The following is a 144179-nucleotide window of genomic DNA, read 5'->3' as shown; positions in this document are numbered from 1 at the left end:
TTTCTGTTTCCCACATAGGATAGGAGCAGAAGTAACAGGCAGTGAATTTGCAGTATTAAGGTAAGCTGCCCCTGTGTTAATATCTACAGATCTAATCGAGGCTCCAGCTGATTTAGGAGTGAAGAAGAAATCACTTAGGCAGACAGTAAGGGTATGGGAATCCTCAGTAACGCTATTCTTTTTAATGAAAAGCAGCCCCAAATCATTTTCTAACAAAGAGCAGCCCGTAAAGTCGAGCTGCAGACATAGACAAGCAAGCTGGGAGCTTGCATGGGTGAATGCCAGCAGGAACTAAGAACTAGACATGTTCAAGATGGTGGCTCCATCTTCCCTTTGTCAACCACGTGTACAGTAAGAGGCAGACAAGATGTCCCCAATCAACTGGAAAGCCCATTTGTGTAATAAGATTAGGGTGGGGTGAACAGGCTTCCCCGTGCACTATGTAAACGTCATTGGACCAATCTGTGAGCCCTACGTAAATCAGACACCGCCTCCTCAAACCTGACTATAAAATTCAGCATATCCACCACCCACTGGTCCTTTCTGCTCGGAGAACCCATTGTCTATAGAGAAAGCTATTTCTCCTTCTCTTATCTTCTGCCTATTAAACCTCCACTCCTAAACTCATGTGTGTCTGTGCTCTAAATTTTCCTGTCACCTGACAATGAACCCCAGGGCATATACCCCAGACAATGTAGCCGCTTCACAGCTACTCAGGTCTCCCAACCATCTTCTCCCTCTATGTTTGAAAGTAACTTTCAAAATTGAGTTATAATTTTAGGAAAGTTAATAAATAAAATGTATCATAAAATTACCAAATCTTAGAAGCCTGATGAGTTTTTAAGTAAAATGTCCAGTCGTGTGACCACCAGACAGATAAAGACTAGAATAGTTCTCTTCTATATCTTTACAGACACAGGCTCCCTACACTCCACACCTAGTCAGCATCCTGCCCCTGAAGTTAACGACCATTCTGACTTCCATCACCATAGTTTTGACTGTATTTGAGAATCATACACGGAATCATACGCTATGTGATGTTTTATCTCTGACTCATTTCACTCCACATAGTTGTGAGATTCATCCATGTTATTATGTTTATCAGTAGGTTTTTTACATTGCTGTGTGTAGTTGTACTGTATAAATACAACACAACTTATTTCTCTATTACAGTTTTGATGGAAAGTTGGGTTACTTCCATATGTAGACAATTATGGCCTGGGGGCAGTGGCTCATGTCTGTGATCCCAATGTTTTAGGAAGCCAATGCAGGCAGATCACTAGAGCCCAGGAGTTTGAGACCAGCCTGGGCGATATCGTGAAACCCTGTCCCTACAAAAAATATAAAAATTAGCTGGGCATGATTGGGAGGCTGAGGTGGGAGGGTCACTTAAACCCAGGAGGTCAAGGCCGCAGTGAGCCATGATCGTACCACTGCACTCCAGCCTCAGAGACACAGTGAGACCCTGTCTCAAAATGTTTTTAGACAGTTACGAATAAAGCTTCTCTCATCATCCTTGAACATGTCTTTTAGTGAACGTTAAGTATTCGTTTCTGCTGAGTAGGACTGTTGGGTCATAGCGTAGAAATGTATTCAGCTTTGATAGGTGCTGAAAAACAGTTTTGTAAAGTGGTTGTAGCAATTAAATACTCCCTCTGATAGTATGAGTGAGTTCCAGTTGTTTAGAGTCTCACCAACACCAGGTATCAACAGCTTTTTGATGTTAGCCTTTCTAGTAGAAAGACTAACATTTCTGATAATGTGATGTTATCACACTGTGGTTTTAGTATCTGTTTTTACTAATCACTAACAATGTTGAACATCTCTCTATGTATTGAGGGGGTGGGATTCAGATATGTTACCTTGAGAAGTCTATTCAAGCCTTTTACCCATTTTAGGGGCTATCTTTTTATAATTGATTTGTAGGAGTTTTAAAAAATATATTCTGGATATGGGTCCTGTTTTGGATGTATTTATCACAAGCATCTTCTCTGGGAATTGCCAATTCACTCCAGTAATAGTGCCTTTTAATAAATTTTAAAGAAATCTCTATCAATATTTTCTTTTATGGTTAGCGCATCTCATGCCCTGTTTAAAACTTTTTTGCTTATTCCAGTATCATGAAACTATTTTCCCTTGTTTGCTTCTAAAGCGTAATTGCTTTAGGTCACAATCTATACTCCACCTTAAAATATTTTTCTCTGTGGTAAATGTAAGAATCAAAGTTCACTTTTTAAATACAGGTATCAAATCAACATCAACTTAGCATAAACCATTGAGAAGATTCTGTGTTCCTCACTAAGCCTAGTATGGTGAGCCATTTAGTCCAAAATATATTTTTAGTTTTATTTTAAAGCTTCTACTCTTTTTAATCATGAATTCATTTTGAATTTTATACTTTTTCTATATCTATTTACATAGTCATGTGGTTTTAATTTTTATTAAGTTATAATAAATTATATTTTTTGATTTTCAAATACTAAAGCAAGCTTACTGTGATACAGGAAAAATCTATACCAATACTCTTTTTCTCTATACCAACATTCAATACTTCTGTGACCAGGTGTGTGGGTTTTCTCCCACACTGACCAATTTTCCAATGCCAGCGGGGTGCCCTGCAACTCAGTTCAATTATAACACTAACCAAAGTTAGTAGACAACCTAGAGGTTTGGGGCTCAGTCCCGCAAGACTGTCACCAGCTTTGGGTATCAATTGCCAGTAGTAGGTTCCCAGTGTTAAATCAAGTTTAGCCCAAAGCTGCCTCCTTACATATTCTAAGTTTGGCCTAAAGGTTTCTCTGTACATTGTGACCTATAACAAGTGGAGGTGTAAACAGATTGTAGCCTACTCTTGTGCTAATCACCACGTTTTGGCCAATCAAATGTGCCCAACTGTTTGAACCATGTTTAAATAAGGCAAACACAGAGCTATACCCAATCCCGTTTCTGTACCTCTCTTCTGTTTTCTGTCCATCACTTTCCCTTTTCTGTCCATAAATCTTCTTCCACCATGTGGCTGAGCTGGAGTCCCTGGGCCTACTCTGGCTTGGGAGGCTATCCAATTCGCAAATCATGCATTGCTCAATTAATCGCTTTTAATTTTAATTCAGCTGAAGTTTTTCTTTCATCATCAGCTTACTCACAATTTCTGTCTAATTCGCTACAAATCAGAGGTTCCCATAACCCCTTTCTCTGCTTTACTAATTTGCCAGAGCAGTCCACAGAACCCAGGAAAACCATTTACTTACTATTGCCAGTATATTACAAATGATATTTCAAAGGATAGCAATGAACGGCCAGATGAAGTGATACGCGGGGGAAGGTCTGGATAACTCCTGAGCGCAGGAGCTTCCGTCCTGTGGAGCTGGGGTGCACCTTCCTCTGGGTGCATGGATGACCTCACCAACCCAGAAGCTCATTGAAAGTTATAGTTTAGGGATTTTTACAGAGGCTTCATTATGTAGGCATGCACAATTAACTCAATCTCCAGCCCTTCTCCCCTTCCCAGAGGTTGAGGAGTGGGGATGAACATTCCAAGTTTCTAATTATGAGTAGCCCCAGCCAGGATCCCACGAAGGGTCCCCTCATTAGAACAAAAGTTCTCCTATTATGCAGGAAATTCCAAGGAATTAAGAGCTCCATGTCAGGAACCAGGGTCAAAGACCAAATATTAGAACAAAAGATGAACCTAGCACCCCTATTGATCAGGAAATTACAAGGGTTTTAGGAGTTCTGTGCCAAGAACAGAGGGCAGAGACTATCTATCTCTCTGTCTATATCTGTAACTATATTTTTAATTATGTTACACTTAAATTCTTAGGATAAACTAAGTTTAGTCATAGAACATTAACCCATTTATACACTGCTGGATTTGGTTTGCTAATATTTTGCTTAGGAATTTTGCAAATATCCCTATAATAATAGCCTGTAATGCTTCTTTCTCATATTGATCTTTTTGGTTTAGTATCAAGGTTATTCTAGCTTCATAAAATGAATTGGAGGAGAGTCTATACTCTTTCTCAATCCTCTCGAAGGACTTACGTATGATTGGCACTATGTATTTCATAATTATTTCATCAGACTCACCAGTGACACTGTCTGGAAATCGAGTGTTTGGATTCTCATGGATAGGCAGTAAGAGTGTATTGATTGTGAAATCACAAGAAATAAAAGAGATGCATATATACATACACATATACATATATATATATACATATATATACACACATATATATACACACATTACATTATATATATATATAGACAGAGAGAGAGTGTGTGTGTGTATGTGTGTGTGTGAGAGAGAGAGAGAGAGAGAGACAGAGAGATTGACAGAGACAGAGAGAGAAATTTTGAGGTCTGGTAGGAAGAAACCTAACATGAGTCACTTTGGTAGATATTCACAGCCTGTTAACAGTTCCTTCCCAGAGGAAACCAAGGGCCTTTTACACAGTTGCTATGCACCAAGAAAAGGAACTACAAAGACCTTCTAGGGGCTGTTAGAAATGGATTCTGAACTGCTGCTCATGTTCAGAGACATCAATGATATGGTGTCCACCAGTCAGATAGGGGTTGATAGACATCAGGTGATAGACGGGGTTTTAGCACAATCCTAATGGGACTGAAGACCCAGAACAAATAATGAAAATAGATGTACTTAGCAATGGATGCAACATCCACATTGGTTTTCTGACATGAGGAGTGGGGGCCGTTCTGGTAGGAAGGACGAAACTAGGTCTACCCCTCTTGCTAAAATAGGAAACCAAAAGCAGAAATTCATCCCTGGGGAGAGGCAGAGACTAGATTAGCACAGCTATCAAAGACTTGAGGGATGCACAGGGTTAGGATTCTTACCATGAATGTTTTGATTTGTCTACATTACTGGTATAAAAGCCAGATGGGCTTTAGCAAATGACAGCAGATTATTACAAGCTAATTCAGGTGCTAAGGCTGATCATAGCAACAGTTTCAGATGCGGTGTCTTTACTGAAGGAAATCCACACTTCTCCTGCTACCTGGTGTGCAGTTAATGACTTGACAAGTGCTTTATTCTCCACTCCAAACAAAAGGAGTTTGTATTTATATGGCAGGGACAATTTACCTTTACGGTATTCATGGCTGTGTAAAACTTTACTATATTGTCTCATGGCTGGGTAAGTTCTCTCATTCTCTCTCCCAAGAGGATCCAGAGGAAGCTTTTTCACCCCAATAGCTCACAGAATATGATGATTGTTATATAGATCAAATGATGCTAATTGGATCTGGTGACCAAAAAGTATAAAGCACTCTAGATGCCTCAGCAAAACATGTGAAGCCAGAAGATAGGAAACAGACTTTTAGAAAGTTTAGGGGCCTGCCATAATGATAAAAGTCTATTTCTATATTGACTCTATAGACAACAGTCTATTGATCTATAGAAAGTTGACATTTTCCTCTTAAAGTGAGAAAAGGTGCTGAAACTTGCTCCACCCATGATTACAAAAAAGAACCAATGTGTTGGCTTTTGGAGGTCACATATGCTATCTTTTGTTATGTTTCACTAGATACTCCATAAAATCCTTGTATCAATACCACCATTTGTGGGTTAATATAATGCCTTACCCATTGCCATGGATTGCCACTCCACATCATTTCCATCCAGAAAACATGTTTTTCTTTTTTTTTTTTTTTTTTTTGAGACGAGTCTCGCTCTGTCGCCCAGGCTGGAGTGCAGTGGCGTGATCTTGGCTCACTGCAACGTCTGCCTCCCAGGTTCAAGTGATTCTCCTGCCTCAACCTCCCGAGTAGCTGGGATTATAGGCGCCCACCACCATGCCCAGGTAATTTTTGTATTTTTAGTAGAGATGGGGTTTCACCAGGTTGGCCAGGCTGATCTCAAACTCCTGGCCTCAGGTGATCCACTTGCCTTGGCCTCCCAAAGCGCTGGGATTACAGGCGTGAGCCACCGCACCTTGGCCCAGAAAACATATTTTATAACAAAATAAATGCAGGCATAGGCTCATGCCTACAGGATGCTCTGTCTTATGTGCACTCACACGCAGAAGCAGCTTGCTCAACAGAATAGTGGAATGCCCTGCTGAAGGTTCTGTTATAGTGCTAGCCTGGAGACACCAGCTTTCAAGGTTGGAACGCTGTCCTGCAGAATATGGTATATGCCTTAAACCAATGGCCAATATATGGCACTGTCTCCCCCTACAGCAAAAATGCACATGTTTGCGAATCAAAGGACAGAGGTAGGAGTGAGATCTCATAACTAACTTGAAGAATTTTTGCTTCCTGTTCCTGCAAGCTTGAGCTCAGTGGGTTTGGAAATCCTAGTACCAAAGAAGGGAATGCTTCCACCAGGCAACATGGTGATAGTTGTAATTCACTAAAAAAAAAAAATGCCAAATTGGAGATTTCATGGTACTGAACCATCAGGGAAGAGCACAGTGTACACAGTGGACTTATTAACGGGGAAAACTTGAGCTGCTGCTACTCATCGGAGGTCAGGAAATCTGTATCTATGACTCAGAGTATTCACTGGGGCCCATCCAGCTGAGGCGCTGGCAAGAGAAAGGGGAAATGGAGCAGACAGTAGAAGATGACAAATACATGATCCTCAAGTTAGACCATAAAATCAACAACCAAACTGGGGACTATGGCAGCTATGTTTATTACTTATTTCATTTCCCCATTTTCCTTCACTATCCTGTAGTAGAACCTGATAGTGGCTAATGTTTAAAGTTTCAGGTGAAAGTAAAACTGAGTTTATAGCATCCCTTGATGCTATCGTAGCTGGCAGGACTTCACTTGTCCCCTGTGATGAATACAAAATCTTTTCAGCCAGGTTAAGGCAAGAGTAGATGTTGAAGGAAATGGTGTGAGTAGTGACAGACATATTCCATTTGCCTTCCATCCATGCCCCCACGCCTTGCCACTCTGCTCCCTGCTGACCTGGATGAGCTACTACTTCCATCTTACAGAAACTTCATTGGCCTTTGGTTCCTGATTTGTTTTGGCCACAGGGAGCCCCAGCAGGAGAGAGAAGGATAGAAGAGAACGAGGTAGACTCCCTCCCTGCATAGCTGCTTCTTTCTAGATCCGCCTCTCTACACCACCCTCTCCTTTATACTCCATGGACCAAACCCTCCCCTCATCCCTTTGGGCCAATTGGTGATAACAGCTCCGCTGTTACTAGACACAGTGTACTTCCGTCTTCCTTGTAGCCTCTCCTATTCTAATTTGAGGGCATCGTCTTCCTGCTGGGACCCTGACTGCTAGAGGTCGTTTATCTATATTCTCCTTTCTCCTTCCACCCACATGCCTGCAAAACAATGACTCCAATGATCCTAAATGATTCCCTTCTCCCTTCTTTCTTTTGGAGCACATAGCAAGGAATCTTTTTATTCAGTTTAATTTCTTGTAAGAGAAAGGAGGTACTACTCTATCTTATGCTTTTTGCCCAACAAAATCCTACAGGCAGGGAATTATAAGGGCCTTGCTCTCTACTTAGACGAAGTGGGGAGGGAAGGAAGAATCAATACAAATAAATACCTTAAAAATATATCCTGTTATAAGCTTCCCTGGCTGACAATCTGCCTGCTTCCAACCTGGACATGAATGTTCTGCCCCCACTCAGCGGCCTCATCCACAGCCCATTTGGCAGTAAAAACCGAATCAAAGGAGGGCAGATGCATTTCATTGCTATGTCAGCCCTAATTGATTGGCTCCTGATACATGGTATTGGGAACAATTCTGAGGCCTCATCCCAGCTCAGCAGGAAAGAGTACTGTAATCAATTAGGGATGCCTATCCTGGGAGGTGACCAGAGGTACAGCAGCCAGAGCTATGTGTTTATTATTCCCCATCTAATCTCTCCCTCCATCTCAGCAGCAACCCCTTTCTTGGCTAGTTAACCCTCAGGTGTTCAAGAGGCCATTTCTCTCATAGGGAGAGGTCAAACTGGGTGCTAGGGCAAGAGCTGTAGCTTTCAAATTATAATACCCTTTTCTATGTTAAGAGTGGTTGTTCCGTACAGGTTTCTGCTAATACTGGCTGAATAGACATTGATGGATGATGATTCTGTATCATCTCACAGTCCTGCTATGTCTTCAGAGCTTTCTTCCTTTAGCCTTTTTAAAAATAAATATGCCACCAAAGTTTATGCTAACAGAAGGGTTTCAATATTAAATAATGACTCATTGAAGAATGAAATGGAGATATTTTTTACCCTCCTTTCAGCAATTGTTCTGCATATCTTTCCCCAGGTCCTCAAAGTCAGATTCAAGGACATCTCCATGTTTTGTTGTGTCTACCTCTAGTTCTGGCCCTATTCTTGAAATAAAGAAGGAGCCCACAGCCTCTGCCTGCCAATCACTGAAACTCAGCATTGGCAATCTGGCATATCTTGTTTAACACTGAGCTGCTACGTCGGTTTCTCAACAGACTCACGGCCCTGTGTTTTGGTTGCTGTGATGATGAGCCTTGATTCTTGGGACTGGGTTTCTGCTTCATTCCTTCCACCATCGCTGAGAATGAGGCTTTGAGCTCCTTGCAGGAAGGAGCCTTCCTACTCCTTAAAAATCCTCTCAAGTGATGACTCTCCACTGCAAATCCCCTTCTCCGCAATCTCCTCACCTCCAGCGGGCTCTGCCATATCATTTTTGTAGCCCTCCCCACCCATGGATGGCTGTTAGATGTGCCTTAGCTTTCATTCTTACCTATATTGCTGCCTCTTCTTAGGGTCAGTTCCACTGACCTATGTCTAAATCTGGGTGGGTAAGTCCCATAATTGGCACACACTCTATTCTCCGCCTCTACCTCCACATTGCTGTTGTGGAGTCGTGAAGATGTGCACAACCTGAAACTTCAGAGCAGGATTTGCCTTTAGATGCCAGACAGCTCACATAAATGAGCACCACTGATCAGGTGGGAACTGTGTAAACCAGAGAACAGATGTCCACTGAAAGAGAGGCATACACAGCTCAACCTTTGCCACTGGAAGCCAAAAATCCAGATTATGTGGAGCCTCTCAAATCATTAATACTGTCAACTAATTCACAGGTTTCTTAACAATGTTCTAATCCACATGGCATTGGTTTGTGAGTTCTACTCTATAGCGAAAAGGTGAAAGGTAATTTTCTAGTAATAACAACTAATGTTCATCTTCCTACATTCCAGCTTACCAATTCTTTCAAATGACTTGAGCAGTTTGCACATAGTGGAGAGCTCATCAAGAATTTCTCTATATATGAAGGAGAACATATTTGGAAAAAAAGTTTTTCTTGGCTGGATAGCATTAAACATTAATTCAAAATAAAACTATTTCAAGCCACATTTATTCCCTAAGAAATGAGATGAAAAGAAACCAAATGAATCAGCCAGATGATTCCAGCTCTTTAATCACCAGCATCACTATTGCTAATTGAATCTTCAATGCATATTGGCTTCACTCCCTGAGGTGCACTAAAACAAATATTTAACACTTGTCTCCTTAAGATGAAATACTTCACACGGATGAAATATTTCACGTTTGAAATTAAAAGTACCCATAAAATTGCAGCAAAGGCAGACTATGGCATCTAAATAGAGGACTGCAACCTTGTAGTGGAGAAAATAACATTATTCATTGGATCATTGAGGATCAGAACCAGAAGCGTTCTTATGACTACCGGTTTCCCAATGAAATTTACAAAGCCTAGCTGTCAGTGTTCTTAACCAACATAATGAAGGTAATACCTACGCATTACCTTGAACCTATCTCTTGCTGCTTTTATTATGGAATCAGATTTTTGATGCTGATTGGGTTGTAACGGTCAACTGTTTTGACCAGATGTCAAAATAACCAGATGTTCCCGTTAATTGGTTGGCAATTGACCTGAATTTTTTGATGTAGTTGATTCATTGTTGCATTTTGATTTGGTTTCCAAGGTAGAGAGTTGACAGTGAGTGAAATATTCAGCATTTGTGAAAAGTGTCCCTGGGCCCTTTCCAGCTATAGAGTCTTAAATTTCATCTTTTCATATTCATAGAAGAAAAGAGTGTGGAAAAGCTAAGTTCGGGCACAAAATAAGCCAAATTGTAGTGAGCTAATTCCCTTGCGAAGTACGCCTGTAAATGAATATTAATCAGAACAGGAAGTGACTGTGAAAAAGCAAGGATCCATCTTTAAAGTTCAGCTGAACTCTTTAAAACAACATTTTATTCAAAAATGTAACTAAGAACATATCGCATATATATACATACACATAAATTAACTTTAGAAGACACATTTTGCCTCACTGTACTGCAATTATATGTTGTATTGTCTGTGATTAAAACAGGTCCTATAATATAACAAAAATGTTTTCAAAATTATATTTCAAGAAATAAATGTTGCCCCATTGTAATAACAGATTTGTGCAGTATTGGTCCTGGTTGAAACAAACCTAAATTTAACATTTTTTCAAAGGGAAAAATTAAAGACAAATTTTAATAATATTAAAATGTGGGAAAACGTTAAAGCTATAAAAATATAATGACCACTAGGGAGATGTAGAGACCCAGTGAAGATGTCACTTGTTTTAAAAAAATTAAAAATAAAGTGAAGCATGGTTTGATGTTTTACTCTTGCTTTTTCTTTTTGATTTCTGGTTTATTCATTCCAAACATTATTAATTCCCAAAAAAACACCTGCCTGCTTTTCTAAGGGTGATCCAGAGTTCAACAGCATTGATATTCCACTCAGAGCTTGTTAGAAATGCTGACACCACCCCGCCAAAGCCCCCCCAACTCTGCCCCAACAGCTGAATCGGAATCTGATTTTACATCTTCAGGTGATGTGTATGCACATTAAACTTTGAGAAGCACTATTCTACAGGGCACTAAAACAAAAATTAAAAGTAAGAGTGATTCCTGACCTTGAATAAGTCATAGTAGATCAAGTGAACAGGTAATTATGGAACAAGTATCAAAGTACGTACAAAGCACTTTGGGGACACAGAGGAGAAAGTGTGTACTTTAATGGAGGCAATGATTTAAAAGGTAGAGAAATCAGAGTTGGATCTTGAAGACCAAGTAGAGTGAAAAGCATTCCCAGCAGAGAGGGCATGTGACAGGTTAGGGAATGGCAGCCCTTTTCATAGAGTGGACTGGTAATAATTTGAACCAAGAGGCTGTGATGGGCGAGTAAGGCAGGATAGCAACCATTGCAGAGACCTGGCAATGGAATATGAACTTTGTCCTTGGAACAATGAGGAGAAATCAGAGTTTTGAAGAAGGGGCTTGACTTTATCACAATTCTCTTTCAGAAACGTGTGCAGTGTATGCAGGCCACAAAAGATGAGGAAGCTACCAGTGAGTACGCTGTTGCCAGGCGTGTATTTAGGAGCTAGGAAGGATTTAAAAGACCAGTGGAGGACAGGATTGATTGGGTGTGATTTTTGACCCCTGAGGTCCATTTAACCAGGGTATCTTTAATACCTATAGAACTCTGAAGTGATGGATATTCAATAAATGGCTTTAGAGTTTTTACATCCTCCAAATACTCACAAAGAAATTCATTTATGCCATGTGTACACACTGCCTCGAAGGAAGTTTTACAGTCTTTCTCAAATAAATTCAGAGTCAATTTTTACCAGTTTTATAAGAGGATTATATTTTTCACAAAGATCATCCCCATTATTTCTTGGTTCAGTTCCATTACATTCAACGCACATGAGCTGAATCAGACGATTCTCCTCTAGGTGTTTTTTCTTTATCACCAGGCAGGATCTAGCCCATTTAGCAAGAAGCAAAAGAGAACCAAACACCATTGTATTCCAACAATAAAAAGGACATCAGAGTCCATCCATATAGAAACAAAGTAAGCAACAAAAATGAGCAACAAAAAGTTTTAAATAAGGCTAATTCTCACTGGCTTAGACTTTCTATCCTAGAAAGATTAAGTAATTAATCAGTAAGTCAGCATACCTTTATTGAGGTTGCCTATGTGGCCTTTGCACAGTCATAGATATTGATAGAAAAAGAAGTAAAGATGCTATTCTATAATAAAGTATGGATTATAGACACGTGTATATAACCACTCTTGGAAGTAAAGATTCAGGCTCTGGAACCAGACTAGGTTCAAATTCTTACTGACTCTGTGACCTTTGGCAAATTATTTAAACTTTCTAAATCTCAAGTTCTTTACCTAAGGTTATTACCTGTAAATAATAATAGTAGCCTATCTCACAGGTTGTTTTAACTATTAAATGATGTAAAACACGTGAAACTCTTAGGATGGTGCTTGACCTACAACAAGAGCTCGGTCAATGTTAGCTTTTACGATCCTTATTAGGATACCCACTGAGACCATAGGGGAAGACCTGCCAATTCCAACAGAAAGGTTAGAGAGTGGCATTTGAACCAAGCCTTGAAAGTTAACCAGACAGTCTTCCAGAGAACAAAGTAAGAGGAAGAAGGCGAGTGGGAAGAAGCAGCAGCAATGTAAGCAACAGCTGGGAGGTGTGTTTTAGGACATTATGTGTTGAATGGTCTAGGAATATAGGGGAGAACTGCAACAGTCCAAGGGGATAAGGGTGAGGGGCTTAGCTAGGGCCAATGAACAGGGAATGAAGACGAGGGAATGTACTGTAAAGAACAGTAAAGTCACAGGTCTTGTGCACCCTAGCTATGGTGGGTAAGGTCAGTGGAGGCCTCATGGCGACTCCCTCTCAAATTTCCCACGTGGGTAGGTGGGGATCCTGTTAACTAAGACTGGGAATACAGAAGGAGGCAGATTTCAAGACATGACGGTAAATTTAGTTTTAGTCGTAGTGATTTTAGGACCATGTGAGACATTCAGATGGAAATGACCAACAGCAGTCGTATGAAGTGGTGGCACATCATATGGGCTCAGTGAACATTTGCTAAATAAACCATAGCACACGAGAGAACGATCTAAGCTGGAGACAGACTTCATCTCAACAATGTAAATGCATGCACAGATTATTTTTATTGTTTTACAAGTATCTGTGAACATTCTTTAAAACAATAACTCATTGATTTTTCAAAATAAAAATAACTATTGTTTTTGCTAATTATAAAAGCAATATATACCTATTGTATACATATTCGACAGTAAATTAAAGAACAGTGAGAAAATATGAGAAAATACAGTAAATTTTGAAGAACAATGAGAAAAATCACCAGTAACCCAATCCCATTACCATTATGACTCATATTCTGTTTTATAACTTTTCAGACTTTTATGATGAAATTTACATACACACATTTTTATAAGATTTAGTCATAGTATCTATAATGTTTTGTACCCTGACTTTTCTATTAGCAACTTAGAGATAACTATCTATGACTCTATAAATAAATATGACTGTTTCAGCAGCTGCCTTGTATATCACTGTACATATGTCCCATAATTGCACCCATATCCCATTTTACAGATACCCCGTAAAAAGGGAGTCCCCTCTTTCTTGATATTACAACCAATACAGCGAGACCCTTGGAAATATATAATGATTCACATGTCTGGCTGTTTCCTTAGGATAATGTCCTAGGGTAAATTCCTAGAAATGAAATTTCTGGTTTAAAGGAAATGCTCACTTAAAATCGGACAGCATGCCAAATTGTCGTCCAAAAGTATTTACTAATTTACCTTACCAAAAACAATACAAAAGAATCCCAGTCCTCAGCCCTAGTCTGTCACTATCATCAACGTCAGCTTTGAAACATCAGTTTTTAGTAAGGAAGTTTAGCATACTTATCATTTCTGTGTGCTGTGAACATTTAAAATTCACTCTTTCAGCAATTTTGAAATATACTATACATTATTAACTATAGTCAACATGTCGTGCAATCAACCACCAGAACTTATTTCTCGTAACTGAAGTGTTGAATATTTTGATCAACATCTCCCCTGTTCCCATCCACCCCTTTCAGCTTCCAGTTCCCATCCTACTCTCTGTTTCTGAGTTTGACTATTTTAGATTCCACAACAAAGTGAGATGGTGCAGTATTTATCTTCCTGTGTCTGGATTGCTTCACTTAATTAATGTCTTCCAGTTTCATCTATGTTCTACAATGTATACATGTTTCAAAACATCACATTGCACCCCATAAATATAATTATTATTTGATTAAAAATAAAATTTAAAGAAAGAGAAAAAACAGGTAAGCTAAGGCCTGATCTTAAAGAGACTTGTAATTCTGGAGAAAGATTCAGACATGGGTGGTGACTGGAGGAGTACTTGCCTTCCAGGCGGTATTTGAAGCATGGGGGTGAGTTAGATTGTCCAGGGTGAATGTGTAGCGTGAGAAGGAAAGTGCACCTAGGACTAACCTCTGAGAAATCCTTCAATAAAAGGGACCGATAAAGAAAGAGGAGCCAGTGAAAAGGATTAGGAGAAATTAGTCAAAGGAGAGACAGCAGGGGACAGGGACATAAGTGCTCTAGCTAAGGCAAGAGGTCTGTGTCTTCAACAGGTTGCTGTCACCGACTCCAGAGTTGAATTCAAGTCCATGATTCCTCTAAGACCTCTGTTGACCTCATTAACCAGAGTCAGAGAGAGTCATGGAAAATTAACACTATATACTAGACATTTTCAGAGACGTGAGAATATTAGTTTATCTTTCAAGTTAGGTACCCCAGAACAATCTGAGCTCTGTGGAATTCCTATTAGTGGTTCTAGATAAGACACCAAGAGATTGAAAAGCACACAGTTAAAAAGCATGATCTCACATCATCAAATAAAAAACTCAAAATTATTCCATTAAAGTATGACTGAAGATGCAGATGTAGATATTATAGAGACAATTGCTAAAACATGACCAAGAAATGCAACAAAAAGTAACTTCCAAAGAAAGAAAAAATTGTTCCTCACCTATACACTTTTCAATATCTGGCATGGGTAAGGCTTCTGCTTAAGTGGAAAAGAATGTTTTAAGAATCAGGTGAGCCTGGCTTTTAAAAAAATTTTTCACTAAATCCGAGACTTGAAAATCACTGCAAGTTAACCTTCCTAGCCTCCAAAACAAAATAAGCTCCTTAAAAAATATGATATATAATGTGGGATTGCAAGAGCAATGTGAATATAGCATGAAGAGATTTAAACATTTTAAAAGAGGTTTTTTCCCTCAAGTGTGAGCAAAGCTCTTTTTGGCTTAATATTTTTAGCAAAAAGAAGTCTTGTGTTCAGAAATTCTCACAAAGTATATAGGTAACTGCTAGATTCTTAGACTAGTAATAACAATTTCTTAATAAGTAGTGTCATAGTTTTAACATTACTATAAATTGGAGGATTTTTCTATAATTTTCAAAGTAAAGAAATCAGGCCTGTCTTCTGTAAATATTCCCTCCCTGGTGAATATTTTCCTTCTTTCTCAGTTATTTATCTGAAAAATTTTCCCCTATGCTAGTGGACACTTAAAGGAGGAAATATGAAAAAAATTTAATTTTTTCTTTTTTTTTTGTTCATATGACAATTTATTTATTTATTTATTATTATTATACTTTAAGTTTTAGGGTACATGTGCACATTGTGCAGGTTAGTTACCTATGTATACATGTGCCATGCTGGTGCGCTGCACCCACTAACTCGTCATCTAGCATTAGGTATATCTCCCAATGCTATCCCTCCCCCCTCCCCCAACCCCACAACAGTCCCCAGAATGTGATATTCCCCTTCCTCTGTCCAAGTGATCTCATTGTTCAATTCCCACCTATGAGTGAGAATATGCGGTGTTTGGTTTTTTGTTCTTGTGATAGTTTACTGAGAATGATGATTTCCAATTTCATCCATGTCCCTACAAAGGACATGAACTCATCATTTTTTATGGCTGCATAGTATTCCATGGTGTATATGTGCCACATTTTCTTAATCCAGTCTATCATTGTTGGACATTTGGGTTGGTTCCAAGTCTTTGCTATTGTGAATAATGCTGCAATAAACATATATGTGCATGTGTATTTATAGCAGCATGATTTATAGTTCTTTGGGTATATACCCAGTAATGGGATGGCTGGGTCAAATGGTATTTCCAGTTCTAGATCCCTGAGGAATCGCCACACTGACTTCCACAATGGTTGAACTAGTTTACAGTCCCACCAACAGTGTAAAAGTGTTTCTATTTCTCCACATCCTCTCCAGCACCTGTTGTTTCCTGACTTTTTAATAATTGCCATTCTAACTGGTGTGAGATGGTATCTCATTGTGGTTTTGATTTGCATTTCTCTGATGGCCAGTGATGGTGAGCATTTTTTCATGTGTTTTTTGGCTGCATAAATGTCTTCTTTTGAGAAGTGTCTGTTCATGTCCTTCACCCACTTTTTGACGGGGTTGTTTGTTTTTTTCTTGTAAATTTGTTTGAGTTCATTGTAGATTCTGGATATTAACCCTTTGTCAGATGAGTAGGTTGCGAAAATTTTCTCCCATTTTGTAGGTTGCCTGTTCACTCTGATGGTAGTTTCTTTTGCTGTGCAGAAGCTCTTTAGTTTAATTAGATCCCATTTGTCAATGTTGTCTTTTGTTGCCATTGCTTTTGGTGTTTTAGACATGAAGCCCTTGCCCATGCCTATGTCCTGAATGGTATTGCCTAGGTTTTCTTCTAGGGTTTTTATGGTTTTAGGTCTAACGTTTAAGTCTTTAATCCATCTTGAATTGATTTTTGTGTAAGGTGTAAGGATGGGATCCAGTTTCAGCTTTCTACATATGGCTAGCCAGTTTTCCCAGCACCATTTATTAAATAGGGAATCCTTTCCCCATTGTTTGTTTTTCTCAGGTTTGTCAAAGATCAGATAGTTGTAGATATGCAGCATTATTTCTGAGGGCTCTGTCCTGTTCCACTGATCTATATCTGTGTTTTGGTACCAGTACCATGCTGTTTTGGTTACTGTAGCCTTGTAGTATAGTTTGAAGTCAAGTAGTGTGATGTCTCCAGCTTTGTTCTTTTGGCTTAGGATTGACTTGGCGATGCGGGCTCTTTTTTGGTTTCATGTGAACTTTAAAGTAGTTTTTTCCAATTCTGTGAAGAAAGGCATTGGTAGCTTGATGGGGATGGCATTGAATCTGTAAATTACCTTGGGCAGTATGGCCATTTTCACGATATTGATTCTTCCTACCCATGAACATGGAATGTTCTTCCATTTGTTTGTATCCTCTTTTATTTCCTTGAGCAGTGGTTTGTAGTTCTCCTTGAAGAGGTCCTTCACATCCCTTGTAAGTTGGATTCCTAGGTATTTTATTCTCTTTGAAGCAATTGTGAATGGGAGTTCACTCATGATTTGGCTCTCTGTTTGTCTGTTGTTGGTGTATAAGAATGCTTGTGATTTTTGTACATTGATTTTGTATCCTGAGACTTTGCTGAAGTTGCTTATCAGCTTAAGGAGATTTTGGGCTGAGACGATGGGGTTTTCTAGATATACAATCATGTCGTCTGCAAACAGGGACAATTTGACTTCCTCTTTTCCTAACTGAATACCCTTTATTTCCTTCTCCTGCCTAGTTGCCCTGGCCAGAACTTCCAACACTATGTTGTATAGGAGTGATGAGAGGGCATCCCTGTCTTGTGCCAGTTTTCAAAGGGAATGCTTCCAGTTTTTGCCCATTCAGTATGATATTGGCTGTGGGTTTGTCATAGATAGCTCTTATAATTTTGAAATACGTCCCATCAATACCTAATTTATTGAGAGTTTTTAGCATGAAGGGTTGTTGAATTTTGTCAAAGGCCTTTTCTGCATCTATTGAGATAATCATGTGGTTTTTGTCTTTGGTTCTGTTTATATGCTGGATTACATTTATTGATTTGCGTATATTGAACCAGGCTTGCAACCCAGGGATGAAGCCCACTCGATCATGGTGGATAAGCTTTTTGATGTGCTGCTGGATTCGGTTTGCCAGTACTTTATTGAGGATTTTTGCGTCAATATTCATCAAGGATATTGGTCTAAAATTCTCTTTTTTTTGTTGTGTCTCTGCCTGGCTTTGGTATCAGAATGATGCTGGCCTCATAAAATGAGTTAGGGAGGATTCCCTCTTTTTCTATTGATTGGAATAGTTTCAGAAGGAATGGTACCAGTTCCTCCTTGTACCTCTGGTAGAATTCGGCTGTGAATCCATCTGGTCCTGGACTCTTTTTGGTTGGTAAGCTATTGATTATTGCCACAATTTCAGATCCTGTTATTGGTCTATTCTGAGATTCAACTTCTTCCTGGTTTAGTCTCGGGAGAGTGTATGTGTCGAGGAATTTATCCATTTCTTCTAGATTTTCTAGTTTATTTGCGTAGAGGTGTTTGTAGTATTCTCTGATGGTAGTTTGTATTTCTGTGGGATCGGTGGTGATATCCCCTTTATCATTTTTTATTGTGTCTATTTGATTCTTCTCTCTTTTTTTCTTTATTAGTCTTGCTAGCAGTCTATCAATTTTGTTGATCCTTTCAAAAAACCAGCTCCTGGATTCATTAATTTTTGAAGGGTTTTTTGTGTCTCTATTTCCTTCAGTTCTGCTCTGATTTTAGTTATTTCTTGCCTTCTGCTAGCTTTTGAATGTGTTTGCTCTTGCTTTTGTAGTTCTTTTAATTGTGATGTTAGGGTGTCAGTTTTGGATCTTTCCTGCTTTCTCTTGTGGGCATTTAGTGCTATAAATTTCCCTCTACACATTGCTTTGAATGTGTCCCAGAGATTCTGGTATGTTGTGTCTTTGTTCTTGTTGGTTTCAAAGAACATCTTTATTTCTGCCTTCATTTCATTATTTACCCAGTAGTCATTCAGGAGCAGGTTGTTCAGTTTCCATGTAGCTGAGCAGTTTTGAGTGAGATTCTTAATCCTGAGTTCTAGTTTGATTGCACTGTGGTCTGAGAGATAGTTTGTTATAATTTCTGTTCTTTTACATTTGCTGAGGAGAGCTTTACTTCCAAGTAGGTGGTCAATTTTGGAATAGGTGTGGTGTGGTGCTGAAAACAATGTATATTCTGTTGATTTGGGGTGGAGAGTTCTGTGGATGTCTATTAGGTCCGTTTGGTGCAGAGCTGAGTTCAATTCCTGGGTATCCTTGTTGACTTTCTGTCTCGTTGATCTGTCTAATGTTGACAGTGGGGTGTTACAAGTCTCCCATTATTAATGTGTGGGAGTCTAAGTCTCTTTGTAGGTCACTCAGGACTTGCTTTATGAATCTTGGTGCTCCTGTATTGCGTGCATATATATTTAGGACAGTTAGCTCTTCTTGTTGAATTGATCCCTTTACCATTATATAATGGCCTTCTTTGTCTCTTTTGATCTTTGTTGGTTTAAAGTCTGTTTTATCAGAGACTAGGATTGCAACCCATCTTTTTTTGTTTTCCATTTGCTTGGTAGATCTTCCTCCATCCTTTTATTTTGAGCCTATGTGTGTCTCTGCCCGTGAGATGGGTTTCCTGAATACAGCACACTGATGGGTCTTGACTCTGTATCCAATTTGCCAGTCTGTGTCTTTTAATTGGAGCATTTAGCCCATTTACATTTAAGGTTAATATTGTTATGTGTGAATTTGATCCTGTCATTATGATGTTAGCTGGTTATTTTGCTCGTTAGTTGATGCAGTTTCTTCCTAGTCTCGATGGTCTTTACATTTTGGCATGATTTTGCAGCAGCTGGTACCAGTTGTTCCTTTCCATATTTAGCGCTTCCTTCAGGAGCTCTTTTAGGGCAGGCCTGGTGGTGACAAAATCTCTCAGCATTTGCTTGTCTGTAAAGTATTTTATTTTTCCTTCGCTTATGAAGCTTAGTTTGGCTGGATATGAAATTCTGGGTTGAAAATTCTTTTCTTTAAGAATGTTGAATATTGGCCCCCACTCTCTTCTGGCTTGTAGGGTTTCTGCCGAGAGATCCGCTGTTAGTCTGATGGGCTTCTCTTTGAGGGTAACCCGACCTTTCTCTCTGGCTGCCCTTAACATTTTTTCCTTCATTTCAACTTTGTTGAATCTGACAATTATGTGTCTTGGAGTTGCTCTTCTCGAGGAGTATCTTTGTGGCATTCTCTGTATTTCCTGAATCTGAACGTTGGCCTGCCTTGCTAGATTGGGGAAGTTCTCCTGGATAATATCCTGCAGCATGTTTTCCAACTTGGTTCCATTCTCCCCATCACTTTCAGGAACACCAGTCAGAAGTAGATTTGGTCTTTTCACATAGTCCCATATTTCTTGGAGGCTTTGCTCATTTCTTTTTATTCTTTTTTCTCTAAACTTTCCTTCTTGCTTCATTTCATTCATTTCATCTTCCATTGCTGATACCCTTTCTTCCAGTTGATCGCATCGGCTCCTGAGGCTTCTGCATTCTTCACGTAGTTCTTGAGCCTTGGTTTTCAGCTCCATCAGCTCCTTTAAGCACTTCTCTGTATTGGTTATTCTAGTTATACATTCTTCTAAATTTTTTTCAAAGTTTTCAACTTCTTTGCCTTTGGTTTGACTGTCCTCCTGTAACTCAGAGTAATTTGATCATCTGAAGCCTTCTTCTCTCAGCTCGTCAAAGTCATTCTCCATCCAGCTTTGTTCTGTTGCTGGTGAGGAACTGCGTTCCTTTGGAGGAGGAGAGGCGCTCTGCTTTTTAGAGTTGCCAGTTTTTCTGTTCTGTTTTTTCCCCATCTTTGTGGTTTTATCTACTTTTGGTCTTTGATGATGGTGATGTACAGATGGGTTTTTGGTGTGGATGTCCTTTCTGTTTGTTAGTTTTCCTTCTAACAGACAGGACCCTCAGCTGCAGGTCTGTTGGAGTACCCTGCCATGTGAGGTGTCAGTGTGCCCCTGCTGGGGGGGTGCCTCCCAGTTAAGCTGCTCGGGGGTCAGGGGTCAGGGACCCACTTGAGGAGGCAGTCTGCCGGTTCTCAGATCTCCAGCTGCGTGCTGGGAGAACCACTGCTCTCTTCAAAGCTGTCAGACAGGGACATTTAAGTCTGCAGAGGTTACTGCTGTCTTTTTGTTTGTCTGTGCCCTGCCCCCAGAGGTGGAGCCTACAGAGGCAGGCAGGTCTCCTTGAGCTGTGGTGGGCTCCACGCAGTTGGAGCTTCCCGACTGCTTTGTTTACCTAAGCAAGCCTGGGCAATGGCGGGCGCCCCTCCCCCAGCCTCGCTGCCGCCTTGCAGTTTGATCTCAGACTGCTGTGCTAGCAATCAGCCAGACTCCGTGGGCGCAGGACCCTCCGAGCCAGGTGCGGGATATAATCTCGTGATGCACCATTTTTTAAGCCTGTCGGAAAAGCACAGTATTTGGGTGGGAGTGACCCGATTTTCCAGGTGCTGTCCGTCACCCCTTTCTTTGACTTGGAAAGGGAACTCCCTGACCCCTTGCGCTTCCCAAGTGAGGCAATGCCTCGCCCTGCTTCGGCTCGCACAAGGTGCGGGCACCCACTGACCTGCGCCCACTGTCTGGCACTCCCTAGTGAGATGAACCCGGTACCTCAGATGGAAATGCAGAAATCACCCGTCTTCTGCGTCGCTCACGCTGGGACAATTTTTTTTTTTTTCTTTCGAGACACTCTCGCACTGTCGCCTGGGCTGGAGTGCAGTGGTCTGATCTCTGCTCACTGCAACCTCCACCTCCTAGGTTCAAGCAATTCTCCTGCCTCAGCCTCCCAAGTAGCTGGGATTACAGGCGCCTGCCACCACACTCAGCTAATTTTTTGCATTTTTAGTAGAGACGGAGTTTCACTATGTTGGCCAGGCTGGCCTCAAACTCCTGACCTTGTGATCCATCCACCTCGGCCTCCCAAAGTGCTGGGATTACAGGCATGAGCCACCACACCCGGCCAAAAATTTTAATTCTTATAAGTTCAAGAAAAATAGAATTAATGCATATGTGGGCCTTAGAAAATATACTCCAAAAGTTTGGCTCTTTGGGATGCCAAGCCCTTTGAACTAAAATAGGAAGGCTTCAGAAAGACTCCTGAGAACAAAGGTCTCTCTCAGGCCTTTTCTTGCCCATGCCCCCACCTCCCGGCCCCGTGTCTCTGATCTGCTTTCTTTCCTCAAGCGCAGGGAGGGACTCTTGGGAATTTTCTGACTATGGAAACTTCTTTCCAAAAGAAATGCAGTTGTCCTAAGAATCTCATCAAATAACCAGGAAAGATTAACCAGTGGAGAAAAGAGGAGACTAAAAGTCTTCACCGCACCCAGATAGGCTTTTCACCTATTCCTCTGAGAGCAACTCAGAGAGACTGCCTGGGAGGCTTTATCTGCATAATGAAACAACCATTGTTCACAGTGAAGTTTTGCTCCTCACCTTGCCCAGAGCTCAGAGGAAATTTGTCCCAGACTATTGTTCTTTGGGCTCATTCATTTGCCCTAAAAATCATTCACTATTTATCTAAAATTACCTACATCCCCCAACTTTCCTCTCCCCTACTAAGAGAGGACTTAAGCCTCAACCTTCTAGCCATTCTTTGAGAGTCATATTTTGGGGAATCCCACATCCATATCCCTGTTAATAATTTGTGTGCCTTTTTATTCTATTAATCTGTCTATTGTCAGTCATTTCAGCAAACTTCAGTAGGTGAAGAGGAAGCTTTTCCTCAACCTCTGCACATGTTTTAGATTGCCCATATATGAAAATCAGCTATCATTACTGTTTTACAACCCTTGACACAGTCAAGTTACGTTGTTAAGACAACAGAAAAATGTTCTCAAATGTGTAAGGGCTTAGAACACACAAACATACAGACAATACATTCTCTAGGAGTATCATCCTGGAAAAAAAAAACAACTTATTTTGAGGCACTGTAAATCTGATTGGAAGATTAATCTAAATTAGGAGCACAAAATTTTATAGTCTAGTGGAAAAGGATTGGTAGTTAGCATCATAACAAATTTAAATAACTCTAAATCATATAATTACAAATATGACTACAAAATGAAGCCAACAGAAATATTCATGAAAGATAAAGCATATAACATGAACATTATAATGTCATAATGATCACCTGGGTCCCAAATTCCCAAATGGCCTTAGATGAAAATTCTAATCCCTCAAAGAAGCCAGAGAGCAACTAGCCCTTTCCTCTGGGGCCCACAACTATGAGATATTTCCCAATTCTCCAGGCCACGGGATAGTGTTCAACAAAGAAAATCACTACAGAGATATGAATTCCACTTCTAGGCCTGCCCATAAAGCCTACCTTGCAATTCTCTTCTCTTTCTTCCCCATCCCCAGGCTGGAAGTGAATACCCAAGGCAGCTTTGGAAGTCCCCAGATGAAGACAGCAGGGCCATCCTCTGGATTGCTAGTTGACTGCAGGAAGCATGATCCATCCCACCCCACCTGTATTCCCCACTGTTGGAGGAACATTTTACATGACTGAAGCATAAAAAATGAATGAAGTATCTTTTTCTGCTAAGCCACTGGGGGCGATTGGATTTTAATTTGCTATAACGGTTAGCTTTACCTTAACTAATATAATATCCTACTCAAAATCTGGAAAAATGAGTGTCTTTGTCAAGAACATCACTATGCTCTGGGGGTTTCTGGGAACAGTTCTAATCCTTGGACCATCAGGATTTATGATCAGCTCTCCTGCAACTTCTCAAAGGTCACAGTAATGTCACAACCCATGACTCTTTTCTCTCTTTTTTTTTTTTTTCCTCTGCAGTATTTCATTGGCAGTGAGGGGAAGGAAGAAAAGGCAAGAATTATACCTGCACGATAAAAGGAAAAAGGCATTTTATCAACTCCTCCCTTAAAAAAAAAATCTGACATGTCTACATAGAAATTGAATCCACAAAGGAGTGGTAAAGAGGAGAAAAGAACATAATTTAATTTATTCTCAGCTAACAGGAAACTGAAATCCATACGGCTTTCCTCTCTCCTGCATGCAAGAAGGGTTGGAGAGCCACATCTGTGAGAAATATGTTTTATGTCAAACTGATTAGGAGAGTCAATATTAGACATAACCTCTTTCTCTTTAAGGGTAGGCAGGCACACTCCATTATCCATTTATTTCTCTGGTGGGGCTTAAAGGGAGGCCTTAATCAACTTGCCTTATAACCTAAAGGCATTTGGAAGAAAAATCTATATTTGTTTCCTTAGTCAGATTGCTGAAGCGTGAAATGGGATGTCTTGTCCTGCTGCCTTTGGTGAAAATGCCATATATTCTGTTTATTTATTTGGAGGGGGAAAACAGGAGATTTGTGGAAAACTTTTATATATTGCCCACTGGCTCTGAGTGATGTGGTTCAAATGGCTAGAGAAAGATAGACAGATGCTTTCACGCAGAAAAGACTCGTACAGCAACTTTTCCCTTAAAACACAGGAAGACAGCCATTGCAGTGGCATCAACGCCAGAACAAGAAAAATTCTTAAATTAGTTCATTCTCACCTAACTTCTTTGGGTATCTTAATTGGCAAGATTACAAACACAAACTACAAACATCATCTGAAAAGTGTCTCACGGCTGAATCAAAAAAAGGAAAATGCAGGCTGGTAGAGGACCTACGCAAAGACCCCAGTCTTAGGACTGGAGGCCTGCTGGAAGGAAATGTGGTGGAGAGGGAGAGGACAGAGGAAGAGCCTCCACTTGGGTTAACCTAGACCTAGCCTGGAGATATGTATAAAACTCTTCATAGAAGGGATTCTGTCTAGCTGCTCTGTCTACCTAGGGAAGTATCTTTTCTCTGTGCCCTGTGTATAGCACACTGGCTGCCAGGAAGCTAAGAGAAGCAGGTTTAGAAAACTGATCATGGCAAAGCAGGGGATTACACAGCAGACAGGGCCCACCCCGTGAGCTCACCACAACTATCATTACACTCTGGATGCCAAAACTTGTCCTGCTGCCTCTACTGACCCTGCATGCTGGATACTGGCCCCAGTGGCACTGCTGCAATTATCCTAACAGATCCTTCCTGATCGCAGCTTCTGTGCACCACTACCTAGGTCCCTATTCAAAGTCTAGGGTGAATACATTTGACTAATGAAGCCTGGGTCTTGTGCAATGCCCTACTGCTTGCCAGGGGGTAAATAAGGGAGTGTCTGGCCTTTGGACATTTAGAGTGGAGGGAAATTCAGCCTCCCAAAAAGATTTCAACTGGAGAATTCCCAAAACATAAGATCTCTAGCAACAGCCTGAAAAATGACAAAAGCTCCCTACAAGGGGACCATTCACTTGGCTCAACTGAACCAGGAGAAATCTTTGGGGAAAGAGGTAAAGTGGAGATGACAGTAAAAGTTCACAGACGAGAGTGACTCAAGTATAAGTGTTTCTGGGGAGATAATGGAGAAATGATGAGCTTATAAATCATTTAACTTAAATGTTCAGTGGAAGGAAAAAGCTCTATTTGAACTTAAAGTAAATATTGACAGTGGAAGATATTACAGGAATATAAATGCTATATTTATTTTAAAGGCTTGTTAACTAACAATAGAATATGAATTTCAGGATCCATATGATAGAATAAACATAGGAGTTGATGTTGGAAATCTATTATAAGAATTCTTGAGAATCTGAACAGGTCAGACAGCTCTCCAGAGCTGCAAGTTTACATGTTTATTAACAGAAATAGCAGATTATCTCAACACAGGAGGAAAAAAGTTCTAATTCTGTCAAGAGTCAGAAATTACTAAAAGACAGTTATATCTGCCCAGAAAAACACCCGTTTGGCTCTAGTTTGAATCAGTCTAAGTCTAAGCTAAGATTGGATATTGCCTCCATTCTTCCCATATAGAGCTAGGGCCTCCAATTTAAGTTCAGTAAACTGGAGGAGAAACACAAAAACGCAATGAGATTTTCTAAACCTCCAGGGTAGTCAGGAGCTGCATTTTTTGGATCTGGGACTATTCGAGGAAAAAAAAATCTGATTGGCAGCCACAACTTTTTCAAAGTAAAATCGCTTTTTTGTCTTGTTTTGTTCTTTAATTATAAAAATGAAGCACACCACCGGGCGTGGTGGCTCTTGTCTATAATCCCAGTACTTTCGGAGGCCAAGGCGGGAGGATTCCTTGAGGCCAGGAGTTTGAGACTGGCCTGGGCAACATAGCAAGACTCTACATCTCCGAAAAGAAAAAAATAAATGACAGATTAATGGAAAGAAGGGAGGGAAAAAGCAAGGTAGGACAGATGGAAGGAAGGGAGGGAGGGAGGGAGGCAGGGATGGAGAGAGGGATGGAGGGAAGGAGGGAGGAAAAGAGCCCGGTTGTAATCATTCAAAAAATGCCAAAAAGAATAAGGAAGAAGTCAAAATGACCTGAATTTTTGCCCCAAAGAAGGACAAAATTCAAATAATAGCTACCTCTTTCTTTACTCCTCTATTTATCTGCATAGAGAGCCACCTACCCTCCAACTCACACTTGAATACGAATGTGTTTTTACCAATGGGAAGCTAATGCCAGATGCCAACACATCTTTGACCACTCTGGTAAAAAATAGCTCCAAGTCTTTTCTTGAGCACCAGATTCCATTACTTCTTCCTACCTTCCTGGAGGCCCAGTATACCGCCCAGGTAGGAGGTCACCAACACCAGAAATACTTCACAAGGCACAGGCTCCAATGGAAGGTAAAAGCTCCTACATAGGCAGAAAAGCCTTGAAGGTTATTCCTGAGTTATTCAAGGGAGCAGCCTTCCCGGTCAGCTCAAAAACACTGTTGAGTGCTGGTCTAAGTGCCCTGAGTTATAATTACTTTTATTGACCGCTATGCAACCATTTTCACTGACTCCATATGTTTCTTTTTATTATTATTATTATTATTATTATTATTATTATTATTATACTTTAAGTTTTAGGGTACATGTGCACAACATGCAGGTTTATTACATATGTATACATGTGCCAAGTTGGTGTGCTGCACCCATTAACTCATCATTTAGCATTAGGTATATCTCCTAATGCTATCCCTTCCCCCCTCCCCCCACCCCACAGCAGTCCCTGGTATGTGATGTTCCCCTTCCTGACTCCATATGTTTCTTCATGACGACATTGTTTTGTACTTTTTTCAGGATTAGAATATTAATTCTAATTAATACAGAAAGTTGTAAGTTGAATATTTACAACTTGCAATTTTTTTCACTGGATCCTAGGTTATTATATACTATATTTATATGGGGAAATTGTATGGTTTCTCCTACAAGACTGCTTTAAAATTAATATCAATTATTGTATTATATAAAAATGATTTACCTTTTTCCAAAAATATTTTCTTACTTGATAGTGATAAATCATTTCACACTAAGATCAGAAATAAGACAAGGATGTCTTCTGTTATCACTCCTGTTAAACAAAATCCATTGCAATAAAGCAAGAGTAAAAAATGGAGAACAGATTAGAAAAAAATAGCGCTGTGTTATCCAAAAAGACATATTTATCTTCCCAAAGAAACCCACCAAAATGCTCCTAGAATTAATAAATTACTGAGGTTGCAGAATTACAAAAGTCAACCATTTTTCTAGATAGTGGCAATCAACAATTGGATTTCAAAATTTAAAGACAGTATCATTTATAATAGCATCTCCTGCCCCATTGAAATACTTAAATTCTAACAAAACGTGCTCAGGAATTATATACTATAAACTGCAAAACACTGCTCAAATAAATCATGGAAGATCTAATTAAGTATAGAGATATAACATATTCTCGGATTGAAAGGTTCAATGTGGCAAATTTACCAATTCTCCCCAGTACAATCCTAACCAAAATTCCAGCAAGCATTGGGTAGATATCAACAAACTGATTCTAAAAAGCAAAACATGCTAGAATAGCAAAATGATTCTGAAAGAGATTTAAAAAATGGAAGGATTTACACTACCCAATTTCAAGCCTTTTATTTAAAATTTTTTTATTTTTTATTTTTTATTTTTATTTTTATTTTTTTGAGACAAAGTCTCACTCTATTGCCAGGCTGGAGAGCAGTGGTGTGATCTTGGCTCACTGCAACCTCCACCTCCTGGGTTCAAGCAATTCTCCTGCCTCAGCCTCCTGAATAGCTGGGACTACAGGCATGTGCCACCATGCCCAGCTAATTTTTGTATTTTTAGTAGGGATGGGGTTTCACCATGTTGGCCAGGATGGTCTCGATCTCTTGACCTCATGATCTGCCCACCTTGGTCTCCCAAAGTGCTGGGATTATTATAAAGATATAGTAATAAAGACAGTAGCAAAAGGATAGACACATAGATCAATGAAATAGAAGAGAAAGCCCCGAACTAGACCTACATAAATATAGTCAATTGATTTTTACACATTTTGTGTTGTTAACACTTGTAGTGATTGCCCTAGGTTTTATAATATACAATTTTAAATAATCTAAGTCCACCTTCAAATAACAGTGTTGCCACACATGTAATGTAAGATCTTACAACAGTGTTTCCCAATTCTTTCTTCTCATCTTTTGCACTATCATTGTAACTCATCTTACTCTTACATACACCATAACCATATAATATATGGTTATTATTACTTTAAACAGTCAAGTTACTTGTTATAGCAAGAAAATATGATAAAGTATATTTTACAGCGAGAAATATGATAAAGCATATTTCCCTTCATTTATGTCCTGTATGCAGATCTAAGTTCCAAACAAATTCTTTGTTTGAAGAACTACCTTTAATATTTCCAGTAAAGTAGGAAATATTACTGAACTTCCTCAGTTTATGTTGGTACACAAAAGTATTTATTTGTTTTTCACATTTGAAAGATATTTCTCCTGGATGTAGAAATCTGTTTTGACAGTTTTTTTCTTTCAACACTTTAAAAATCTCACTCCGTTGTCTCTGGCTTGCATGGTTTCTGTTGAGACGTCTGCTGTAATTCTTGTCCTTATTCCTCCATAGTTACAGTAGTCCCCCCTTACCGTTGGTTCCACTTTCTGCTATGTCAGTTCCCCATGATAAAGCACAATAAGTTTTGTTGAGCTAACTTTGCTGCTTTAAAGAACACCCTTCATTTTCAGATGATGCACGTCCTTTTCTCCTCCTCTCCCCCCTCCTTTCTTCTTCTCACATCCTTTTAAAAATTAAATTGGGATGATATAAAATGTTAGAATTTATTTGTTATTTTGTTTTGTTTTTTCATATCCTTACTTGAGAAAATACAATTTGACAACCTAAAAAATATATATATATTTGGGGAAAGAAATCACATTTACATAAATTTTATTATAGTATATTGTTATAATTGTTCTATTTTATTATTAGTTATTGTTATCAACCTCTTACTGTGCATAATTTATAAATTAAGCTTTACTGTAGAAATGCATGCATAGGAAAAAATCATAATACATATACTATATATGGGGTTTGGTGCTAGCTACAGGTTCAGAGATCCACTGAGGGTCTTTGAAGGTATCCCTCACAGAAAAGGGGGGACTACATTAATGTGCGTTTTCCTCTGGTTCCATTCAAGATTTTTATTTTGTTTTTGGTTTTCAGCAGTTTAAATATGCCTATGTGTGTTGTTTGGTTTTGTTCTTGCATTATCCTATTTAGTGTTCTCTGAGATTCCTGGATCTGTGGTTTGGTATCTGCCACTAACTTGGAACAACTCTCAGCCATTATTTCTTCAAATATTTATTCTGCCTCATTCTTTTTTACTTTCCATCTGGTATTCCCAATAGGCACATGTGAGAAAGTTGTAATTGTCCCACGACTTTTCGATGCTTTTTTTGTTGTTGTTACTGTGTTATTTCCTAACTTTTTCCTTTTGGCATTTTAGTTAGGGTAATTTCTATTGACCTATCTTCAAGTTGACTGATCTTTGCTTTGGCCATGTCGAAAGCATTCTTTACTTCTGTTATTGTGTTTGGTTTTTAATGATATATCACAGTTGTACATATTTTGGGGGTACATATGATATTTTGATATATGTATACGATGCATAATGATCAAATTAGCATAATTGGGATATTCGTCACTTCAAACATTTATCTTTCCTTTGTGTTGGGAACATTACAATTCTTCTCTTCTAGCTACTTTGAAATGCATAATATATTAACTGCAGTGTCCCTACTGTACTATCAAATACTAGAATGTATTCCTTCTATCTAACTGTATTTTTGTACCCATTAATCACTCTCTCTTCATCCATTTCTAGTGCTGTCATTAGTGCTCTCTTACAGCTTTCATCTCTCCACTGAAATTACCTGTCTGATCTTGTATATTGTCTATCTTTTTAACAGAGACTTTAACATATTAATTATAGTTCTATTAAATTCCCCATCCATTAATCCTATTATCTGTGTCATACCTGAGCTTCGTTCTGATGATAGTTTATCTTGTCACAGTGTATTTTTATTGCCATTTGATAAGGCTTATAAATTGTTGGAAGCTAGACATATTATATATGACAGCAAATACTGAGATAAGCACTTTTGAGAGATGAGCGTGCATTTGCTTAAACTAGGCTCTAGTATGAGGGTTCGTGTTAACCTAGTCAGGAGCTGAGCTGTGTTTGAAGTTCATTGTTGCTATAGTTACCAGACTTGGAGTTTATTGTTGATAATGGACACCAGAGACTCCCAGTCCTTCCAGTGATACTTTATTTTTGTCTCTCTGATTGGCTTTGGGTATTTGCTTTGTACTGCTCACCAGAAATACTTTGCCTCTTACAGCTGTCCATGCAAACTTCCCTATTATATTTTTACATGAGCTGGTTAGCATGCTGGTCATGTCGTGTTGGGGAGGAGAACAGCCTCTGACTCAGCATCAGACTTGAGCAGCTACTGGGAACCTAGTTTCAGGGGGGTGGCCTTCACAAGAGTTTCTGTCCTTCCTCCAAAAGTAGAACCTCTTTTGCTCCTGTCCCCACTCCTCAGCTGCAGTTGGTATCTGCCAGCATCCTCAGGCTATGGTTTTAACACCCTGTCCCCTGCAGAATGTGGCTTTTATTTTTTAGCTTAAGGGCAATAAAGAGATGTGTCTGGGCAGAGGTTTGGTGATTGTCTCTATCCTGCCCCCACTCAAGCTGCAATGAGATTCCACCACAGACTTGGCTACAAGCCTCGATAACCTTTCCCTGCAGACTAAACTTTTTGTTATATAGGAGAGATGGGAGACGGGCCTGCCTGAATTTCACATTGGCTGCTGCTGTTTTCATCCCCTAACAACAAGCACCAGAGTTGGAAAGGCGACAGGGAGTTTTCCCTGAATCCTACCCCATCCTCCCTGTGAGTTACTGGAGAAAAGGCCTACACAGGGTAAAAACCTTCTGTATCTGCCTATATCTGCTGCCCTCAAGGGCTTTACCCTCTTCCTCTAGCCCACACTCAGGTTTTAGCAGTTTATTAAAAATTTCTGTTATTCTTAATCCATTGCTCCTTCTATAACAGAATACCTGAGACTGGGTAATTTATAAAGAACAGAAATGTATCTCTCACAGTTCTGGAGGCTGGAAGTCTAAGATCAAAGTACCTGCAGGTTGGGTGTCTCGTGAGGGCTATCTCTGCTTCCAAGATGACCCCTGTTGCTGAATCCTCTGGAGGAGACAACACTGTGTCCTCACATGGCAGAAGAAACAGAGGGCAAGAGAGCCTTACTAGTTTCCTTGAGGTTTTTCTTAAAGGCACTAATGACCTCCTAACGGCGCCACCTCCTAATAGTATCACATTGGTCATGAAGTTTTAATGTATGAATTTTAAGGGGATACATTCTGACCACAACATAGTTTAGTCTCCTAATCTGTTTATATGGCATCCATGGTTGTGTGCCCCAGGCACACATAGGCTTGGGTCCTATTTCACTCCGTAGGCCCCTTTATCTCTCCAGAATTCAATTTAGTTGCCCGCTCTGTCATCTCTCATGTTTTTAAGAAAAGTTAATTTTCCATTTTCCTAGCTTTTTCTTCTTGTAGGATTGAAGTGACTTTTTTTTCAAGCTGTCTACATCTCCAGACAAAAACCAGAAGCCAGGTCAATTGATTTTTGACAAGTTGCAAAGGTAATTTAATGGAGAAAGGATAGGTTTTTCAATAAATAGGACTGGGACCAGTGGGGATCTATATGCAAAATGTGAACCTTGATACATACCTCACAACTTTACAGAAATGAACTCAAAATAGATTGTAGACCTAAATATAAAATGTAAGAAAATAAAACTTCTCATAGGAAAACACAGGCAAAAAAAAATGTATGCCCTTTGTTTTGGCAGTGAGCGTTTAGGTAGGACACTAAAGCATGATTCGTAAAGAAAAAATTACAAATTAGACTTTATTAAAATTAAATATGTTGCTCTACAAAGATATGCAGATGACAAAATAGGCACATGAATATGTGCTCAACATCACAGGTATTAGGAAAAAGCAATCTGAAACCATGAGATACTATTACATACATATTAGAATCACTAAAATAAAGAAAACTGATGATACTGAGCACTAAGGAGGATGCAGAGCTACAGGAACTCCCATTCATTGCTGGGAGAATGAACAATTATACAGCCACACTGGAAGTTTGACAGTTTAACTTTTTCAGCATACTCTTGCCGTACAACCCAGCAATGCCCCCCTTAGGTATTTACTTTGTTTACCAAAGTGAATCAAAAATGTATATCCATACTACCACTTGCACTCAAATGTTTATAGTAGGTTTATTCATAATCACCAAAAACTGCAAACAACCCAGGTATCATTCAATGCATTAATGGATAAACAAACTCTAGTACATTTACTCAGTAATAAAAGAACAATTGATATACAATTGTCTAGCAAGTACATGAAGTGAACAAACCTTGAATGCATTCTGTTCAGTCAAAGAAGCCAGACTCAAAAGGCTGCCTATCGTGTGATTCCATTTATATGATATTCTGGAAAAGACAGAGCTATAGATATGGAAAAAAAAAAAATGATCAGTGGATGGGGGAGGGAGGATTGACTACAAATGGCCACACAAGGAAATTTTCAGGAAGATTAAACTATTAACATTAGGAGAAGCTTGGTTATGGGTATACAGAACTCTCTGAACTATCTTTGCAATTCTTTGGTAAATCTAAAATTGATTTTTTAAAAAAAGTTTGAAAACAAACAGTGAGTCTTAGCTCTGTAACTGATGAGAAATAAAATAGAATTTTTTTTCACATAACAGACTGAATTGTAGAATGAGAAACTCAAAAGACGGCTAGCTTAACTAACTTATACCTTAAAATTTACAGAGCATTAAAGCATTAATTGCCAGTTTTTAAGAACTCATCATGATTCATGATCTATTTAAATAACAGGAAGAAATAAGGAACAAAGTATCTTTTGAAAAATGAAATAAAAGTAAACATAGGAACATGGATATTTATTCTAGAACCAGAAAATTGTTTTGCATGAAAAGGGTAACACTGTTCACTAATTCTCATATCAGTTTACTTCAACAGCGTACAAATCTAGAGAACTTAAAATAGTCTGATTTTTTCTTGTAGGTTAAGTGAATAAAATAATCAAGCGCTCTGAAAATAAAAATTTGGGATGTGTTGTAACTTGCGTATGTTGACAAATATGTTACATTATTTCTGTAATCAATGTGTCCCATTCAACCAGGCTAGGAAACACAATGAGGTTAAAGTTATTTTAAAATTCAAATGAAATGACTCATTCTTTGCAGCCTGTTGGGCCCCATTTCTTGTTGAGAGAAGGTTTTTCTTGCCTCTCTGGGCTCCTTCTGGGTGTGATATTAGGTTGGTGAAAACATAATTGCGGGTTTTGCATTGTTGAAATCTGCTATTTGATATTGGGATACATTCTTAAATAAGTGTGGTTATGTTATATGTCATTTTAATGGGCATTTCTCACTTTATGTTTTTTTTTTGCTAATGACTTATTAATTGCTGTTTATTTTATATTTATTTTAGTCTATGGAAATGATGTTAGGCAAAAAGCAAATTCGAGCAATTTTCTTATTCGAGTTTGAAATGGGTCATAAAGCAATGGAGACAACTCACGACCATCAACGACACATTTGGTCTAGGAACTGCTAACAAACGTACAGTGGAGTGGTGGTTCAAGAGGTTTTGCAAAGGAGACGAGAGCCTTGAAGATGAAGAGCTAGTGGCCAGCCATTGGAAGTTGACAAGGACCAATTGAGAGTAATCATTGAAGCTGATCCTCTTACAATTACACGAGAAGTTGCTGAAGCAATCAACGTGGACCATTCTATGGTCCTTTGGCATTTGAAGCAAATTGGAAAGGTGAAAAAGCTTGATAAGTGGGTGCCTCATAAGTTAAGCAAAAATAAAAAAATTGGCGTTTTGAAGTGTCATCTTCTCTTATGCTACACAACGACACGAACCATTTCTTGATTGGATTGTGACGTGTGAAAAAAAGTGGCTTTAACACAACAACCGGCAAAGACCACCTCAGTAGTTGGACTGAGAAGAGGCTCCAAAGCACTTCCCAAAGCCAAACTTGCAGGAAAAATAGGTCATGCTCCCTGTTTGGTGGTCTGCTGCCTGTCTGATCCACTACAACTTTCTGAATCCTGGCAAAACCATCACATCTGAGAAGTATGCTCAGCAAATCAATGAGATGCACCAAAAATTGCAACGCCTACAGTAGGCACTGGTCAACAGAGAGGGCCCAATTCTTTTCCATGACAACACCTGACCATACATCACACAACCAATGCTTCAAAACTTGAATGAATTGGGCTACAAAGTTTTGCCTCATCCACCATATCACCTGACCTCTCGCCAACCAACTACCACTTCTTCAAGCATCTCAACAACTTTTTGCAGGGAAAATGCTTCCACAACCAGCAGGATGCAGAAAATGCTTTCCAAGAGTTGGTCAAATCCCAAAGCATAGATTTTTATGCTACAGGAATAAACAAACATACTTCTCTTTGGCAAAAATGTGTTGACTGTAATGGTTCCTATTTTGATTAATAAAGATGTGTTTGAGCCTAGTTATAATGATTTAAAATTCACAGTCCAAAAGTACAATTACTTTTGCACCAACCTAATACCTCTCAGTCCTGCAGCCTTTCTCCATCCTAAGTCCTATGACCTTTAAAAGAGGAAACTAGACACCTGTGCCACCTGCCCAGGAGTTGATTGATTTTCAGCTCTGGTTGCTGTCACTGTCAACTAGTGCCCTTCTTGAAACAGGTAATACAACCACTCTGGTGCCATTCTTGTTCCCTGGTTAACAGTCTAAGTCAGTGGTTCTCCACAAGCAGCCCCCTGGCCAGCAGCATCACCACCACCTGCAAGCTTCTTCCAAATACAATTTCCTGACCCCCATTCCAAGACCTACTGAGTCAGAAATTACCTGGTAGAGCCCAGTCACCTGTTTCATCAAGGCCCCCAAGTAATTCTGATGCACACCATGCTACAGTCGAAGAACCACTGACCTCTGGTGACCTGGACACAGGCACATACAAAACATTAAGGACCCAGAGGTCAGGCCTGAAACAAAGGCCTTCAGGGGCCAGGGCTTCCCCTGCACTGCTGGTCTGCCACTGCACTCTCTGGCTATGGAAATAAAAGAGAAAACTGGTCTCTCCTTCAAAATCAAGTTTAACTATGGTAGCTCCACATCATGGTAGGCTTGCTCTTGCCATATGGTTCTTTTGTTACACACACACACACACACACACACACACACACACACGCAGAGTAACTTCCCCCAAAAAATGCCATTAAGCTAACATCAAGGGATCCAGAGGGTTTGTTGTTTTATTTGAGACAAGGTCTCAATCTGTCACCCACGCTGGAGTGCAGTGGTGTAATCACAGCTCACTATAGCCTCCACCTCCTGGGCTCAGGTGATCCTCCCACCTCAGCCTCCCAAGTAGCTGGGACTACAAGTGTGTGCCACCACACCCAGCTAGCTTTTTTGTATTTTTTGTAGAGATGAGGTTTTATCCTGTTGGTCAGTCTGCTCTCGAACTCCTGGGCTCAAGTGGTTCTCCTGCCTCAGCTTCCCAGAGTGTTGGGATTACAGGTGTAAGCCACCTTCCCTGGCCAGTTTTGTCTTAAAAAAACACACACACAAAAAAAACAAACAACAACAACAACAACCACAACAACAACAAAACACAGGCTGTGCCTAGAACTCCCCTCTCTGTCAATCTCACCATCCGAAGAATAGATTCAGTAACCCAACTTGAACCCCAAGGTCCATCCTGAATTTCTCTCCCAGAGAAGTGACTCCCAGGCTGGAAAATTCTCTGAATTTCTCTGAAAATATATGTACACATTTTAAACTATTTTTTTTCTTACAACTTAGAAAAATGTCAATAAAAAAATTGGCACTGCTTTCTGGCCACTACAATGTTACTATCTGGTGTTGTTTGAGAAGTAGCAACACGGAAGCAGCTTTCCGATTTCATACTGAAATTCTGAAATTAGAGCACAACCCATCTCAAAGCCAGAAGGGCCGCATATGAACTGTGGGCTCACCTCTCATTGCTCATCATCACTCTGCTGTAAAGACAAAGCGACACCACAGCAGGTGGCCTCTGTTTTTCATGGCAAAAAGCCATGGGGAGCCTCTGACATCCTGGGTAAACTGAGGTCACTAAAGCACCCATCTAGGGGAGTAGTGCTTTCAGGAGCTTCCCTGGTGATCAGCACATACCACATTATAATTTCAGTGAATGATTTTGTGAGCCACAGGCCCCAGCCCTCTCCTGTTTCAAGTCAGACGAATATAATAGCATCTTGCACGGCCCAGCACGTTGAAGCTTAGCACATCCCCGTGCTAAGTCCAGCCCACGGAACCATGAGCCAGAAAGTCTGGGTTCAACACCTACCTCTCTACTTGTGTTCTCTTCCTCAAATCACTCAACCTTTCTCACTCTGCTTCCTCATTTAGTGAGAGTGGTGATGCCTCTGTGGCTGGGCAATGGTGAGGATAAATGAACGATGTGGAAGAAGGTCTTGGTGAGTACTGAGGTGCTGTATATATGTAAGAATTGATCATTACTCCTCAAGAGCAAAGAGCATGCTGTCTATCGTGTCTTGACTGGGCATGGTCAGAGGTCCCAAGCCCCGTATTGTTCACATCCATTAAAGATCCTCTTGTGATTTGGCCTCCTGGTGATGATATAGGAGTTAAGAAGAAATTACTTAGGCAGATAGCAAGGGAATGGGAGTCCTCAGTAAGGCTTTTCTTTTTAATGAAAAGCAGCCCCAAATCATTTTCTAACAAAGAGCAGCCTGCAAGCTGGGAGCTTGCACGGGTGAATGCCGGCAGAAACTGAGGACCAGACATTTTCAAAATGGGGGCTCCACCGTCCCTTCTCTCCCAGCCACGTGTACTGTAAAGGAGCAGACAAGATGTCCCCATCAACCGGAAAGCCCATTTGCATTAGATTAGGGTGAGGCAACAAGCCTTCCTGACTAGATGCCATACCTGACCGAACCAATCTGTAAATCAGACACCACCTTCTGCAGCCTGCCTACAAAATCTGCTGTGGTTCACTGCCTCCCCCCTTTTTCAGATGTCTCTCTGTCTCTCTCTCAAGGAGATGCTCTCCTCTCTCCTTTCTTCTATTAAACTTTCCACTCCTTAACCCACCCACATGTGTCTGTGTCCTGAATTCTTTCTCAGCGTGCGACAGTGAACCCCAGGGTATATACCCCAGACGGCGTAGCCACTTCCCTGGAGACTGGTACTCTTATGTGAAAGGTCGACGTTCAGATTGTTTCAGTGATGCTTGTTCCTGAATTGGTTGCTGTCTCCTCGCTCATTTGAGTCTCTTGGCTAAGAACACATTTACTTTCACTCCACCTGCAACCCAGGACTCCAGCAGCATCCCCTGCATTGCCTATTCACTGGGGGATTCCCACCTAGAAGATGGCATAGCAGTGAGGCTTCCACTGCCTCTCCCTGCTTCTCTGCCCTTCTCCAAGCTGTCCTTAGCTCTCTGGAGCCTCAGACAACAGAAGAGAGGATTAAACACTTAGAATTATCCCTTCTAATCTCCACCTGTCCATTAAATCCCTCTGTGCCTCTTGGGCCACTGACTCAGCTTCTCTGGGCTTCAGGTCTCAAAACTGATTAGAGATAATGTCACCAGTGAACATTCTCAGGACTTTGTAAAGTTGAACTTATAAAATGTAGAGCATGTAAGATGCCAAGGGCCTTAAGAGGGCTGCAGAAATCTGGCCAGTGGAATTTGTAGCATGCCAAATTCAAACTCACTTCTTGAGCATTTTATGTGTACAGCAAAACATTACATGTTTTCAGCCTCAAATCAAAATCTGAACATTTCTTCCTGGAAGTCCTAGCCAGAGCAATCAGGCCAAAGAAATAAAGGGCATCCAAATTGGAAAAGAGGGAGTCAAACTATCTCTGCCAATGATATGATCTTATACCTAAAAACCCTAGTGACTCCTCCACATGACTCCTAGATTTGATAAATGAATTTAGCAAAGTCTCAAGTTACAAAATCAACGTACACAAATCAGTAGCACTGCTATACACCAACAATGACCCAGCTGAGAATCAAATCAAAAACTCAATCCCTTTTACAATAGCCACAAGAAAATAAAATTCCTAAGAATATACTTAACCAAGTAGGTGAAAGAACTATAAAATACTGCTGAGAGAAATAACGGATGACACAAGCAAATGGAAATATGTCCCATGCTCATGGACTGAAAGAATTAATATCATGAAAATGACCATACTTCCCAAAACAATTTACAGATTCAGTGCAATTCCTATCAAAATACCAATGTCGATTTTCACAGAATTAGAAAAATTAATCATAAAATTCATGTGAAACCAAAAAGAGCACAAATAGCCAAAGCAATCCTAAGCAAAAATAAGAAATCTGGAGGCATTATATTAGCTGACTTCAAATTATATTGTAAGGCTATAGTAATCAAAAGAGTATGCTATTGGTATAAAGGTAGATGCATAGACTATGAAATACTTCTCAGCCATAAAAAGAATGAAATAATATCTTTTGTAACAACTAGAATAGAACTGGAGGCAATTATTCATTTTTTTGACATTTAAAAAATATTTAATCCACAAAATAACAAACTCATTGCATATAAACACACAATTGTCTTCATGAAAAATAACCATGCTTTTTGACCAAGTGCTCACAATCACCCATTACTTATCCACAGAACTTTCATTGACCAAATTTTAATCAGGCTTCTCTCCTCCCCATGGGCCCCTAAACTTCGGCTTGCCCCTAAGTTTCAGCAAGCCCTAAAGCACTAAGGTGTGAAACATCCTCCCTTAAAAGCTCCTTCTGAGAACTGGCTAACCACAAACAAAACATTTCTTGTTGAAGTACCTGATTTCACCACCTGTTCACCTGCCTGCTTGCCCTCCTCCACCACATAGTCCCTGTCATCTCTGCTTACTCTTCCCTATATACAAAAAAACATAACAAAACAAAACAAAAAAAACCTTTTTTCTGTTTGATTTTAAGACACTTGCCAATCCTGAGGTCAAAGTGTTCTCCTTATTGCAATCATCTTTCCAAATAAAGTCTCTCCTTATCTAAGTCTGGTGTTGTTTCTATTTGGCATTTTTAAAATTTATTTTACTTTAAGTCTGGAATACAAGTGCAGGACATATAGGTTTGTTACATAATGGAGGCCATTATTCTAAGTGAATTAACCCAGGAATGGAAAACGAAATACCATATGTTCTCACTTATAAGTGGGTGCTAAGCCATGGGTACACAAAGGCACACAGAGCGGTATAATGGACATTGGAGACTCAGAAGTGGGGAGGATGGGAGGGAGGCGAGGAATGAAAAACTACCTTTTGAGTACAATGTACACTACTCAGGTGATGGGTACACTAAAATCCCAGATTTCACCACTAAACAATTCACTGACATAACCAAAAATCACTTGTACCCCTAAAGTTATTGAAATAAAAAATCTAAAAAATTAAATATTTCTTCCTTTTACATTTTCTCACGGCATTTGATCTATAGGATAGATGAAACCACATCTATTTGAACAGCTATGAAAATGAGATCATATTTATTTGAACATTTGTAAGCAACAATGAGGTTATACTTATGTAAGTACTCAAATATTATTTGGGCAGCATCTCGGTGTAGCTGCTCAGGATTCAAAGATGAATGAGAAACATTCACCACAAATGAGGAATTAGCCAGATGGTGGTGGAAACAGGTTGTTATGAACTGAATGTGACTCCTCCCAAAATTCATTTGTTGTAGCCCTAACCCCCAAAGTGATGATATTTGAATGTGGGGTCTTTGGGAGGTGATTAGGTTGAGATGATGTCGTGAGAGTAGGGCCCGCGTGATGAGGTTAGTGTCCTTATGAGAGGCAGAAGAGACCAAAGCTCTCTCTCTCCCATATCGTGTGAGCACATGCCAAGGAGATGGTGCTCTGCAAGCCAGGAGGAAGGCCCTCACCAAGAACCCAACTACATGAGCACCTTGGTCTTGGACTTCCAGCCTCTAGAACTGTGAGAAAATAAACTGCCTGATGCTTAAGCCACCCAGTCTGTGTTTTGTTACACAGCCTGAGCAGACTTAACATGCAGTTACATAAAATTTAGTGTATTACTGCATCTGGGTGGACATAGCTATACCTCAGGTATATGTAGAGGCAATGGGAAAACAAAGTAAGGAACAACTTTCTTGCTCAGGGGTGGTCACAAGTAGCTTCATCAAGGAGGTAATATTTAAACTGAGACTTGAATTCATTGATTTATTGACTATTTATTACATATTCATTGAATGTTTACTATGCACTTGGTGCTGTTCTAAGTGGTAAGATTATAGCAGTAAACATATATATTAAACACTTTGTCCTTACACAGTTCACTTCTAGGGGAGGTGAAATCATAATGCAATCAGTTACACAAGGAATGAGATGCTTCAGTCATCTGGAGGGTGAGGTGTCTGAGAGGAATAGTAAGAAACAAGGCATTGTTTCAATGGTAGGAAAGGACCAGATTGCGATGGGCCTTCTTTCAGGCCCTTAGGGTTTATTTTCTTGATGGCAAATTTGCAAAGGTTGTATTTGCTTGATGGTGCTTAGGTTTGTAATGCTGGAGTTATGGCTGCAAGACCTCTTTTCATACTGAAATTCCTTTGGGAAAAGTCATTTGTATTTGCAAGTCTGCAACTGCATCCCAACCCTTGTTCTTTACCAAAACTTTTGTTATAAATGTCACAGTTGTGGAGTTTATTAGGAGTGGAACCCTCACCATAGACCAGGATAAACTGTGCTGTGCACAGTTATTTTAGGACCAAGTAAGCCGAGCTGCATGCTGGTTGTTACACCACCAGACTGTGAGCCTAAGAGCAGAAACTGTTTCATAAATTGATCATTGAATTGTAGGCATGAAGCCTGATGCCTGGTACATAGTAGCTGATCAACAATTAGCATAAAATATATTAGGGAGTTTGCCAATTCTGTTGCATGTGATAATTATTCCATTTCAGTACAGCTGTTTACTTTTATTAATTTTAAATATACTGTATACCAGCAATGTTCTAGAAATCATTTTAGGTAACCACTCTACTTTCAAGAAAAGCATGTAAAACATAAAGCATGATCCCTATAGTATTAATCTCACCCATGCCTTCTGTCTCCTGCTTACACAGAAATTTCCGTTCATTAAGACTACAGGGCTCCCCGTGGGAGAGTTTATGCTGACAACTAAGATTTTAGAATCCAATAAAAGAGATAACAATCTCAAATGAAACTAAAAAACTGTACAAATGAAAACACATATTTAAAAAGTAGCTTGAATGACCACTTAGAACAGGGGCCCGTGCAGCCCAGGCTTGGACTGGAGTCACTCTCGCAGACCAGCCATGAAAAATATTAACACATGGCCAGACATGTCTCCCATTTTCAGGTGAATCTGAAAGGGGATGCAATGAATAACCACAGCAGTGCCTCTCACTACTCTCTTCCCCTTGCCTCTTCCTCCCCATCTTTGTCTCCTGGCTCAGTGACCCCAAGGTTTCCCCACCCCTTTTCCCATGATCTCCCCAAATCCCCCCCCAGCCCACCAGTGCCTTGTTTTTGGCCTCTTGCAGCTTTCTTCCCATCTTTATTGTTTTTCCCCACAGATAATTTCTGTTCTTTCCAAAGCAACGCTCACCCTCACATTTCCAGTTTTGTCTTTACCTCCCCATTGCTCCAGTTACTGCAGCCAGAGTCCAGACACCAGACTGTGAGGCCCAGCATCTAAGGTGGCAGCTGCAGAGGGCCCCTGGCTTGAGGTCCAAGCAGGATTCTCTTCATTGTGCAGAGAAGAGGTAAAGATAACAAACACTTGTCATAGAAAACATTTTCCTTTAGCCCTATCACCTATGCAGAGCTGTTTTACTTGCTGAAACTGTCCCAATATCTATTGGAAGAAAATTTTTTAAAAAATTACCTTTTTAAAAAAATATTGTCACTCCTTAAAAGATGCTCTCCAAATAAGGCATAACTGTAATGAAATCCAAACACCAAAACTGATGTGAGACCAAATAAACATAGAGGCAGGGGGAATTCTGAGCCAAGAACAAGGAAGCTAAGAAAAGGAAAGGTGGTTGAAAATAAGGCCCGGAGGTCAGGGAGGCCCAGGTTCATATCCTGAACCCAGAACTTAACATGGGTGGGATTTGGGACTTGTCATGCAATAGTGCTAAAAGCCTCTGTGTCTTTGCTGTAAAAATAATAGAGTAATCTTAAACTGTTAAAGGCATGAAAGAGAAAGTGGTTAGCAAAGAGTTCAGTCCACACTAAGTGCTCCTTGAATGTTAGTTATTATGATGATCGTGTGTATTATACTCAAACCTCAACTCTAGGCCTGTTTATTTCCAGAACATCAGGTTTTGCATGCATTAATGTTATAGAGTGTTTCGTATTTTTTGTGAGACCTTCAATTCTTATTTTAAAGTTTCTTATTTTTCCCCATTGTTTTATGCTTAGATATCATAGCTTATTCTACAATGTATTCTTGGAGTTTTCTATAAGCCTTAAAACAACTGAGATGATTTCAAGTTGCCATCTAGCGGAATACCATATATGAGGTTATTGTCATATGAGCACATACATCCACACACACACACACAAACACTTAGGTACATATGTGTGTATGTGTGTGTATTCTTTAAGCCTTAGTTTGCATTATTAAGTCACCAGCTTCCAGCCAGTTCTCTGACAGTGTCATCACGACAGACAGGCTGAGCTAAGTCCTTTCTAAGGGTGTGCTGGAGGATTTCATATACATTTTTCTATTTATAAAACACTAGTGAAACAATAAGCTATACTCCAGGCAGCCTGAGGAAGTCTTATGAAATTGTTATGATTTGTTTGTGAGATAGAGGACAAATTCCATGGTAATCTTCACCGAATTTTAATAAGGGTGAAAGGAAGACTTAATTAAGGAGTTCTTTGTGGCTTTTTTAAAAAAAAAAAACACAGCCTCTGCAAGCACTTCCCCATGGCGTCTTATCGCTATAGTACAGACACAGTTGCATCTTTATCGTGTGCGGCAGGGGCTGAGGCACAGAGACACATAAAAATAATGGCAATGCATTTATTTTTAAGGACACAACACTGTCTGCTTTTCTTTCAGGCATCCAACTTCTGTGCTTAGATGTCAGTTCCTGTGTTGAAGCATGGGTCCTATCTAACCAGTTTTCTGAGAATCACGGCCATTGCACTTTATAGTAGTTTCCAGAGGATAAATTTTTCTAACTGCGGTTAGGGCGGGGTTGTAAAATAGCATATTTTTGTTTTAAAAATTCGAATGGGGCCTAAAGAGTATTTAAGAGAGTTTAACTCCTGTTGCGACTTCTTCAGCTACTTACCCCTTGGTTGCAACCAGTATAAAAGCTGTGCAACTTGGATGTTCAATGACAAGAACTTGGTTTTAAAAAATTAGGGTACATCCCAGCCGGGCGCGGTGGCTCACACCTGTAATCCCAGCACTTTGGGAGGCCGAGGTGGGCGGATCACGTGGTCAGGAGATCGAGACCATCCTGGCTAACACAGTGAAACCCCGTCTCTACTAAAAATACAAAAAAAAATTAGCCGGGCGTGGTGGCGGGCGCCTGTAGTCCCAGCTACTCCAGAGGCTGAGGCAGGAGAATGGCGTGAACCCGGGAGGCGGAGACTGCAGTAAGCCGAGATCGCGCCACTGCACTCCAGCCTGGGCAACAAAGCGAGACTCCGTCTCAAAAAAAAAAAAAAAAAAAAAAAATTAGGGTACATCCATATGAAGGGATGTTTGCCTTTTTTGTGCAATTTTGAAAAGTGATCTTGGAGAAGAATGTATATTACCATGAAAATAAGTCCACTAAGTGAAAAGAAAAAAAAAAATACAAAGCCACATGGACTACATGATCTAATTTTGCTTAAAACACAAATCAACAGAAGTGATGCGGAAATGTTAGTATTATGGGTGATTTTTACTTTCTTCTTATCTGCATATTTTGTATTATCTACAATGAAAAGGCATTCATTTTGTACTTATTACAAAAAAATCTTTAAAATGCAAGCTATGGTTGTGGTTGTAGAGAAGATGGATTCAAGACACACCACCCTGTCTCTCTCACTGAACGCACCTATAATGCTTGAATAGAATGCAAGAAAGAACTATCTGATGACTGTAACACATGGATGATAACAGGTGGATGGAGAAAGAGAACAGACTTTGAAGTCTGCCTGAACCAGTGGTGAGTTTACCATTTTTTCCCTTCAGTATCATCCATCCTGAAATCAAAGGCATCCTGAAGCCCAGAAATCCACACCAAGTGTGGACAGAAAGGCCACAGGGAGAAGACTTCTCTTGTTCTTGTCTCCCACAGCGATGCCCAAGCAACACTCCAGTGGCACTGGCAGCAGCATTGACAGCAATGACAGCAGTCGTGCACCTAAAACTCTGAGGAAAGGGAACTCTTCTCCCTTATCAAAAAGAACTGTGGTCCTTTGAATTTTCAGTGGATACACATTGCTATATGTGTTTTGCCTCTGTCTCCTCCTGTCACTTGGTCCTAGACGTAGGCACAGTTGCAGTAAGTTTGCATGATATTGGGGAAAATAGAACTCTAGATTTCTAGCCAGAGAACTGAGAAGAGAGGACGCAGGGAATAAGTGTACATTGGTGAAATCACAGAGAGGACAGGGATCAAGAGCGTGACGCCATAAAGTTGTGTATGAACTCCTGAGTGCGCCTCCTACCTGTGCATTTGTCAATCTGAACCTTATCAGCATATCACAGGCTTTGAGAATTGAGCTACGGGGCCACAGACTAGCCACTGGGACTGTTCTCAGCAACAGTGAAAATACTTTGAAAATGGAATTATGCCAGACTCAGAGAAGGCAGGTCAGAATTTGCAGACCAAATGTAATCAGGGTGATTGCATGCCAAAACAACAGCAACAAGAATTACAAAGTTAACATTCTCTTTAGCATTTAAATAAGACCCAGGGTCTCATCATGTCCAGAATATAATCCAAAATTAATTGGCATACAAATAATCAGGAATATCTCATCACAATAAAAAATATAATTAACAGACACCAACTCTAAGGTTACATAAAAGTTAGAGTTAACAGACTTCAAAGCAGCTATTATAACCATGTTCCCCAAATTAGATGGTCTAAACATAACAAATAATAGATTTAAAATGTCAGAATGATTAAAAATAAACCCAAATATATACAGGTACTCCCTTTAAGAAACCCTTTTTATATAGGTGGGTTAAAAGTGAAAGGAAGGACTAAGATATAAAATGTGTACATTAATCAAAAGAAAAGTGGAGTGTCTACATTAATATCAGATGAAGTAGATTTCAGAACAAGGAAAATTACCAGGGATAAACAGAACATAACATAATGGTAAAAGAGTCAATTCATCAAGAACTCCTAATAATCCTAAATGTATATGCACTTAACAACAAAGCCTCAAGCTAAGTGAAGCAAAAACCAATAGACCTGAAGGAAAAGAATGAAGCCACAGTTATAATGGAAGACTTCAACACTCCTTCTTCAGACATAAGTCAAACAAGTAGTGAAAATCATCATGAATACAGACAACTGAACATTGTCATAAACTAACTGCATCTAACTAAAATTTATAGAACATCCCACCCAACAACAGCATAATACACAGTGTTTTCAAGTACACACGAAACATTTCCCAAGGTGGACTATTATTGTATCATAAGACAAATGTTAACAAAAGAATTTGACCGTTTGACTATTGAACACAATAGAATTAAACTAGAAATTACTAAGAGAAATATAACTGAAAAATTTTCAAACACTTGGAAATTAAATAATATGCTTAAATAATCTATGGGCCAAAAAGAAGACTCCAGGGAAATTAGAAAATATTTTGAACTGAATGAAATAAAAATACAAAATATTAAAATTTGTGAGATTCAAACAAAACAATGCTTGGAGAAAAATTTACAGAATTAACTGCTAATTTTTTTAAAAAAGAAATGTTCTAAGTTGATAAACTAAAAAAAAAACAAAATAAGCTAAAAGCAAATGGAAATAATAAAAATAAAAGCAGTAATCAATGTAATAAAAAATGCAAAATCAATAAAAAAATTTAATGAAACCAAAAGCTAATTCTCGAAAAGATGAATAAGACTGATAAACCTCAATCCAGACTGACAAACAGAAAATGAGAGAAAACACAAGAGATTATCACTGCAGACTCCATATACGTTAAAAAGGATAACAAGGGTATAGTACAAACAACTCTATGCACATAAATTCAATAACTCAGATAAAACGCATGGATTCTTTGAAAGCCACAAACTACCAAAACTCACCCAACAGGCAACAAATAAACTGAATTATCCCAAATCTATTAAATGAAGTGAATTCTTAGATAAAAAGCTATCCAAAGAAGAAATCTCCAGGCCTGTTTGCTTTTGCAGCTAAATTCTATCAAATATTTGAAGAATTGACATCAATTCTACATAATCACCTCCAGAAAAGAGAAGAAATGAGAACATTCCTCCCCATCCATTTTATAATGTCAGTATTACCTGGATACCCAAGCCAAATAAAGGCAATATAAGAAAATTTCAGACAAATATTCCTGATGAATATAAATGCAAACATCTTCAATAAAATATCAAATTAAATATATAATACACATGATTAAATATATAACAAATACTAATACACCATAACTAAATAGACTTTGTCCTGTGACTACAATTGTATTAATAGTTCAATATTCAAACATCAGTAAATGTTATTCACCATATTAAGAGACTATAGGAGATAAAACACATGATCATATCAATTGATGCAGAGAAAGAAAAGGAAAATTACAAACTTCAACATCTGTTTGCAAATTTTTTTAACTCAAAAAACTAGGAATAGAACAGCACTTCCTTAACCTGGTAAAGAGCATGTCAGCTAACATCATACTTAATAGTGAAAGTCTTAATGCTTCTCCCTAAGATGAGGTACAAGGCAAGGATGTCAACTGTTACTACTTCTATTTAACCTCATACTGGAAATCTTAGTGCAATTAAGCAAGAAAGAGAAATGAAGCCAAAGTTTCTTAAATTAATAAGAAATTTCAGGAAGTTTGCAAGATGTAAGATCAACATACAAAATTCATTGTATTTCTATATACTATCACTGAACAATTAGAAACTGAAATTTAAAATAAAACATTTACAACAGCATAAAATATAAAAATATGTTGATATTTTGTGTAAATATAACAAGATGTGCAGAATCCTTACAGGAAAACTATAAAACCCAACTGAAAGAAATCAAAGATATAAATAAAGGAAGAGACATGCTGTGTTGCTAGATAGGAAGATTTAGTATAGTAGAAATGTCATTTAAAAAATTAACCTCCAGTTTTATTGCAATTGCACTCAGAATTCCAATAGAAATTTTTGTAGACACAGATATGCTGATTCTATAATTTACACAGAAAGGCAGAAGAAGGAAGGAGAGTAGCCAAAACAATGCTGAAAATAAAGAGCAGAATTGGAGAACTCACACTATGTTATTTCAAGAATTACTATAAATCTACAGTAACTATAAATCTATAGTGACATGTTTGTGTCTACAGTACAGACTCATACATCAATGGAAAATAATAAACAGTACAGAAACAGACCCATATAAACATGCCCAATAGATTTTTAAGGAATGTGCAAAGGCAATTCAATGGATCAAGGATACTGTTTTCAACAAACGATGTTGAAATCATCAAACATTCCTATGCAAAAAACTGAACCTCTGCCAAAACCCTTAAACGAAAATGAATTGAAAGTGGTTTATAATCTAAATATAAAACAAAACATTTAGAAGAAAACATAGGAGAAATCTTCATGATCTGATGTTACGCAAAGAGTTCTTAGACATGATACCAAAAGCACAGTCTATAGAAGAGAAATAATTAACAGATTGGATTTTATCAAAGGTAAACATTTTTTTCTCTAAGATGCCATTAAAAGAATGAAAAGATTACCAGCAGGGAGTGGTGGCTCACGCCTGTAATCCAGCACTTTGGGAGGCCGAGGCGGGGGGATCACGAGGTCAGGAGATCGAGACCATCCTGGCTAACACGGTGAAACCCCGTCTCTACTTAAAATACAAAAAAATTAGCCAGGCGTGGTGGTGGGTGCCTGTAGTCCCAGCTACTTGGGAGGCTGAGGCAAGAGAATGGCGTGAACCCAGGAGGTGAAGCTTGCAGTGAGCCAAGATCGCGCCAGTTCACTTCAGCCTGGGCGACAGAGTGAGAATCCATCAAAAAAAAAAAAAGAATGAAAAGATTACCTATACAATGGAAGAAAATATTTCCAAACCACACAACCAACAAAGAGCTCATATTCAGAATATATTAAAAAAGAAAAACTCTAAAAACTCAATAGTAAGTGTATTAGTCTGTTCTCACACTGCTATAAAGATACTACCCGAGACTGGGTAATTTATAAAGGGTAATTTAGAACTTACAGTTCCACATGGCTGGGGAGGCCTCAGGAAACTGACAATCATGGCGGAAGGTGAAGCAGGCACATCTTACATGGCAGCAGGTGAGAGAGGGCAAGCCTGGGAGAACACAGGAAAAATTACCATTTATAAAACGAGCAGATCTCATGAAAATTCACTCAGGATCATGAGAACAACATGGGGGAAACCACCCCCATGACCTAATCACCTCCCACAGGGTCTCTTCCTTGACACATGGGGATTACGGGGATTACAATTCAAGATGAGATCTGGGTGGGAACACAGGTAAACCATATCAAGAAAACAACACAGTTTAAAACACAGATGAAAGAATTAAGCAGACACTTTATCCAAGGGGAGATAAGGATGAGAAATAAGCACACGAGAAAATGCTCAGCATCATTTACCAGTAGGATAATGTAGATTAAAACCATGATCGGCTATCACATCATGCCTATTAAAATGTCTGAATTTTTTTTTTAATCTGACAATATCAAGTGCTACTGAGGGTGCAGAACATGAACTCTCATATATTGCTGGTGGGAATGCAAGATGGTACAACCACTCTGAAGAAAAATAGCAGTTTCTTATAAAGCCACACATGCACTTACTACATGACCCAGCAATTTCACTCATGGGGACTTACCCTAGAGAAACGAAACTTATATTTCCACACACTCCTGTACATGGATGTTTATTGTGGCCCTATTCATAATTGCAAACTTGGAAAGAACTCAAATGTCCTTCAGAGAAAAGGGCTACTGATAAATGGAACAACCTAGTTAAGTATTTCATTACGCTGAGTAAACAAAGGCAGTCTTAAAAGATTACATACTGTTTGATTTTGATTCCACTGATATAACATCTTAGAATAGTCAAAAGTACGGTGATAGGAAACAGATCAGTGGTTGCCAGGTGTTAGGGGTTGGGGGAGGATGTAGCTACAAAAGGGAAGTGTGAGATTTTGGGGAGTGATAAAACTGTTCTCTATTCTATTGTGGTAGTGACTACACCCATCTATAGATATATTAAAACTCATAGAACTCTATATCCATTAAAAGAGTCAATTTTACTGTAAAACAATTTTAAAAATTTGTATAGGTTATATTTATAGATCTATAAAAATCACACTTATAGACTTATAGATCACATCTATATACCTATATAAATGTCCAGAAACCAAAATTTGGAGCAGTTCTTTTATGTCATTAACTATCCATAACATAAAACACTGATTAACTCACATTTTCCTGATCAATAATCAGCTGTTTTCACCTTTTTTGCTGAAATATTCAGTGTTATATTTTAGTGTTAGATATTTAGATAAACATAAAATTTATTTCTTGAAAATGTATTTACTGAAGCAGCAGAAACATAAAATTAAAGTGCCAGTGATTTCATGTGATAGAAGTCGAACTCTGAGATTTATTCTTCTGTAGAAGAGAGACACAATAATGTCCTCCACACAAAAGCTTGACAGATCAAACTTTTCAAGGAAAGGAAGTTACGTGATGAACAGTTTCATGATCATAGTTGTGTACAGCAGTACATTACCATGTTTATCAAGTCACTGTGTCTAGGTAAAGAACATCCCAAGCAGAGGGAAGACTGTAGGCAAGATTCCTCGGAAACCAAAAAAGGCAATGGGCTGGAGCCCCGAGATGGAGGGGCAAGATGATACCAGAGGATGTGGGAGGACTGGGCAGAGGTCCAATCGCACAAAGGCTAGCTGACTCAGCTAACGGTCCATATTTCATCCTAAGAAGAGTAGGCAATTTTTTGACAGTATTTTCGGTAACATGATCAGATTTTTGTGGGTTTTTTTTTTTTGGTAAAATATACAGAGCATTAAATTTACCATTTTTAAGCATTCGGTTCAGTGACATTCAGTACATTCACGTTTTTCTGCAACCACCACTACCATCCATCTCTCGAGCTTTTTATCTTCCTCTCACACTGAAAGTCCTTACTTATTAAACAATTGCTCTCAATTCTCTCTCCCCTCAACCCCCGGCAACCATCATTCTACTTTCTGTCTCTAAGAATTTGACTAGTAAGTACCTCATAGAAGTAGAATCCTATTTTTCTTTTGTGATTGGCTTATTTAACTTAGTGTAATGTCTTCAAGGTTCATCCATGTTGTCAGAATTTCCATTTTATGACTGAATAATATTTGTGTGTGTGTGTGTGTGTGTGTGTCTATGTGTATCACATTTTGTCTATCATCCATCAATGAACACTTGGGTTGCTTCCACTTTTTATCAATTGTAAATCATGCTGCTATGACCATGGGTGTACAAATACCTGTTTGAGTCCTTTCTTCATTTATTTGGGGTATCTACCCAGAATTGGAATTGCTGAATCATAGGGAAACTCCACATTTAATTTTTTGAGGAACCTCCATAGCATTTTCCGTGGTGACCAGATTTATTTTTAGAAGACTATCCCAGCTATAGTTTGGCAAACAGACGGATGGGTCAGGAATGTCTACAAGGAGACACTTAACAGGCGATTGCAGGAGCCCAGGTGAGAGATGATGGTGGTGGCTTGAAAAGTCAATCAACAGAGAGAGAAGCAGACAAACTTGAGAAATATTCACGAGGTAAAAGTAACAGAACATGGAGATGCATTGGATATTAGTTGCCTGGGGAGAGGGATTATGTAAGGCACCATGAGCCATGTGGCTTTATCCTTGGGTCAAACAGCAATGTCCAGTGACCATGTAAGCAGGGCAAACATGACACTGGGGGACGTCACTGGAGGCTGCGTGACCATCCAGTCTATGGTTGGCTGCCTGGGTTATGCCATATACTGAGTCCTTAAGGAGATTACGATATAGTTAGATTTCAACATTTTCTTCACCAAACGCTATGAGTGAAAGGAAGAATAGAAAGAAACTGACTTATTTTTGAAAACCTACAAGTAGGTACCACTTAGCCTTCCCCTTGTCAAGGTGCGGTGGGGCCCTGCGCACAGCTGCCCCCTGCCTCAGGGACCTCTGACCACATATCACAGAACATTTCTCAGAAAGAGGCCCACTCACAAAGAAAGATAATTCCCAGAAGGGTTAGCAGGTTACCCAAGGTGTTGATGAAACAGGCCAGGTTGCCACAGTTGCTCAGCTGTGTGTGTTTGTTCCTCGTTTGAGTGTGTACAAGCGTTGCCATTGTGCTATAGGAGGGACGGCGTAGGCGGAACTCTCAGCCACAGGGCGGGTCTCCCCCTTACCCTCCCACACGCAGACTCTTCATCAGAGAGAGAGAGACCCAAGAAAGCAGCCATACACATATCCACACAAGGCCAGGCAGTGTGCAGCAAAGTTTACATGTCTGCTTGTTTAATCTTCACAATGACTACGTGACATTATTCAGATAGCCTCATTTCCGTCATTATAAAGATGAGAGAAGTGGAAGTTCAGAGACAGCAAATTATTGCTCAAAGTCACATACCCAGGCGGGGCAGCACCAGGTCCCCTGAACCCCAGGCCCTCCCTCTCACCCTGGCACTCTGCCAAATGACTGCTAATGAGAATATATGCTCTGAAGGAAGATATGAAAAAAATTGCTTCCACTGAGGGTGTTCTGGGACACAGAGGCAGTGGGATCTTAAAGAGAAGGCTTTTCATCGGTGGAGTGGAAGAACAATAGCAGAGTGAGTGGTGTTTGAGGGGAGTCGAGGAAGAGGATGTCTGGACATTTCAGATCAGGGACAGGAACTCAGATGGAACTCTGCTAGCAGTGGGGAGCTTTTGAAGGACTTTGAACAGGAGAGTGAAGTGAGCCAAATATTACTTAGAACCCTCTAAAAACATAACAAGGAATGATAGTCTCTGTTTCAGCTGAGGTCTGATAACAGATGCCATAAACCAAAGTGCGGGGTGAGAGCATCTTGTATGACTTACAAAGAAATTCACCAAAAATTTGGCTGTGACTCTTCATGCCTCACCCCTGCTGAGGTGCTAACAGGTCAGACATAGAGAAGATTATTTTTAGGAGAAAGCTGTCAGCCTTTATAATGGGGTTGAGATGTGAGGTTGTCAGGGCAAAAATGTATATGTGTCTTGCCTGTGGCTAGACGTGGGCCACATGGAGAGACATCTGCCTGGGTCTTCTTCCTCCCACCCAGGAGAGCTGCCCCCAGTGGAAGGGGAGCTATCGGAAGCCTTGGATGCCCAGGAGCTGAGGAGGGAACCATGCTGTGATGCCAGTTTTAACCACCTGCCAAGTCTGAAAGTGCTAATTGAGTAAGCATTTCTGTCCCTAATCCCCCATCCCTCCCACTGAATCACAGGCAGCCTGGTGAGCAGGGGAGAAGGTGTAGTAACTCAGCCCCCTCCTACTGCAAGTAGACACCATGCAGTGGGAGACGGGGGCAACTAGCTTTGCATGAGGATCAAAGTTTTAGTGATCGTGGTGGTGAATTTTATCTGTCAACTTGGCTAGGCACCTTGGTCAGACACCAGTCTAAATGTGGCTATGAAGGTATATTTTGGACGAGATTAACATTTAAATCAGTAAACTTTAAGTAAACCACATTACCCTCCATAATATGGGATGGCCTCATTCACTCCATTGAAGGCCTTAGGAGAAAAAGGCTGAGGTCTCCCAAAAACAGGGAATTCTGCCTCCAGACTGCCTGTGGGCTCTGGGTCTCAGGCCCGCTGGCCTGCCCTGTGAATTTCAGGCTTGCCAGCCTCCACAATTGTGCAAGTTGATTCCTTAAAATATTAGGTTGGTGCAAAAGTAAAATTGCAGTTTTTACCATTGAAAGTAATGGCAAGAAACACAATTATTTTTGCACCAACCTAATAAATCTCTCTGTGTGTGTGTGTGTGTGTGTGTGTGTGTGTGTGTGTCTTCCTATTGTTTCTGTTTCTCTAGAGAACCCTGATTATTACAATTATTATAGTGGCCTGTGTATTAACCACAGAACTAACACTTTTGTGATCAGATTTTTTTTTTATCATCTAAGAATACAAGGACAGGCTGTGGGGTCTGCTTAAGATTTAAACCAAGGGCTGTGGAAGAATTAGCATCATAGAGCAGATTTGAATGGATGGGGGAAATGGATTTTATTCAATCCTAATAGTTTAGTGCATCAGAATAAAGGAAAATCCAATCAAATGAACTATTTAAAGGAGGGTGGGGCAGAGATCCAGTTCTGGAGGCTGCTACAGTAGCCTACACATGGCTCAATAGAGATTTCTGCTTCAGCGGTGACAGCAAGAATGTAAAGGTGTGTGAAATGGAAGAAACCCTGAGGAGAATATCTGAGAGGATATGATGGATTAGATGTGAGCCACGCAGTCAAAGAAGTTGAGGAGAGAGAGGGGAGTGATGATATCAAAGAGGCAAACTGGGAAGCCAGAAGCTCTAATGGGGCAGGGAACTGAGAGGATGACCAGGAGACAACATCCAACTAGCACACACAAGCTCAAAACCAAAGGTCTGGAAAAGAAAAACAGGCCTCAGAATCATCAAGAAGGTGTTACAATGGGAAAGGCACAGATTGTTGAGGACTCAGAGGGGAAGGACTAGAGGAGGATCCAGAGCTTATGGGGCCTGGAGCTTTTAAAATTTGGGAAGGCATCTTTAAGAAAAGAATGCCTGCAGGCCAGGCATGGTGGTTCAAGCCTGTAATCCCGGCACTTTGGGAGGCTGAGGCAGGTGGACCACATGAGGTCAGGAGTTTGAGGCCAGCCTGACCAACATGGCGATATCCTGCCTCCACTAAAAATACAAAAATTTGCCAGGCATTGTGGCACATGCCTATAATCCCAGCTACTCGAGAGGCTGAGGCAGGAGAATCGCTTGAACCAAGGATGTGGAGGTTGCAGTGAGCCGAGATCATGCCACTGCACTCCAGCCTGGGCGACAGAGCGAGACTCTGTCTCAAAAAATAATAAATAATAAAAAAAATGAACATAAATAGAGAAAAGAATGCATGCAAATACAACATGAAGTACACATGTGAGTAATTACTTAAAATTGAAACAAGTTATACATTTTCAAACAGTTGATAAGTACAATCTATACCATAAGATTTTTAAAGATTGCATGATATTTTTAGGATAAACTTCCTGACATCACTTACAATAGTTTTTTCCTATATTTTTGGCTACACACTCCTGGAACCTCTTCACGGGACAAGAATTTTATAATAGTATTTTCTATTGATAGAAAGATAATTCAGTTTTATAGCATGGTTGATTGAAATTTGTTTAGCTATTGATAATTTACAAACATTTCCTTCAACTTCATGATTGTTCTTAGTAATGCCTAGCTCAGGCAAAATCTGCAACTTCACCCACAGAGACACTCACGGGTGGTTGTGTATATATTTCTGCAAATACAGGAATTCTGAGAAACAATCTTTGTCTCAGTTCCCATCAAAATTTTTAAAATATAATTGTATACATTGTACTTTAAGTATCCCTGATAGGCAAGATGATCTGTCTTGAGTAGTCACATTGTACACATCTGATGACTGGGAGGGTTTTCCAGGGACAGGCAATTTAGCATTGTAAATTACAAGCCATGCTTCTTCTCTGGTAGTCACATACTTACAGAACCAGGTGCCATGGGACACATTCACATCACCATAGGACTTTTGGCCCTGCATCTTTGTGTCATGACGTCAGTTGACCCAGCAGAGAGAAGGGAAAAGGTAGCCTTCCACTCTGTGGTGCTAATTCCTCCACACCAGGTCAGCTGACAATAACTCCATTCACAGAAATGCCTGTAAACCATATAAATGGAACTGACTAAATTCATATGACTACATTCTCAGCTCAACCTTCTTTAGCTGGATCCCAAAGGTGTTTTTGCTCACTTCACCACTCTCTGACAAGAAAAGAAGTGGAAGGGAGGAGATAAGGATCTTGCAAATATTGCAATATCAGGTAACCATGTGAACCTATCACCAGGCCTCCTCCCACAGCCTGGGAAGGAGGGTATGCAATGAGGAGCCCTGAGACTCCGGCTCCATTCATTTCATGGTAAATCTGTGACTCATTAGGACAGAACCTAGAGGTACAACCATACTTCAGAAATGAGAGACAGAAAGAGTGCCATAATTAAATTCTAATTTAGAATCATTGTTTCTTTCAGGTGGGTTTAGAAGGTAGATTTTCCTTTCCTTTTAATTTACGCATCAACCATTCATTGACCCTTTGCTAGGCACTGAGGTTATACAAATAAACAAGAATTGGTTCCCTTTTATATAAGACACATAAACAAATACGCTAGCGTGTGTTCAATGATGGAAGCCCCAAGGAGAGAACTGTGCTCACGGCTGGAGTTGCCAGGGAGGTCCAAAGAAGGCTTTCTTAGGCTGGTGCTCCATGTGAGTACCAAAGGGACCACACGAGTTTGCCAGACGGACAAGGAAGGTGAGTGCTTTCCAGGCAGAAAGCCAGATGCAAATGAACTCAGGTGAGATGCAGCAGAGCACGTTCAGGGAAGGGCAATTAGTGTGCAAAGCCCAGAATTTATGGTGCATGATGCAGCTTGCCTAGAAAGGAGCCCAGTGCAAACAGAAAGGCATGCTGAGGTAGGCAGTGTGAGGATAGCTGGAACAGGGACCCCGCAGACAAGAGGTCCAGGGAAGACAGAGCTGCCTGAGCTAAATCAGTGACAGCGATGATGTGCAACAGCAGTCAGGATTTGGTGATAACTGACTACATACTGAACTTGAGGAAGAAATAAGAGTTCAAATGTAAAGACTTCTTTTAATTAGAATAGTAAAATCATTTTATTCGAGAAATTTTCAAGGAAGAAGGAAGGTAAGAGAGTAGTATGATAAACTCCCATGTACCCATCGCCCAGCTTCCATAAGGATCAACATCTTGTCCATTTTGTATACATATCATTCAAAATTAATTTATAAAACTCCAGTCATTATAAAAGTACAGCAACGTCACACTAAACTAAATTTGGCCTGAAGATACCTCCATAACCGAGTTCTTACGTAACAAACTGCAACCTAAGTGAACTAGCTGAAAGCCTAACTAGGAATATACTCTTATGACAAATAACTGAGTCTCAGCCAAGCACATCAGCTGAGCTTCAGTCAATCACAGGTGGCTGACTGGGCATGGTTATTCATGCCTGTAATCACAGTACTTTGGGAGGCCAAGGCAGGAGGATTGCTTGAGTCTAGGAGTTCAAGACCAGCCTCAAAAAAAGAAAAAAAGAGATGATCAACTAATCCAAATAGGACAAGACACCGAGCTTTGTCTCTGATCTTCAATTCTGTTTTCTGCCCATAAACGCTTCCTGACAACATGACAGACTGGAGCTCTTAGTACCTGTTCTGGTTCTCAGAGCTGCCCAATTCTTAAACTGGTCTTTGTTCAAACTCTGTTAAACTTATCTAAGCATTTTAGTTTTAACAGTAACAATATATGAATTAATACACTTTTGATATCAGGTAATTGAGGAGGAAGACATCCAGTGAACAGTGTGGGACAATTAGTTAACTATATGGTAAAATATTAAGTTAGATCCATACCTCATACTATATATAAAAGGCATAATAGGCAAAAAGTCTTTAAATGCTGTTAAACATTAAAATAAAATACAGCTGAATATTAGATAACTAAGTAGATAATTAGATAACCAATTTTATAGTTGGAAAGAACTTTCTAAGCATAAATTTAATAGAAAAATAATTGCAAAATAAAAGAGGTACAGTTTTAACCAAATGACTTTTGTAAAACCTTCTGCATGCTAGTGGTAATGAAAAATAGATCGAGAGAAAAGTGGCAGACTAAAAATGTGTATATATATATATTACAAAGAATTTATTCCTTTACATTATGAAGCACACTTACAAATTAACAAGAAAATACAAACGGGAATTTAACAAAATAGCAAAGAACATGAACAATCCTTAAAAGAAACTACTTAAATCACTTTAAATTTAATCGCTATTTAAATATAGAAGACAAAATCAATCTTACTAATCAAATAAATTACAATGAAGCTGAAAGTCCATTGTTGCTTATCAAATAGACAAAATTTCTTTTTAAAGAGCATGCTTAGAGTTGATGAACTACTGGAAACTGGCAGCCTTATATACCAATCATGGGAGTAGAAAGTGCTATCATCTTTCTGGAGGTCAGTTTGACAGACAATTTCTACCGAGAGTTTTACAAATATTCAGGCATTAACCCATTAATTCCATTTCTAGTAATTATTATTATTATTATTATTATTATTTTAAGACAAAGTCTCGCTCTTGTCCCCCAGGCTAGAGTACAGTGGCGCAATCTCAGCTCGCTGCAACCTCTGCCTCCCAGGTTCAAGCGATTCTCCTGCTTCAGCCTCCCCAGTACCTGGGATTACAGCCCCCTGCCACCACGCCCGGCTAATTTTTGTATTTTTAGTAGAGACGGGGTTTCACCATGTTGGCCAGGCTGGTCTCAAACTCCTGACATCAGGTGATCTGCCCGCCTCGGCCTCTCAGAGTGCTGGGATTACAAGCGTGAGCCACCGTGCCCGTCCCATTTCTAGTAATTATCTTAAGAAAATAATCAAACATGTATACGAAGATATCTGTACAAGGGTGTTCATCGTAGTATTAATGCTAACAGTGAAACATTGGTATATTATTCTGTTCTCCCATTCCTATAAAGAAAAACCTGACACTGGGTAATTTATAAAGAAAAAGGCTCTCATTGGCTCACGGTTCTGCAGGCTGTATTAGAGGCTTGATGTTGGCATCTACTTGGCTTCTAAGGCGGCCTCAGAAAGCTTCCAATCATGGCGGCAGGTGAAGGCAGGGAGCACGCAGGTCACATGGCTGGAGCAGGAGCAAGAGAGAGAGCGAGGGGGGAGATGCCACACACTTTCAAACGACCAGATCGAGTGAGAATTCACTGAACTATCATGAGAACAGCACCAAGAGGATGGTCCTAAAGCATCTGTGAGAAATCCACCCCCCTGATCCGATCACCTCCCACCAGGCCCCATCTCCAACACTGGGGATTATATTTCAATATGAGATTTGGGCAGGGACACACATCCAAACCATACCAACTGGCAACACTGTAAATATTCAGTGGTCAAATGTGAAACTATATTGTAAGTTATGGCAAATTTATGCACGGAATATGGCACAGATATTAAAACATCACATTTTCAAATTCATTAATGGCATACAGCATTGCTGACAATGTATTATAGAAAAGAAAATGACCCACTTTCAATTTTAAAGGGATGTGTGTGTGTGTATATAGTTGCAGTTTTACATATACATGGTTGGCCAGCCGTGATGGCTCATACCTGTAATCCCAGCACTTTGGGAGGCCAAGACAGGTGGCTTGCTTGAGCCTCAGGGGTTTGAGACTAGCCTGAGCAATATAGCAAGACCTCATGTCTATTTTTTAAATAAAAACAATAAAAAATAAAAAATATGTACACATGATTATACATAGTAAAAAGATTGGCATTAAATATGCTAAAATGTTAACCTTGATTATCTCTTACAGCTAGGAATCTGGGTGAATACTGTTATTCCACACATAATTTTCTATATTTTCTACCATGAACAGGCATTACATCTGTAACCATAAAAATAATGTTATTTTGTTTATTGAAGTTCATTTATTTATATTCTGTTTCTAAAATGATTTCAGTATTGGAAAAGGAATTGACTCATTACTTCACAAATATAAAAAGCAATATCAAAATCCATAATGTGAATATTTGTTTGCCTGGGGCCAACTTACCAAATCAAGAACTGCACAAATGAATGAAGTATGCAGCAGATTCAGAGCCTGGTGATGTACTTTGATTTCATACATAATATTGAAACATTTACAGTTATGTCTATAATCTGACCTTAGTGCCCAGCCTCATGAAACAATCTATTTTTCCCTTTTTTGGTCAATGTCTTTCCATACACATGTGTTGAGGGGTGACTGTCCCCTCAAGGAAGAGGAAATCTACTATACTGTGTACCATGCAAATATTTTTCTAGGCTGAGATTATTACTTCCAGAAAAAGGGAGATTACTGCTTTCTAATGTTTTTCAGTTTAAATAATTCTGCTAGTGTGGTCTTTTACATTCAGGTAAAATCTGACTACCTAAAAATTCCTCATCTTGAAATTAGATAAGATATTGGCCTTTCAATTCTGGAGGTCATCATTTCTATCTGTCCCCAGCTCTTTTTTACCTATTTTATCAGCTCCTTGAACTTTTCTACACACAATGCGATGTCCAGAACTCTCTTCCTTACTGATACAGTTATCACATGCCATATCTGTATGCATTTTCTTGAAATGTGGTAACAGATGTGTACACATATGGTTTAATGTGTACAGAATGCAGAGTCACTACCCTCTTCCTGAACGGGACGAACACCAACAATGCAGGTTGTCACATCACACACTGACACATGCATTCAACGTGGGCCAAGAAAACAAAAATATTAATAAAAACAAATTTTCCCAGGGGCTTTTTATGTCAGGTTTTTGTATTCATCTGCTTGGGATGCCATAAAAAAATACCACAGACTGGGTGACTTAAACAATGGACATTTATTTCCTCACATTCCGGAGGCTGGAAGTCCCTGATCAAAATGCTGGCTGATTTGGTTGCAGGTGAGGGCTCTCTTCCTGGCTTACAGACAGCTGCCTTCTCACTATGCCCTCACATGGCCTTTCCTCTGTGTGCCTGCAGAGAGCAAGAGCTTTGGTCTCTCTTCTTCTTCTAAGGACACCAGTCGTATCAGATTTAGGCCCCACCCTTATGACCTCATTTAACCTTAATTATCTCCTTAAAGGCCCTGTCTCCAAACACCACATTGGGGGCTAGGTCTGCAAGATATAAATTTGGGGGAGACACATTTCAGTACACAACAGTTTTGTCAAGTCAAGAGTTACATGTCTAGCAGGGCATGGTGGCTCATGCCTGTGATCCCAGCACTTTGGAAGGCCGAGAGAGGATTGCTTGAGGCCAGGGGTTTGAGACTAGCCTAGGCAACATAGCAAGACTCTGTGTCTCAAAAAAATTAAACAATTTGCTGGGCAGAGTGGCATGCACCTGCATTCCCAGCTACTTGAAAGACTGAGGTGAGAAGATCACTTGACCCCAGGAGTTTGAGGCTCCAGTGAGCTATGATGGCACCACTGCACTCCAGCCTGGGTGACAGAGCAAGACCCTGTCTCTAAAAGGAATAAAGAAATAAAACGTACAATAACCTGCCTAAATATTTCTATTCTTGCCTATCCACAATTACGTCCCCACAGGCTTACCATAATTGTCCTTTAAAAATATGAGTCAGATCAAGTCACTGATCTGCTCAAAGCCCTCCAAGATATTCCCTTTATACTCAAAATACAAACTCCTTAAAGTAATCTACCAGGCCCTGTGTAATTTGGCCCCACTTACCTTACCAAGCCTCCCTTCTTCACTGCATTCTCCAGTAGAAGCCTCCCTTTGGTTCCACATAAGAGGCTGGTCTCTGCCGGCTGCCCTGGCCCTTCCATCCATCTTCCTGGGATGCTTTTGCCAGGTTTGCCCCCTGCACTCTCAGACCTCCACTCAACTACCACCTTCTGTCCCCTTCATCTAAACTCAGTCCCACCTCACTCCATGATCTCATTCCATTTGTTTTAATGCACACATATATATAATAATTGCATTACATATATATGTTATGACTTGCAATTATAATGCAATTATACATGTTACTATTTGCAATTATAATACAATTATACTATAATTGCATTACATATATAAGTTACTATCTGCAATTATAATTACATTACAATTGCATATATATGCAATAACATATATGTACTACCTGCAATTATAGTTTACATTTATTTATTTATTATCTCTCCCTCCTTTTAAAAAATCTCATTAGCCACTGTACTTCCAAACCCTAGAAGCGTGCCTGGCACATAAAAGGTGCTGAATCATGGGTTGGAAAAATGGATCCTGTGTGTAGAATTTTGCAATATTTCCCCTCCTAAGCGCAGGGTTTTACTTTGATCTGGTTAAATTTTATTTCTAACTGTTGATTTCTCTGCTCACTGTTCACTTGTCAATATTATTTTGAATATTACTTTGTTGTTAATCATATTAGATATTTCTCTCAGCTGTTGATCATGAAAAATGTAAGTACTCCCTACAGTTGTATCAAGAAGCAAAAAAATGTAAGTTTCTAATAAGCTGTAAAATATGCAAAAAACTAGTTATGTGTGTTGCCAATATCATATATATGATTATATATGTATGAATATATATATGTTATGGATTGAACTGTGTCCCCTCACAATTCATATGTTGATGTTCTAACCCCTCGTGCCTTGGAATGTAACAGTACTTGCAGATTGGGTCTTTAAATAGGTGATTAAGTTAAAATCAGTCCATTAGGATGGACCCTAATTAATCTGACTGGTATCCTTATAAGAGGAGGGGATCAGGACACAAGAGAGATACCAGGGGCGTGCACACAGGGAAAAATGCACGCAGAGAAACAGAGAAAAGGTGATTATCTAAAAGTCAAGGAGGCAGGTCTCAGGAAAAGCCCTGCCAACTCTTTCATCTGGAACTTCCAGGATCTGGAACTGTGAGAAAGTAAATTTACCTTGTTTAAGCCACCAAGTCTGTGAAGTTTTGTTGTGGCAGGCCAAGCAGACCAGTACTAGATGTAAAATCAGGATAATACACAAAGGCCTGCTTCAGAAAAGAAATCAAAGGTCAGCCTACTTAGGGAAGCAGTAGGAACCATGAGAAAAGGACAAGGCTCCACAGTTGTGCCTTCTCTCTGCCCCATCCCATCCCTAGTTCACATGGGCTGGGGAAGCTGGAAGCTGAGGGCTGGCTGCAAACTAACCAGACGTCCTTCTTTATGCTGTCCCGGAGACAGCCCCAGCCTCTGCCCAAGCTTGGGGCAGGGAAAAAAGGGGACTTGGAGAGCACATAAGAGGGATATTTTACAAATGCCTTAAGAAGCTAAAGAAGACTAAAAACTGCAAGTGAGTGAAAGGTTATGCAATGTGGGCTAAGGTGGTGTTAAGCATTTCTGAAACTCATTGGGGAAAGAGGGATTTCAAAAGTATAGTTTGGAAGATTTCATAGGGGGAAAAAAAAATCATGATTATACCTCAGTGAATGGAGACTCTTCAATTAACCAATGACATTTATTGCATAGGCTAAGTACTTTTTTTCCTACCAAACTGGAACATGAGAAGAAGAGGGCAATTTGTAGGTAGCGTATTACCTGCCATCACTCATGCTTTGCTTATTTTTCATACTGCACTAATATCCTCCCTGGCTGCAGCTGTCTGGGCTGTTTTGGCTTACATATTTCATGGGCATTTAGGTACTGGATGCAAGGATTAAATTTGATGACAAATGAGAAGGTAGATTATAGTGGTGGGATTTTCACAAGTATAAAGCCACCACCTGACCTGCTGAAATCACAAGGGCAGGAATTAATGGCATAGAAGATACCACCATATATTCCTTGGTCACTTTTCGTCTGTCCTTGGAATAAGTTATCAGCTCCCTGCCAACCTCGTGCAAAGGCATGCACAATCTGAATGATATCCACAGAACACTGAATGATACTGTGTCCAATCTGGAAGCACGGGAAGTGGCACTCAGGAAGACATAAATCAGTTTATCATACCCAGACCAAAAAGAAGGAAGCAGACAGGACACAAACATTGATTTAATATGAGAGGCTTTACATATGTTACCCTCCTTTAATCCTTACAACAACCCTCAATTTTCCTGAATTTTATTCTAAAAATGGTGAGGCTCCGAGAGGTTATTATCTGCCAAGGTCACCTAGCTGGTATATGACGAAGTCAGGATTTCGGTCCAGATCCGTGTGACTTCAACCCTTGCTCTTTCCAATATACCCACTTTTTCTCCCTGAATGTTTCTTTAGATGGAGACTTTGCTTAACTGCAGCCTCCAAGAGGCATGAGAAATTCACATGGAGGACTTCTAAAGGAACGGGTGGAAGGCAATGCCTCCTGAGCCTTTGTATGTGAAAGGCATTCTGCTCAGCACTGCAAAGAACACAGAGAAAACCACCTAAAGATGCTCAGAATCTCATGCAAGGGCTGATTTACATGTCACTTTTCTTTGAAATATTTTTTTATTGCCGTAAGGGCACTTAACGTGAGACCTATCCTCTTAAAAAATTGTAGGCATACAATACATTATTGTTGATTATAAAGATATCATACCTCACAATTGTCGGGACGGCTATTACCAAAAAAAAAAAAAAAAAAGCATTCTGTCACTTGAGACAACACAGATGAATGTGGAGGACATTATGTTCAGTAAAACAAGTCAGGAACAGAAATACAAATACCACACAATCTCACCTACATGTAGAATCTTAAAAAGTTGAACAAATAGAAAAAGAGAGTAGAAAAAGAGACTGGGGGTTAGAGGATTGGAGAGATGTTAGTCAAAGAACACAAAATTTCAGTTAGATGGGAGGAATAAGTCGTAGAGATCTATTGCCTATCATGGTGACTATAGTTATTATACACCGGAAAATTGCTAAGAGTAGAATGTAAGCATTCTCACCACAAAAAAAAAAAAAAAAGGTAAACATATGAGGTAGGGCATATGTTAATTAGCTCAATTTAGCCATTCCACAATGTGTACATATATCAAAACATCATGTTGTACACCAAAAATATATATAAATTTGTCAATTAAAAATTAAATTAAACAAAAAACAAGTGTGGGCAAGGATATGGAGAAACTGAAACCAGTGTATGCTGTTGGTGGGACTGCAAAATGATACAGCCGCTATGGAAAACAGTGTGGAGGTTCCTCAAAGAGATAAAAATAAAACTACCACATGATTCAGCCATCTCATTTTTGGGTATATATCTGAAATAATTGAAATCAGGATCTAAAAAAGAGATATTATCACATCCGTGTTTATCGCAGTGAGTAAGAAATTCACAATAGCCAAGATAAGGAAAGGACCCATATGTTCACTGACAGATGAATGGATAAAGAAATTGTGGTATATACATACAATGAAATACTATTCAGCTTTTAAAAAGTGAAAAATTCTGCAATATGCAACAACATGGATGAACATTGAGGACATTATGCTAAGTGAAATAAGTTACACACAAAAAGACAAGTACTACATGATTCCACCTCCATGAGTCATCTAAAATGGTCAAATTCTTAAAATCAAAGACTAGAATGGTGGTTACCAAGGGCTTGGAGCAGAGGCAAATGAAATGTATTAATCGGTTTTTTTGAGAAGGTCATGGCAGACGAGAGGCAGGACTAGATTGCAGCTCCCACTCAGATGGACAGAGCAGTGTGTGTAGTCTCGCATTGTAAACTTTTGCTCCAGAACTACTGCAGAAATAATTCAGGAAAGCCAAGAGAACCCACGGACCCTCTGAAGGAAGCAAATTGCTCCTGCAGGACCCAGGAGACACCCCAAATACCGTGACTGCCCAAACTCTGGAAGTGAGAAAGGGGGATCTTCTGCCTCTGAACACACATGCTCACTAAGGAACCTGAAGGTCTACAACACGGAAGAAGATTCTGATCTAACCTGGAGCTGAGTCAATTTAGAGAGCCAAGCGAAATACAGGAGTAGAGGAAGCAGCGGGAAAAGCCCCGTGGGCTCTCTGCGTCCCCTGGGTAGCCATTTCCGCCTTGCCTCACAGGGGGCCTTGGGGAGGACTGCCAGAAAAGGACTGGGAAAAGGCCACAAGGAGAAGGAAACCTCCAGCTGAACTTTGTAATAATTCCAACCGCATGAGAAATCTCCTGGCCAGAACTCAAGGGAGGGCATGAATCCTGTGTGCAGACTCCACAGGTGGGGAAGCATGAAAGCCCTACTTACTTTCATAGCTGGGAGGTGAGTAGCCTGGAGCTAGTTCTCAGCCCTGCTCACCCACTGCCTGGAAACAGACTCGGTGCTGTTGGGGGGTGGGTACAGTGAAAGTGAGATCATCCTTTTGGCTTGCATGGGAGCTGGGTGAGGCCTGTGACTGCTGGCTTTCCCCGACCTCCCTGACAACCTACATGACACAGCAGAGGCAGCTATAATCCTCCTAGGAACATAACTCTATTGACCTGGGAACCACACTCCCATCCCCCACAGCAGCCACAGCAACACCCTCCCATAAGGAGAGTCTGGGCTCAGACACACCTAGCCTTGCCCCCACCTGATGGTCCTTTCTACCCACGCTGGAGCTGAAGACAAAGGACTTATACTCTGGGGAGTTCTAGGGCCCTGCCCACCACCTGATCCTCCCTATACTACCACAGCTGATGCTTTCTTGAAAGTGCCACCTCCCTGCAGGAGGCCAACCAGCACAAAAATAGTGCATTAACAACCGAAATTAAGGACCCTCACAGAGTCCATTTCACCCCCCTGCCAACTCCACCAGAGCAGATGCTGGTATCCACAGCTGAGAGACCCACAGATGGTTCACATCACAGGACTCTGTATAGACAACCCCAGTACCAGCCCAGAGCCTGGTTGACCTGATGGGTGGCTAGATCCAGAAGACAGATTACAATCACTACAGCTTTGCTCTCAGGAAGGCAAATCCCTAGGAAAAGAGAAAGTACTACATCAAGGGAACATCCCATGGGACAAAAGAATCTGAACAACAGCCTTGAGCCCTAGACCTTCCCTCTGACACAGTCTACCCAAATGAGAAGAAACCAGAAAACCAACCGTGGTTATATGACAAAACAAGGCTCTTTAACACCCCCAAAAAAAATCACTCCAGGTCACCAGCAATGGATCCAAACCAAGAAGAAATCCCTGATTTACCTGAAAAAAGAATTCAGAGAGTCAGTTATTAGGCTAATCAGGGAGCCACCAGAGAAAGGCAAAGCCCAATTTAAGGAAATTTTTTAAAATGATACAAGAAATGAGGGGAGAGATCTTCAGTGAAATAGCATAAATAAAAAACAATCAAAACTTCAGGAAACAATGGATGCACTTATAGAAATGCAGAATGCTCTGGAAAGTCTCAGCAATGCAATCAAATGAGCAGAAGAAAGAACTTCAGAGCTTGAAGACAAGGATTTTAATTAACCCAATCCAACAAGACAAAGAAAAAAGAATAAGAAAATATGAACAAAGGCTCCAAGAAGTCTAAGATTCTTTCAAACAACCAAACCTAAAAATAATCGGCAATCCTGAGGAAGTAGAGAAATCTAAAAGTCTGGAAAACATATTTGTTGGAATAATCAAGGAAAACTTCCCTGGCCTTGCTAGAGACCTAGACATCCAAATACAAGAAACTCAAAGAACACCTGGGAAATTCACCACAAAAAGATCATAACCTAGGCACATTGTCATCAGGTTATCTAAAGTTAAGATGAAGGAAAGAATCTTAAGAGCTGTGAGGAAAAGCACCAGGTAACATATGAAGGAGAATCTATCAGATTAACAGCAGATTTATCAGCAGAAACCCTACAAGCTAGAAGGTACTGGAGCCCTATCTTCAGCTTCCTTAAACAAAACAATTATCAGCCAAGAATTTTGTATCCAGCAAAACTAAGCTTCATAAATGCAGGAAAGATACAGTCTTTTTCAGAGAAACAAATGCGGAGAGAATTTGCCACTACACCAAGCCAGCACTACAAGAATGCTAAAAGGAGCTCTAAATCTTGAAACAAATCCTGGAAACACATCAAAACAGTACCTCTTTAAAGCATAAATCACACAGGACCTATAAAACAAAAATACAATTAAAGATTAAAAAAAAAGTATACAGGCAACAAATAGCATGATGAATGGAATAGTGCCTCACATCTCAATACTAACATTGAATATAAATGGCCTAAATGCACCACTTAAAAGATAACAGAATTGCAGAATGAATAAGAATTCACCAACCATCTGCTGCCTTCAAGAGACTCACCTAACACTTAAGGACTCACATAAACTTAAAGGGGTGGAAAAAGATATTCCATACAAATGCACACCAAAAGCAAGCAGGGGTAGCTATTCTTATATCAGGCAAAGCAAACTTTAAAGCAACAGCAGTTAAAAAAGACAAAGAAGGACATCATTATGTAATGATACAAGGCCTTGTCCAACAGGAAAATATCACAATCCTAAATATATATGCATCTAACACTGAAGCTCCCAAATTTACTACTAGACCTAAGGAATGAAATAGACAGCAACAAAATAATAGTGGGGGACTTCAATACTCCACTGACAGCACTAGACAGGTCATCAAGACAGAAAGTCAACAAAAAAAATGGATTTAAACTATACCCTGGAATAAATGAACTTAACATATTTACAGAACATTCTACCCACAAACCTCAGAATATACATTCTACTCATCAGCTCATGGGACTTTCTCCAAGATAGACCATATGATAGGCTATAAAAAAGCCTCAATAAATTTAATAAAATTGAAATTATATCAAGCACTCTCTCAGACCACAGTGGAATAAAACCGGAAATCAACTCTAAAAGGAACTTTCAAAACCATGCAAATACATGGAAATTAAATAATCTGCTCCTGAATGATCGATCATTGGGTCAACAATGAAATCAAGATGGAAATTAAAAATCTCTTCAAACTAAATTACAATAGTGACATAACGTATCAAAACATCTGGGATATAGCAAAGGTGTAAGAGGAAAGTTCATAGCCCTAAATGCATACATCAAAAAGTCTGAAAGAGCACAAACAGACAATCTAAGGTCACACCTCGAGGAGCTAGAGAAAAAAGAACAAACCAAACCCAAGCCCAGCAGAAGAAAGGAAATAAGATCAGAGCAGAACTAAATGAAATGGAAACAAACAAAAAAAAATACGAAAGTGAAACAAAAAGCTGGTTTTTTGAAAAGATAAATAAAATTGATAGACCATTAGCAAGATTAACCAAGAAAAGAAGAGAGAAAATCCAAATAAGCTCAACTAGAGACAAAACAGGAGATACTGCAACTGACCACAGAAATACAAAAGATCATTCAAGTGTACTATAAACACCTTTATGTACAAAAACTAGAAAACCTAGATGAGACGGATAAATTCCTGGAAAGATACTAACCTCCTAGCTTAAATCAGAAAGAATTAGATACCCTGAACAGACCAATAATAAGCAGTGAGATTGAAATGGTAATTTAAAAATTAACAACAACAACAACAAGAAAAATCCAGGACCAGATGGTTTCAAAGCTGAATTCTACCAGACATTCGAAGAAGAATTGGTACCAATCCTATTGACACTATTCCACAAGACAAAGAGGGAATCCTCCCTAAATCATTCTATGAAGCCGCTATCACCCTAATACAAAAACCAGGAAAGGCATAAACAAAAAAGAAAACTACAGACCAATATCCCTGTTGAACATAGATGCAAAAATCCTTAACAAAATACTAGCTAACCTAATCCAACAACATATCAAAAAGATAATCCACCATGACCAAGTGGGTTTTATACCAGAGATGCAGGAATGATTTAACATATACAAATCAATAAATGTGATACACCACATAAACAGAATTAAAAACAAAAATCACATGATCATCTCAATAGACACAGCAAATTAAACAAAATCCAGCATCCCTTTATGATTTAAACTCTCAGCAAAATCGGCATACAAGAGGCATAACTCAATGTAATAAAAGCCATCTATGACAAACCCACAGCCAACATAATACTAAATGGGGAAAAGTTCAAAGCATTCACTCTGAGAACTGGAACAAGACAAGGATGCCCAATCTCACTACTTCTCTTCAACATAAGTACTTGAAGTTCTAAAAAGAGCAATCAGACAAGAGAAAGAAATAAAGTGCATCCAAATCAGTAAAGAGGAAGTCAAACTGTCTCTGCTGATGGTATGATTGTATACCTAGAAAACCCTAAAGACTCCTCCAAAAAGCTCCTAGAACTCCAGCAAAGTTTCTGGATACAAAATTAATGTACACAAATCAGCAGCTGTCCTGTACACCAATAGCGACCAAGCTGAGAATCAAACCAAGAACTCAACCCCTTTTACAATAGCGGCAAAAAAAAACAAAACAACAACAACAAAAACTTGGGAATACACCTAACCAAGGAGGTGAAAGACCTCTACAAAGAAAACTACAAAACCCTGCTGAAAGAAATCAGAGACAGCACAAACAAATGGAAACATGTCCCTTGTTCATGGATAGGTAGAATCAATATTGTGAAAATGACCATACTGACAAAAGCAATCTACAAATTTAATGGAATTCCCATCACAATACCACCTTTTCCAGTTCTTCACAGAACAATAAAAAAAAATCCTAAAATTCATATGGAACCAAAAAAGAGTCCACATAACCAAAGCAAGACTAAGCAAAGAGAACAAATCTGAAGGCATCACGTTACCTGATTTCAAACTATACTGTAAGGCCATAGTCACCAAAACAGCATGGTACTGGTACAAAAACAGGCACATAGACCAATGGGACAGAATAGAGAACCCAGAAATAAACCCAAATACTTACAGCCAACTGATCTGTGACAAAGCAAACAGAAACATAAAGTGGGGAAAGGACACTCTATTCAACAAATGGTGCTGGGATAATTGGCTAGCCACATATAGGAGAAAGAAACTGGATCCTCATCTCTCATCTTATACAAGAATCAACTCAAGATGGATCAAAGACTTAAATCCAAGATGTGAAACTATAAAAATTCTAGATGATAACATCAGAAAAACCCTTCTAGACATTGGCTTAGGCAAGGATTTCATGACGGAGAACCCAAAAACAAATAAAAACAAAGATAAATAGCTGGGACTTAATTAAACTAAAGAGCTTTTGCCTAGCAAAGGAACAGTCAGCAGAGTAAACAGACAACCCACAGACTTGGAGAAAATCTTCACAATCTATACATCTGACAAAGGATTAATATTCAGAATCTACAACAAGCTCAAACAAATTAGCAAGAAAAAAAATCCCATCAAAAAGTGGAGTAAGGACATGAATAGACAATTCTCAAAAGAAAATATACAAATGGCCAACATACATACGAAAAAATGCTCAGCATCACTAATGACCAGGGAAATGCAAATCAAAACCACAATGTGACACCATCTTACTCCTGCAAGAACGGCCATAGTCAAAAAAAATAAAAATAAATGGATGTTGGGGTGATGCGGTGAAGGTGAACAGGGTACACTTCTAGTATAGAAGTGTAGGAATGTAAACTAGTACAACCACTATGGAAAACACTGGAGAGTCCTTAAAGAACTAAAAGTGGAATTACCATTTGATTCAGCAACCCCACTGCTGGGTATCTACCCAGAGGAAAAAAAGTAATATGAAAAAGATATTTGCACACCCATATTTATAGCAGCACAATTTGCAATTGCAAAAATGTGGAACCAACCCAAATGCCCATCAATAAACAAGTGGATAAAGAAACTGTGGTATATACATATATATATGATGGAATATTACTCAGCCATAAAAAAGGAATGGATTTTTCACATTCCCAGCAACCTGAATGAAATTGGAGACTATTATTCTAAGTGAAGTAACCCAGGAATAGAAAACCAAACATTGTATGTTCTCACTCATAAGTGCGAGCTAAGATATGAGGATGCAAAGGCATAAGAATGACACAATAGACTTTGGGGACTCAGGGTGAAAGGGTGGAAAGAGTGTGAGGGATAAAAGACTACGAATTGGGTATAGTGTATACTGGTCAGGTGATAGGTGCACCAAAATCTCATAAATCAGCACTAAAGAATTTATTCGTGTAACCAAACACCACCTGTTCCCCAATAACCTATGGAAATAAATAAAATAAAGAAATGTCTTAATTGAAAGGCATAAAGTTTCTGAAATATTTTTTAAAACCACCCCCCACACCCACACACACAACTATCCTTAACACACACACAGTATTTTAGTACACTGTTAATATATATGCCCCTATGTTTTAATTGCCATTAAACCAATCCAAACAGATGAGAACCTGGCCAATGACTGCCATTTCCCTAACTTGAGCGATTGCCAAAAGCATTTGGTTTATTCTGAGGTGATCTCTCTTTCTGACATTTATTTTGGGCTCTGAGAGAGAGTTTTAACCCATAATAGCTGATGGAATGTGATTAAGTGATAGTTCCCAGCCTGTGAAGATGCAGGGAAAAAACAAACAAACAACAACAACAAAAACACCTAAGCAGCATATCAGACAGCATGCCAAAATAATCATTTTACTGCGACTCAAGATACCTTCAAAGAATTGGCCTACCAAAGATTAGCAAGTTAAGAGTTCATGGGAGATATTTGCCATTAGAAAGGGCAGTATTAGACATCACTGCTGCTGGTTAGAATTCACCAAAACTTGAATGAATGGCAACCAGAAGAAACCTTGGCAGGAGGCACTGGAGACTTCAGGAGGAGATATGAGGAGACTTGAAGGGCAATAGCCAACACAGCTGCCAGGGAACACACCTGCAGGGAGGTCTATTGTTTAGCAACCTCATGTAGCACTGAACGTTTAAGTGCTCCTATATTCAGGTAGAATGCTGCTAAAATTGGGGAACATGTATGTATTCATACAGACGATGTTGACAAAACACTTGCCATAATACTAGGCAAAACAAAACCTAACAGGTTTCATTCTATGGTATGATCATAATTATCAAAAACAAAAGCACAAAACTATACAAATAAAGGAGTTAAGATGGAAATACACAAATCTATGAACGGTGATTGCCTTGGCTGGTAGAACGATAAGTAGAGTTTTCTTCCCTTTCTGTGACTTCCAAATTTTCTTGAATAATTACGTGCTTTTACAATAAAAAAAAAACTTACTTTAAAAAGAAGAAATGTCCTTTGTTTTCTTTCTCTCTCTCTCTCTCTCTCTCTCTCTCTCTCTGGAAAGTACACTATTTTCCTCTTAGGAGTTGCCTCACCTGCTGTTTTCTGGTATTCCATTTTCCGTGACCCAAGCCAACACACAATGTTCAGCAAATGAAGAAAACATGAGGGAATTGGTGAGATGAGAGTTAGATTTGGGGGAAGCCAAGTGACTAAAATAAGCAGTTAATTCTTTATCATGTAGTCATTCTGCCTGGCAAACACTAGGTATGCCAATAAGTACTAACACAGTGCCTATCTCTTTTCAGTATTATTTTAAAATGTTATAACACCTGAGCATTATGGAAATTGTTCTTTTTGAAGTAAAACTCAGGATACAATAATCAACAAAGGACTTCCAAGCTGTCTCTAGGAGCAAGTTTTATACACAAATACATATAATTGTTTAATAACCTCATAATTTGTTCATAATTTATTCATAAATAACAAACGTATACATAAGTATAATGTAAATATACATATCCCAAATTAGTAATATTTGGGGAACATTTTGATGGTTCATGTGAAAATAGGACATGTTGAATTTGAAATGGTTATAGGACACTAATGTATTTCTTAATTGTACTTAAAATGCTAAAATGACTCTGAAGATAGCTGTTTATTGCTTAAAAACAAATATTTCCATTACTTTCTAGAATAAGAGGTATCAACAGCAGTAGCAGCAGTACGTATTACATTTAAGAGTTGATGTGGAAATCAGATTGCCTCAACTCAAACCAAATTCCTTAAGTCCGTGACCAAGGGCAAGTTACTAAATCCTTCAAGTCTCACTTTCCTGATTTGTAAAATAGAGTACTTGGAGGTTTGAAATGATTACATGACATAATTAATATTTACATAGTACCTCACCCATATGAGGTCTTAATAAATGTTATCCATTACTGTTATCATCCTTACTATCAAACATGTACCAGTAGAACCCAGGCTCAATTTTTAAATCAGTCCTTTGCTGTAGAAGCCACAAGACGGCTGCATCTGAGAGGATACTGACAGGTACTGCCAGGAAGCCATGTGTACCTGCAGGAGACCAGCACGTGTTGTAGCAGGAAGTTAGAACTCAGAATTGTAAGTTGCTAACCATATTTAAGAATTTCTTGTGCACTCAGTTTTCAATGATGGGAAGAGCAGCTTGAACATTTTGGGGGTGTTAGGTACAGAATGTAGATTTTCCAGCCCTGTGTCCTTTGGAATACAAGCTGCTACTTGTTGTCAATGTTGGAATGAAGGTTTATTTTGGCAAGGATGAGACTGTCTTCCTTCCAGATTCTTGGGAATTTAACATGCCAGATACTAGTGGGCTCAGCTCTCAATGAAAAAGCACAAGAATGGCATCTGGTGGATCTCCATATCCTTTCCAAGAGACCCATTTACCCTCCCTCTCTAGCTCTAATTCTTTTATAGAATAGGACCGAAATAAAATGTTTCTGCATTTCCAAAGATTTTAGTCTCTATGGTATAGGAATTCCAATGCTGAGACCTCAATATGAAAACTAGTCATATTTATGGGAAAACTCCCAGGGTATCTGGTACAAGCAAATGTAGAACCACTCGTTAGCAACATTTCCTCAAATAAGATTCTATGCAGTTTCCATAGTGTTAATAATCCCCACTGAGAGTTAGTTCACAATGAAAAATTATGAACTATATAAGGAAACAAACCACCAGGAAGATTATAAGTACAATATCAGAAAAAATAGCATCCCCCAAATTCAAATTAATAGAATGTTAAGAGGTTACTAAAATATGTATTTTTAAAATTATTAAAGAGATAGGAGAAGGCAAAATAACAACGAAGGAACAGGACATAGTAAAAATAATTAGAGAAACTGGAAAATGAAACAAATGGAATTTCTACAAATGAAAATATAGTTACTGAGATTAAACTCAGTATAGAAATGAAATAGCATATTAAACTAAGGTGACAAAAGAATTACTGAACTGGAAGCTAGAATTAAAAAGAAGGTAAACAAACAGAATATGTAAAAGTTTTAGAGAGACATGGAAGATAGAAAGAAAATTTTCAACATTTACCTAGAATAAGTAACGGAAAGCAATAGTAGATAGAATAAGAGTAACACGCCGGGTGCGGTGGCTCCCGCCTGTAATCCCAGCACTTTGGGAGGCCGAGGCGGGTGGATCACCTGAGGTCGGGATTTCGAGACCAGCCTGACCAACATGGAGAAACCCCGTCTCTACTGAAAATACAAAAAAATTAGCCAGGCGTGGTGGTGCATGCCTGTAATCTCAGCTACTAGGGAGGCTGAGGCAGGAGAATCGCTTGAACCCGGGAGGCGGAGGTTGCGGTGAGCCAAGATCACGCTATTGCACTCCAGCCTAGGCAACAAGAGTAAAACTCGGTCTTGAAAAAAAAAAAAAAAAAAAGAGTAACACTTGTTCTTTGGAAGACAATAACTTGGAATTTGATAAAAAAGATATTTTAGAATTGAAAAATATAAATGCTCAGTTTGATAAAGCAAGATATCCAAGCAGTACAAAGAAAAAAAAAGTTTTTATCTAGACACATAACAGTAAAACTGCAGCATCTCAAGATGAAGATAACATCTTTTTAAAAAACCAATTAGAAAAAAATAGTTCCATGCAAAAGACCTACAATTAATATGGCAGCAGACTTCTCATGAGCAACAATAAAGACCAGAAGACAATGAAATAATTTTTAAATTCTGAGAGTAAAAGAAAATCAGTATTCTATATTCAACTAAACATTTTCTACTCAAAAATCCATACATATATACGTGCTCTTTTAATACGGGAGGTGAAATAATAACAAATAATAATTTTCAGACCCATTTTGATAAAGTTTACTATCAACAGATCCTCACTGACAGAGCTCTAACTCAAGGACATACTTGGGTCAGAAAGAATTAAACTGAGAAGTTAGGAGTGACATGCAGGAAATAGTTATAACCAAAAAAAGAAAACAAAAAGCTAAGTACGTAAGCAAATCTAAATAGTATGGGCAAATACTACTACTAATAGTAATAAAAGCGACTCATTTGGATTTGAATTAATAAAACCTAGGTTTTATTAATCTTAGTGAAACTTAATTTTCATTAACTCAGTTCTATTATTTTTATTAATTACATTTATTTTAAAATATAAGAAAGATCACTGAGCTTTAAGTCAACAGATCTTGGTTCTAGTTGCTAGTATTACCGGCTATGTGACTTTGAATACATTGTTTCCATTTGTAAAATGATATTCAGATAAGATCAACATTAAGTTTTCTTTGAAAATCTAAAATTCATGTTTTATTCATATATTACTGTGCTGCTTGCTGGTCATGTTCTCCCACAAGAAAAGAATACAAGAACTCGTAATAATTACAGTGGACCCAAAGAAATACGTTTCTTTGGCTCAAATTCCTGGCTATTGAGCTACATGCTTATTTGTTGCTTTCCAAAGAACATGTGTAACTGGGGCAAATTGCCCTTGAAATCCTCAAACTGATCCACAAGATTTATACCAACGGTATGACAGGGAACACTCACTTTTGATGTTGTTCCTGTTGAACAGTTAATGAGAACTTGCAGCTTGCTGATTCACCACCAAAACCAATCTGCCCTCCAGTCATTTTACATGTTACATAAAACACTGCTGGAGTGAAACTCTCCCAGGGCCTTATGGGAGCCAGAGATGCTTCCTACCATCACTAGGAAATTTTCATAAGGAAAAAAGATGTTGGAAAAAAGTAAACCTATTCAATCTGTATTTATAGAGGGAAAAGAATATGAAATATAGTTTTCCCAAGAAGACATAACAGCATGATTCTGTCTATCCTAGAATGATCCTAGAATCAGATAGGAATGACTTCTGCTCTGAATGAAGTTTGCAGTCTGAGGTCTGAGAATAACATTACGATGAGCCCCTTCTTCAAATGCTCCTTTAACTTCTGTTAAGTTTCTTCAAGTTGGGAAACTATTTCTCTGGTCCTAATCTGCTTACGAACTCCTTGAATTATTGTTTTCATACTAAGTAAGAATGGTGTCAAAATCCCTTATATTCTTGTATGGAAATTACTGCAAACCCTGCTTCTATTCCATTATTCCATTATTTAAAGGGGCACTCGAAGGTCTATGTGCTGGCTATATCCACCGACATTCTTCTGTCCCTCTGTCTACCCTTCTCTCTGCAGATGTCAACGACTGATAATTATGCCAATATATTCATACCTTAGTGCATGTGGTTCCATCCGCCTGGAATTTACTTTCTCCTTTCTTCAAAAGGCAGCTCCTCTTTATTCTTAAAGATGCTGCTTCTTTCAAGAAGCTGCCCCCTAACCTCTCTTAATCACACACTCTCAGATTCTTGCTCCTTTGTGCTCTCCTCAACAGAACATTCTGCCTGTACGGTAGACATCTCTAATAATCAGCAACTTATTGAAATTCCCTCTCCTTCCCAGCACATTAAAGAGTATATTTTCCATTAGTTTGAAGTTAGGCAGGCTATGTGACTTACTTGGGCCAGTGATATGTGAGTGGAAATAATTAGCATCACTTGCAGGCTAAAGAATTTAAGAAATGTAGGTGATTTTCCACCCTTCTTTCCCTGCCTCTCACATCAACTAAGGTCACATGTTCCCTGAAGCTTCAGCATAGTGCAAGTTCCGTGTCTCCGTTTGCCAAAGTGCCACATGAAGAACAGTTGTCATGGAAAAATGCCTAGACCCACAGAACTCTGATTATGTGTGAGCAAGAAATAAGCCTTTCCTTTGGTTAGCCAATAAAACACCGGGGCTGTTTATTGTAGCATATTCTAACCTTCCTGATTAATAGAATATCGCTGTAATAGAATGTACAGCATGTATCTATTTTCTTACCTCTCTTCTTGAGACTGTGAGCTTAGACATTAATTTATGTCTTCCCTGCACCCAGGATAGTAACTGACTTATAGTAGGTGCTTAACAAATTACTTGAATAGTATGACAGTAGGAAGAGTAGCAAGAAGACTTACTGCATTTCTTATGGTTTGGCGTCTCATCACTTTGTACAGCTATAATGTCAGGTGTGGTTAGCAGACAGACAACCATGTAGCAAAGAGTAGACTGTTTCCCTTAAATTAGGCCAAAAATGTCAAGCACTGCCAGCTGAGCTGCACAATTGTGTGCATGATCCAATTTTACCTTTGAGCCTCCTTTCACCTGTAATTGACTGCAGAGATGAAAATCATCACAAACTTTGAAACTGTGCACAATATTCTTTGAAAAAGAAAAGCAGTCATAACTCGTTTGTGCCTTGACTATCAAGGAAGTCAAAACCAGGGAGTTCAGACCTTCCAACATCTTTTCTTCCAAAACTGTCTCAGTTATTCTAGGTTGTTTGCAATTCCACATAAATTTCAGAATGGGCTTATCAATTCCACAAGAAAGAAAAAAGACTGTTGGTATTCTGAATAAGATTTTGCCGAATCTATAAACCAATTAGAAGAAAATAATATCTTAATATTGATTCTTCCAATTTATGAATATGGTTTTCCTATTTTATGTATTCTTTAATTTCTTAATGTTTAATGATTTTTTATGTAGAAGTCTTACAGAAATTTTATTTTCTGACGAAAATATTTTATTTCTGACTGAAAATTATCTGTAATAACTTTCTTTTTATCTTATTTAAATGAAAATGCACAATTTATTATTTCATCTCCCAATTTTTTGTTGCTAAAACATGAAAATATATTTTATTTTGTATATTGAAATTGTATCCCATGTCCTGCTAAAAACAGTTATTCTGTAACTTTAAAATATTCCTCAGATTTTCTAAACACATGATTATGTCACGTACAAATAAATAGAGTTTTGCTTTCTTCCTTTCCATTCTTTAGGCCTTTTATTTCTTTTTCTTTCCTTATGCTACTAGCTAGGACTTTCAGAAAAATATTAAACTGAAGTGATAAAGGTGGACATCCTTGCCTTCTTTCTGGTCTTCTGAGGAAAGGCATACCATATCTCACCACTAAGTATGATGCTAACCATAGGTTTATAGTAAATGCTTTTCACCAAATTAAGGAAGTACTCTTTATTCCTAATTTCCTGAGAGTTACTATCATGAAAAATATGGAATTTTCTCAAATGCCTTTTCTGAATCTATTGAAATGATTGGATTTTTTTATTTGTTAGGTAAATATGGTGAATTATATTTACTTGTTTTTAAATTTTAAACTCTTTGCATTCCTGAGACATACCTCCCTCTTTAATATGATGTTTTATTCTGTCTGTATTCTAAATGATTTGATTTGCTTATATTTTCTTAAGGATTTTTGTGCATATGTCCATAGGTGATATTGACCTACAATTTTCTTTCTTGTCCTTGTCTGATTTGCGTATCAGGGTTGTGCTGACTTCATCAAATGAGGTGGGAAGTTTTCTAGGTTCTTTTGTTGATGTTTTATTTAAAATTTATGAAGTTCACTATTATTTCTTTCTTAAATGTTTGCTACAATGCATCAACAAACCATATTACTTGGATTTTTCTTTGGGAGAAGGTTTTTGATCAAAAAATCAATTTCTATAATAGTTATGGGCTTTTCATATTTTTTATTAACTCGTATTAGTTTTTATAATTTTAGTTTTTCAAGAAATTTGTCAACTTTGCCTGAGTTTAATTTATTGGCATAAATTCACTCATTATGTACTCTTGTTATTCTCTTAATGTCCATAGAATCTGCAGTAATATCCTCTCCTTTATTCTTGAGACTGGTATTTTTAATTTTCTTTATTTTTCCTAGGGTCTTATCAATTGTATTAATCTTTTCAAAGAACTAACTTGTGTCTTTGTTAGGTTTTTCTGTTGTTTGCTTTGTATTTTATTTATTTCTGTGAATCTTAAATTTCCTCCTACAGAGGCAGGAGAATAGGGTCTGGGGGCAGGGAACCTAAGGCCATTCATGCTGACTTTCTAGAACTAAATCAAAAGGAAAACCACAACTTTCCACACCTAAGTAACAAAAGGACCAGAGGCTAGTCCTTCCTGCTGCCCCCTGTTTTTGTGTGTGGCAGATGGAAAATTGAAAATGTCTCTGATTGGTTGCTTTCCACAACCAATCAGATTGATTGCCAGGCACTACTTCATTTGCACAGGATGTATACCAAGTAAACAATGGGAAACTCTAGAGAGTATCTAAACCCCAGAAAATTCTGTAACCCAGCTCTTGAGCCCCTATGCTCTGCCTGTTCCTAGTTTGCGGAGTGTACCTCCATTTTCAATAAATTTCTGCCTTTGTTTCTTCATTCTTTCTTTGCTTTGTTTGTGTATTTTGTCCAGTTCTTTGTTCAAGACGCCAAGAACCTGGACACCCTCCACCGGCAACACTTTTTCTGGGTTTGATTTGTTCATCTCTTTGAAGTTCTCCAAATAGGAATTTAGATCACTGAACTTAAAACTTTCTCATTTTCTAATATAAGCATTTAAAGCTATAAACTTCCTTCTAGGTATTGGCTGACTTGAATCCCAGAGTTCACATATTTTTATTTCCATTTTCACTCAGTTCGAAATTGTTTCTAACATTCTTCTTTAACCTATACGTTATTTAGAAGTGGATGTTGCTTAATTTCCAAATATTGGACTTTCTCAGATACGTTACTGCGATTGATTTCTAACTAATCTTCCTTTTGATGAAAGAATATGTTCTGTATGATTTCAATGTTTTTAATCTTACTCAGACATTCAATTTTCGGCACATAATCTGTTTGGGTGTCTGTTCCAAGTGGTGTAGTCTTATTTTGATAGATAATTGTTCTATAAATGACAATCTGTTTGTGGATGATAGCATTGTTCAAATGTTCTACATCCTTACTGATGGATTCTCTACTTTTTCCACTAATTACAAAAAGTTGTGTTAAAAATCTCCAATTATGATTTCAGAGGTGTCTATTTTTTCTTTTGAGTTCTGTCAGTTTGAGTTCTCATGTTTTGAAAGTTGATGGTTATCTGAATACATATTTGTAATTGCTATGCTTCTTTGATGAATTAACCTTTTCTTCATTGTCCCTCTACACTTTTGGTAATACACCTTGTATATATGTCTACTTTTTCTGATATCAATACAGCCTTCTTATGATTACTATTTGCATAGTATATCTTTTTTCAATCCATTTACTTTCAACCTTTTTAGAATTAAAACACAACTCTTTTAGTAGCTTACAACCAAAATGCAGCATGGAGTTGGATCTTTCTTTTTTAACCAGTTTGACAATCTGTGCCTTTTAATTGGAATGCATAGCCCATTTATATTTATGGTAATTATCAATATATTTGGCTTAAAAATCTTTTTTGCTATTTCTTTTCTTTTCATTCCTTCTTCTTTTTTTTTTTTTTTTTGAGATGGAGTTTCGCTCTGTTGCCCAGGCCAGAGTGCAGTGGCACGATCTCGGCTCACTACAAGCTCTGCCTCCCAGGTTCACACCATTCTCCTGCCTCAGCCTCCTGAGTAGCTGGGACTACAGGCACCCACCACCATGCCCGGCTAATTTTTTGTATTTTTAGTAGAGACGGGGTTTCGCCGTGTTAGCCAGGATGGTCTCAATCTCCTGACCTCATGATCCGCCCGCCTTGGCCTCCCAAAGTGCTGGGATTACAGGTATGAGCCACCGTGCCTGGCTTTTTTTTTTTAATTTAAGACAGGTTCTCACTCTGTCCCCCAGGCCAGAGTGCAGTGGCATAATCACAGCTCACTGCAGCCTCGACCTCCCCACGCTCAAGTGATCATCCTGCCTTAGCTTCCCAAGTAGCTGGAACTAGAGGCATGCACCACCACACCTGGCTAATTTTTGTATTTTTTCTGTAGAGACAGGGTCTTGCTATATTGCCCAGGCTGGTCTCAAACTCCTGGGCTCGACGATCTCCCCATCTCAGCCCCACAAAGTGCTGGGATTACAGGCGTTATACCCAGCCTTCTTTTTTATTATTGGTTTGTTTCTCCTTTCCTGTCTTCTTTGCGTGAAATGGATTTTTTTTAGGATTTTATTTTAATTCTTCTAACACTTTTTTTTTTTAGCTATACCTTTCTTAGTATTTTTTACTGATTACTTTGGTTTTACAATATATATCATTGATTTATCTCAGACTATGTAGATGTTAATATTGTGCTGCATTATATAAAGGTAAGGCACCTGCAAGAGTGTAGTTCCATTTGCACCCCTCACACCACATACTGTTGTTGTCATATATTTTACATCCACATATAAAATGTTGTAAATTTTGCATTAAACTACTGTTGTATTTTAAATGATTAAACAGAGGAATAAAAAACACTTATTTATATCTACTTACTTATTTACCATTTTCTGTGCCCCTTATTTCTTCCCATAGGTCTAAGTTTCTATCCAGTGTTAATTCCTTCAGCATAAATAACCTCTGCATTAGTTTTAACAAACTATCAGGTGATGGGTGCACCAAACTCCCACAAATCACCACTAAAGAACTTACTCATGTAACCAAACACCACCTGTAACCAAAAACCAGTAGCTTAAAGCAACACAAATGTATTACCTTATAGCTCTGTAAGACAGAAGTCTGAAATGAGTCTTAGTGGCTAAAATGAATATGTCAGCCAGGCTGTGTTTCTATCTAGAGGCTCTAGGGCAGGAGTCCTCAACCCTCAGGCTATGGACTGGTACTGGCTCGTGGCCTATTAGGAACTGGGCCACACAGCAGAAGGAGAGTGGCAGGAAAGTGAATGACGTTTCATCTGTATTTATGGCCACTCACCATCACTATTCCTTGCATTACTGCCTGAGCTCCACCTCCTGTCAGATCAGTGGTGGTATTAGATTTTCATAGGTGCCCAAACCCTATCATGAGTGTGCATGGGAGGGATCTAGGTTGCATGCTCCTTATGAGAATCTAATGCCTGATGATCTGTCACTGCCTCCCATCACCCCCAGATCAGACTGTCTAGTTGCAGGAAAACAAGCTCAGGGCTTCTACTGATTCTACATTATGGTGAGTTATATAATTATTTCATTATATAGTACAATGAAATAATAATAGAAATAAAGTACACAATAAATGTAATGTGCTTGAATCATCCTGAAACCTTCTCCTACCCTGACCCTGATCTGTGAAAAAATTGTCTTACACAAAACAGTCCCTGGTGCCAAACAGATTGGCCACCACTGCTCTGGAAGACAAGCTTATTTAGTAAAGGTTTTATTTTAGATATTATACTTTTCAGTTCTAGAAACTAAATGGGTTCTTTTCTATGTGCTAGCCTTTCTGCTGAAATTCCCCATCTGTTCAGTTATTATGATAGTCTTATCTTTTAAGTACTTAAATATTTTTATAACTTAAGAATCTTTGGCTGGGCATGGTGGCTCATGCCTCTAATCCCAGCACTTGGGAGGCCAAGGCAGGTGGATCACCTGAGGTTGGGAGTTCAAGACCAGCCTGACCAACATGGTGAAACCCCGTCTCTACTAAAAATGCAAAATTAGCTGGGCGTGTTGGTGCATGCCTGTAATCCCAGCTACTCAGGATGCTGAGGCAGAAGAATCGCTTGAACCCGGGAGGCAGAGGTTGCGGTGAGCCAAGCTCATGCCATTGCACTCCAGCCTGGGCAACAAGAGAGCAACTCCATTCCAAAAAAAAAAAAAAGAAAAATAATTTTTTTTTAACTAATTCTAATGTATTGATCATCTTAATTTCTGTTCCTATTGACTGCTTTGTCTTTTGATTATGGGTTATAGTTTTCAGCTTTTTTTTTTTTTTTGCATATGTAGTTTTTCTAATTATTTTTGTTGTATATTGGTTATTGTGGAAAATATGTTTATCTAGCCATCAGTTTACTGGATGAAAAGTTTGAACTTCTGGAGGCTTGGTATTATATTTTGCTACGGTGCTTCTCTTTGGAATTTTTTCTTGTAATAGAAAGAATCTTTAGTCCTGATAAATAGCATTTACCTATTTTTTCTTTTTCTTTTCTTTTTTTTTGAGATAGACTCTTGCTCTGTAGACCAGGCTGGAGTGCAATGGTATGATCTCAGCTCACTGCAACCTCTGCCTCCAGAGTTCAAGCAATTCTCCTGCCTGAACCTCCCAAGTAGCTGGGATTAGAAGCGTTTGCCACCACGCTCGGCTAATTTTTGGATTTTTAGTACAGACAAGATTTCACCATACTGGCCAGACTGATCTCGAACTCCTGACCTCAAGTGATCCACCTGCTTTGGCCTCTCAGAGGGCTGGGATTACAGGCGTGAGCCACCGCACCTGGCCAGCATTCACTATTCTTTTTGTTTTGTTTTGTTTTGAGGTGGACTCTCCCTCTGTCACCCAGGCTGGAGTGCAGTGGCACCATCTCTACTCACTGCAACCTCCACCTCCTGGGTTCAAGTGATTCTCCTGTCTCAACCACCCGAGTAGTTGGGATTACAGGCATGTGCCACAAGGCCTGACTAATTTTCATATTTTTAGTAGAGATGAGGTTTCACCATGTTGGCCAGGCTGGTCTCAAACTCCTGACCTCAAGTGATCCACCCACCTCAGACTCCCAAAGTGCTAGGATTACAGGTGTGAGCCACTATGCCCGGCCAGCAAGCACTCTAAAGGTATTCCCTCCTAAGGTTTCAATGGAAGGCCTAAGGTGTTTACGAAGCCTCTTTACTTGGATAGATTCAAACTTCAAACTGTCTCCCCTGCAATGAGTTGCAGTGTTCTGCTTTTTCACACTTCTAGCTTTTGCTTTCTTTTCTGCTATTTGAAGCCTCTCCCATACATGTATAGTCACAGATTTGAAGGAAGCTCATATACATATTTAAAGACTCTCCCATCCATAGGTTTTTCTTTTTCAGGACTTTCTCCTCTTCATTTTATAGCTGTTCTGGCATCCCTAAATTCTATTCTCTGAAACATCGAGCCAATAATACCGCCACTTTCTTCTTGAATTCTCTCTGTCCCATGTCATGGGGACTGGTGAATACCTTTATGAACAAAGCTGCATCAATGGAGACTTCACCTAGTTTTGTTCCCTTTTCCAAGCATCTAATCAAGCTTATGCCTCTTTTTGGATACTCTACGGTGTCTTCAAATAGTTGGGGTTTTCTTTTTTATATTTTATCCAGAGTTTATCATAGATTTTTGGGAAAGGGAATTTTCCTAGACAAGCTACTCTGCCATTACTGAAACTGAAATTCCTCCAATATTCTTTTAATAAAATATTTTCTACTTAAATCATCTGGGGTTGGTTTAGTTAGCAATTTTGCAACTAAAATCTGTGGCCAGATCTAGTACTGATGCAAGCCTTAAGACTGATGTTTAAGGTTGATGTAAAAGTTATATATTTATAAACAAGTGTTTATTTATTTGAAATCTAATTCCAATAAGTATTATCTTTTGGAATCACTGTTTAGCTATAGCTTTTAAATTTTTTTTGTTTTTTTCTTTTTTTGAGATGGAGTCACACTCTGTCACCAGGCTGGAGTGCAGTGGTGTGATCTCGACTCACTGCAACCTCCGCCTCCCAGGTTCAAGTGATTCTCCTGCCTCAGCCTCCTGTGGGATTACAGGCGTGCACCACCACAACTGGCTAATTTTTGTATTTTTAGTAGAGACAGAGTTTCACCATGTTGGCCAGGCTGGTCTTGATCTCCCAACCTCAGGTGATCCACCTACCTTGGCCTCCCAAAGTGCTGGGATTACAGGCATGAGTCACCGTGCCCTGCCACTTATTTTAAATATTTATGAAAATGCATAAATAAATGTACTTTCATGGCAACTTATCCTTTTCTGTGTGTGTTCCAGAATTGTCAAACTGACTTTAAAATAATGACAGAAACACTACTCTTCTGATGAGGTTTACATCAATTAGGACTCTTGGTTACAAGTGATCGAAAAATCAGCTTAGACTCACACTGACAAAAAAAAAAATCTCTTGGCTCTCGGGATTCATGGTACAATTGAAGAATTAAATTATGGTCAGCAGAGATGAATTTGAGCCTCAAAACAATTGAAGCCAGGTCAGTCAAGAGTCCAAGGACTCTGCCACGTTGGTCCACCTACTTCTTTCCAGCCATTGCCATTATTCACTCACCACCTGAGGAAACTTGGCTACCAGTAGCTGCTGATTGAGGAGAGACAGATTCTCTTTCTTTGACACAATACAAAAATTCTGTAGATAGACTCTGATTAGCTCATTTGGGTTATCCCTGCATCAGTCACTAAAGAACAAAAAGGACAAGGTTGAGAAAAACCATCTCAAACAGATGTAAAAAGGAGATCAGGAGGCCTTCCCAAGAGAGGGAGGAGGCAAGATAAATCCCTTAAATTTCCCCTTCAGGGTTCATTTCTAAAGGTTTACTAAATGCAGGAGGAAAGAATTTGAGGTTTAGAATACATACTTAGAAAATTAGATAAGTTTTCTATCAAAAAAAAACACAATACTTTTTGAGTGCTTATTATGTGCCCCACACTGTATCATCTATGCCTAAATATTCATTTGTTATGTGAAACCTGCCTGGGTAAAGCTGAAGTAGCATAAGGAGCATGGGCTATGGCTACAACTGAACCAGGTTCCAGTCAGCTGAGCAGGGCAGGCACAATTATTAATGATCTGACTTTGAGCAAGCTCGACAATCTCTATCCCTACATGCTTTTTACTTCTGTGTACCAAAAATGACTTTGTAGGGTTTCTGTGGAGACTGAAGAAAATGAGATAAATAAAACAGCAGAGATACATAATAATGTTAGCTGTTTAAAGTCATTGAGAGTCAGAGCCTGTTTACTTATACAATATCAACAATTTCACTTTCTTTCTGAACTTCAGAAAATAAAATCCATTATTTGACTTATTTGTACTCTGGAGGGAATAACATAGAATGAGAACAAAAAAAAATGTCAATCTCCTTCTGGCTTTTTTTGCAATTACAAAACAAGGACAAATGCAGATTCCAATAAACACTCATGGAAGGTCTTTGGTAGCAATTTAATTACATTATGTATTAAGCATTTAATAGTGGGACTTCACATAATTCTCATTCTGCTCCCCTTTCTCGTCTTCTGCTTTTCCTCCTACTACTTCCTTTCCTTCCTCTGCTACTCATCCCACCTAAAAGTCATCTGAAGGCAAATTAGACTTGGGTTATTCACCAGAATGGCTTGGGAAGGTTGCCATAGATATCTCTTCCCCAGACCTTTAAACAAGTTGATTACATTACATTACATCATTTACCCCAAGTTTAAGAGAAAAACTGAATTTATCTTGCTAAGTAGAAAATGTGTTTTTACTATTTTCAAAGAAAGTGAGTTGAAAAAAAAAGATAATATAAAAGCGCAGAGACAAATTGTCCTGCCTGGAATGAACATTCAAGCTGTATTAAAAATGGAACCAGCATTTTTATATTGGGACATATTATTTTTCTAGGACATATATAGTGTGAACAGTAGAGTGGAGGGCCAATGAATGAGGCTGTTCATTCAATCAAGGCCCATTGATCTTTAAATGATGAGATTTAGGAATCATAAATCTCACCAAGAAAATCAGGCCACCTCCCAAAATTGTGATTAGTATTATTAACGTATTCATTGCTCTTACTCATCTCCTTGTCTACTTTCTAATGTGGCACCCTTCACCAGCTGGTTTCTAACTGCATCTCCAGGCTTGCCTTAAACTGTGTCATTTAGACTCCCTACGCTTCACCAAACATCCTCTCCAGGGCCTTCCCTGATTCCTCCAGGTATTCCTGAATTGGCTAGGTTCTGCATCTTGCCAAAGCCCTTCATAACTGCACTGAACATGTGCATTATAATGATATGTTTATCTGCCTATCTACAGCTAGGCAAGGAGAAACTTGAGAGCAAAGCCTTTCATGTAATTGTTTTCTAAAGACAGTTGTATCATGATGTAATTAACACATAAAAACCTGCACATATTTCAAGTGCACAATCTGGTAAATTTTGACACACCCATATGCACACACACACACACACACATACACAAAACTATCACTAAAGTTAATATAATAAACAAATCCAGTACCCACAAAAGTTTCCTCATGCTCCTTTGTCATTCCTCCCCCAACCCCCACCTATTCCTACGGCCCCCAACCCCCAAACAACCACCAATCTGCTATCACTATGTTGCATTATCTAGAATTTTATGTGAAGGGAATCATACAATATGTATGCTTTTTGTCTGCCACTTTTTACTCACTCAGCAGAATAATTTTGGGATTCATCCATGCTGCTATATGTGTCAGTGGTTTATTCCCTTTGTAATGCTGAACAGTGTTCCACTGTAAGGACACACCACAGTTTGCTTGTCTATTCACTGTTGATGCCATTGGGGTTGTTTCCAGTTTGTGGCTATCAAAAAATAAGCTGCTGTGAACATTTCTGTGTAAGCATTTGTATGGACATACACTTTGATTTCTCTTGGGTAAATACCTATTCTTTTACTATTTACAATAGTAAATTTACAAAATTATTTTGTAACATATTGTATATTGTGTAATAAATATTGTATAAGAAATATATTATTTAAAAAATATATTTACTACTTACAATAGTATACTTACAATATACTATTCATATAGTAGCTACATGTTTAACTTTTTAAAAAAACTTTAAAATTGTTTTCCACACTGTACATTTCCACCAAGAGTATATGAGAGTTCCATTTGCTCCTCATCCTCATAACACTTGTTAGAGTCCATTCTTTCAGATACCTATTAGACATCCTGATGGGTATGCGGTGCTATCTTATTATTGTTTTAATTAACATTTCTGTAATAATTAAGGATGTTAAGCGTTCTTGTGCATATCTTTTGATGAGCATGTGTAAGTATTTCTGTTGGAATTGCTTGGCCAGGAAGGATGTACTAGGTCAGCCTTAGAAGATATTATGAAACAGTTTTTTATTTTTATTTATTTTTATTTTTTTATTTTTTTGAGATGGAGTCTTGCTCTTTCACCCAGGCTGGAGCACAGTGGCGATCTTGGCTCACTGCAACCGCATTCTCCTGCCTCAGCCTCCTGAGTAGCTGGGACTACCGGTGCCCGCCACCATGCCCGGCTAATTTTTTTTTTTTTTTTTTGTATTTTTATTAGAGACAGGGTTTCACCGTGTTAGCCAGGATGGTCTTGATCTCCTGACCTTGTGATCCACCTGCCTCGGCCTGCTCGTACCATATTAAACTCCCACTAGCAGTGTATGACAGTCCAAGTTGTTCTTCATCAACACTTGGAATTACATGCTTATTTAGCCATTCTGGTACGTATTGCATGATTCCATTCATATAAAATTCTAGAAAATGCAAGCTACAGGAGTGTCTTGCTGAGGTTTTAATTTGCATTTCCTTGAAAATGAAAATAAGCTATTTTTCAAATGCTTATTTGTCACTTAGCTATACATTCCTGAAATGCCTGTTCAAGTCTATTGCTCATGTTTTTATTAGGTTGTCTGTCTTCTTATTTTCATTTGCAGGAGCTCTTAATATGTGAGATTTAATTCTTAGGTCAGATATTTGAATTGCAAATATCTTCCCCATTCTGAATGGCTTCTTCATCCTCCTAATAGTGCCTTTTGATGAACAGAAATATCTAATCTTGTTATAGCTAAGTTTCTCAAGTTTTTTTTTTCATGGTTAGTGCTTTTTGAGTTCTGTTCAAGAAACTTACTCCCAGTTTATTAGGATTTTTTTCCTTCCACAATATTTATTGTTTATCATTCGCATTCAGATCTGCAACTCATCTGGAGCTGATTTGCTGCGCTTCCTGTTATTTGTCATATTCCGTGTTACTAAAAACCAGTATTTCTGATTTTTTCCTTTTGTGTCAAGCCCTACTATGGCTCAATATGATTACTGATCCCGTCTTTATTCAAAATTTTGCTATTTTGTTCAGAGTGCATTTTTGCATTAATTTTGATTTTTAACACATTGCGTCAAAATTATTTATCTTGATTGCTGCATTTATGTAGCCACATATACTTGGTGGCCAAGGCAGGTCCCTCACTCATTTCACTCTAGTACCTGCCATACCTTAATACCTGAACTGAAGCACCCGGATCTTCCTGCAATCAGGCCACTATCCACTTGCTTCAGAATAGCTATATGGATTGCTTCTAGAAGCCTCAGGCTCTCACAAGACTAGAGATCTTATTCTTTCCCTAAGTCAATAGAAATACTCTGGTAGCCTGAACTTGTTCACCATAATAATAATGAACTGCCTTGCAAAGATTCTGTGTACTCCCCACCCACCTTCTCCAGGGAAGAAACACTATCTGGCATCCCTAAGTGACTTAACTTTTGAAGGCCCATCCGGAGGGTTTTCTAGTCCCTTTCTCTGAAAAGCAGAAAAATAAATAAATAAAAGAATATATTAACTATTCAGTGAGTCATCCTACCGTGAACAGCATTGGATTGGACTAAATACCGCTGAGTGAGGCTGGGCGCAGTGGCTCACGTCTATAATCCCAGCACTTTGGGAGGCCGAGGTGGGTGGATCACCTGAGGTCAGGAGTTCAAGACCAGCCGGCCAATATGGTGAAACCCCATCTCTACTAAAAATACAAAAATTAGCCAGGTGTGGTGGCAGGTGCCTGTAATCCCAGCTACTCAAGAGGCTGAGGCAGGAGAATCGCATGAACCAGGGAGGCGGAGGTTTCAGTGAGCCGAGATTGCACCACTGCACTCCAGCCTGGGCAACAGAGTAAGACTCCAACTCAAAAAACAAACAAACAAAAAATACCTCTGAGTGTCCAGGTCTTGTCTGTGTAGTGGCAGCATCAAGGAACGCTCACAACTAAGGCAGTGACAAAAATGAAGACTGGAGCAGCCACTCTCAGAGAAGGGCCTTCACTACTCAAGTCTACTGACAGTCCGCACTACAATCAGTATCACTTATCTAAAAGAAGAAATTCAGAAGGCAAAGCAAGCCTAACATACGTCACCCTCGGAACATACAGCAGATTAAATTCTTCCACTGTTGCAGCCTAGGAATTTAATTTGTGCCTGGAGCTAAGGCGCTGAAAGACAAGTAAATATTTAAGTTGAGATGGACCTGCCTTCCTAACACAAAATCATACACTGAGAAAAAGAGGAAGATATAATACACATTTAATTTCTTACCTACCCTCTAGCATTTGGTCTATTTAGCTCTCCACCTCAGCATCACAATCAGCTTAATATGTACCTACTCATCGATTTGAATGTTGACCTGGGGCTATGGGATTTGCAGATAGGAAGACAGCGTTTTGGTCACTCATTAGGTAATGCTAAGCATTGTTTCTGCTGTGGCTTTTTCTTGCAGCAATTTCATTTCATTTCTGTCAGTACACCCTGATTAAACACAAATTCTCCCACGGCATGCCAGGTAATGGCCAGTACACAAAAGTAGCCAATAGCTCCAGGTCAGTCCTTGCTTTCACTGGACCAGTTGCCCTTCCTCTCAAATCATGGATTCCAATCCTCTGATTCTGATGCTTGTCCACTGAGTTTCAAAGACCACACTTTCTTTTGCTTTTCAACAAAGACTGAATTTCCATTCCAGCTCTACCACTATTCGATTGAGTGCCCTTAGGAAAATCACTTTACTACCATCTATGCCAGCGGTTCTCAACACAGGGTGCTTATTAAGATACTGTTGCCTGAGCCTCAGCCCCAGCCTCAGAAGTTCCAGTTCGATTAGCCCACGGTTAGGATATCATCCCTAGGTGATTATAATGGGCAGTCAGTGTTAAGAACCACAAAACCTGCAGTTCCTAATCACCTGAGAGGTGGTTAAAACGCACATTTCTAGCTCACCCCCCTCTCCCACTCCCTGAGTCTGATTTAGGATACTCAATTAGAGACCAAGCATTTTCCATTTTAATGAAGCTGAAACTGGTGGTCCAGGTAACAGTCTTTGAGAAATATTGATTTTATAAAAGAGGCGGCTATATGATATGATCTCTCGGGTCCATCTCATGGCTAATGTTTGATCATTGGAGTTGCTGCCCTTCAGAAGAAGTGGATAATCCCAATGCTTTGTGCCTGTTTAGTCTTAAGAAAGGTAGGTTTTCTTTATCTTAAAATAAAGGACTTGTCTGTTTTTTTGCTGACTACCTTCTGTAAGGTTCTTATATTGGTTCGAACCTCGAGAGCGCGCCAACAGACAACACGGTGTGGAGCAACATGGTGTTTTAATGAGAGCCTGGGTACAGGGAGGCTGAGGCCTAAAATGGCATCAGCCCCAAGTGAGGACAGGGCAAAGGTTTTATAGTCTCATGTAAACAGGAAGTGTCCTAGTCTGATGTAATTGTATCCGGATGGCCTCTTTCTAAACCTTCAGGGGTACGTGTCTTCCGGCCAGAGTAGGTATCCTCCGGCCGGCTCTCTTCCTGCTTCTATCTTGCTGTCAGCACACTGCTGGAGCAAGCAGCCTTGTGCCTTGGGACTGGGCCTGAGAAGGGAGGAGTTATTCATCTCCCTAAGCTTTCAGGCCCCAGGGAGAATCTTACACCTTCCTCTCCCCAAAAATGGAAGCACTTGATCTATGTGGATGAACTCAACCTCTCCTCCTGTTGCCACACCCTCTTCCACTCTATAGAGATTTTGGAACCAGTACTATGGGCAATAGGATTTAAGAAGCACTGAACACCATGGGACTCAGCACCAAGCTGCTTCTTTGTTCACCCCCATCTTGGACTAACATTGCTGCTCCAGTTACTGGACTTTCACCCTGACCACTCAAGATCAAGCCCTCCCACCTGGGACCTTAATTCTGTCATTGGACCCTGACATTGCTGCCTATGCCTGGTTTATTTGAATCATTGTCTTTAAAACGGCTGAGATCCAGGCCATCTTGCCACCTTCCACAGTAGTGTGTCGTGCCATCTAGAGACTCCTTCTCCCAGATTTGACCCGGTGCTTCATATCCCTGATTTCCACCACATGCTTGTTTCCCTTGCTAGGGCCTCTCTGATACTAAATGAGTGCCTAGATTACCTCCTATTATGGTCATCCTTGTTGACTCCTGGGTCCACATATTGCCCAGTAAATCTGACTTCTTTCTGCCACCCACTCACTGCTGGTGTTTGTTCCAGGTCCCCATGGCTCCCAATTCACCATATTGCTAGACTTCTATGAACCCTTGCTACCTACCTAGAACTGTGCTAAGAAAATTGCATTTGCTATCTCATTTATCCTCATAAAACCCAAATAAGCTACATATTAATTTAATCCTCATTTTACAAATGAGGAAACTGGGAGTGCTTAAAGTTGTTAAGATTACACAGGCTGAAAACTAAACTCTCAGTACACTGCAAACATAACGCGACAAAAACAAGCACACAGGCGCCTTCCATCTGCTGAAACCAAGCCTGGCTTTGTGATATTGTGAAGTTAGGAGTTCACTTTCAGAATCCTGGCTTTTTAGAATCTTTCTCCCCACCACATAGATACCTGAAAGCACGTGCCTTTAAGATCTGGCTTCATCACAACCCACCTCACCAACACCTGCTTGGAGAAAGGACTCAGCATCATTTAATAATTTTCAATATATTGAAGTAAATAGGTTTGTTTCTCTCCAAAGAATATTCACTCCAAGCCTAAAATCATAATGCAAACAAATGCATATTTCTTCTTTAAAGAATTTTATACATCAGCAATTAGATATCCTGCAAGACAGCAGGAAACCTTCAGATCTTATTATGTAGGTGGCCAGCCCAATATGTGTGGTGAGATCTTGGCAAAGCCCAGGCAGGACAGAGATTACAGAAAAACAGTTCAGGGAGATTGGTTTGGTACTCAACAATTTTAATGATTTTATATAGTTACCTATTGCTACCAAAACAAATGACCACAAACACTAAAGTCAAGATCTCAGCAGGGCTGATTCCTATAGGCTCTGGGGGAGAACCATCCCTTTGCATTTCCCAGATTCTAGAGGCTGCCCACATTCCTTCACTCATGGCTGCATCACTCCAACCTCTGCTTCTAGCCTCACATCTCCTCTAACTCTCCTGCCTCCCTATTCCCCTATAAGGACACTGTGATTACAGTGGGTACACCCAGATAATCCAGGATAATCTCTCCATCTCAGGATCTTTAATTTAGCCACATCTGCAAAGTCATTTTTGCCATTTAAACTTGCATATTCACAAAGAATGTGAACATCTTGGTGGTGGTGGGGCATTATTTTGCCTACAACAGACTTAATGACTCAAATATAGGGGACAATCAAGGACAGAGGGAAATGGAAAGTATTAGGACGCTTTTATTAATTCATATGACAATGACCGAAAGTCAACTGAAATTGGCTTACTTAGGCCAGAAAGGAGAATTTGGGGTCACCCATAAGCAAGCCAACAAAAGGGAGGGGTGGGAACACAGCCTCCAGGATAACTGGATATGGGCCTCCAATACTAACAACTCCCTGTTTCTTGATTTTTGTCTTTTCTGCATCTTATTGCCAGCTGCTCCTCAATGCTGGACCATTAACAAAAGTAGATCTAAGTGTGCACCCTTCAGCTTCACGACCAGGGAAACACAGTGTCCTTCCTCTAGCTCCAGCAAGAAAAAATCTCAGCAAGTTCCCTCATTGGCCAGGATTGTATCCTATGCCCATCACTGAGCCAACCAACAAAGTTGATTGAACATTGGGATTGATCTACTCAGGCCATTTCATGCCCCACAAGCACTGTGATTTACAGCCCTCACCAGAACCACCATGTTAGACATAAGAAAGAGTTCCTCAAGTGAAAAAGGGACTTGGAAAGTGATAAATGCCCACTGAGAGGATGGCAAACTTTTGCAGCGTTAATTCCTCTCAAACTGAGAACTGAATAAAAACTAGCAAGAAAAATGAATTTTTAGTCTGGAAAACATTGTGAGACTCTGTCTCTACAAAAAAATATTAAACATTAGCCAGGCACAGTGGTATACGCCTGTGTAGTCCCAGCTACTCAGGAGGCTAAGGCGGGAGGATCACTTTACCCAGGGGTTTGAGGCTCCATCAAGCTATGATTATGCCACTGCACTCTAGCCTGGTGACAGTAAGACTTTGTCTCTAAAAAGAAAGAAAAAAATGAGTGAGCTGAGACTTCTGAGAATTTTTGCCACTGATAAAAGTTAAGTATGGCGCTACTGTCTTAGTTAAATCATTTGTATCCTGAGGAAACCAAAAAACTTACTGCACAATCTTTCCCACCAGGCTGTAACCTACATCCTGAGACTGTTTTCCTGATAGTTTCTCTACTCAGACTGAGAGGTAGCAAACAACCTAGTGGATTATTTAAATCAAAAATCTATCCCTTCTCTGGATCTACCACTTATAAAATGAGGGCATTGGATCGAATGAAGTTGGCAGCTCCTCTCTGCTCATAAAGAACATGGTGCTGTGATTTCCTAACTATCCAGATAGGCTCTCTTTTAGGTGCACGTTTTTAGGTCTTTCCGAGGGTGATGGTAGTGGTGTCAATCCCAGTTGAATTGCCTGATTTTTTCCCTTTTTTTTTTTTTCTTTCTGATACTCAGTCTCGCTCTGTCACCCAGGCTAGAGTGCAGTGGTGTGGCATGATCTTGGCTCACTGCAACCTCTGTCTCCCAGGTTCAAGCAATTCTCTGCCTCAGCCTCCTGAGTAGCTAGGATTATAGGCACCCGCCACCACACCCAGCTAATTTTTTTGTATTTTTAGTAGAGACGGGGTTTCCCCATCTTGGCCAGGCTGGTCTTGAACTCCTGACCTCATCATCCACCCACCTCAACCTCCCAAAGTGCTTGGATTACAGGCGTGAGCCACCATGCCCGGCCCTGACTTCTTTTTATGTGTCAGATGCCAGGAATTGCTGGTAGACTCTTCACCATCTAGCTGAGCAGGAAATGCTGTGGCCAGAGTGATTAAACCAAAGAGTATCTTGAAGGTGAATTCCCACTTTTCCTTTCCAGTTAAATAACTGAGGCGTGTCACTGTTTCGTCAATATTAGGCACACAGCTCCAATTAGACCTCTGAAGACATTCTCTCAAGTCAACAGTGTAAGCAGTCCTCACTGCTTCTCTTTTGAACTGGGTCTGTTTGGACTGCCATGTGACCCACAGCTTTGTAACAGCTCCTGGGTTATTTCCCATTCACATGAACTTTTCAAGTGAAAGAAAACTAAATTACCTCAATTTTTAACCCAGCCTTGCAAATTAGCCACTTGTCAGATGCCAACAATGGCATAGGCCAATGCAAAGTTAAGCCTTGTGAAAAGGAATTATTTTTTTCCCCTCTTTAGCTTTCCCTTGAGACAAAATAGCAGCTCAAACCTTTGGCACTATTAAATCCTAAAAGTCATCTGCCAGGAGGTTTGAGCTAGAAAGGAGAAGACACCTTTCTCCTAAACTGCTAAGGTAGTTCTGTATGGCTACCTTTTCACCTATTCATGTCCCGGTCCATCAGTTGGCAAGGACCACATTATGTCTTGCTTTGTGTCATTTTGTTTTCCAAGCCCACACCAAAGGGACGGGAAGGATATGTAAAAAGTAGGGTAGTAGTCACTTAAAAAAAAGATAGCATTTTTTTGCTTCTGCTTTTCTTCCATTTTGAAGAAACAAAACCTTCTCCCAAATAATTCAGGGGATCCTGAGGGGCATTTCTCATGGGCTCAGTCTCCACATACCCACCATGTTTCTCGAATCCTTATCTGCCTGTTTGGCCCTGCAGATGAGCTTTCATCTCCTGTATCTCTCTCTCTCTCTCTCTTTCATTTTTCTCTTTCTCTCCCTCTTCTCTCTCTCTTTAGTGTCTCTCTTTAGTCTCTCTCTCTCCTCTCTCCTCTCTCTGCAGCTTTAGGCTTGCTGTCTGGCTTCCTGATTAAGCCAATATGTCTCCCCTACATCAGCATGTGTTTCAATAGTGTTATTCCAGGTAAGTGTAACAATTATTTTTCCACCCCTACGAAGGTCTCTCTTTGCTGAAAAATGCCTCTGAAACTCTTACATAAATTCCAGTAAGCTCTGTTATTATTTACTTCATACAAGAGGAGGCACTGCATTGTACTCAAAATCACTCTTCCTCTCTGATTTGCCCAATTTTCCTACGAATAAACTTGTAATTCTTCCTTTGATGCAATTTATTTTCTAATACCTAATGTTCTACTTATCTGATCTTTAAGACATGCCCAGCTTCGTCTGAATCTCAGGGTGAACACAGCAAACATGGGCTGAGAAATCAATATTCCCAGTACATGATTAGTTCCCAAAGTTCTCAGAACTTGCTTTCTCATAAAGAAAAAAAAAATCCTACATATTGGCTTATAGTTGACATATATTCATCACCATTATATAAAGAATGCCTTCTATGGTTCACACACATACTGAGCAGCAAATGGAGACATAGTGTTGAAAAAGACAATAAACCATGCCTTCACTCAACAAACTATAGTTCATTAGAAGAGACAAAACAGACCTAGAAACCGTTAGTTGTAATAGTGTAACAAGTGCTACATAAATTTATGTTCTAAGTATAGTGGTAGCCCCAAGTCTGCAGATCAACTCTGCTTGTAAGTGGAGAATTGGGGGAGAATGTGGAGTTTCAACTGTAGTGCAAAGGACCATGGCTGGTCAGGAGGTGTGGGTGGGTAAGTGGTATAGACAAAAGCAAGAAGGCAAAGCTCAACAAAGCTTGCTCATGGACAGGTAAGTAGGTGTAGCTCAAGTACAGGGCATGAAAATTGTGGGGTCAGAGAAGATCAAGCCACAGGAGTAGACAGAAAGCATACTGTGGGGAGTCTTTTTTCTCATACTAAGGAGCTGAACTTCATCCTTTCTACAATGGAGAGCCACTGAAGGATTTTAAGAAGAGAGGAGTGGGTGTGGCAAGTGGGTGGAGGCTAGCTTCAGGAGATGGTTTTATGGAGCAAGAGTATGACAGACAAGTTGGGTTGGAACCAGATCACTAAGGTGGATGTGCAAGTACGGAAGAGTCCGAAAACATCTCCTTAGGTATTTGTGTTGATCTCTTCAGCTTGCTTGCCATCACTTTAGGGTTCACACTGTGCCTGTCTTTAAAGATCCTTTCCTTGGTTTTCTGTGATGACTATAACACTGAGCCTCAGAAAGAAGAGTTTTGCCAGAGGCCCTTATAATAATAAATGGCCAGTATGGTCCACTACCCTTTGCTTGCCTGGCACCAATATGGAAAGTCAGTGTTGAGACATGCTTGTATTGCACCAGTTCTCTTACACACCTTTGCTTTCATCATTATATTTTTCTCTCGCTGACCTCAGCCTAGACAAGGAAGGAAGAAAGTGAGCACCAGATGGTGTTTTTAAGTACATGGCTCCCAGTGCCCCAGGAAGGGTTCCAGCATCCTCTTTGAGCTTATTTGTAGGTCTCTGGGAGCCCATGCCCCAGGTCATTCACAGCTCTACCTTCCAGCCATTTAGATAGCAACTAAAATGCAGCCACTCTTACTGTGACAATCTTTCAACATGCAAAAAAAAAAAAAAAAAAAAATGTGATCCAGTTTCTACAAGATACTGAAGAATCAGAGCTTAAAAAGTGATCCGATATATAGAATGACACCCAAGCTTATCAAACTTCTGGGATTCTAGTTGCTTTACTTGTGAAATATAAAATCTCAGAGTTGGATTTCTATCTTAAACATCATCTAGTCTACTGGTTCTAAAACATGGCTGTGATTTTTAATCACTGTAGAAAAAATTTATAGAATTTTTTTTGTCTCTACCTTCAGTTATTTTGACTTGGCCAGTCTTGGAATGGGGCCCAAATATTTGTGTTTCTGACAGCTAAATAACTGATTTTTATATGCAGTCATGTTTGGGAACTTCTGGTTACCCGTGTTTGAATTCCACCTCAAATATCCCTTCCAATTCATTGATCAGCATCTGCTAAAAGCCTTCCTGCAACAAGAACCTCACTTGCACCCTCCATGATCCACTTCCTATTTAATGGTCCAGCTTGGCCCATTCTGAAGTACTATTTCATGTAACCAGAAAATGAAAGGGCCCCCTTTCTGTCCTCAGGAAGAGAGGAGGTTATCAGGGGAATCAAAGAAATCTGGCCTGCAGTCCCCGGTGCCAGGGAAGACATCTAATGATCTGTGGTCTTCTCCACATGGTTGACTCCAAGGGGAAGGTGAGTGCTCCCTCTACCACCTGCCATGCCTCCCCAGAACAGCATCAGGTGGCCTGATGTTCCTATCTGGAACTGCTTCATTCGTGAATAATTCCACAACTCTCTTTGCTAGAAAAAAAAAAAACAGATATGGAAGAGAAATGTAAGCAGTTCTTTTACTGATGATGCAGACAAGCACCAAAGCAATACAGACAGGAGGTTGTGACTTAGTCTGAATTGTTCATGCCTTTCAGAGGAAATGGTAAATTGCTTACAGTTGGGGCTTGCTTTGGTTGTGCATGTAAATGTTCTCTAGCTCTTCATCTTCTCTCTTCTCAGTGATCCTCTTGCTAGTCCCTCTTATTGTCTTCCTCCTGCAGCCACACCTCAAACCTCCCTCCTGGGGTGTTACCACCCCCTTCCTGTGTGAAACTGCCACAATCTCTACCTCATAAAAAAATCCTAGCCTCCTCTGACTCCTCGGGTTTTCTCCATATGCTAATGGAGGCTTCCCTCTGTTCAGGCTTTGCAAGTTCAGAAGGGAGCAAGAAAGGCTTGGGACCTGAGAATGGGAGAAAAAGGGAGGGGTACTCCCTGTTGCATCTCATTACCTGCTTTCAGTAAGAGTTGTAGCCAGTGTACAACCGAATTTCTTAAGGGCATGCAACCTCACCTTAGCAACTGTTCATTTTCTTCCTAAAACAACATGGTCTAGTTGCATAAGTCTTCCATTAACACAACTTTGACTAAATCTATTATGAAATATAAGATTATGGACATTATTGAACCAAGGAGCATTTTAGCACCTTTCTTACACCTTATGTCTGCTTATGAGAACCATCACATTGACGGAGTGTTGAGTGCATAAGTGGCACCATTCCCAAAGATTTTTTTTTCTGATTCCCAAATTGTTCTCCTGATAGAAAGTAGTGGTAGATCAGTTCACTCCCACCTATGTTAACGTGAAATTTCTCTTCCAGTGTTGTCTGCCCTTTGTTTAATCAGGAGAACAATAAAGCACCATCCATCATAGAGATACAAACAATTTATCAAAGCCATGTTCTTTTGAGGAGATAGCGTAACAAAGGAGAGCTTCTATACCTTCCTTTGGCACAATCACCACTCTCAGAGACAAAATACAAAACTGAATAGACAACTATTTTCAGTTCAGGAATTTTTCACACTCTCCTCTAAATGGCATTAGGGGAGACAGGGAGCAAGATGGATGAATAGAAGCCTCTACTGATTGTCATTCCCACAGGAACACCAAATTGAACAAAAATCAAAATGAAAACAAACAAAAAGACACCTTCATAAGAACCTAAAATCAGGTGAGCTATCATAGTACTTGGTTGTAACATCATATTAAGGAAAAGGCACTGAAGAGAATAGATAAGATTTTTTTTGTTTTTGTTTTTATTTTTTTTGAGAGGGAGCCTCGCTCTGTCGCCAGGCTGGAGTGTAGTGGCACAATCTTGGTTCAATGCAACCTCCACTTCCCGGGTTCAAGCGATTCTCCTACCTTAGCCTCCCGAGTAGCTGGGACTACAGGCACGGACCACCATGCCCAGCTAATTTTTGTATTTTTAGTCGAGACAGGGTTTCACCATGTTGGCCAGGATGGTCTCGATCTCTCGACCTCATGATCTGCCCGCCTCAGCCACCCAAAGTGCTGGATTATAGGCGTGAGCCACCGCGGCAGGCGGATAAGATGGTCTTGGATTGCCAATGCCACCCCTCCTCCATCCCTCAGCAGCAGCTGTATGGTGTGGAGAGAGAATTTGTGCACTCCAGGGGGTGTGGTGGGGGGGGGGGTGGTTGGAGGAGGGAGAGCACAGTGATTGTGAAACTTTGCATTGGAACTCAGTGTGCCCTGTCACAGCAGAAAGCAGCATGGGGCAAAACTCAGCTGATGCTCATAGAGGGAACATTTAAACCAGCCTTAATGAAAGGAGAATCACCCATCCCAGCAGTCAGAACCTGCGTTCTGGCAAGCCTTGACACCACAGGCTAAAGCGATCTGGGGTCCTAAATAAACTTGAAAGGCAGCCTAGGCCACAGGGTCTGCAGTTTCCATCCTGATGCTGTGTAGGGCTTGGAGCCAGTGGACTTGGCGTGCATGTGACCCAGTAAGACACCAGCCAGGGTGGCCAAGGGAGTGCTTGCACCACCACTTACTCAACTGCAGGCAGTGCAGCTCACAGCTCTGAGAGAGACTCCTTCCTTCCACTTGTGAAGAAGAGAGAAGGGTAAAAAGGACTGTGTCTTACAACTTGGATACCAGCTCAGCCACAGTAGAATAGGGCACCGGGCAAAGTCCTGAGGCCGCCATTCCAGCCCCTGACTTCCAGACAGCACTTCTAGACACACCCTGGAACAGAATGGAACACATTTGAAGGGAAGGACCCAGTCCTGGCAGGATTCATCACCTGCTAACTAAAGAGCCCTTGGGCCCTGATCAGCAGTGGTATTTAGGCAGTATTTGCTGTAGGCCTTGGGTGAGACTCAAAGATATGCTAATTTCAGGTGTGACCCAAGACATTCCAAGCTGTGACCCCTTCTGCTTGACGAAAGGAGAGAGAGGAGTAAAGGGGGCTTTGTCTTGCAGTGTAGGTACCAGTTCAAATGCAGTGGAGTAGAGCACCAAGTGAGCCTTTGGGGTCCTGATTCCAGGTCTTTACCCTTGAATGACATTTTTGGACATGCCCTGGGCCAGAGGGGAGCCTGATGCCCTGAAAGGAGACTCACAGGCCTGGCAGCATTCACCACAAGCTGACTGAAAAGCCCTGGGTCCCTGAGTGAACATCAGTGGCCAAGGCAGTACTCACCATGGGCCTTAGGCAGTCATGACCATGGGGAGAGACTCCCTGCTTCTAGTAAGAAGGAAGAGTGAGAAGGACTTTGTCTTATGGTTTGGGTGGCAGCTCAGCCACAGTAGAATACAGCACAAGGTAGGTTCCTAAGGTTCCCAGCTCCAGGCCCTGGCTCCCATATGGCATCTCTAAACACACCCAGGACCAGGAAAAACTTGCCACCCTGAAGGGAAAGACACAGCCTGGCTGGCTTCACCATCTGCTAATTGTAGAGCCCTAGGGCCTTGAGCAAACATAGGGAGTTGTCAGGCAGTGGTTATCACAGGCCCTGGGTGAGACCCAGTGCTGTGCTGGCTTCAGATCTGACCAGACATGGTCCCATGTGTTGGCCACATGGGTGCTTTTGTTACCTATCCCCCAGCTCAAAACCGTTCAGGAGAGATAGAGATAGAGAGAGAGAGAGAGAGACAGAGACAGAGACAGAGAGACAGACAGACAGACAGACTCCATTTATTTGGGGAAAGGGAAGGGAAGGGAACAAGAGTCTCTGCCTGGTAATCCAACGAATTCACCCAGTTCCTACCCAAGGCAGTACCTCATGAGTCTGCAAGAGTCACAGTGTTACTGCATGGCTTGGTGTGCCCAACTGAAGCAGATATGGCTGCAGCAACCAAAGACTTAGATTGCAACACCCAATTACATTTGAATATCTGGAAAACCTTCCCAAGAAGGATAGGTCCAAACCAAAACTGCAAAGACTACAATAAATACCTAACTCTTTGATGCCCAGACATTGATGAACACTTAGAAGCATTAAGACAATCCAGAAAACATGACCTCACCTAACAAGCTAAGTAAAGCACCAGTGACCAATCCTGGAGAGACAGAGATATGTCATCTTTCAGACAAAGAATTCAAAATAGCTCTTTTGAGGAAACTCAGCAAAATCCAAGATAACACAGAGAATGAATTCAGAATCCTATCAGATAAATTGAACAAAGAGATAGAAGTAATTTTAAAGAATCAAGCAGAAACTCTGGAATTAAAAAAATACAATTGACATACTGAAGAACGCATGAGTCTCTTAACAGCAGACTAGATCAAGCAGAAAAAAGAATTAGTGAGTTGAAGACAGGCTATTTAAAAAAAAAACACAGTCAGAGGAGACAAAAAAAGAATTAAAAAGAATGAAGCACTCCTACAAGAACTGGAAAATAACCTCAAAAGGGCAAATATAATAGTTATTGGCCTCAAAGAGGAGAAAGAGAGAGAGATGGGGGTAAATGTGTAATTACAAGAAGGTAATAGAACACTCAGCAGATTTAATCCAAGTAGGAATACCTCAAGACATTTAATAATCAAACTCCCAAAGGTCAAGGATAAAGAAACGACCCTAAAACAGATAGAAAAGAAACAAATAACATACAAAGGAGCTCCAATATGTCTGGCAGCAGACTTCTCAGTGGAAACCTTACAGACCAAGAGAGAGTGGCATGACATATTTAAAGTTCTGAAAGAAAAAACCTTTTATCCTAGAATAGTACATCCAACCAAAATATCCTTCAAGCTTGAAGGAGAAATAGACTTTCCCAGACAAACAAAAGCCGTGGGATTTCATCAACACCAGACCTATGCTACAAGAAATGCTAAAGGAAATCACTCAATCTGAAAGAAAAGGATGTTAATGAGCAATAAAAAATCATCCAAAGGTATGAAACTCACTGGTAATAGTAAGTCCACAGAAAAACACAGAACACTGTAATTGTGATGTGTAAACTACTCAAATATTACATGGAAAGACTAAAAGATGAACCAATCAAAAATAGTAACTACAACTTTTCAAGACAGAGACAGTCAAATAAAATATAAATAGAAACAACAAAAAGTTAAAAAGCAGAGTAGGCGACAAAGGACAAAGTTAGTGTATATTTTTTATTAGTTTCCTTATTCTTAGTTTCTTTTTTAATGCAATCAATGTCATCAGTTTAAAATGATGAGCTATGTTACTTGCAAGCCTCATAGTAACTTTGAATTAAAAAATATACAAAAGATACACAAAAATAAAAAAGCAAGAAATTAAAACATTTCACCTGAGAAAATCACCATCACTAAAAGGGAGATAGGAAGGAAGGAAAGAAAGAAGGACGAAGAGAAGACCACAAAACAAGTAGAAAAGAAACAACAAAATGGCAGGAGTAAGTCCTTACTTATCAATACTAACTGAATGTAAATGGACTAAATTTTCATTCTGCTGGAACTTGAGGGGAAAAAAGGAAAAAGAAATAAACATATAAATAAATGAACTAAACTCTTTAATTAAAAGACATAGAGTGGCTGAATGGATTTAAAAAAAAAAAAAAAAGAAAAAAAAAAAAAACACACAAGACCCAGCAGTCTGTTTTCTACAAGAAACCAAGAAACACACTTCACCTATAAGGACACACATAGCCTGAAAATAGAGGATAGAAAAAGACATTCCATGCAAATGGAAACCAAAAGGAGCACAAGCATCTATACTTACATTAGACAAAATAGATTTCAAGACAAAAACTGTAAGAAGAGACAAAGAAGGTCGTTATATAATAATGTGGTCAATTCAGCAAGAGGATATAATAATTGTAAATATATATGCACCCAACACTGGAGCACCATATATATAAAGCAAATATTACTAGAGCTAAAGAGAGATATATACCCCAAAACAATAACAGCTGGAGAGTTCAACAACTCATTTTCAGCACTGATTAGATCATCCAGACAGAAAATCAACAAAGAAACATCAAACTTAATCTACGCTATAGATCAAATGGACCTAACAGATATTTAGCAAACATTTTATCCAATGGCTACAGAATATAAACTCTTCTCCTCAGCATATAGATTATTCTCAAGGAGAGAAGATATGTTAGGCCACAAAATATGTTTTTTAAAAATAAAAAAATGAAATTATATCAAATGTCTTCTCTAACCACAGTGGAATAAAACTAGAAATCTGTAACAACAGGAATTTTGGAAATAATACAAACACATGGAAATTCATACGCTCCTAAATGAACACTGAGAACATGGAAATTAAGGACATTTAAAAATTTTCTTGAAACATGTCATAATAGAAACAAAACATACCAAATTCTATGGAGTACAGCACAAGCTGTATACTTTACTAAGAGGAAAGTTTATAGCTATAAGCACCTACATCAAAAAATTAGAAAATTTTCAAACAAAAAACCTAACTATGCATCTTAAAGAACTAGAAAAGCAAGAGCAAATCGAGCCCAAAATTAGTACAAGAAGAGAGATTATAAATACAAAGCAGAAATAAATGAAATTGAAATGAAAACAATACAAAAGATTAATGAAAAAAAGTTGATTTTTTGAAAGGAGAAACAAATTTGATAAACCTTTAACCATACTAAGAAAATAGAGAGAAGACCCAAATAAATACAATGAGAGATGAAAAAGGAGACATTACAATCAATATGACAAAAATTCAAAGGATCTTTAGAGGCTAGTATGAGCAATTACATGCCAATAAATTAGAGAACCTAGAAGAAATGAATAAATTCCTGGATACATATGACCTACCAAGATTGAACCATGAAGAAATCCAAAACCTGAACAGACCAGTAACAAGTAATGAAATCAAAGCCATAATAAAAATTATCTCAGCAAAGAGATCTCAGCAAAGCCCAGGACCTGAAGGCTTCATTGCTGAATTTTACCAAACATTTAAAAAAGAACTAATACCAACCCTACTCAAACTGTTCTGAAAAATAGAGGAGGAGAGAATACTTCTAAATTCATTTTATGAGGCCAGTATGACCCTGATAGCAAAACCAGACAAAGACACATCAAAAAAAGAAAACAACAGGCCAATATCCCAGTGAACATTGATGCAAAAATCCTGAATGAAATACTAGCGAATCAAATTCAAAAACACATTAGAAAGATCATTCATCATGACCAAGAAGGATTTATCCCCGGGATGCAAGAATATTTCAACATATGCAAATCAATCAATGTGATATAGCGTATCAATAGAATGAAGGATAAAAACCTTATGATCATTTCAATTGATGCTGAAAAAGCATTTGATAAAATTCAACATCACTTCATGATAAAAACTCACAAAAACTGCATACAGAAGGAACATACCTCAACACAATAAAAGTCAATATAACAGACCCACAGCCAGTATCATACTGAATGGGGAAAAACTGAATGCCTTTTCTTGAAGATGTGGAACAAGACAAGGATGCTCACTGTCACCGTTGTTATTCAACATAGTACTGGAAGTCCTGGATAGAGAAATTACACAAGAAAAAGAAATAAAAGGCATCCAAATCGGAAAGGAAGAAGTCAAATTATCCTTGTTTGCAGAAAATACAATCTTATATTTGGGAAAACCTAAAGACTCTATCAAATAACTATTAGAACTGACAAATTCAGTAAAGTTGTAGGACACAAAATTAACATACAAAAAAATAGCATTTTTATATGCCAGCAGTAAATAATCTGAAAAAGAAATCAAAGTAATCTCAAGTAGCTATGAATAAAATTAAATAAAGTAAAAGATCTCTACCAGGAAAATTGCAAAATATTTATGAAAGAAATTAAAGAGAACACAAAAATGGAAAAAAATTTTTATATTCATGGATTAGAAGAATCAATATTGTTAAAATGTCTATACTACCCAAAGCAATCTACAGATTCAATGCAGTCCCTATCAAAATACATTCTTAACATGAATAGAAAAAAAATCTTAACATTTATGTGGAACCACAAAAGACCCAGAATAACCAAAGCTATCCTGAGCAAAAAGAATACAACGAGGAGGCTGGGGGTGGTGGCTCATACTTGTAATCCCAGCACTTTGGGAGGTCAAGACGAGAGGATCACTTGAGGTCAGGAGTTTCAGACCAGCCTGGACAACATGGTGAAACCCCATCCCTACTAAAAATACAAAAAAAATTAGCCGGGCATGGTAGCAGGTGCCTGTAATCCCAGCTACTCAGGAGGCTGAGGCATGAGAATCACTTGAACTGGGAAGATGGAGGTTGCAGTGAGCCGAGATTGTGCCACTGCACTCTAATCTGGGCGATAGAGCAAGACTCCATAAAATAAATAAATAAATAAATAAATAAATAAATAAATAAATAAATAAATAAAAGAAAAGAAAGAAAGAAAAGAAAAGAAAAAGAACACGATGAGGAATCACATTACCTGACTTCAAATTATACTACAGAGCTATAGCAACCAAAATAGCATGGTATTGGCATAAAAACAGACACATAGACCAATGGAATAGAATAGAGAACCCAGAAAAATATCCATACATTTACAGTGAACTCATTTTTGACAAAGGTACCAAGAACACATATTGGGAAAAGACAGTCTCTTCAATAAATGATGCTGGAGAAACTGAATCTCCATATGCAGAAGAATGAAGCTAGACCCCTATCTCTTGCCACATACAAAAATCAAATCAAAATGGATTAAAGACTTAAATATAAGACCTCAATCTATGAGTCTACTACAAGAGAACATTGGGAAAACTCTCCAGGACATTGGACTAGGCAAAGATTTCTTGAGTAATACCTCACAAGCACAGGCAACCAAAGCAGAAGTGAACAAATGAGATCATATCAAATTTAAAAAGCTTGGCACAGCAAAGGATACAGTCGACAAAGTGAAGAGACAACTCACAGATGGGAGAAAATATTCACAAACTCTCCATCTGACAAAGAATTAATAACCAGTATATATAAGGAGCTCAAACAACTCAATAGGAAAAAAATCTAATAATCCAATTTTAAAATGGGCAAAAAACCTCAATAGCCATATCTCAAGAAAAGACATACAAGCAGTCATATCAAAAGGTGCTCAGTAACACTGACTATCATAGAAATGCAAGTCAAAACTACAATGAGATATCATCTCACCCCAGTTAAAATGGTTTTTATCCAAAAGACAAGCAATAACAAATGCTGGTGAAAATGGGAAGAAAAGGGAACCTGGATAAACTGTTGGTGGGAATGTAAACTAGTACAACCACTACAGAGAACAGTTTGGAGGCTCCTCAAAAAACTAAAAATAGATCTACCGTTGTGATCCAGCAATCCACTGCTAGGTATATACCCAAAAGAAAGGAAATCAGTATATTGAAGATATATCTGCAGTCCCATGTTTATTACAGCAACTATTCACAATAACCAAGATTTGGAATTAACTTAAGTGTCCATCAACAGATGAATGAATAAAGAAAGTGTGGTACGTATACAAAACAGAGTAGTATTCAGCCATAAAAAAGAATGAAAGCCTGTCATTTGCAATAACATAGATGGAACTGGAGGTCACTGTGTTAAGTGAAATAAGGCAGGGACAGAAAGACTTTGCCTTTTCTTAATTATTTGTGGAAGCTAGAAATTAAAACAATTGAACTCATGGAGATAGAGGGTAGAATGATGGTAACTAGAGGCTAGAAAGGGTTGTGGGGTTGGGGGAAGTGGAGATATTTAATGTGTACATAAATATAATTAGCTATAATGAAGAAGATACAGTATTTTGTAACACAACAGGTGACTACAGTCAACAATAATTTATTGTATATTTTGAAATAACTAAAATTGTATAATTGGATTGTTTGTAACACAAAGAAAGGATAAATGCTTGAGGCAATGGATACCCCATTTACCCTTATGTGATTATTACACATTGTATGCCTGTATCAAAATACCTCATGTACCCCCTAAACATATACACTTACTATGTACCCACAAAAATTAAAAATAAAAATTTTAAAATAATAAATAAATAGCATTAAGCTTCATGTTTAAGATCCATATGCTTTTGAGACTTTTTCCATTACACCAAGAGCTTCTTGAGATGAGGAATGCTGTCTTTTTCATGATAGTCTGACCTGGGACACAGAGAGCCCAGCACACATGAAGGGTTCAGGGAGTGATTACTGGAATGGAATTAATGAAAGTAAGCATGAATAGATGGACAGACGGACGCCATGAGCCTAATGGGGTCCTGCAGTACAAGTACACACTAAGCTTATTCTGCAGGTTTGAAAATGTGATTGCCCAGCTAAGATTAAAGATGAAGAGTGGGCCCTGGTCTTAACTTAGGAGATGTGATTGCCTTGTTCTGTTGGTTTTAGCTATTGCCCAAACCAAGCAAAAGCAGGTCCTACTCATAAACATAATTATGCCAGATGGCGAAGTGATTAAACAGGCCATCTGACAATATCTATTCATCTTAGTTAGGGCATAGCTTAAAGATGACTGTCTGAAATTCAGTCTGATCACAACCAGAAGCAATGGAAACTGCCAAATACACTGTTTCATAGCTAAGAACGTGAGTCTGGGATGACTGTAATGTCTTTTAAAAACACACTTCAGAAGAAAATTGATCTCATTTGTTATGGTATCATTTGAGGAAGTTCCAAACTACAGGACATAAATATGGAAAATGACAAAATCAATCAAAAGTTGATGATATAGAAAGAAATTAGGGTCCACCCTGTATCTCTTAAGGCTTAGAATTTTTTAAAGAGAAATGAGAGTCTGCATAACTATTATGTTTTATTTTTTTTCCCCTACAGTGCCAAAATCCATGATTTTCTAAAATAAACAGTGTATTTACTTTTTTGGTCCTGTTCAAGCTCAGCCACTTACCAACTGCGTACGACCTAGGGCAAAGTAATTAATCATTTTGAAACTCAACTTTGCAATGCATTAAAAAAGTAAGAAAAATGCACAACCTAGTGAATCAGAAAATGAAATGTGTTCATTAAAGAGATATGTAAATCATCAGTGCCAGGCACTCTTCTAAGTCATCTGCATACAGTAACTTCTTTAACCTGGTTGAGACGAGTGCTATTACACAAGAGGGTTCTGCAACACTAAGACGTTATATAACTTCCTTGAGGTCACGTGGGAGCAAACAGATCATTTGCCATTTGAAAAATAGGTAGTCTTTCCCAGATCTCTCTGCTGTACTGCCTCATGTAGCTGGTTTTCCAGAAGTATTTGTTGGATGGATAGAAGAAGAAAAGAGAAGAAAGGAAGAAAGGATGGAGGGCTTAGCTGAGGGACACTTCCCAAAATCAATCAAGTAATTTCCTATTTTTTCTAATTTGGACTTATCACAAAGCCTTCTACTTATGATTTGACTTTTCTGTGCATCAGCCCATTGTGGGGATGGGTGGGGAAATTATGTAATCAGGCCAGTTCATCTGTGTATTCTACTGGAAATAAGAGTGCTCATGGCAAATTAACAAATTCACATTGATGTTTATTTACCAGTCTCTAAACTTGGTTAATGTGAGTCAATCCACAGAAGGAACCCACACTGGGAAATTGAAACTCAATTTCCCATTCCCCAGATTAGTTTTGAGACTTCCCTAGAACCTAGTATAGTTCCTTGTATGAAGTATATGCTCAATTAATATTTATTTGCATGTTGAATTGAATTGAATTTCCATTTCCTAATGCACAAAAAAAGTAAAGAAAATGCACTATCTAGTGAATGAGAGAACAAAATGTGCATGTTAAAGGGGTATGTAAATCTTCAGTGCCAGGCACTCTTCTAAGCCATCTAGGTACAGTAACTTCTTTAACATGGTTGGGATGAGTGCTATTATACAAGAGGACTCTATGGGCTTCCAACCCACATTTGGAAGACAAGCCAACTTTAAGAGCCTATAAGATTAGACTGTGGGCCATGGTGAATCTACCTTGGTAATACCAACCTTTGGAGTCTGTACAGCCTGCCAGCCTTCCTATCATAGAAAAGACACAAGCTATCCTTCCACTTCCTTTAAGGCCAGTACCTTGTTTGTGTATTACCCAACCTCTGTTGCAAAGGGCACTCACCCTGTGAGATTCTCTGTGAAGAAAGAGTCAAATAATTCACTTTAGAAAACCAAACAAATGTTTAAATCCTTAAAAAAATTATTCAGATAAAATTCAACACTTCCCAAACTTATCAACAGAACCATTTTTTTCCACATAACTTTCATTAATATATACTAGAATAGTAATTCCTCTGGCCTAATTCAGTTCAACATGCAAATAAACATTAATTGAGCATATACTTCATACAAGGGATGATACTAGTTTCCAGGAAAGTCTCAAAATTAATCTAGGAGATGGAATCTATATTTTGAATGCTCAAGGTAAGATATTTTAATCTTGTTGAATTTAATCTTCTCCAAAAAAATCTCTGAAGGAGACATTGTTAGCCTCATTTCACAGTGAGGAGACTGAGATTCAAAGAGAGGTCAAGTCTTTTGATCAGTGCCACCCAGATTTGAAGCCTGGGTTGGAAACCATGTTTGACTTCACTGTAGATTAGATACTCTTACAGTTCCTTAACATAGACCTTTTCTTAAGTAACTTGCAATATTGGGTGGAATATAAGACATGTATATGGCTGTATAACAGAAGCTAGAAAATGCAGAGAGGGACAGAAAGTGTGTTTTAAAGCATTCAGAGGAAGTTGACATTACTTTCATCTGGGAAGATTCAAGAAAGATTTTATTTGTGATGTGGCATTTGAGTGGAGCCTCAAGGGGAAATAAAAATAACACCATGTGGTAGAAATACCAAAATAAATTTGGAAAATCTTCACCTGTATCCAGAGAGAATTGCCAAAAACCTACATCAGGGTAAATGTTGCTCTCTTTGAAAAAGTAGTAAAATCCTTGTGTACCTAATATGGTGTCCAAAACATGATGGTACAGAGGTAGACAGGAAGTCCCTGACTTCAAGATGGTTCACAACGCAGTACAACAACCTTCCCTGAATACTACCACTGGAAACACAGAGGAGGTCTAGCTTGGCTTCAAGTGGAGCAAATTATAAAGAGCTTCCTGGAAGACATGGAATTTACATTGGAGAAGCATTTGCACACAAGATGCTAGAGAAGATCATTCCAAGCAACAACAACAAAAATCCATAGACAAAGTCAAAGAAATAGACAAAAATGAAACATTGAGACTAGCCAGAACAGTCTGGAATTTGGAATAAGTGCCTGTGTGGCCAAAGCACAAACAAGACAAGGCATTTGAATTCTGGATCCTCCATCGTTCTTAACCGGACCAATTCTGCATTTATGTTATACTTTGATGTTCTGTATAATGTTTTGTTTTCATTAAAAAGGGTTGTTTTGCTTAACAAACTGCTCAAAGCTGGAGCTTGGTCATAGGAATCAGTTGTTAATGGTAGAAAAGATCGGAGGAAGAACGTGACTTCCTAGGGAACTAATAGAAACGATCTCAGCTTGGGTAAAATATTAGGGTATGAGGTTCGCATTAACAGGAATTTTGTTTAATGGCCTTGAATGTCATGCCATGGATTCTTGGTTGATTTTGTAGGTAATGGGTAGCATTATTTTTTAAATAAGCGTGTAAAATAGAGAAAAGTGCCTCACAGTTGGTCATGTCCAATACTTTCTTGCTGGAGAATATTCTATGATCTGGAGCTAAGGAGTCACTCTCCCTTATAATTTTCTGTTTGTCACACTCATAATCTTTGTGTGCCAGCAAAAACAAAATGAGGCCAGGTCACAGTATTCCTGTATGTCCTTCTTTATGAGACAACAGTTACTTCTCAGCCATTATTACTCCAGCAAGAGATAGAGGACCAATGTTATAAAACAAGACTATCCAGCTAAACTAGTGAGCATCGCAGGAATATACTAGGATACAAAATTTACCATCTTTAATGTCCCTCCTCTGTATTGAATTCCTTAGATTAAAATGGAGAATAGGTATCTTTAAAAAGAAAAGAAACTGTGTAACCTAAGTTTACATTTTTCTCTATGAGAAAAGTGTTTGCTAGGGAACTAAAACTATCTCAGCGTGGGTAAAATATTATGGTATGAGCTTCCCATTAACAGGAATTTTATCTTATCTATTCTAGTATTCCCACTACCTAATTTAGTGGTGTTCCATAAATTATCATGAGTAAAAGGGTATCAGTAATGGAAAAATTCAGTGCCAGTTGGCTCTAGACACACTTTAAGAATTGCTACCAAATAACTGGGATATTGCAAGTAGGAATACAAATTGCTATTTCAGTTTCAAACAGGCTATCTCTGGGGGATGAGAAAATGTCATAATGAGTAGCAGCAGAACATCCCAGCAGGGTTCCAAAATGCTGAGATTTCAACCCATGAGCACCAATGCCAATATTAATAAAGTCACCTATATGAGAAAATTTCTTCTCTGTTTTGAAAGATCATATTCAAAGCTGAATAAAAAGCCAAAATCAGAGGACAAATGAACCAGTTTTCAATCCTAAGAAACATGAATTTTCAAGTAAAGTAAATTAACTCAAACATGAATTTTCAAGTAAAGTACATAGATTAGCTCAATAGTACAGTTTTGTCATAAAATATATTAGTTCTACAAAGAAATAGCCTGGCCAAACCACATTCCAGCTGTATAGGTGTTCTGGTTATTTACATATCATCTCTCTAACCCATACCCAGCTTCTCTATTCTCCTCTACGAGGCTGGGTATGTGCAAACTCCATTTCTGAGACTCTCCCGCCTGCTTACTTCCCGGTCGATTCTATCAACAGGAGGCACTGGCAAGAGATAAGAAGACTGGAAAAAGAGATTTCTGCTTCTGACTCTGACAGAAGGGTAGTTGCTGGAGATTGCTAAAGCGGTTTCATCTGGCTCATTCCGGATTTCTGGAATTGGCAGCCTGAGCCAATTCCAGACATAGCTGCAGCGGTACCTCATTGGTGGGTTCAGGACTGACTTCTCCAGTGTCCTTCTCCTCTGAGTATCACCTTCGCCTGCTTTTACCCTCCAGCCCTCCGATTTCTTTGTCACCAGCTTCCTGACTCTTCATGGAGCCAGTGGCTATCTGACCTTTCTGAGTTGCAGTTTCCTCAGTTCTGAAACTGGGTTAATTAATACACAGGGATAAGAGGAAATGAAATTAAGACTTACAGAAATCCTCTGCACTAGAAAGGTGGTAGTAATCCCCTATGTAATTCAAGTTTTAAAAAATAATAATAAATGTAAAAAATCCATAAAATTCTGATTTTTAACAGAACTACTATTTTAATGCTAATTTTTAAATATCAAAAAAATATACATATTGGTGCCCTTGTTTTGCTATTATCTTAATTACATACTTTGTCTACCTATTGTGTACCAACCTCTTATAGCATCCACTTTATAGGGTAGTTTGGGGGCCTGGTAATAAAGTACATAAAGCTCCTAGGACAGTGCCTATCCTGTAATAAGCACTAAATACCTGGCAGCAATCATTATTTTTGTGTAGATGATTTTAACAGCTAATCATATTTTCTCTGATACTTCCTTCACTTTCTAATATCACTGTTTGTACAACAGCTCAGATTATACCATCATTATACCTCTTCACAGCTGAGGTCTCTACCTCAAGCAGAGATCTCTACCTCAAGTAGAGATTATACAGGTAATAGCAGAAATCTCTCTTGATTCATTAAAATGTGTTACAAGCCATAAACAGGAAACACTCTTCCTAACAAAATATATATAGCCTATTTAAGCTTAAGGGGAAATTAACATTTATTGTTGCCTATTATATGTCAGGTAGTTTGCTAGGTACCTTCATCTGGATGATCTCATTTAGTCTTGTTAAACTAACTAGTCAGAAGAATATTTGCTTTATTAATTGCATGAACATAAACAAAGATAATGGGTACTGTCTATTTTAATTAACAGGTGACTAAGTATTATATTAGGAAGAGACTCACTCACGTAGCAAAGATTTACTGCATGCTTACTGAGTGCCAGAAACCAAGGATACAGAGATTAAAATAAAAAGCCACAACGGAACTGACTCTTCCCCACCCCAGCTGCTTGAATAGTGGCTGCCAAAGGCTCACAGGTGGCTTCAGCGAAGGGAAGCAGCCTCATCCAGAAAAGCCTGTGAGGTCATGCCTTCCTCCACAGCCAGCCCAGGCCAATGACATATGTGGCACAAAAAGCTCAGCCCCTTGCCTTAAGGTGGGGCAAGTCTACAGTGTTATTTACATTTCAGAGCACCCCAAGAAATCACAGTGAAGTTAGACTCCAGTGCAGCCACAACATCTTTGCTTAGCTTCTTCCTCTAGCCTGTCCCGCTTTCCTCCTTCCCTTCCAGGTTCTCCCTGAGAGCACTCCTTCAATGACTCACTCAACAAGAATCCTCATTCCAGGCTCTGCTTCTAGGGAGCCTGGCCTCATCTGTCTTCAAGAAGCTTTCTGCCTAGTAGAGAACCATACCTGCAAACATACAAACAAAATGTAAATCATAGTGTGAAGTCATGAATGTGAATGTACAAAACACGGTAAGTGCACAGAAGAAGAAGCATGGCAGAATCAGCACTCAACTCCGTGCCCATGGTACATGGGTAAAAGCAAGATTAAATATCCATCCCAAATTCAAGTACAGTAAGGCATAGATTCTACAGCAGAGGTCAGCAAATTTTTTCTTAATGAACATATAGTAAGTTTTCTAGGCTTTTCAGGAGCATAGGAGAAATTCTGTGTATTTTGTAAGTACTTATAAAACCATTTCAAATGTGACCTCAGGCAGCTGACTCGACTTCACCTGTAGGCATATCTAGAATAGTGTTTCTCAAACATTAATATGCATAGTAACCACCAGATGATGTTGTGAAAATAGATTCTCATCTGGTAGGTCTAGGGTGGGGTCTGAGAATCTGTATTTCTTTTTTTTTTTTTTTTTTTTGAGAAGGAGTCTCGTTCTGTCACCCAGGCTGGAGTGCAGTGGAGCGATCTCGGCTCACTGCAAGCTCCACCTCCCGGGTTCATGCCATTCTCCTGCCTCAGCCTCCTGAGTAGGTGGGACTACAGGCGCCCGCCACAATGCCCGGCTAATTTTTTGTATTTTTAGTAGAGACGGGGTTTCACTGTGTTAGCCAGGATGGTCTCGATCTCCTGACCTCATGATCCACCCACCTTGGCCTCTCAAAGTGCTGGGATTTCTAATAAGCTCCTAGGTGATGTTGATGCTGTTGGTCCAAGGTCCACACATCGAGAAACAAGTCTCTAGAGAGATAAGTATGGTAAAAGGAGAAATCCTAAAAGAAAAACAATTGAGCAAAGCTGCAGGAGTTTTAGGAGCAGAGGAAGCAATAGCAAGGGCTCTAGGCTGAGGTCAGAGGGAGTGCCAAGTAATTTAATTAATGGACATTTATTGACCATCAACTCACTTCAAATCATGGCTCTAAGTGCCACAAGGAAAGAGGCCAAGCTTTCACAACCTTGAGCATACTTTGTTAAAGAATCAGCTAGAAGACAGAGTAGCAGAGGAGGAAGACCTGTGTAGTCCACTGTGGCAGAGAGAGCCAATCGTCCAGCAGAAACCTGATGCTTCAAGGGCTCAGATACACACGAATAGAGGATCTCAACAAATAGATGCTTTATCTGCCCAGCAACCGCCTGTCCAACTTCAGATTGCCATAACCCTTGCCACTGATCTATGTAGCCAAGGCTATTTCTTTTAAAACAACTACGTAATCGTCCTCATTTTTTCCTTTAAAAAACCTGTGTCTTCTTGTAATCCCAGCACTTTGGGAGGCCAAGGTGGGCCGATAATGAGGTCAGGAATTCAAGACCATCCTGGCCAACATAGTGAAACCCCATCTCTACTAAAAATTAAAAAAAAAAAAATAGCCAGGTGTGGTGGTGGGTGCCTGTAATCCTGGCTACTTGGGAGGCTGAGGCAGGAGAATCACTTGAACCTGGGAGGTGGAGGTAGCATTGAGCCGAGACTGCACCATTGCACACCAGCCCGGGTGACAGTGCAAAGACAGACTCCATCTCAAAAAACAAACAAACAAACAAAAACACCTGTGTCTTCTTTTATCTCTCCGAATACACACATAGTTTACTATGGCGTGTGTATTTCCATTGCAATGCTCTATTTCCAAATAAACATCATTTTCTTTAAAAAAAAAAAAAAAAAAAAGATATTTCAGAGGCAGGCAAACCAAAGCACACAGATTTAAATTCCACTTTCAAATCTTGATTAGCTCTTTGGCCTAATATGTGTCATCTAACTACCCTGCTATGGTTTGAATGTTTGTGTCCCTCCAAAACTCACGGTAGAACTTAAACCTCAAGGTGGTGGTATTAAGATATAGGGCCTTTGGAAAGTGATTGCACTGTAAGGGTTCCACCCTCATACATGGGATTAGTGTCCTTATAAAAGGGCTTGAGGGAGTGAGTTTGCGCCTTCCATCCTTACACCATGTGAGGACACAGCAAGAGGTAAAATCTGTGAAGCAGAGAGCCAGCCTTCACCAGACACCAAATCTGCTAGTGCCTTGATCTTGGACTTCTAGCCTCCTGAACTGTGAAAAATAGGTTTCTACTCTTTATAAGTTACTCGGTCTAAGATATTTTTTTACAGCAATATAAATGGACTGAGACATATTCTGAACCTCAGATTACCATGCTGAACATGCAGGTATCAACTTCAGCAAGGCATTATGAAGGTTAAATGGGATAGGATGTATAGAGGCAGCTGGCACATAATAGTTGAATGAAGATCCAACACTTTTTCTTCCCTTGGTAAAGACATTGGCATAGTCACTTGCTTGTGAAATGTGCAAATATGGAACCAGTGGTTTTAAGAGAGGACTGCACAATTCCTATGAATATATAAGCTCTCTCTGGAAGAATACCCAATAAGTTGAAAACACTGATGGCATTGAGACAGGTTAATGAATGAGTAGAGAACAAGGATGAGAGAAAAACTTTTGTGTATCTTGATTCTTTTTGATGTACATATTTTGCTCATTAAAAAATGGAATTACAGGGCCAGGCCACGATGGCTCGTGCCTGTAGTCCCAGCACTTTGGGAGGCCAAGGCAGGCGGATCACCTGAGGGCAGTCGTTTGAGACCAGCCTGGCCAACATGGGGAAACCCCATCTCTAATAAAAATAGAAAAATTAGCCAGGCGTGGTGGCGCACACCTGTAGTCCCAGCTACTCAGGAGGTTGAGGTGGGAGAATCGCTTGATCCCAGGAGTCAGAGGTTGCGGTGAGCCGAGATTGCAGCACTGCACTCCAGCCTGGGTGACAGAGTGAGACTCTGTCTCAATTTAAAAAATAAAAATAAAAAAATGGAATACACACACAGGCACATGCACACACATGCTGAGTGGATAAGTGATACAGATTTAGGAACATAAGTCTATTAGCAACAGGTATGAGTGAACGTAGACTTCAGCATAAAGTTGTACTTCTGTCCAGGAAACCAGCAAACTGTACTAAGGAGCTTTTTTTCACTTTTATTTCTAAATATCATCATACCTAAGAAAATTCATTAAGATTGATTATTCTAGAAGCTATGGAAGATAGTGTTAGTTGATTCACTCAGCACGTATGTCAACCCTATTGCTTCTTGTTTTTCCTACTTTAAAAAAAATTGATTTTCCAGCCTTCCTTATAGCCAGAGGTGACCATACAACAGTTATAGTCATTGTGACATCCACAGAAAGCTGTTGGTGCCACCTCTTCTGTTTTATCCTTCTGTCTGTCATGCTGGCTTGATGCCTAGAGTTCCAACAGCCATTTTACAACCATGAGAAAGAAAGCCCACATGCTTGGGACACTGAAGCAGAAAGAAAGAAAATGCTTGGGTTTCAATGGTATCAGTGAGCTGCCTCCTGAGAGCTACCTCTGTATCTCTTGTCTCATTAAAAAAAAAAAAAATGAATTCCCTATTTGTGTAACACTTTCTATTATATTTTTATTTTAGTTATAGCCAAAATCAATATTTAATTATATAAAGAAGAATCAAGTTAAATAACTGGTTTTCAGAGAAGGAAGTTCATGAGCGATGTGGAAGATAAAGAAAGAATCAGTTTCAGAAGGCTGATATCAGATTAGTTGCATCTGAAATATAACCAGAGTATACGTCCCTCTTATTTCTGTGATATGTGAACACAGCCCCTAAACAAATATATACATTTTTATTAGCCATCTCTGTTCTGCTTAATTTTAAAATTAGATTATCTGCCTTATTTTTCCCATTCTTAGAAACCTGAAGCAAAGGACGTATTACAAAGATTTTGGAGAATGCATGGAATAAAGGAAGGACTGAACAATTAAGCTATGGGAAGAACTGAAACACAGAAGTTCCAAGACCTCCAGAAGCTGGGGAATGGAAACATGCTTTCTATAGCATTGCCTAGCGTCGTGCAACTCTGACACTCTCTGTTTCTATGTATCTCAATTCAGGTTTTCCAATTATTAGAAGAATTAATCTAACTGAACAAACTTGGGTCAGATATCTGTATTTTGAGAGCATATAGCTATGTCCAGGGGACAGAGTAGAATACATAGGCTTATCCTTGGGGTAACTACATGGAGCTGAGCAACCATCGCAGTTTGTGTCTCCTACATTCCACCTGTTGATTGTGGTGGTTGTGTACACACACACGAACGTACACACAGACCCACACACACACTCTCTCTCTCTCTTCTTTCTCTCTCACTTCTCTATACTCAATATATATATTTTTCTCCATCTATCCACAAATGCCTCAATTCAACTAAAAGTAATTAATCCATACATAATAACTAACACTCTTGTCTTCTTCTAAAATGGGAAATGACCTAAATTCATGCCCAGCTATTAAACAAGGTACGATGTCATGATACCACATTTTTTTTTGAAATCAGGCTCCCTGGGTGATATCCATTTGTATTATATATGTGTAATAATTTCATCTGGGCATTCTGCAACTACACAGCCTGTGAAGGGGAGAAAGGTTAGGGAATCAATACTAATATAAATATTGACCTAGTATAGGTTTAGTATGCAAAGAAATGCAAGTGCAGATTTTTTTATTTGCTGCTGAAACTGGTCATGAGGTTTATTGTAGTCCATTCAGGTTGCTACAACAAAATGCCATAAACTCGATAGCTTATAAACAGTAGAAATTTATTTCTCATGGTTCTGGAGACTGGGAAGTACAAGCTCATGGTGCCATCAGATTCGGTGTCTGGACAGGATCTGCTTTCTGGTTCATAGATAGTACCTTCTCACTGTCCTCATGTGGTGGAAGGAACAAGTTAACTCTCTGGGGTCTTTTTTTTTGTGAGAGCATTAATCCCGCTCTTGAGGGCCCTGACTGCATGACCTAAGCACCCCCCAAAGGCCCCACCTGCTAAGACCATCATATTGGTGATTCGGTTTCAGCATATGAATTTGGAGGCACACAAACATTCAGACTACAGCAAGGCTCTAGCTAGTATTTATGACTTCCATGTTATTCTTACCATTAGCCAGCAACTCAGTTACTCAGAATTATTTGCCCAGTGAAGTTACCCAATAATGTATCCCTAACTGGTCTAGGCCCTTAGTGTTTCAACTTATATAATGTTGCTGTACCTTCTGTTAATCTTTGCCATTGAGCATGGTAGTGTAAGGTGGTTTTTTTCTCTCCAAAGAATTGCTGTTAATATAACTCAACTCTACTACCCTGTGACCTCTGTGTATTCCCTTGCAAGTTGTAATTGCCTATAAAACAGAATATTTTGAAGTCAGATATCTACCCCTTGGATAAATTGGCCAGAGGCCTAAGATGAAAAGGACATTCACCCCAGGAATGGTTATATACTGGTTGACCACCCCAGATTTTTCTAGGTAAATATCCTTTCTTTAATAGTGGTTATTTACAAGATTTGTGTATGAAGAATGTGAATTTTTTAATATAATAAAATTTTGTCAGCATCCAGTTTATTCTTACATAAGTTTCTAGAATACTGACAGAATATTCTGATCATTGGTTATGTACCAACTATTTTAATTTAATCTTTTCTTCTCAAATTTTATCTTAACCATATATTCTACCCAGTTTATTAGATTGCCCCATGGTTAAATTTAGTAGGTAGTAAATCATCCTAAGCATACAGAGTGGTTCTTTTTGTGATCAACCCTGAAACATAATTGAAAGAGCAAGGGTATGGGAATTAGATTAATCTGGACTTTATTTCTGGTACTTACTTGCTATCTGACCTTGGGCAACTTATTAATTGCTCTGAGTCTCATTTTCTTCATCTATAAAATGATCATAATAATAACTAATTCATGTGCAGTTTGGAAATGTGTAATTAAATGATTTATATAAAGTTCCTGATACAGTTTCTGAAAAATAATAGACACCCAGCAAGTGATAACCATAATAATCAGAGTTTATTCTTCATATTAACTGGGATAAAATTTATCAGGAAATACAACATGGCAAAGCACCCAGAAATTCACAAGCATGTATTTCGCTTGCCCTTTTATACAGAGCTGAAAATTTTATCATCATTATCTCATCCATTGCCTGCAGCACCATCCTTCCCAAACTCCTCCTGAGACTTTCTACTAAGGTGGAGCACATTGAACCATATGTGACTCTGCCTTTTCTGACTATTTTTGCAAGATTTTTCTCATTAGAGTATTATTAACAGAAAGTGGGGCTGTTATCGAGGTAACTAGGAACGGTGCATTTTCAGTTCAGGCTCCGACGGAACTTCTGCTTGACCTGGTACAACTCCAACTGTGCTCTTGTCTTTCCTCACTCCTGTTGTTCCAAGAATGTAAATATTCTTCCATGTCTTTCTTCCATGTTTTTCTCCACAAGGTCTCATTGAACTACACATTTTCCCTTAAATTTTCTCAACTCATTTTATTTCTCCTAAATAAACTTGATACTTCTCCCTTTTCTAATGCAATAGATCTTCTTACTAATACTGCCCACTAAACATTTGTGTGTAATTTGTCCTTAATTCTACACACAAAATATTATCTCTACAAACATTTTACAACTATAGTGTGTCTACAGAGAACTATAAGAGGAACTTGCTCTAAAGGAGGAACTTCAACAACCAAGCCAAGGGTCTGATAATTTTCAACAATATGTTATTCAAGAAAGTGCAGCAAAAAATATTTTTAAGTTAACGGAGGAGAATGACATGAGCAAAATGGCAAAACAGAAGTTTTCAGCACTTATCCCTTCACAGAAACATCAATTTGAACAGCCATCTGTGCATGAAAATATCTTCATAAGAGACAAGGAATCCAGCTGAGAGGTTATAGCACCTTTGTGGAGCAGAGAAATAAGAAAAGGTGCATTAAAGAGAGTAGAAAAGACAGTTTCATATTATCTGCATTACCCTGCCCCAAAACCTGGGCAGTGCAACATGGAAAGAGATACTATATATGTGGGGGAAGGAGAGTAAAGTTAACACCTGACTTCATGGACTCCAATGCCAGGCACGATTCAGTGAACTCAACACCAGGCAGGTTCCTATAGCCACAGGCTACAGGACAGTCCCTGTAAACCCAAGCTCCAGGCTGTCCCCTTACGGCTCTAAGACCCAATGGCTCCAACCTCCATAGCTCTTATGAACATAGGCTCCAGGCCTTCCCCAGAACCAGGCCATTTATGGCTGCCCTAGGCTCCACGCTGGTCACTATAGACTCAGGCTCTGGGCCTGTTTTCATGGACTCAGCACCAGGCCCACCACAGTGAACCCCAGCATGAAGTCAGTATCCACGGCTCCAGGCTCCAGACCCATCTCAGCACCAGGCCACCCACTGCAGCCCAGGATCCAAACTCACTTCAACACCTGGCTGGTCCCTATAGCCCCAGCCAGGCCCCAGGCCAACCCCAATGCCAGGCTGGCCCTCATGGCCCCAGCTCCCAGGGCCACCCACACAGACTCAGGTTCCAGGCCTGTCCCCATGGATCCAGTCATCAGGCCCACCTCAAGAGTCCCCAGTGCCGTACCAGACCTCATGGACCCAGAACCCAGGCCTATACCCATGGACCCAAGCTCTAGACACAACCCCACAGACTCAGGTAACAGATCAGACCCTGTGGACCTAGGCACCAGACCAACATGTACAAGGACTTCAGCAGCAAGTTCACCCATGAACCCTGCTAGCTGAACCACCCAGAATCTCTGGATGTGCTGACTGGTGAAGGGCTTTCCCTGCCAAAAGCAATCTGTCAAGAATGAAAAAGCTGGCTCTTTTTCAAATGTACAGACATCATTACGAGGCTATAAGGACCACAATTAATCAGAGAAACATGACGCTATCAAAGGAACAAAATTAAGCACCAGTAACCAACCCTAAAAAAATAAAGATGTATGAACTGCCTAACAAATAATTCAAAATAATCATCTCAAAAAAGTTCAGTGAGCTATAATACAGGTAGACAACTACATGAAGCCAGAAAAACAATACATAAACAAAATTAAAAATTCAACAAAAATATAGGAACCATTAAAAAAAATAGAAATTCTGGAGCTGAAGAACACAATGGATGAACTTAAAAATTCCACATAGAGCTTCAACTTCAGACTCAACCAATAAGAAGGAAGAATCAATGAACTCAATGATAAGTCACTCGAAAGTACTCGGTCAGAGAAATAATAAGGAAAAAACTTAAAAATTGAAGAAATAATATAGAAATATAGTACACTACTATGCAAAGCAATATACTCATTATAGAAGTTCCAGAAGGAGCAGAGAAAGGAACTTCTCTAATGAATATAAAACTTTTCAAATCTAAAGAGGGAAATAAACATACAGATCCGTGAAGCCCAAAGAACCCTAAATAAATTAAACATAAAATAGTTTTTGCCAAGACATATTATATAATCAAATTCTCAAAATAGACAAAGAATTTTGAAAGCAGCAAGAGAAAAGTGACTCATCACATAAAAGGAAAGCCCTCATAAGATTATCAGTGGATTTTGCAGCTGAAACCTTGCATCCAGGAGAAATTGGAATAATGTATATTAAAATAGTGAAAGAAAAAAAATAATACTATGCCCAGTAAAGCTGGCCTTCAGAAACAAAGGAGAGATAAGGACTTTCTCAGACAAACAAAAGCTGATGTAGTTTGTTAACACTAGACCTGCTTTATGAGAAATGTTAAAAAGGGTTCTTAAAGTTGAAACAAAAGGATGCTAACAACACAAAAGCATATAAAAATATAATACTCACTGTAAAGATAAGAATATACTCAAATTCATAATACTCTGATATGGTAATGGTGATATATAAATCCCTTCTAAGACTAGTATAAAAGTTAAAAGACAGTCACAAAAAAAATACAGCTACAATAGTTTGTTAATGAATACACTATATAAAAAGATGTAAATTGTGACCTCGGTAACATAAAATGTGGAAGGAGGAAAAGTTAACATGTAGATTTTTTATATGTAGTTGAAGTTAAGTTGTTATGAGTTTAAAATAGATTGTTGTAACTATAAGATGTTTTATGTAAGCTTTATGGTAAGCACAAAGGAAAAAGCCTGTAGTAGAAACACAAAACATAAAGAGAAATAACTCAAAGCATACCATCACAAAAAAAATTATCAAATCAGAAAGGAAGACCAGCAAGAGAGGAGTAACAGGACAAAGAAACTACAAAATAGTAAGAAAACAATTAACAAAATGGAAACAGTATACTTTAAGTATAAATGGGTTACTTTACCCAATCAAAAGACGTAGAATGGCTGAATGAATTTAAAAACAATAAGATCCAACTATACACTACCTACAAGAAACTCACTTTAGCTTTAAAGGGCACACAAAGGCTGAAAGTAAAGGGCTGAGAAAAGGTTCTTTGCAAATGGTAACAAAAAGAGAACAAGAGCAGTTATGTCATACAGATAGACTTTAAATCAAAAATTGTCACAAGAGACACAGAAGTGATTATAAAGGGGTCAATTCATCAGGAGAATTTAACAATTGTAAATATATACATACCCAACAATGGCATACCTAAACATATAAAGCAAATATTAACAGAACTGAAAGGAGAAATAGACAGTAAGATAATAATAGTAGGGGACTTCAACACTCCACTTTTAACAATAGATAGATCATACGGATAGAAAATAAATGAGGAAACAGCTGACCTGAATGACACTATATATCAAATGAACCTAATAGACATATGTATCCTGCAAATTTACTAAATTTATTTATTAGTTCTAAAAGTTTTTTGGTGGAGTCTTTAGAATTTTTTATGTATAAGATCATGCTATATGCAAATGAAGATAATTTTAATTTTTTTTATTTGGCTGCCTTTATTTCTTTTTCTCGACTAGTTGCTTGGACTATGATTTTTAGTACTATGTTGAATAGAAGTGACAAAAGTGGGCATCCTTGACTTACTCCTGACTTTAGAGGAAAGCTTTGAACTTTTCACCACTGAATATGACATTCTACCCAAAAGCAATAGAATATACATTTTTTTCAAGTTCATATGAAATATTCTTCAGGATAAATCAAGTTAAGGCACAAAACAAGTCTCAGAAAATTTAAGACGATTAAAATCATGTCAAGTGCCTTTTCTGATGAAAATCGAAATTAGTAACAAGAAAAAAATTGGAAAATTTGCAAATATGTGAAAATTAAACACACATTCCTGAAGAACCAATGGGTCAAAGAAGAAATCGAAAAGAAAATCAGAAAAAATCTTAAGACAAATGAAAATGGAAACAACATACCAAAATTTATGGGACACAGCAAAAGCAATTCTAAGAGGAAACATTATAGCAATAAACACCTACATTAAGAAAAAAAATCTCAAATAAACAACCTAACTTTATGCATCAGGAACTAACAACAGATGAATAAACTAAGCCCAAAGTCAGCAGAAGGAAGGAAATAATAAAGATCAGAGCAAAAATAAAGTAGAGATTTTTAAAAACAACAGAAAGCAGCAATAAAAGTAAGAGCTGGTTTCTTGAAAAGATAAGCGAAACTGACAAATCTTTAGCTAGACTAAAAAAAATTTTAAAAAAAACAGAAAGAAGACTCAACTAGGTAACAGAAATGAAAAAAGAGACATTCCAATTGATACCACAAAAATACAAAAGATCATAAGAGACTACTGTGAATAATTATATACCAATAAGTTGGATGACCTAGATGAAATGTATAAATTCCTAGGAACATACAACCTACAAAGACTCAATTAACAAGAAATAGAGACTGGGCCCGGTGGCTCATGCCTGTAATCCCAGCACTTTGGGAGGCCGAAGTGGGTGGATAGCTTGAGTTCAGGAGTTTGAGACCAATCTGGGCAACATGGAAAAACCCTGTCTCTACTAAAAATAAAAAATAAAAAAATAGCTGGATGTAGTGGTGCACACCTGTAGTCCCAGCTACTCAGGAGGCTGAGGTGGGAGAATCACTTGAGCCCAGGAAGTCAAGGCTGCAGTGAGCCGTAATTGCACCACTGCACTCCAGCCTGAGCAACAACACTGAAACCCAGTCTCAAAAAAAAAAAAAAAAAAACTGAACAGACCAATAATGAGTAAGGAGATTGAATTAATAATCCAAAACCTCTCAACAAAGAAAAGTCCAGGACCTGATGGCTTCACTGGAGGATTCCACCAAAAATGTAAAGAATTAACAGCAATTCTTCTCAAACTCTTCCACAAAACTGAAGAGGAGAGATTATTTCCAAACTCATTTTACAAGGCCAGCATTATTACACTGATACCAAAGCCAGATAAGGACACTACAAGCAAAGAAAATTATAGACCAGTTCCTCTGATGAATGTAGATGCCAACAATCTTAAACAAAATACTCAAAAATTGAATTCAATAACACATTAAAAGAATCATTCACCATGATCAAGTGGGATTTATTCCTGGGATGCAAGGATGTTTCAACATATATAAATCAATAAATATGACATAACACATGAACTGAAAGATAAAAGCCATATGATCATCTTATATCACATTAACAAAATGAAAGAAAAATCATATGATCATCTCAAGAGATGCAGAAAAAGCACTTGAAAAACTTCAACATCCTTTTGTGTTAAAAATTCTCAACAAATTAATTATGGAAGAAATATACCTCAACATAAAAAAAGGGCATATATGACCAACCCAGAGCTTATATCATATTCAACGGTAAAAAGTTGAAAGCTTTTTCTCTAAGATCTGGAATAAGACAAAGATGCCCATTCTTATCACTTACATTTGATATAGTACTGGAAGTCCTAGACAGAGCAATTAGCCAATAAAAAGGAACAAAAGGTGCCAGGCGTGGTGGCTCACGCCTGTAACCCACCACTTTGGGAGGCCGAGGTAGGCGAATCACAAGGTCAGGAGATCGAGACCATCCTGGCTAAAACAGTGAAACCCTGTCTCTACTAAAAATACAAAAAAAATTAGCCAGGCGTGGTAGCAGGCGCCAGTAGTCCCAGCTACTAGGGAGGCTGAGGCAGGAGAATAGTGTGAACCAGGGAGGCGGAGGTCGCAGTGAGCTGAGATGGTGCCACTACACTCCAGCCTGGGCAACAGAGCAAGACTCTGTCTCAAAAATAAAAAGAAAAAGAAATAAAAGGCATCCAAATAAGAAGGAAAGAACTAAAATTATCTTTGTTTGCATATAAAATAATCTTATATATAGGAAATCCTAAAGACTCTGCCAAAAAAATCTGTTAGAATAAACAAACTCAGTAAACTGGCAATATACAAAATTAACATAAAAAATCAGTTGCATTTTTAAACACTAACAACTAAACAACAAAGAAATCAAGAAAACAATTTCATTTACAATAGTATCAAGAAATACTTATGATTAAACTTAACCGAAGAGGGAAAGATCTGTGCATTGAAAAATATTTGACATTGATAAAAGAGGTTGAAAAAGACAAAAATAAATGAGAAGATATCCTACGTATATGGATGGGAAGAATTAATATTGTTAAAATCTCCATACTACTCAAACTGATCTACAAATCCAATGTAATCCCTATCAAAATTCCAATAACATTTTTCACAGAAATAGAAAAAACTATCCTAAAATTCTTCTGGAACCACAAAAGATTCAAATAGCCAAAGCAATCTTAAGTAGAAAGAACACAGCTGGAGGCCTCAAGCTACCTCATTTCAAAATATACTACCAAGCTATAGTAACCAAAATGGTATGGTACTGGCACAAAAACAAATACATAGACCAATGAAACATTATAGAGAGCCCAGAAATAAATTTACAATCAATTCCTCTTCAACGAAGTTGCCAATAATACACAATGAGGAAAGGACAGTCTCATTAATAATTGGTGTTAAGAAATGTGTATATCCACTTGTAGAAGAATAACATTGCGTCCTTATCTCAGTCCATATACACAAATCAACTCAAAATGAATTACACACTTAACTTTAAGACCTGAAATTGTAAAACTGCTAGAAGAAAACAGGGGAAAACCTTCTTGATATTAATTTTGACGATGATTTTTTATATGACCCCAAAGCACAAACAACAAAAACAAAAATAGATAAATGGGATTGCAGCAAATGAAAAACCTGCACAGCAAAGGAAATACTCAACAATCTTCACTAAAGAATGGGAGAAAACATCTGCAAGCCATACATCTGATAAGGGGTTAATATCTAAAATATATAAGGGATTCAAACAACTCAATAGCAAGAAAAAAAATTCCCTAATTTTAAAATTGGGCAAAAAAAAAAAAAAACTTAAGTAGCCTTTTCTCATAAGGAGATATAAAAATGTCTAACAGGTATATGGAAAAAATTCTCAACATTATGAATCACCATGGAAATGTAACCAAAACTACAGTAAAAGTATCATCACACCTGTTAGAATGTTTATTATCAAAAGAAAAAAGATAACAAGTGTTAGCAAGCATGTGGCAAAAGGGAACACTTGTACACTGTTGGTGATATGTAAATTGGTACAGCAATTTATGGAAAACAGTATAGACGTTCCTTAAAAAGTTAAAAATAGAACTAACATATGATCCAGCCATCCACTTCTGGGATTATATACAAAGAAATGAAATCAGTATCTCCAAGAGATATCTGCACTCTCTTGTTCATTGGAGCATTATTCACAATAGCCAAGACATGGAAACAATCTAAGTGTCCATCAACAGACGAATAGATAAGGAAGTGTGGTATATATCCACAACAGAATAGTATTCAGCCTTAAAAAAAGATGCAAATCCTGTCATTTGCAACAAGATGGATGAAGCTAGAGGACACTATGCTAAGTGAAATCGGCCAGACATAGACAAATACTGCATGGTCTCATTTATATGTGGAATCTAAATCAAAGTCAAAATCGCCATCTTTCCAAAAAGAGAAGCCACAAATCTCCATCTCTGGGCAATGTTACTTCCTCTTTTACTTCGGTCATCTGACATTCTGTAACCTAGACAATAAATCGTAAAGTGAAGCAACTCCACCTTTTCTTATAAAAAAAAAAATAGTACAAGGAGAAACACAGAAAAAGAAATAATTGGTATTCGTGCATATATGTATGTGTTTACGTGTACATATGACACATGCAGAATATGGTTAAAGTTCTTTTCTGGTGGAGTAGCCCAAAGATTCATTTCTAATTGACCTGAGTTCTTAGTGGTCTTCCCTTTATAAGGTTGCTCTAGACTTCTATTAATTTTACAACTGAATATAGTAGTATTAAGAAACACCTCCATGAATTTCCTGGGTCCCAAACATAGTCCTCCTTGCCAACATCACATAGCAGTAATCCAGGATTTCCTGGGTAAGTTCTGGAACCTCTTCTCTGCTTACTGCAGAGCACAAGGAACTAAAAAATATCCAGGTGACATTCTCAGCTTCCAGTTTGATAGAACACCATTATTATGTCCCCTGGTAGAAGCATTCCTCTTTGGAGAATGAAGAACCCTAAATAGCAGTTGCTCATGCAGGATGAAAAAAATTTTGGAAGTGGTTGTTAAACTTGATAGTGATAATAACTTCCATTTCCACCCTGTATTCCCAGACCCATGATCTCTGGCTAAAAAGAAAAAAGAACAACTTATCTCTATTGACGTTCTAAGCATGTGCTTTATCCCGTAGGACAGCAGTGTCATGTAGCAAGACACTGAAATTAATGCTGAGTCTCATGTCAACTGATCCCACTATAAAATGAATTCTGCAACCAGGAGCAAGATTAAATGGGATACAATGATGGTGAATATGGCATTTGACATAAACTCTGGGAGCAGGGAAGACAAATTAATTTTCAGAATAAGAGCTTATTTCAGGAAGGATACATCTCTGCTCCTTCATATGGAAGGAGTTCAATGAAATCAACCTGCTATTATATTGCACAGCACAAATCCTATGACTGGCAGCTTAGACACGCAAGAGGGCCAGTAGCCAGATGAGCCTTATTGAGGGGAAGTCCACTTAGTTGATGTTATAAATGGCCTTTATCACTACTGGTATGGTCCCTTTGTACATGAGACCATTATGCAGGCTTTGAGTTCGTTTGGGAAGAGGCTGGCTGCTGTCCACAGAATAGGCTATATTGTTCTCCTGATTATTGAGGGTCTCCACTTTAGTGGGTGCCCTATGGTGCCCATATTCATGAAGAAATGATATTCACACTCTGTGCCCTCTCCATGAAGTCCATCCATATTTGTCTTCTCCAGGCTTTCTTGTCACCAATATTTCAGTATGATTCATTCACAGACCCTGACTGACCAGCCACTACCATGTATCAGTGTACATACATACTTATGGCCATATCTCCTTTCTTATGAAGGAGGTAACCGGATATATTGCCAGAAGTTCTACCCACTTGCAGAAGTCCCCTTATCACCCCTGAATGGAGCTGTAAGACAGAAGCAATCCACTTCCTACTGTTGCCAGCCTATCACACACACCAGTCGATTCCTCGGATCCAAGTCCATTCTTCCTCCATCAGCTAGCCACAGTAAACTCTCCATTAGGCATAGGATTGGCTTGAAGGACAGATGGCAAAGCTACAAAAGTAGAAGCCGTGGAGATCTGAGTCACTCATACACCTCACTTGTGTCTTTTGAAACTTTTAGAACCTAATCTCACATTTACCATTTCCACTTAATGATACAGCATTGTTAACATATAGGCAAACCCATAGCTTTGTAAATTAGATAATATCCAGTTTGCAATTGACTGGTCAAGCCTTATAGTCATTTCAGTCATCTCATTTTAAAGGGACAAACATCTTGTCTCTGCCTGGGACTGTATCTCTGAATAAGAATAGTTATCAACAGAGGAGAGGTATAAAACCCTAAGAATCTGCATGTGATTCTCCTATTAAAACTTGCCAGAGGTCCATGCAACATTTAATAATGGGAACTAATATAAAGGTGTTAAATGATAACAACGAAAAGCAAAAAACAGATGATGAGCCTGAAACTCCTATCCCTAGGTCTGGAGAGACAAAGAGAGAGAGAGAGTGGTGTTACCAGGGACCTGAAGCTGGGGTCACCTGGAAGTAAGTGAAACCATGGTGAGGCTGCCTGAGACTGTGGAATGATGGTTTCTGGAAGATCTGAAACCACTGAGGAAACACAGTCCCTGATGGAGATACCATCTAAGGCCCAGGGGCAGAGTTGGAAGGGATGAATGAGAAATACTCAGACTTCTCCACTCCATCCACCATTGATTTCCTCCCATTGGCTGAACATAACCAGGAGCCAGTTGGCAAGGAAGCCTGAGAACTGTAGTTTCTCATCAGAGGTTGGGTCAGTATCAAAATGTCAAATGACTGGTACATTTCTTCACTGTTGTTTTTGAAATTTCAGGACAGTGTCTGTCACATGATGAGCGCTCAATAAAATGTTATCAAGTGAGGAAAAATCCACTTATTCTGATCTGGCTCTACAATAGACCCAAATGGCAGCAGCAGATAAATAGTGGAGTTTTTGCCTCCAGCAAACTTTTTCCTACTATTAGCAGCTTAGAAGCAATAAAGGAGCTTGGGGATGAATCCTACTGTATGATTTTGATTTTGATCTTTGTCCACTGAGTGGGACACTGGGGTTCCTATTTGTCCACTTGGGTTCCTATTTGTGAGAGAGCATTGTAGCAGAGCTGTGGAGGGAGAGCAGCAAGAGCCACCAACCTAAATACCTGTCCTGAATCCCCCCAGGTCTATTAGCTTGCTCTGGCCTCTAGCATGGTCCAAGAGCATTATTTCAGACCTAAATATTTCAGTTCACTTTCCAATGGAGAGTGGTTACTATTATTTTGTGAAAGGCTTCCAAGATTGGTGTTAGAATATTTCTTACACAGAATAATGTCATTTGTCAAATGATAAAATAGGCAGCTTAGAAGAGAACACAACAAAATTAATGTAACTTTCTAAATGCTAATATAGCTTTTAAGAACAAAGAAACAAATAAAACTGATACCCAAGAAAATAATTACTTTACAAGCCAGACAGGCCAGAAACCTGCCTAGGGATGCTGCGTTTATCAAAAATGGTTTTTAAACGAATGATATTGAAAACACAACATAGCAAAACCCATGGGGTACAGAAAAAGCAGTCTAAGAGGAAAATTTACAGCCATATGTGCCTACATCAAAAAAGAAAAAAATTTTCAGTCAAATAACCTAACAATACATCTTAAAGAACTAGAAAGGAAAGAGCAAACCAAACCCAAAATCAGTAGAAAAAGAGAAATAAAGATCAGAGCAGAAATAAATGAATTTGAAATAAAGAAAACAATATAAAAGATCAAAGAAACAAAAAATCGGTTTTTTGAGAAGATAAACAAAATTGACAAACCTTTAGCCAGTCTAAGAAAAAAGGAGAGAAGACCCAAATAAATAAAATTAAAGGTGAAAAGGGGGACATTACAGCTGATATGAAAGAAATTCAAAGGATCATCAGTGGCTACTATGAGCAACTACATACCAATAAATTGGAAAATCTAGAGGCAATAGACAAATTCCTAGACACATACAACCTACCTAGATTGAACCATGAGGAAATCCAAAACCTAAATAAACCAATAATATGTAAGAAGATTGAAGCCATAATGAAAATTCTCCCAGTAAGGAAAAGCCCTAATAGCTTCACTGTTGAATTCTACCAAACATTTAAAGAACTAATACCAATCCTACTCAAACTATTCCAAAAAATAGAAGAGAAAGGAATACTTCCAAACTCACTCTGTGAGGCCAGTATTACATTGATACCAAAACCAGAAAAAGACACATCAGAAAAAAATAAATAATTTACTATAGGCCAATATTCCTGATAAATATTGATGCAAAAATCCTGAACAAAATACTAGCAAATCAAATTCAACAACACATTAGAAAGATCATTCATCATGACCAAATGGAATTTATCCCAGGGATGCAAGAGTGGTTCAGGATACACAAATCAATCCATGTGACAGATTATACATCAGCAAAATAAAGGCTAAAAACCACATGATCATTTCAATTGACGCCGAAAAAGCATTTGATAAAATTCAACATCCCTTCATGATAAAAACCCTCAAAAAACTGGATATAGATGGAACGTACCTCAACACAATAAAAGCCATATGTGACAGACCCACAGTCAGTATCATATTGAATAAGAAAAAACTGCTGAATGCCTTTCTTCTAAGATCTGGAATAAGACAGGAAAGCCCATTTTCACCACTGTTATTCAACATGGTATTGAAAGTCCTAGTTTCAACAATCAGACAAGAGAAGGAAATAAAGGGCATTCAAATTGGAAAGCAAGAAGTGAAATTACCCTTGCTTGCAGAGGATATAATCTTATATTTGGGATAACCTAAAAATTCCAGGAAAAAAAAAAGTATTAGCACTGATAAACAGTCTGGGCATGGTGGCTCATGCCTGTAATCCCAGCACTTTAGGAGGCCAAGGTGGGCAGATCACCTGAGGCCAGGAGATTGAAACCAGCCTGGCCAACACTGCAAACCCTGTCTCTACTAAACATACAAAGATTAGTTGGGTGTGGTGGCCCACACCTGTAGTCCCAGCTACATGGGAGGCTGAGGCAAGAGAATCGCTTCAGCCTGGGAGGTGGAAGTTGCAATGAGACAAGACGGCACCACTGCACTCCAGCCTGAGTGACAGAGCAAGACTCCGTCTCAAAAAAAAAAGAGCTGATAAACAAATTCAGTAAAGTTGCAGGATACACTATCAATATACAAAAATCAGTAGCATTTCTATATGCCAACAGCAAACAATCTGAAAAGGAAATTTAAACAGTAATCCAATTTATAGTAGCCACAAATAAAATTAAATATCTGGGAAATAATCAAAGGAGTGAAAGATCTCTACAATGAAAACTGTAAAACACTGATGAAAGAAACTGATGAAAGAAACACACACGCAAATGGAAAGATATTCCATGTTCATTGATTGGAAGATTCAATATTGTTAAAACGTCCATACAACCCAAAGCAATCTACAGATTCATTGCAATCCCTATCAAAATACCAATGACATTAATAGAAATTTTAAAAAACAGCCCCAGAATTTATATGGAACCGCAAAAGACACAGAATAGCCAAAGCTATCCTAAGCAAAAAGAACAAAACTGGAGGAATCACATTACTTAACTTCAAGTTATATTACAGAGCTATAGCAAACAAAACAGTGTAGTACTGGCATAAAAACAGACAGATTGACCAATGGAACAGAATAGAGAACCTAGAAAGAAACCCACACACCTACAGTGAACTCTTTCAACAAAGGTGCCAAGAACATACAAAAAAGACAGTCTCTTCAATAAATGGTGCTGGAGAAACTGAATATCCATAAGCAAAAAAATGAAACTAGACCCCTACCCCTCATCATAGACTAAAATAAAATCAAATGGATTAAAGACTTAAATCTAAGACCTCAAATTATGAAACTACTACAAGAAAACATTGAGGAAACTCTCCAGGACATTGGATGGGTCAAAGATTTCCTGAGTAATACCCCACAAGTACAGGCAACCAAAGCAAAACTGGACAAATGGGATCACATTAAAGTAAAATCCTTTTGCACAGCAAAGGAAACAATCAACAAAGTGAAGAGACAGCCCACAGAATGGGAGAAAATATTTGCAAACTATCCATCTGACAAAGGATTAATAACCAGAATATATAAGGAGCTCAAACAACTTAATAGGAAAATATCTAATAATCCAATTTTAAAATGGGCAAAAGATCTGAATAGACATTTCTCAAAAGAAGACATACAAATGGCAAGCAGTGATATCAAAAGGTACTCAACATCACTGATTATCATAGAAATGTGAATCAAAACTACAATGAGATATCATCTCACCCCAGTTTAAATTATTTTTACCCAAAAGACAGGCAGTAACAAATGCTAGCGAGGACCATATACTATTGGTGGGAATGTAAATTAGTACAATCACTATGGAGAACAGTTTGGAAGTTCCTCAAAAAACTAAAAATAGAACTACCATGTGATCCAGCAATCCCACTGCTGGGTAAATACACAAAGAAAGGAAATAAGTATATTGAAGAGATATCTGCACTCCCATGTTTGTTGCAGAACTGTTCACAATGACCAAGATTTGGAAACAACCTAAGTGTCCATCAACAGATAAATAAAGAAAATATGATACTTAGGCATAATGGAGTATTATTCAGCCATAAAAATGAATGAGATCCTGTCATTTGCAACAGCAGGGGTGAAACTGGAGATCATTATGTTAAGTGAATCAAGCCAGGCACAGAAAGACAAACATTGCATGTTCTCACTTATTTGTAGGATCTAAAAACCAAAACAACTGAACTCATGGAGGTAGAGAGTACAAGGAAGGTTACCAGAGTTTGGGAAGGGTAGATAGTAGGAGGGGTTCAGGAGAGGTGGGGATTGTTAATGGGCACCAAAAAAACAGTTAGAAAGAATGAATAAGACCTGGTGTTCGATAGTACAACAGAGTGACTATAGTCAATAACAATTTAATTGTACATTTTAAAATAACTAAAATAGTATAATTGAATTGTTTGTAACACAAAGGAGAAATATTTGAGGGAATGATTACTCTATTTGTCATGATATGATTGTTACTCACTGAATGCCTGTATCAAAATATCTCATGTACCCCATAAATTCATACACCTACGGTGTACCACAAAAATTAAAAATAAACTGTTTTAGAGCTAGTTTTAAAGTAGATTGTAAGTCACACAGGAAAGCTAATTTCTTGGCTGCAGCAGGGGCTACTGGATTCGCCCCAAAATCATTTCTCCCCTCTTCCATAAAAAGAGAATTTTTACCTGGGCACATGACTTCCTTATAGCTTAGGGACCATGTGACTAATTTCTGGCCAATGGGATATTGGGGAAGCCATGTGACAGCATCTTGGATCCTTCCTTGAGAGTACAGCTGGTATGTGGACCGGACCCCATCTTCTTATTTTCCTTTCCTTCTTACTGCAGCCTGAAATTAAGAAACCGCTGAAGACCAAAAAATGCAAGTTATATCTAGGGAGGGTAGAGTGGTGAGCTAGAAGAGTCTGAATCTCTGAAGACTTGGGGGCAAAGCTGCCATATGGGTGGACCATTTAATGCCAAACTTAGTTTATACCTGAAAAAAAAATACATTTTTATGTAGTGTCAGTGAACTGTCATGTCATATTTGTATGTTACTTTCAGCCAAATCAATCATTCCACAGAGCTCCAGGAGCAAGAATAGCATTCTGGAATTGGGAGGCCCTCTTTGAGGCTCTGAAGCAAGCTAAGGGAATAGATTTTGAAGACTTGTCAGAAACAGGATTTAAGGTAAGTTCACATACTATCAACCCAATTGTCCACATCAAGTAGATGATGAAACCATCACTAAGAGAAGCTGGGCAGCTACAGATGGGAGAGAGGCTGGAGATAGACAGGAACGTATCTTACCATTAAGAAACAAACACTTATTAGAGAAGGTACAATAAATGTGGTGCCTGAATTAAATCAACACCATGTCTCTTTTAGACAAATTGCATGTTATGTCCTAACCAGCTGAGCAATAGCTTTTACTATTACCAGCCTAACCACTGAGATAAAATAACTGAGCTGTAAAAATAATTACTCATTTTATGATTGTTAAGCCTGAGAAATCAAGCCAAAGTCTGGCTAATAAACTGTCTTTGAAGAAGTCAGGAAGTTAGGGGAGTGTGTTCCCCCCATCCTCCAGCTCCTTTTGTGTTCTAGCTACACGCTCCTGAGATATTTGAGTCACTGGGGTGATAAGTGCTGTGTGAATACATTGAGGAAAAGAAAAGAACTTGTAAGTGATCTTATTAAAGATCTTGAATAGACTTTTAACTTACAATGTATGAGTCACACCAACCCCAGGGATCCTGCCAGTCTCCCCTCTGAGCCATCATACCTTATCCACTGGTTTCATAACCAACACTCTCAACCTTTAAAAAAAAAAAAAAAAGGCATCAATTCCAAACTGTTTTCAGCAGAATATTGGCATCCCCAAGGATGTCAACAAATATCCAGTGACCAAATACACTTGGAAATGGACCATATAAGGAGAATGCTTTATAAATATTTTCAGGTGTGTTTTTAAATGGCATAAATCTGGCTACCATGTTGCTTCTCACCTACAGCATTCATTCCCTTGGGATCAGTGTAGCCAGAAATTATTTAGAACAAACTGGACTTTTATTGAAAAACCTTTATCAAGAGTGAAAGGAATTTTGAAATTTTAAAGTTAAAAAACAAAACAGAAATGCTCTTTGCTAATCAATTTAAATGCAAAGTACGGATGAAATCTGCATTCGTTCAAGCCTTTAGCTCAAACTCAGAGTTTTACTGAAAGAGGAAACTAGGGAACTCAACACATAATTAAGAGAAATTCAGGTTGCCTAGAGAGGAAGTGAAGAAGGTCTAGGACAGAAAGATGGAGCATTTGAGGAGAGAAGAGATGGGGTAAGCACACTAGCAGATACTTTGATCTCATCCCCTGGCTAGGATAAAATCCCAGAGGAGGCTGTAATGGTGACAACTAAATAAATTGGGGCACTCCAGAATTGTGGGACTTTTTTCCTCACTTTCTCAGTCACAAACTGGAAGATTCTAAGTCTTCATTTGAAAGACTCGCATTCAGCTAGTCATCAGAGCGACATGTCACTAAAAAACAGATTAGACCTACTGAGAGGGATGAGACCAAGGTCATGTTCCTCAAGAGTAGTGCAGGGGAAACAGAAGCCCCCATGTGACCTAGGGAGGAAAAAGGAAGTGCCAACAAGGCTAATGAATAAGCAGAACTTTCACAGTCAGCGCAAAGAGGGCCCTGTGCACTGCAACATCAAAACCAAAGACTAGTGAACAGAACTTCAGTCGTGGACAGCAGAGCACCACCCCTGAAAGGGTCAATCAAGGCCTGTGATTCCCCAGTGGACACCAATCCAGGTTGAACCAGACCGGACCCACCCACCTCTCTACAGCAAAGACCGTTGCAGATCCAGAGTGCACAAATAGATGCACAGTCTTCTGTCCCCCAAAGTCTCAAAGATACACATGTAGGGCAGGGGGAGAATATAAAAGACTGAGTGTTGCCCCCAAAGAGAGCAAGTGATCCACACTGGAATAAATGGAGGTGCTGTTTATTAGAAAGATCTATGTTTGCTACACCCCCTTCAACCCATGAGGTGGTGTTCCATGACAAAGATTAGATCTGCTGTGGAAAATAAATAGGCAACATGTTTTCATGCTGAGCAGTACTTGAATTTCATTTTCAATTCCACTATACTAGTAATTCTAGTATGTCGCTGAGGAGGGGAAAAACTAGAAAAGACACCTTAGAAATGAATATGTTGCAAGAGGAGAATCTTCATGAAACAGTAACAGAAAGCCATAAGAAGACCAAAGGAGTTGGTAAAAATGCAAATAGGTAATACTGCAAGAAAAAACATTGCAATCGTATTATGTTTGTGGCATAATAACCATATGAGGGAGACTGATTACATGTTATGCAAAACTGAATCTGTGTTTAGAGGACAAACTTGAGAAACTCCTAAAATGTAGAGGAAATCAATGTTGTTGAAAATGATTAACTAATTGCAGTGAAAGGGACAAAGAACAAATTTGCAACTTAACAATTTTAGGAACAACCTCAAGTAATAATCAGAACAACTGAAATAGAGACAAGAATTCCGTTGAAGGAATTGAAGAAAAATTTCCTAATTTGTTAAGTATGTACATGAAGAGAGCTAATTGTCATTCAGACAAAAGTAGTATAAAAAGAATCACACCTACACCATCTTTTATTTTTTCATTTTTTAGAAATAGGAAGAAAGAAAAAAATCTGAAGGTGGTATATGGGATATCTCTGTACCTTTCTCTCAATTTTACTTTTTACCTAAAACTGCTCTTTCAAAAATGTATTTTCAAAAACTAACAATAAAGAATACATGGCTCTCTTCTTTTAAGCATGTCTGGTAAAAATAGAAGAACCATTCATGAGGTTGGGAAATTGTGCTGAAAGCATTACTATTCCAAACATCTTGGTGAATTCCACAAACATATAAGGAAGAAATTATACCAAGTCTCTACAATCTCTCCCAGAAGTTAGAAGCAGAAATATTTCCTAACTTATTCTAATCAGCCAGCATTATCCTAATATGAAAACCAGACAAAGACATTACACAAAAAGAAAACTAAAGACCAGTATCTCTCATGAAATAGATGCAAAATTTTTCAACAAAAGATTATTGAATCAAATACAATATATAAAAAGAGTATGACACCACAACCAAACAAGATTTACCCCAGGTATGCAACAGGTAAATCCTACTTGGTTTGTTTTTGTTTTTTTTCCTCCCTCTCTTTGCTTCTTTTTATTTTTTATTTTTGTTTTTTTTTTTTTTACTTTGAATTCCACGATACATGTGCAGAACGTGCAAGTTTGTTACATAGGTATACATGTGCCATGGTGGTTTGCTTTACCTACCAACCCATCATCTAGGTTCTAAGCCCCGCATTTATTAGCTATTTGTCCTGATGCTCGCCCTCCCAACCCCTTACAGGCCATGGTGTGTATGTTACTTTCCCTGTGTCCATGTGTTCTCATTGTTCAACTCCCACTTATGAGTGAGAACATGCAGTGTTTGGTTTTCTGTTCCTGTGTTAGTTTGCTGATAATGATGGCTTCCAGCTTCATCCATGTCCCTGCAAGGACATGATCTCATTCATTTTTATGGCTGCGTAGTATTCCATGGTGTATATGTGCCACATTTTCTTTATCCAGACTATAATTGATAGGCATTTGGGTTGGTTCCAAGTCTTTGCTCTTGTAGATAGTGCTGCAATAAACATGTATGTGCATGTGTTTCTACAGAATGATTTACAATCCTTTGGGTATATACCAAGCAATGGGATTGCTGGGTCAAATGGTATTTCTGGTTCTAGATCCTTGAGGAATCACCACACTGTCTTCCACAATGGTTGAACTAATTTACACTCCCACAAACAGTGTAAAAGTGTTCCTAATTTGAACAGAAAACCAAACACCACATGTTCTCACTCATAAGTGGGAGTTGAACAATGAGAATACATGGACACAGGGAGGGGAACATCACACACTGGGGTCTGTCTGGGAGTGCTGGGCAGACTACAGGAGGGATAGCATTAGGAGAAATACCTAATGTAGATGATAGGTTGATGGGTGCAGCAAACCACCATGGCACATGTATACCTATGTAACAAACCTGCACGTTCTGCACATGTATCCCAGAACTTAAAGTATAATTTTATTTTAAAAAAAGCATTTCTATTTCTCCACAACCTCACCAGCATCTATTGTTTCCTGACTTTTTAATAATCACCATTCTGACTGGCATGAGATAGTATCTCATTGTGGTTTTGATGTGCATTTCTCTAATGATCAGTGATGATTAGCTTTGTTTCACATTTGTTGGCCGCATAAATGTCTTTTTTTTTTTTTTTATTTTTAGATGGGGTCTCACTCTTGTTGCCCAGGCTGGAGTGCGATGGTGCGATCTCAGCACACTGCAACCTCCGCTTCCCAGGTTCAAGCTATCCTCCTGCCTCAGCCTCTTGAGTAGCTGGGATTACAGGCACCCACCACCATGCACAGCTAACTTTTGAATTTTTAGTAGAAATGGGGTTTCACCATAAATGTCTTCTTTTGACTGTCTGTTCATATCCTTCACCCACTTTTTGATGGGGTTGTTTGTTTTTTTCTTGTAAGTTTGTTTAAGTTTCTTGTAGATTCTAGATACTAGTATCTAGACCTTTGTCAGATGGGTAGATTGCAAAAAATGAAAAACTTAGGTATAAATCCTTTTAAAATGCACAAGATCTATATGAATAAAACTACAAAACTCTAATGAAATAAATACAAGAACTAAATAAATGGAGAGATGTTCCATGTTCATGAATAGGAAAAGTCAATATTGTCAAGATGTCAGTTTGTCCCAACTTGATCTGTAAATTGAATACAACTTCAGCAAGTTGTTTTGTGGATATTGACAAACTGATTCTAAAGTTTATGTGCAGAGAGAAAAGAGCCAGAATAATCAATACAATAGTGAAAAAGAAGAAGAAAGTCAGAGGACTGACACTACCTGACTTCAACAGTTTCTATAAAGTAACAATAATCAGGATAGCATGGTATTGGTAAAAGAATAAACAAATAGGTCAATGTAATGGAATAGAGAGCCCAGGAATATACCCCACACAGATACGTTCAACTGAACTTTGACAAAGGAGCAATGGAAATACAATAAAGAAAAGATAGTCTTTTCAGCAAATGATACTGCAGCAATGGGGCATCCACATGCAAAAAAAAAAGTGAATCTAGATACAAAACTTAAGCCCTTTATAAAAATTAACTCAAATTGGATCATAGATCCAAACAGAAAATACATAGAATTCCTGGAAGATACAGTAGAGCAAAATCTAGATGACTACAAGTGTGGCAAAGACTTTAAATCCAACATCAAAGGCACAATCCATGAAAGATGTGATTTGATAAGCTGGACTTCATTAAAATTAAAAACCTCTACTCTATGAAAGACACTGCCAAGAGAATCAGAAGACAAGCAACAGACTGGGAAAAAAATAATAGCAAAAGATAATATTTTTCTATTTGATATTAGATTAAAACCTTTATCAATATCTTTCTATTTGATAAAGAACTGTTATCAAAAATATACCAAGAACTCAACAATAAGAAAATGAACAACATGATTAAAAAATGGGCAAAAGACCTGAACAAACACTTCACCAAAGAAGAGACAAAGATGGTAAATAAACATATGAAAAGATGCTCCACCTAATATATAATTAAGGAAATGCAAATTAAAATGAGATACCAATACATACATATTAGAATGGCCAAAATCCATCACACTGACAACGCCAACTGCTGGCAAGGATGTGGAGCAACAGGAACTCTCATTCATTGCTGGTAGGAATGCAAAATGACACAGCCACTTTGGAAGACAGTTTGGCAGTTTCCTGCAAAGCTAAACGTGCTCTTACCATATGATGCAGCAATCACACTTGTTAGTATTTGCCCAAATGAATTGAAAACTTGTGTCCACACACAGAAACCTGCACATACATGTTTATAACAGCTTTATTCATAATTGCCAAAACTTGGAAGCAACCAAGATGTCCTTCAGTAAGTGCATGGATAAACCAACTGGTACATCTGCACAATGGACTGTTATTCAGTAATAAAAACAAATGAGCTTTGAATGTGGCTTTTGTTGCAGAAAAAGGAAAAAAAAATGAGCTATGAAACCATTAAAAGACATACACGAAACTGAAATACCTATTACTAAGTGAAAGAAACCAATTTGAAAAGACCACTTACTATATGACTCCAACTATATGACATTCTGGAAAAGGCAAAATAATAGAGACAGTAAAACGTTCAGTGATTGCTGAGGTTGGGAAGTGGGGAGGCATGAAAAGGCAGAGCATAGAGGATGTTTAGGGCAATGACACTACTCTGTGTGTTACTATAATTGTAGACTTATGCCATTACACACTTGTCAAAACCCATTGAATGTACAACAGCAAGAATGGACCCTAATGTAAATTACAGACTTTGGGTGACAGCAACATGTCAATGTTGGTTTATTCATTGTAACAAACATACCTATCTCGTGAAGAATGCTGATAGCGGGGAAGGCTGTGCATTTGGGGAGGTGGGGCCTGTAGGAACTCTCTGTACTTTCCACTATACTTTGCTATTAACTTAAAACTGCTCTAAAACTAAAGTCTATTGAAAACAAAGATTGAGCTAGCTGTTGATATAAACCCAATGTCTACTTTCATGTCCAGGAATTTATCTTTTAAAACCCATATTGATCATCAGTGGTGATCTCTTTTTCACTGGAAAAAGCTAACATACCACTTTCTGGAAGAAAATATTTGTTACCAAATTCTATTCCAGAACAATTATTTTGGTGGGTGTTCCTGTGACAACTATACATAAAAATAAGAATGTGCAGCCATATCTTGATACTCTAAAAATACAATAGGAAAAGATGTTAAGAAAATTATTTCTAAATTTGATCTAAGCCAAAATGTGGAGAAGCAATGGGGAAGAAAGTTATTTCTATATAATGAGTTTATAGGTTGTTTCTCATAACTTCTATAAAGTTTTCAGTAGTTTTCAACTTCTATCATGGAGTATATATATACATATATATATCATCAGATATATACATCATGTTTATATATATATAAAATGAGCAATAAACAGGTACCATTTTAAAAAGACACATTTATATATTTCATATATTTATATAATATATACGCATTCATATATACATCATGTTACCACCATCATAGATACAAGGAAGGATAGTAAAAATAGTAAGAAGATTAAAATAAAATATACCAAAATGGAAACAATAATTTAACTGTGGCTAGCTTTGTGTGATTAGACCAAGATTTTTTTTTAGATCTACTTTTCTTAGTTTTCTAGATGTTTTACAATGAATCTATATTTGTATATGGAAAAAATAAACCTGATTTTTATTAAACAAATACAAATTCGGTAACACTATCTTTAGAACATGTTTTAAATAAACTTGAGCATGAAGAAATTGTTATCACTATTGTGGTGAGCATTTTGAAAGATTAGCAGAAGCAGGGATAATGTGACATTTAGCTGATCTTTCAAGGGAAGCTAGACAAATGACACTTTTTAAAAAAGCAAATAGTAACTAATGCTGAAACATGCAATTTCTCGTATGATTCAGAAGTGAAGTGTCAACTTCTTCGGTGGAAAATTCCAACATTACCAAACGTAAGAAGGCACATACTTCAACAGAAGTGAAAAATATCTTGATTCACTTATTTAACACTGCTTCAGAGTTAATCCCAAAAAAAGTCTATTTTGAAAAAAAAAATTCTTACTCCTGTATACTATCCTTTGCAGTGAACTGGCATAAGTGTATCCAATGTATGTTGAATACCTAGCACGCTGGAAACATTTTTATTTATGTCATCTCTAATCCTTACAACAACAGTGCAAGGAAAGGATTAACATCTTCTTTTTACAGATAGGAAAACTGAGGCTCAAATTGGTATAATATCTCTTTTAACATCACATATCTAATATGTGGTGGAGGTGGGAGCTACACTTCTATCTGTCAGACCTTAAAGTCTGTGTTCTTTCTACCTCTCTGCCTCAGTCCAACAATTGGGATCTTTGCCATGACAACTCACCAGTTCATAACGTGCTTTTCACGAAGTTTTTGACTCAAACATTATCACTCAGCAAGACACCTCAACTAATTTACAAAATGCGACTTGAAAAGCAGGTTGTAATTTCCAAAAGCAGAAATCCAACCACAAAAGATAAAGACTTG

General features: G+C 38.8%; 2 long non-coding RNA genes across 3 annotated transcripts, besides 3 other annotated features; one reads left to right on the top strand and one right to left on the bottom strand.

Annotated features, from left to right (window-relative positions):
* Positions 4886–5180: a silencer, noted in NCBI's record as "tiled region #1362; HepG2 Repressive non-DNase unmatched - State 24:Quies". NCBI's record gives its function as "represses a minimal TATA promoter and a strong SV40 promoter by Sharpr-MPRA in HepG2 cells {active_cell/tissue: HepG2}" and the evidence as "EXISTENCE:reporter gene assay evidence [ECO:0000049][PMID:27701403]".
* Positions 21531–22434: an enhancer, noted in NCBI's record as "OCT4-NANOG-H3K27ac-H3K4me1 hESC enhancer chr15:92042895-92043798 (GRCh37/hg19 assembly coordinates)". NCBI's record gives its function as "activates a minimal SCP1, AML or CMV promoter by ChIP-STARR-seq in naive H9 embryonic stem cells {active_cell/tissue: H9 hESC(naive)}" and the evidence as "EXISTENCE:reporter gene assay evidence [ECO:0000049][PMID:30033119]".
* On the bottom strand, positions 27249–58760 carry CRAT37 (cervical cancer-associated transcript 37). The gene is made up of 4 exons (NR_110106.1): positions 58468–58760; positions 48783–48878; positions 32622–32712; positions 27249–28906 (listed from the first exon to the last, which is right to left on the bottom strand). It is a non-coding gene; the product is annotated as a cervical cancer-associated transcript 37 (long non-coding RNA).
* Positions 49643–49782: an enhancer, noted in NCBI's record as "active region_10110". NCBI's record gives its function as "activates an Ori minimal core promoter by ATAC-STARR-seq in GM12878 lymphoblastoid cells {active_cell/tissue: GM12878}" and the evidence as "EXISTENCE:reporter gene assay evidence [ECO:0000049][PMID:35858748]".
* Positions 52394–118926, top strand: LOC107984778 (uncharacterized). Of its 2 annotated transcripts, XR_007064763.1 has the most exons (5): positions 52394–52430; positions 52905–53022; positions 98599–98710; positions 113097–113264; positions 118570–118926. It is a non-coding gene; the product is annotated as an uncharacterized LOC107984778 (long non-coding RNA). The 2 variants fall into 2 exon arrangements; XR_007064762.1 differs by lacking the exons at positions 52394–52430; positions 52905–53022; positions 98599–98710 and adding exons at positions 109482–109623; positions 114659–114845.
* The last annotated feature ends 25253 nt before the right edge of the window (positions 118927–144179 follow it).

This window comes from Homo sapiens, chromosome 15 (genome assembly GCF_000001405.40).
Source record: "Homo sapiens chromosome 15, GRCh38.p14 Primary Assembly".
Lineage (NCBI taxonomy): Eukaryota > Metazoa > Chordata > Mammalia > Primates > Hominidae > Homo > Homo sapiens.
Note: the sequence above shows the minus strand (reverse complement) of the source record. Positions and strands in the feature narration are given on the sequence as shown.